Raw genomic sequence first — 144,179 nt, forward strand, 5'->3', positions numbered from 1 at the left:
GAAAACTTCCCAGAAGAGACTGGATTCAAACTGGGCCTCCTAGGATTTTGGATGGGAGTAGAGAGTGGGGAAGAGTATCCTAGGCATTTGTGAAAGCATAGAGAATGGAAATGAATGAGCCTAGTGCCTACTACCCAGTGAAGAGGAAGATGTCCATAGTGGAATATAGAATCATAGATCTAGAAGTAGAAGAGATTTCAAAAGCCAACCACACCATTTTACAGATAAGGAAACTGAAATCAAAGGAAATTAAATGAAAGTCATATAGGAGATAAATCATCAGAGGCACAATTTGTACTCACATCCTCTTGTCTCCCAAGCAAGTGCTCTTTCCACTGTGCAACACTGCCTTTCAACAGTGGGAGGTAGATTGGAACTAGATTAAAGTGTCTCAAATGGTAAATTAATGATGATACAGACAGTAATAGTTTATTAAAGTAAGGATTGCAAAGCACCTTCTTTACAATTCTATCAGTTTGGAAGTACACATTTTTTTTGAGGGGAGAGGTCTGGATTTGTGATGGAGCTGGGATTTCATGACTATGAAGTGCTCTTAAGGCATAGAATTGCCATCCATGCCTTCAGATAGAGAATTCAGCTGTTTCTTACAATCTTAAAAAGTTGCATTGGCATTTAAAGTAATTTGCCCATAGTAACACAGCTAGAATGTGTCAGAAGGAAATTTTGAAACCAAAACTTCCTGACACCAAGGTTGGTTTTCTATCCAGTGTTCTACTCTGGCTCTCAATTAAATATATTATAGCTGTTGATACTATTGTCAGAAAGACATGAATGGCTATTCAAAACCCTCAACTCCAATGTAGTTAGTATCATTATTCTCATTTTACAAATGAGGAAATATCTTTTGCAAATTTAAGTGACTCACCCAGGTCATATAAAAAAATAATGTTGGAATTGAGATTTAAATTTAAGTTCCCAGATTTTAAGTCCAGTACTCTGACCACTGTGTCTAACTGCATCTCAATTAAATGTTACAGCTTCTGTATCATTATCTGAAAAAATGTTAGAGGCTAGTCAAAATTCTCAAATTCAGAGCGTAAAGAACAGGAATTCTGGAAAAATATAGTTAAGGCTCAGTACCGTGTTTCCCCGATAATAAGACACTGTCTTATTATTTTTTTTGGACAGAAAAACACCAGAGGGCTTATTTTCAGGGGAGGTCTTATTTTAATGAACATTGACAGCAATTTTAATAAACAGGTAAATGTGAACAAAAAAAAGTACCTTTATTCAATAATGATCATGTCATCTTCTTCAACAACATCATCATAAGTGTCCATACTCTGAATTCCATCCTGGATGTCTTGTGCCTCTATTTCCTTCAGAAGAAGTGGACCCAATCTGTCATGGGGATGGGGGGAGGGACGGTGCATACAGAGAGTACCGTAATGTAGCGTGTAGCACAGGGGATCACCTTCACTACAGTAGCAATCTCAATAGGGCTTATTTTTGGGGGAGGGCTTATTTTAGAGGAATCTTACACAGTAAGGGGAGGGCTTGTTTTCAGGATAGGTCTTATTATCGGGGAAACACGGTATGGTTGATTTAATCCTACAACAAGGTGTTAACTCAGTGGAATTGATAAGACAATGGTTATCTAGTTTACATATACTTAGTACTTAGCATGGTGATGTAATAGTTCTACAATTGATGTAATTGTAATAGGCTATTTAAACTGAGGACAAAATCAGCTACAGAGATTCCATTTGATCAACCTTGTGGTGGCTCTCCTGCCTCCTACACTTTGAGAGAGAAGACTTGACCAGCGTTTGGTGGCTCTCCTGCCTCCTGCATTTCTCCACTGAGACTAAGAACCATTTGGGAAGACCTCTAGAAAGCTAACTCAGCCCCAGGTGAAGGAGGATAATAAAGGAGGACTGTGAAGAGGATAATAAAGACGATGAACTTTATCCCTGACTATTTTCCTGGTGATTATTCTGCTGAAACCAAGGCTGGTTCTGAGATCTCCAGAAAGCTAACCAGGACATCACACCAGAGAATAATGAAAGGTCACTACATTTTGAATAATGGTATTAGCTAAGAAATAGGTTGATTACTTTCTGGTATTAAAGTCATTAAGCCACCCAGGTGGCCAGAAAAAGTAGTTGAGTTGGGAGCACCAAGAAAGCACTATCACTAGCTTTTCTATGAAATTTCAGCCTACAATCCTGGTGGCTTAGAAACAATTTTCCTAGATATTTCCTCCTTGGGTTAGTTTCCATAATGGCATAAATATATCATTATTTCAAGAATCTGTAATTTTGTGGGTATAGATCCTCCTCTGCCAACACAGACTGTACTCTTCTCTCTAACACTTACTGAGAGTAAGAGAATTGCTGTGGTCAAAAAAGCTTGGCTGTGTGACCAAACTGGGGAGCCTCTCTAAACTAATTTCAACTGGTCCTTTAAAAATGGACATCCAGAATACCCCAGGGGCTGTGTTCAAAGCCTTCTTGTTGGATAGGACTTGCCAGAGGTTTTCCTTTGAGTGCACGGTCTTCAAGCCACTTCCATGCCACAATAGAGCATCAGAGGAGAGCTTTAGTGGAATAATAATAATAATAATAATAGGGTAATAGAAGTTTGGTTTATGACCAGACCACCTAAGACTATAGACAGTAATTCCCAACCACACATTAGGCCAATGCAGAATGTCTACACATGTTCTAGTCAACAATTCTAATTTCATGATGATGGTAGCAGAGATTGAAAATTCAGTGGATATAATGGTGGTGACTCAATCTCACACCTTCTTTGATGTGAAGTACACAAAGGTGTAGGAGGGTCTACTACAGGAAAACTGAATCTTCTGTAAGAGCTTTGATGGTGATTGATGTAGGCTTTGCTAGCTCAACAAAGCCATATTTCAGATAGGCATCAATTGCTGTAAGGGTAAACTTTTCACCCTGATAAAGGCACATGGTATTGGTGGCCAGAAAAGAGCTACTATAATTGAATTGCCAGTCATATGCAGTTCGTGCCATAATGCTCTTTAAGAGATGATTATTTCAATTGGCATAAGGTGTGCCATTGGATAAAAATATTTGATTTAATCTCACTATAACATGATATCATGGACCCTTTGTTCATATAGAGATGACAGAGGCATCATCAAAGTTGTTCAGTTCAGTAGAAGGCACATGATGTCTCTGATGGGCATTGACATACCTAATAAATAACTATTTACGAGAAAAGCATCAGAACATTCCTCCAATGGTCTGAAATCCAAAAAGGAGGACATTTGATTTTCCATTCCTGTTCTTTCCAGGTCCCAGACCCAGATTTTAATTGCCCAAGCATCAGTGAGGAAGAGGACCCTATCCACTCTGTCTCTCTAACATGCCAACCATGCAGCTCATCCCAATGTGAGGGTTTTCCAGGGTCCCCACCCTTATTACCTGAGTTTTGGCCACTGAAGTCCAACTTTCCATGCTCTTCTTGTAGTAGGTAGAACTACTGCTGATATAGAAAAAAAATAGTACTTTCAAGAGTCAGGTTTTCATAAGAAGGGCATCATTGCACTATCATAGGAAAGTAGATATCAGGGATAGAACTGGAGGCTTCAGTCTCTGGCAGATATCCTCAAGAGAACGAGGAAAATGTGATCTTGAATGTGCTTCCTGTTACTATTACTAAGTCATAAGCTACCACCCATTTTATTAAAGGGATCATTTTTCATCTTTATAAAAGAAGGTCTATCATCTTCTACCCACTTAACAGAGCAACAAACACTGTTACCTGTTACTACCATTGCTAATGTGCCTACCTGTTTGCACCAAGTCATTGGTCTAGAGGACCACTATGGAATGCTCATCCTATAGGGTGATGCTGAAGAACCTTATAGCTAAAACTGATGCCACCTGGGTGATATAATAGGATCGATATTTCCTCTCAAGTAGATAGGGCTAACTTTAAGCTTCCATTACAAACAGACTGGATTAGTTCTTATTAAGGGGTATTGCAATTTTTCTTGAGATTTGTTGCATTACAAACCAACTCAGGTAATTGATGTAACTTATGGTTTGCCTGAGTAAAAAAAGGCCAAGGGGATCTCTAGCATCTTCTCTGAAACTTCTGTTAATGGACTAATATTACTATATTGGTATTCACACTGAATATTGTGGGATATCCTTCTTCTACTATAGATTAGGAAAACTTTTGTTAACTGTTAAATCAACTAAGAATGTCTCATTTCAACCCACTATTATAATTAAAAATTTTCATTTTGAAATCTCAGGAAGTTATTTGTGGGGGGAGAGGGGGTTTCTATTTCCATTTTACCTTCTATTTCTAGAATTTCAATGCAATTTTCTTTTCTTTTCTTTTTTTTTTTTAAATAATAGCTTTTCATTCCCTCCAACATTAGCATTATCTTTTCCTGTCATCTTAGCCAATCTGAGAGGTATATAGTGGTATCTCCGTTGTCTTAATTTGCATTTTTCTGATTAAGAGTGATTGAGGACACCTTTTCATATGACTAGAAATGGTTACAATTTCTTCATCTGAAAATTGTCTATTCATATCCTTTGACCAAAATAAAAAAAAAAATTTAAATAAAATGACTGTTTTGTCAATGCTTTTCATATATTGTAGTCTCCATGATAGGTGAGAACTTGACATTTAAAGTATATAAGGATGGTTAAAAATATACAGAAGCAACTTCTTGTTTTCAATGCATATAATAGTTAAAGGACAGTGAAGAAAGAATAAGGCTTGAAAGAAGCTGACATAAGAGGAGCTAGCATAATATTCAAAAGAGAAAATGCAATTTTTTAAAAAGGCTTTAAAATGTTCAAGCTCACTAATATTCAGAGATACAAATTTTAAAACCTTTGAAATATCATCTCATGTCTAACAGGTTAAAAAAGGTTTTAATGCAATGAAATTCAATATTGGAAATTGGAAATATCACAAACTAATAGAATCTTTGGAAAATAATCTGTCAATTTGCAACAAAAGTTACAAAAGTAATCATATTCTTTGACCTCATCATTTGATTTTTGGGACTGTGCCCTGAGAGTTTTAAAAGAAAGGAGAGGAAAGCTAACTATTCAAAGTTTTTTTTGATGGCAGTGTTATTTGTAATTGCCCCAAACTGGAAATCATCTAATGATGATTTAATAAAAAAATGTTTAAATAAATTGGAATGGAATGGAATGGTATATTCAATAGAATCAACAAGTATGAAGAATATAAAGAAACCTGGAAAGACTTTTTAAAAATAGAGCTAATTATTTTATTTTTTAAAAAGAGTATATACTAACTCTAATCATATAATGGACAAAGAAACCTAATGGGAAGCTGGAAACAATGATTGAAAACGTATTACTTTATTTTATGGATCAAAATTCATTTATTTAAATACATGTAGTTTCAAAGCAAGTTTTGTTTATTTGTATCAATATTTGCTGTTAAGTTTACACAAAATTTTGTAAAATGTATAAAATGCCCATAACTAGGCATATACTTTAGGTGTAGTCTAACTATGGCAGAATATAGTAGCCTATCATTTCCCTCATTCTGAACATTATATTCTATTACAACCTAGGATAGTATTGATGTTTTTTGCTAATATATATCATATTATTAATTCATTTCAAATTTGTAGCCCACTGAAATCCTTAGATTTTTTTCTCCAATATACTGTTGTTTGATCATCTTATACTCAAGAAATTATTTTGATATATATATAGAAGCATAGGACTGTGATCTTAGTCAAGTCATATAACCTCTAGGTCTCATTTTCCTTATCTGGAAAGAAAGGGGGTTGGACTAGATGAACTCTGAAGTCTCTTCCAACTCTAGATCTGTGATCCTGCAATTCTAAATTTATCCCTGTTAAATTAAATACTTAGTATCTTTTTGAGGTAGTTATTTTCTTTAACAATTTCTTAAAGTATTGTGTCTAGATTATTTTTTTAAATCATAATTTTTAGGTAGTCTAACAATTTTTATAATCTCCTCTCAATCAGTTTTCCAGGTCAGTTATTCTTCTAATTAAATGCTTTACATTCTCTCCAATTTTTTTTATTCTTTTGATTTTGTTTCATTATTTCTTGATGTCTCATGAAGTCATTGAATTTTCCCCTTGCCCAATTCTAATTTTTAAGGAGTTATTTCTTTAGTAAGGTTTTGGATCTCTTTTTCCAATTGGTTGACTTTGTTTTCATAATTTTATTTATTTTCTTGCATTCCCCTAATTTCTCAACTTCTCTTATTTGAGTTTTAAAGTTCTTTGTAAGCTCTTTCTAGAATTTTTTTTGGTTTTGTGACCATTTTACATTTTTTTCTTTGAAGCTTTTAAGTTATTTTGTCTTCTTTTGAATTTGAACCCTGATTTTCTCTATCACCATTAAAGCTATCTATTTTTAGTCATTTTTAATGCCATATTTCTTTTTTTTCCCCCCAGTTACATGATATTGATAAATGTTGGAGGGAAGGTGGGGAAGTTAGAACATTGTTAGTGGAGTTATAAATTGATCCAACCATTTTGGAAAGCAATTTGGAACTATGCCCAAAGGCATAGTTTGATCTAGCAGTATCTCTGGTGAATCTGTATCCCAAAAAGATCATAAAAAGGGAAAAGGACCCACATGTGCAAAAATATTTGTAGCAGTTTTTTGTAGTGGAAAGGAAGTAGAAACTGAGTATATGCCTATCAGTTGGCTGACAGGAATGGCTGAATAAATTATGGTATATGAATGTAATGGAATATTATTGTTCTATAAGAAATAATCCTCAAACTGCTTTCAGAAAGGCTAAGAGAGACTTAAATGAAAAGTAAAGTGAGTAGAACCAAGAGAACATTGTGCACAGCAACAAGATTAGTTGGGGTTTAACTGTGATGGACGTGACTCCTTTCGGGAATGAGGTGATTCAGGTCAATTCCAATAGACTTGTGATGGAAACAGCCATCTTCCTCCAGAGAGAGGAAAATGGAGACTGAATGTGGATCACAACATAGTATTTTCACCTTTTCTGTTGTTATTGTTTGCTTGCTTGGTTTTTTTTTTTTTCTCATTTTTTTTCTCCTTTGATGTGATTTTTCTTTTGCAGCATGATAAATGTAGAAATATAATTAGAACAATCGCACATATTTAACCTATACTGGATTACTTACTGTTTAGGGGCGGGGGGATAGGAGGAGGGAGAAAAATTTGGAACACAAGGATTGCAAGGATGCAGATATTTTTGCATATATTTGAAAAATAAGTATGTAGCTAATCATTTTACATTATTGTTACTTTGTGAGCAGTACCTTTAACTTGCTTGAGTTCATAGAGACCTTTTCAGGTTTTTCTGAGAACATCCTGCTCATCGTTTTCCATAGAACAACAATATTCTATCATAATCACATATCACAGTTTATTCAGTCATTCCTCAATTGATGGGCATCCCCTCAGTTTCCAATTTTTTGCCCCCAAAAGAAAGCAACTATAAGTATTTTTGTACATATAGGTCCTTTTCCTTTTGTTAAAATCTCCTTTGAGATTCATACCTAGTACTATCAAATAGCAAAAGATATGCATGATTTTATAGCCATTTGAGCATAGTTCTTATCTTTTTATATCAGTTGGGGTATGGGTCTTATTTTTTATAAATTTTACTCAGTTCCTTCTATGTTTAAGAAATGAGACCTTATCAGAGAAATTTGCTTCAAAATTATTTTTCTGATTATTATTGCTATCTGTATTCCCATTTATTCTATTCTCTCTCTCTTTTCAGCCTGTCCCTCCTCAAAAGTGTTTTGCTACTGATCATTCCCTCCCCCTGTGGTGAGCTTTTTCTTCTCAAAACACAGCCAGGTGATGAAAGTTCAGATCTTTTATTATCTCCAATATAGCCTGGTTAGTTTTCTTGGTCTATCTCTCTGCTTGGTTCCAAGAGCTCCCTCCGAATGTCTCCAAATCCAAAGGTTTTGTCCTTCAGCCTCTGCCTCTGCTTTCTTCAGTCTCCAGCCAGCTCCACTCTTCATGTCATTCCAGTGAAATCTCCCAAAGTGCTCTGTGTCTGCACCAGAGTCGCTCCTCTCCAGTCCAGCTGAACTCTCTTCTGCGACCAGCCAGCCAAGTGGAAAATATTCTGGAATAGCTCTCTCTTCACTGGCCTTATATGTGAATCTTCTGAGAGAATGGGATTATGGTTTTCTCCCATAGTGCTCTCTGGCCCAAAGAGCTTCAAGGGAGGTGTGAACTCACAAAGTTACAAAGTTTACTTTGTGAAGCTGGCATACTTGTGAACTCCAATGAATAAAGGTGCAAACACAAGCATTGTACTAATTAGTTCTACTTAGTACCTGTTTCAGGTTCTGCCCAAAACATCTTCTTGTAAGATTAGATCAACTCTAATTAGTTAGCAGTTTGTAAGGATTCCAACATCCCCCGATATGCCTTCTATTCTATCATCCTCCTCTTCTCCCCTATCTCATTCCCTCCTATTTTCCTGAAAGGTAAGCTAGATTTTGATATCTATTTTGAGTATGTCTGTTATTTCCTCTTTGAGCTAATTCTGATGATAGTAAGGTTCACTCACTTACCCTCTTCTATCTCTCTTCCCCTTCAGTGTAAAAGCTTTTCCTTGGCTCTTTTTTTTTTTTTTTTTGGCAGATAATTTATACCACTCCACTTCTCTTTCCCTTTCTCCCAATACATTCCTTGCTCACTCCTTAATTTTTTTTTAAGATATTATCCCTTCATATTTAACTCACACCTGGTATCCTCTTGTCTATACATTCTCCTTCTAACTTCCCTAATAATGAGAAAGTTCTAATGAGTTACAAGTATCAGCCTCCCATGTAGCAATATAAACAGATAAACTTTGTAAAGTCCCTTATGATATCATTTTCCTGATTACCTTCTCAAGCTTCTCTTCAGACCTATATTTGAAATTCAAATTTTCCATTCAGCTCTGGTCTTTTGATCACAAATGCTTGAAAATCCTCTCTTTCGTTGAATTTCTACATTTTCCTTTGAAAGACTGTACTCAGTTTTGCTGGGTAGGTGATTCTTGATTGTAATCCAAGTTCCATTGCTCTCTAGAATATCATATTCAAACTTCTAGTCCTTTAAGGTAGAAACTGCTAAATATTCTGCTATCTTGACTGTGGATCCACTATATTTGTTTCTTTTGGAATGCTTGCAACATTTTCTTCTTGACCTGGGAGTTGCAGAATTTGGCTACACTATTCCTGGGAGTTTTCATTTTGGGAATCTCTTTCAGGAGGTGATTGTGAACTCTTTCCATTTCTATTTTACCCTCTGGTTGTAGAATATCAGGACAGTTTTCCTTGATAATTTCTTGAAAGATAATGTCCACGCTCTTCTTCTGATCATGACTTTCAGTAGACAAATAATTTTTAAATGATTTCTCCTGGATCTATTTTCCAGTTCAATGAGATAGTTCACATTTTTTTCTTTTCTTTTTTGGTTTTGCTTTGTTGTATCTTAAATTCTCATAAAGTCATTAGCTTCTATTTACTCAATTCTAATTTTAAAGGAATTATTTTCCTTAGTGAGCTTTTGTACCTCCTTTCCCATTTGTCCAATTTTTAAGGCATTCTTCTTCCTTCTCTTCCTCCTTTACCTTCCTGTTTTCTCCTCCATCTTTTCCTTCTTCCTCCTCCTTCTCCTCCTGTGTTGCCTATACCAAGCTTCTCCCATTATTGATATCAGAATTATTAATTGAATCCAAAGTCAGTACTCTGGAAGATCTTTATGACCTTGTCTACAAAGAGTCAGGTTGTAGTAAAAGCAATAATCTCTTAAGGCCACATAAGTTGCCCTAGTTTTTCCCTGAAAAGCAGGGAAGGTGTCCTTAGGACTCAGTTGGTCCAGGGAACTAGGGCTCAAATGGAGGGTGTACTTCCTGGTTGCCAAGGACAAAAATGGATTGGTGCATAGGGGAAAAAAGGGCAAAAATTAAACAGTTCCTAAGTAGTGTGATAAGTACACATATAAGGAAATACAACGTCTTTCAGAATCAATGGATTTCCCACTGTTATATGTCACAACAAATAGATTTTTTTTTCCCTCCAAGGCTTAATCTGGGCTTGAGTGGAGTCACTATCTTCTTTGAGGTTTATCCTCAGGGTGCCCCTCAAACCAAATATTTTCTCATGGCATTCAGAGTTTTGCTTGATTTGCTCACTGGGGACTGGTCTTGGGTCAAATACCACAACTAAAAGGTATAGAAAGGTCCTGTTTGCTCCTAAATTTAGAATGTTGGACTAGGTTTCACCTTTGAGGGAGCTTACAGCCGTTCCATGTGAGCTTTGTCTGGCATGCTCTCTTGTCATGGGATTCCAGAAGCACACTCTTTTGAAGGCTTTGCTGGGGTACTTCTTCCCCTTTCCACACAACAAATCCTCATTACATCAACTCCAGGAAAGGCCCTGCTACTGTCTTTCTCCCATAGCTGAAGCTTGGATTACATGCTGGGCTATGATGGTTCCTTCTCTCTGGAATGCCTCTCTAGAATTGGACTTACTCAGTGGGTCATGCAGGGTTTGGGTTGGCCTCAGGTGCTATTTGGCACAGACAGGGAGTAATGGGCCAGACCTGCCCAGTACACCTCATAGTTATTCTTCTTCAGCCATAAAGGATCTCTTTCTAGCCACATGTGAGTCATTGTTAAAGCACAAAAAGCACAAAAAAGTAAAATAAAAAAATCCTTATTGACTGTGGACCAAAAGAATTGATGACTCACTGCAAAAGGAAGTGGTCAGTACCTTCACCCCTCTCTGTTCCTTTCTAGCTACAACTTGTATGAAGATTATTTCAAATTTCTCACTAAGGGATTGGGTGGGGGGAAAGGAAGATTTTATTTTTTTTATATTTCAGTCTCCTTGACTCCATGTGTCCATAAGTATCTGGCATTTAAAGCAAATCTAAAGCTTTCATTTTCTAGGTGAATCTAGTGTGTGTTCTTTCCTGATCTTGGGATAATAAATATCCATTTCATATCCATATCCATATCCATTTTTGTTTAGGAATAGGCATGACCTTGTGAATCTTAGAACCCCTCCCTCTCATCAGGAGAGCAGGGAAAAGAACTACAACTGAGAAGATGGTCACCAATAACTGCTCTTTTGTTCTTAAGATTTAAGCATCTAGCTCCTGGTAGATTCTGAACATAATTGTAGATTGTTACTGAATCAAATTGAGACATGGATGAATGAAATGTGGCATGTGCATATACTGGAATATTATTGTGTAGTAATGATGCAGTTAGTGGCCATGCAGAGAATTATGAGAATTGGAATGGGAATCCCTTTGGTACACAGGTCCAACGTGAAAGAATTCGCAAACCAAAAAGTCTGAATAGCAAAAGGGAAGTTTATTGGCACTGAGAAGCCAGTTTTGCTAGGAAGACAGACTCCTCATGGCAAGAGATCCTGGCAGAGAAATAACAAGAGGTTATCTCTGAGAAGAGGGTCTCTTTACAATGGGCAAGAGTCATGGTAGGCAGCTTTGCCAAGAAGAGAACTTCGTTGGCAAAGCACAATTCCTACTTTGGACTTCTGCAAAGATTTGGAATTCAAAATGGTCATTTTATTGGCAGTCTGGGGGTAGGGCTTCCATTGAATGAGATTCCTTTAATGTCACTGTCCCTAGGCCTAGATTTCCAGTTGAATGAGACTACTTAAATTCAAGCTACTGGGAGTGGTCCTGGGCTAACCTTAATGAGAGTACTTAACTGCCCTGAAGGGTGAGTTTCTTTGAGAGGAGAGTTTCAGAGATCACCCTCATAATTTGGACAGTTTCAGGGTTCACCCCTGTCTGTAATAAATCCTGAAATCAGTAGTTTCTCAGAAACCTGAGAAGATTTGTATATACTGATGAAGATCAGAATGTCCAAAATCAGAACAAGATATACTATTAATAACAATACTGTAAAAATAAACAAATGAAAAACTTACTCTAATCAATATCTAATCAATCTAATCTAATCTAATCTAATCTAATCAACTATGATTATAGAGGTTCGATTGTAATGCCGGAGAAACTGAGCAAGACAGAGATTAAAGAACAATTTAATAATTTATTAAATGGAGAGATATACTGGGACCAAATGGATCCATGGTTGGTCCCAGGGCTGAATGACTATTGTCTCAAAGAATCCAGCCCTGAGTATTAGACAGCAAGATTTTTATAGGATAACAAGAACAATGACATAATGGGGGAGGTACCTGGAGAGGGATAACCTAATGGGGGGAAGCACTTAGGATGACATAATGGGGGAAGGTACTGGAGAGGTTACTGATATTCTAATGATGGCTAAAATGGATAGACCTTTATCCTGTCAAACATTAAGAAGGAATGATTATAGCCTAAAGATATAAATCCTTTATCTCATCAAACATTAAGAGGGAAAGGTTATAGCTTGGGGTTTTGGGACAGAGCAACTGAGGTAGACCTTTATCTATTAAGAAGGAAAGGTTACAACCTAAGGCAGAGTAATTAAATAGGACAATGGGGAAACTGGTCAGGCATAACATTCTACACTCTCTCTCTTCTAACTATTCAAATCTTTGAATTACCTTCCTCTAGAAGGTCTTAGTACCATAATTTTGACCAACTCTATGTGAAGTAAATAGACCAAATGATCAAAATAAAGTTAGAACAATGCAAGGACTTATGGCAAGATCAAATCTCTCCCTGATAACCCCAGAGTTAACCAGCAATACACAAAGTTCTTTATTGCAATCATGTCAGGCCCTCTATAGTTGGGGAGCATATGGACAGTTCACTGTAAGTTAGGTCTGTGGTCATTTGTGCATGACTCGGCCTCTGCTTACAGAATAGCAGAGCTCAAGGCAGTTGTGCTGCCCATTCAGAGGGGCAACCTGCTCCAGCGGAAAAGGGTGAGGCTTGGAGTAGCTCCACCTGTCCCTGCCCAGAGGAACAGACAGGGCTGCAGAAAGCATCAGATTTCTGAGCAAATTATGCACAGTTAAACTAAGGCAGGCAAACCCCAAACTTTTAGGGCCTGATATCAAACTACAAGGTCCTTTTAAGCACACTGAAATACTAATTAAGGACTTGGGGTAACAGGAGTAAAGAAACAGATCAGAGAGACTGCCATTCCCAAGATAGGTATATGATTTCTGGTTGTTTCCAAAAAATAATCCCCAAAACTGAGTCTGCCAGGGCAATTCCAACAGAATAAGGGATTTCAAAGTTAAAGCATAACCAGCAAATCATAGTCCAGTAAATTTAAGCAAGCAGTAAAAAATGAAAAGGACTGTTTAAAGGACTTCCAACTAAATCTGAATTAGTAAGATAGGAGGTAGGGCAGAAGTGCCTAAGAAAATACACCAGTTTCCCCAATTTCCTATTTCTTCCCCCCCTTTTTTTCTCACAGAAAGCAATTATCAAATAACCATCCCACATATAAATCATATAATATACATAACAGACTAAAAATCCCTTAAACATAACAGCAATAGTTACACAACTTTAACAATTTCCATCCCAAGTCTTAAACACACAGTAATACAGTTAAAATTTTAACAATTCAACCAATTTCCCACTCCCCCCTATCAGTCCAAATTACATCAGGAGCAGGGGCAATGATTTTCTCAAAAGCTGCTTCCTGCTGAAGGTGAGCGAAGATGCTCAGTCCAGGGAGGGGGATGGGTGTGGTGTGTCGTGCTGACAATCAAAGCTTGATCTAGGTTCCAGAATCAAGTCAATATATCTGTAATTTGACCAAATCTAGAAACAAAAACAAATATAACAAAAAAAAGTTAAAACAATCTGAGATAGAAAAACTGCTACAAGATGTGGCCTTTCATTAGTTATAAACCTTAAAAAACATGAATATCCAGACACAATATCTAGTAACCAATAGATGACCAGACTAAATACTTATTTGCTCAAGTATTTAGGATATAATGATTACAGATAACCAGATTGGAATCAGCAAGGTATGACATAACTGAATTGCATTTAACAATTTCCTATTGACCATTGCTCTGATTATAGAAATCAGTTACAGGAGGAAAAAAAATGCAGTGAATATTAACTATAAACCCAAGGAATTTTACCTCCAATAGCAAATCCTAAACAGATATTTATCATAACCTTATATTTATAGAAATCAGTTTGCTGCTTTTAGCCAAGAGCCAGGTAGTTACACCTTGAGTTTAAAAAACATCTGGAACAGTTTAGAGGGAGGAGGAGAGGATTCCATGTGGCTGCCCCTCCCCCCACTCCATCTCCAAAGAGACAGGGGAGGAGGGAAGTCTAACTAAACTTCACTCCAGGCTAACTAGATGCTCCAATAGCTGAAGTAACAGCAGTGGGGGGTGAGTTTAAATCTTTACCTTTGAAGACAAAAGATCCCTACCCCACCCAACATTTAAAATAGAAATCAGTGCGGAGATGAGTGAGGAAGATTCCACAAAACCCACATGTCCAGCAAAGCTGGATTTAAAGCATAACTTACAATGTTATAATATAGGTAGTTTTTCTCTCCCTCTGGCCCCATGTGGCCATTATTCCCAGTGGATTCTCCTAAACTCCAATTTGGCCAGAGTTGAAGCCTTCAGAAAAGTCAGATCCTTTTTGCTAAATAATTTACCTAATTAAAGGCACATGACCCCTTTCAGGCAAGTTAACAGAACTTCTTTAACAAGCTATTGTTCTTTTAAGATCTTATACTTAAAGATAACTCAATCTAGCCAGCATAGACAACAGTAAAATTATTTCCCCCAATTTTAAAACTGCCCAAAAGAATATTCAGAACAAATCTGGCATATGGAGGCAAACTAGTAAATTTCCCAAATTTAGAATCATCCTAAAATTCCTAATCAAATGTTTTCTCCAGCTGGAGTTCAGTATTGAAATAACCAATTCCCAAATTTGGTCATTGTTCTTAAATTTAACAGAGCTCTTAAAATTAACAAAACAGACAAACAAATCATATAGAACACAGAACACACATGCACAGTCAGAACATTTAACATAGACCAGGGGCTTTCTGGAAAGAATAGCCCTGAGGGAAGTTGTTGGCTCTAGTCTTTCCTTCCATAATCCAAACGGAGCCTCTTTTTTTTTTTTTTAAGCCAGATGGTATCTTAAAAAGACATCCAGAGTTATATTCTGAAATGCCCAGAGTTGTGCCAACTGACACATAGATGCATCTTAGACACCCAGGTAGGGTCCCCTGCATCCAGAAGACCCTACTCCCAGAATTTATGCCCATCAATATTTCATAATTCTGGGAATACAGATGCTAACATATAAACAGAGCAGAACAGGTCTTATACAGACAGAACAGATCAGGTCTTAAGACGTACCCAGACAGATTTACTCTCCTGTGGCCAAAATGGGGGTGTCTACCATCAGGCTGTTGTGTCTGGAAACTGCTCTCTTTCCCGGAGGCTCTGGAAAAAAAATCCAAGGGGGCCCAGCCTCTCCAGGCCAAGAATTCAGATCCGCAGCCACCCTGCCCAAGTCAGAGACCCGAAAATCTCTTGTCTCTAATCCTGCTCATTTTCTAATATCTTGCTGAGGAGCTCCAAAATGTAATGCCGGAGAAACTGAGCAAAACAGAGATTAGAGAATAATTTAACAATTTATTAAATGGAGAGATATACTGGAACCAAATGGCTCCATGGTTGGTCCCAGGACTGAATGACACTATCATCTCAAAGAATCCAGCACTGAGTATTGGGACTGCAAGATTTTTTATAGGATAACAAGAACAATGACATAATGGGGGAAGTAGCTGGAGGGGGATAACCTAATGGGGGGGAGGCACCTAGGATGACACAATGGAGGGGAGGTACTGGAAAGGTTACTGATATTCTAATGATGTTTAAAATAGATAGACCTTTATCCTGTCAAACATTAAGAAGGAAAGATTATAGCCTAAAGATATAAAACCTTTATCTCATCAAACACTAAGAGGGAAAGGTTATAACTTGAGACAGAGTAACTAAATAGGACAATTAGAAAAACTGGGTCAGGACATTAAAAGGGAACTGTGGCATAACAAGAAAATAGATAAAGTATGCTACCCACCTCCTGAATGACATACAAAAATGAACAAAATACACATTTTTGGACATGGCTAATGAGGGAAATTGTTTTGTTTACAAGGGTAACTTTTGTTTACAAGGCTATCTTTTTTAATATAGAGAGAGGTTAAAAGGAGAAGAAAATTATGCTTGTTGATTAAAAAAATATAATTTAATTGTATAAATTTGGTATTAAATAATTTTAAGTTTGCCAAGATACATGCTCATGTGTATCTCATGTTTAGCATTTCTTTTTGTATAAGGTATAAAATACATGCTCCATCCTTGATTCACACTGCACATTCTATTCCTCTTTTTTGAAGAAACCTTAGATATGAGTCAGGTTGAGAACTTAAAGATCTAATGAATATCAGAAAGGAGATCTCAACCCAATCAGAAAAAGTCTCTTCCAGGACTCAACTCATGCCAGAACATGTGCATCGGTGAACAAAAGGGAAAAAAAGAAGGAGATTGTCCAGTCTCCCTGTGTCAGCAACCATTTTAAAGTTAAACATTTATGTATGTAACAAGCATTTATTGAGCACTTATTACATGCCAAGCAATATACAACTGCTGAGATAAAAAGACAAAAACAAAATCATTCTTGACCTCAAGAAATATCCATTTTATTGGGGAAACAAAATATGCATGCAGATAAGCACAAAATATATTCAAATATAAAATAGGTGCCACAAGTATTTCTATCCTCATTTTATGAAAGAGGTGAACTAAGTTCTCCCTGATCCCTAATTGGCACCCAAATTAGCTAATTAGCACCAAAGTCAAGATCTGAATTCAGTTCTTCTTGATTCTATATATCACTCTATCAGACCATGCTGAGTTTTTCTACTTACTACCCTCTTTCTTAAATATCTCAGGACAGGACTAGATCTTATCTTCCTCCTAAGGCTCACCCAGAGCCTAACACAAAATGCAATGAGCAGGCCTCTTCTGTTGCTTTGAGTATACAGTTGTACCCGCATAAGATTCTGGCACCTTGTGCAATGGAAGTTTTATTTCCTGGTTTGATATATTCTTGAAATAATTTTTGATAAGTAAACAACAAATAATGAACTAGACGAAGTCTTGATAAAGGCAACCAAAATGAACCAAAGAAAGGAGAAGTGGGAGGTAAGACTAAAAATGATTAGAACTCTGGTAAAAGTAATAATGGCTGAAATTTAGGAAATGGATCCTATTTTCAAAGTACTTTAAGTTTGAAAAGTACCCTCTTTATTACACAGAAATGTTTTAGATTATTGTTCATATTTTATAGAGCCAGAAATTATGGCTCAGAAAGGTGAAATTAATTGTTCAGATTCAAAAAGTTAGTAAAGGCTGGACCATCTGACCAATATTCTTAGTTAATGACTGACATCTAAATAGCACTTCAGGGCTCACAAGACATTTTCCACACCTTATCTCAATGTTGTTGGTGCTGTGACAACAATGGGCTTGAAATCTGGCCTGGCCACCTACTAGACAAGAGGGAAGTCAACATTTTTATAAGCCCGTTTTTTCATAAGGGAAAATAAAATGAAAACTGGACTAGATGATCTTTAAGGTCCATTCCATATCTAAGTTTATGATCTGTGGAACTCAAATCTCATAACTATACTTATGCAATAGATGTTACATGTATCTTTAGACTCATTAATAAAATGAGGAAATTAAAGTTCATGAAGGTTTATTTCACAAACTCTTGGATTCTGGGAAAGGGAAGGAATGCTACATTTCATTAGTTCTGAGAACATCACTGTTCTCATTTTATGAAAGTCAGAATTTAGAGCTGTTAAGGACCTCAAAGTCTGTCAGGTCCAACCAACTCATTTTACAGTTGAAGAAACCAAAGTCCAGAAAAAAAGAAAGGTGGAATGAAAAGTCCTATAAGAATTGAAAACTAGGTCCTACTCTCAATCCAGTGTTGGTGTGTTGTTGTTTTTTTGGGTTTTTTTTTGTTTTTGTTTTTTTTGTTTTTTTTTTTTTTTTTTTTTTAACCAACTCTATATATGTGTCTTCTGTGGTAGCAATATAGCACAGTAAAGAAAGTTTTGAACCTGAGTTCAAATTTTATTTTATCCACTTTCTAGCTGTGTGATGTTGGGCAAATATCACTTAACTTCTGTTTCAGTTTCTTCAGCTGTAAAATGGGATGACAATAATAACACCTATCTCACGGGATTGTTGTGAGGATCAAATGAGATATTTGCAGATTACTTAGCACAGTGTCTGAGACATAGTAGGCACTTAATAAATACTTATTTCCTTCTTCATTTCCATATCAGGTCATCTCCAGATCTATTTTCTCACCTTCTACCATTAATTGAACCTTTCTATGAAACAAATTAGAAATAGTCAAGTGAAATCCACTGGCAAAATGACTTCACCTGCAATGTTTATTTGGTATCTACTGATTAAAGTCAGGATTCTAAAGTCAAAGGTTCTCTCTTTGCCAATCAGTGTCAAGAATTTGCCAAGCCTCATATTCCCAGGACAAATGAAATGAAACTCTTAGGCAATACTTGTTTGATTTGGTTCAATCCCAAAGGGAAATTTATTCATATTGGTTCTGCAGGAAAACCAAAACAAACAGAAACATTCCATCTTGGTGGCCAAATACTATTTCACTTCTTCTGTGACAGAAATCGATCAATCATTTTTAGCTTTCAGTTGTCTTCTTGGAAGCTTTTTACAGAATCTGGGACATCATTATCATTATCATTAGTTGTTATTTTGGACAGGACTAGTGATTTCATTGATAAAGGGACTTATCGGTGAAGAAATTTTCTCACGAAAGTGAATTTGCAATTGAGAAATTCAGTTCCCCACCCAGGGTCACATATGGCTCTATGTTGGAGTCAGGACTTGAAACTACATATCTCTGAATGAATGTGGTTCTCTTTACACCACAACAGAAAGCCTATCATCACTTTTGATCACTGTCCATCACCATCAGCAGACTAGCTCTCTTCTACTTTCTGGAACTATTCTGTGTCTCTCCCTTCTCCTGGCTCATCTTACAATTTGGGGATGTAAATGTTCTTCGGAAGAGACAAACTGGAAAGCTGTTCATAGCACCAGACCACACCTTCTTCATTATTCCCTGCTTCCTCTTGATTCTACCCAGAAGCCTTTCCAGGTCAACATAGTAATTAATCACCTAGCCATTCAGGAGAAGCAGCTATTCTAATGAGTTTCCTGCTCCAAACCTGTTGTTGAATATTGAGACTTCTCACAAGCCATAGACTCAGAGTCATAAGATCATTTTTTTCATATTTATTTACTTTATTTTTAATTTATAGAATAAAAACAAGCATTTCCAGAAAAAGTATAAATTTTTTAAATGATTGAGCATGAAACTGCAAATCTGTTGTATATGACTTGCCATTCTTCTCACATATATAATAAAGTTATCATGTAAATTTTTTCCTTGTCCCCCCACTCTAGAGATGGCTACTGTTAGATACAAATAAGTACGTCATATACATATGTATATATACATATATATTATATGCACATGAACATATGTATATAAATACACCATGTATACAATTATGAAAACATGTAAATACATATGTCCATGTAGATATATATATATATATATATATATACATATATAAATACACATATACTTATATGGACATTATATACATATATATACACATCAAATGTACATGTAAATATATATATATATGTATTGTGTGAATACATATACATATAAACATGCATATATGAATGCATGTGTGTATGTGTGCATTTAAATGTACATGCATATATAAATACAAACATAGATATACATACAAGTATAGATGCATATATGAATACATTAAGTGTACTGTAAATATATATACACATATAAATCTATGTGTAAAAAGGCCTTATATGAATAAATATATAATATAAATATATATTTTATATATATATATAAATTTATATATACACATTATATGTCTATATAAATATATATACATATTTAAATGCATTAAATGTACATATAACTATAAATACGCATAAACCTGCACATATAACTACACATGGACATATAATGTACACATGTAGGGCGACATGCATGTACATCTAAACATGTGTGCATTTATATAACTCTATATACATGCATGTATATCTTTATATACATATATAAATACATATACGTGTGCATGTATATGTAAATACATTAAATATACATAAACAAAAATACCTATATAAATACAAATATACACAGAAGTATGCATATATGAATATGTATACAAATATAAATATACATATGATCCACATAAATACATATATGTAAGTAGGTGTGTTTTTATGAGTATGTATGGCTATATATGTATATGTACATATAAGTGTACATATATGCATAGGTGTACACATAAATATTTGTGCCTATATAAAATGATTGTGCATGTAAATATAAATGCTATACACATATTTATATATATGCATGTATGTACATGTATATGTATTATGTGTAAAATTATTCTACACCTACTTCTATATATCAGTTCTTTCTCTGGGAAGCAGATAACATCTTTCTTCCTAGGTCCTTTATAGTTACCTTGGATATTTGTAATAGTCAAAATGATTTATTTCTTTAGTCATTCTTAAAGCAATATTGCTATTATTGTATATATTTTCTTGGTTCTGCTGATTTTGCTCTTCACTATTTCATGCAAGTTCATCCATGTTTTGCTTAACATATATTGGATTATTTGCCATCTAGGGAGGATTTGTTGTTTTGTTTTGTGAGGCAGTATGGCTTCAGTGACTTGTCCAAGGTCACACAGCTAGTGCCTGAGGCCCCATTTGAACTCAGGTCCTCCTGATTCCAGGGCTGGTGCTCTATTCATTGTGCCATGTGGCTGTCCTTAGAAATGTGAATTATTGAGTTGTTTACTTTTCTAAATCCAAAATGTCATCTCACCCATGAAAGAAATAAAGCAGTTTGATGCCATGGAAAAAGTAAGAGGCTGAAGGGATACAGAACTGGTTCCAATAATTAGGAACCTTAGAAAGTAACTCTTCTCATCTAAAATATAAATATAGTAAATATTTATTATATTCTTTCTCCATGATAGTTTATGAATGAAACTGACATTATAGATAGAGAACTGGCCTCAAGGACAGGAAGAACTGGGTTCAAATCTGGTCTCTGCTACCCATTGGCTGTGTGATGCTGAATGAGTCATTTTACTTCTCAGTACCCTGAGTGCCTTTCTAAGATTCTAAATTATGGAGCAAATATGCAGTGGTAGAGGAACTTTAGTCACCAGGTACTCACTTTTCAGTTGTGGTTCACTCTCTCTTCCTATGATAACTATGTCTGAAAAATAAATTCAACAATAAATTATGTTTCTATATGCATAGATGTAACATTAGTAATATTAATTATTCATATATTCAGAAAACATTAAGTAACTACTATGCCAAAGCCTCCTGCACCCCTCAAGCTATTCTCCTATATCTTTCTTCTCTTTTTCAACCAAACTCATGGAAAATCTATTTGACTTCTTCATTCAGCTGACGCTATTCTATTAAAAATTATCAACAATCTCTTAATTGTCAAATCTAATGGACTTTTTCAATCCTCATTCTTGCTCTTTTTTATCACTGGACATTGTTGACCACACTTCACTCATGAATACTCTCTCTTCTCTGGGTTCTCTTGATATCTGTTTAATCATTCATTCTCAATCTTCTTTACCAGATCATCATCTATATCATACCCCCTAAGTCAAGTGAAGTCAGTCAAGTCAACAGGTCTTTTATTAAATGCTTATTATATGCCAGGCATCACGCTAAGCTCCAAAAATGCAAAGAAAGGCAAAAAGAATCCCTGACCTCCAGAAATTCCCATTCTAATGGAGGAGACAACATGCTGACAAACTATGAACATATAAAATATATAAAGGATTAGAGAAAATCTCAGAAGGATGGCATTAACATCAAGATGGATTTGGACAAAGTTTTTGCAGAAGGTGAGACTTTAGCTAAGTCTTGAATGAAGCCATATGGTAGAAATGAGTATAGATAGCATTCCAGGAATGGAAAACTGCTTGAACTCATGAGTCAGTTATCAAAATTTAAAATGTTCTTTTCTCAGGATCACTCTGATCATTGCTTAAGGAAGGGAACAAAAGCAAAATAAATAAGCAGCCAAGGTTTCGTTTAGGCAAACACATATTATCATTGCTGTGAACCTGTAGGGACCATTGCTGCTACGAGTCTACTAGCAGCAATGGTGGCTACAGGTTCAGCTACAGGCAACTCTCCCTTAAACTTCAACCTGCTTCATGTCCAAGAGAAGGAAAGTATTGAATGTTTCCCTCTACCTCTCAAAAAATAAAATAAAATAAAATAAAATAAGCCACTAAGTTTTTGCTCTTTAACTTTTCATATTACTCATAGAATGACTTCTAATTCAGGCATCAGTCATTTTCTATACAATGTCCCAGACATGAAATGATAGATTACAACAATGCTAAAAAAAATAACTTTCAAAAGTAGCCTCAGACTATTTCAAACTGTGTGACCCTGAGCAAGTCATTAATCCTGTTTGCATCTATTTCTTAAAAGTGAGCTGGAGAAGACAATAACAAGTCACTTCAGAATCTTCACCAAGAAAGCCCCAAATGAGGTCACAAAGAATCAGACATGACCAAACAACAATAGGGTTATCATGAAGATTAAATAATAATATACTTAACTATAGATATATTGGATCTGCCTACTAGAAGAATGAGTTCCTTTAAGGTAACAAGTAACTGTTTTGAGACAGATAAAGATGGCAAGTTTCCAATAATGTGAAAAATATGTTTTTGATCCCTGATTTACACAAAAATAAGGCTGAAAAAAAGATTGTAGATCTATAGCTTTAATATTCAAATACTTGGGTGGATCTTATTCAACTGCATAGTTCCTCCAAAAATAAAGATCACAACCCCCTTACTTGATTTTGTAAGCTTATTCTGCTAGATTCTTGCCCATTTCCTCCCATACCTAGGGTCCACCCAACATAATAAAAGCTAACATTTACATAGCACTTACTACATGTCAGATGCTGTGCTAAGTGCTATACAAATTTAATCTCATTTGATCCTCACAACAACTCTGAAAGGTAGATGCTATTTTATAGATGAGGAAACTGAGGCAAAAGAGACTAAGTGATTTACGTAGGTTAACACAGAGAATAAATGTCTGAAGCTGGATTTGAATGCAAGTCTTGCTAACCCCAGGTTCTGCATTCTCTTCATTGCACCACCAGCTGCTGAAGCATTCTTTATATTTTCATGGCTTTGAAAAATTACAAAGGGAACATAAAGATCATCTGTTGGCCATTCTTTCATCTTACCACATCACCAGTACACCTCCTTTTGGACATATAAATGTATTTTTAAAAATAAAATCATCTTATTTAATTGAATCTATTGTTTTTATGTTACTTTCATATTCATATTTATTTTTTCACATGTGTGTGTGTATGTGTGTGTGTGTGTGTGTGTGTGTGTGTGTGTGTGTGTCACTTTCTCTTCTCTGGTCAGCTATGTCTTGTAAATAAAATATTAAAAAAGGAAAAAAAACCAGTTCCATAAAACTACATTTAATAGTCTATATAATACATGGTACTCATAATCTACTATCCTATGCAAAAAGGGATGGAGCCATATTTTCTCAATTCTTCTCTAGTGTCAATTGTTCTTATAATTAGTCTCTTTCAAATAGTTACATAAATTAATTGATGACTTCCCAAACTTTATTGGTTATAAGCAAAAACATAATTTATAAAAATATGAATGAAATTAAAAATACAAAACAAAGAATAAGATCTTACATAAATTCATATCATTTTTTAAAGTGAAAATAAATTAATTAATAGGCAATAATTTGGTTCATACCTCCTTCCAAGGTTATCTGAAGTTTGTTTCAATGAATGAATCAATCAAAAAGCATTTATTAATTGCTTGCTATGTGCTATGTAAGCACTGAGCCAAGTGCAAGGCAAAAAACTTGGTCCCTATACTCAAAGAATTTACATTCTAATAAAGGAGAAACATTATGAGAAGGAAGACTAGTATATTCCAAGTGCCTCTGATGGAGAAGTTGGAGAAACCTGACATCGGAAAATTCAAAATGCAAACACCTTAGAAAGATTGTGAAATCTATGTAAGCCTTCTGTAATTGGTCCAGGCTGTAGAAGCATCCAAAAGAGCTTAATCAACTTTCATCATCTCTCTTGTCTCATTTTCTTGACTTGGCTGTAGTAATTTTTCTCTTTGCAGAAAGTGCCTTTTTGGAAACAAAGATAATACTGTCAAGTCTATGTGATTCCTCGATGCAGGACTCCATTCTTATCCCCTTGCATTCATTCTTTTCCGTTTTAAGTTAAGGAATTGGGCCCTTTGATCTTATGAATTTTGATAGTCAGGAGAGTATCTTGGCATTTTGGCATTCCAGAATCCAGATTTTGTAGCTAGGAGAGTATCAAAGCAAGAGGATACCTTTGGGACCATTCAATCAATATCCTTAAACGATAAAATCCTCTATTTTCCCTTCTCATCTCACACTCATCTGACATCACCGTCTTTACTCCAGTAACTAATAAAGAACCCTTCCCCGCAAAACCAACTCCACTATATGCACTTTTGATCTTATTTCCTTCTATCTCTCCCTGTTGCAATTATCTGCTATCTAGTTTTCATTCTCTTCCCATCTGGTGTTTTCTTCTCTGCTGCATAAAATATGGTGATTCTTTAAAAAAAATTCTTCTTTAAAAAAAATTTTTTTTTAATTTTACCATACTTTAAAGCCGTTCTTCTATGTTTCTTCTTTTTCATGTCTATACTTATAGCCTCCATTTCTTCAACTCTCATATACATTTCAAGTTTTAATAGTCTGGCTTCCAGTCTCATTGAACTAAAACATCTCTTCAAAATTCCCTATTTGATTGTAAGTTCCTTGAGCATAGAGTCTGTGTTTTATTTGTATTCGTAGTTCCAGACCTTAGCTCAGTGCCTGGAACATAGTAAGTGTTAAATTAAAAGTTAATTAACTAACTAACCAATAATCTCTTAATTGACTGATCTGATTATCTTTTCTCAGTCTTCATCCTCCTTGATCTTCCTGCACTATGTGACATTGTTGAGGCTATCCTCTCCTCAATATTTTCTCCTCTAAAAAGTTTTTCCATTATTTTTCGTTCTTCCACTTGTCTTACTCTTCCTTTTGTCTCCTTTGCTAGTTCATTATCCATGTACTACCTTCTAAATTGTGTGTGGACCTCAGGGTTTTGTATAGGACTCTCTTCAGTTTGTGCCATCTCTTAGTAATATCATCAGTTCTCAGGGATTCAGTTGTGTTTCTACGCATATTACTCCTACTTACACCATGCTAGAAAGCAAATTCTATAGAAATGTAACTCCTGCAATTGCTAAAGATATAGCTATCAAAGACCCAGAAAAGAAAGTTATCATTCATAGAATGTCTCTCAATTAAGTCAAACACATTAAATAAGTGCCTACTATGTGCAGAGACATGGAATTTCAAATAGAAAAACAAGGACGTTTCTGCCTTCAGAGAGCTCACATTCTAATGGGAGAAACAACATACATAGACGCTGCAAGTTATATTGAAAGGCCTCAAGGGTTCAGTGGGAAAGCAGATAAAATGCTTCTTGTTAATATTTTCCATTGATAAAATTATATTAGTTTCTACTGTTGAACCATTTGCTGTGCCAAGGCAAAGATATTGAAATAGTTTGCCATTTCCTTCTCCTATTCATTTTACAAATGAGGAAGCAAAGGCAAACAGGATCAAATGACTAACCCAGAGTCACAGAGGTACTAAGTATCTGAAGTTGGATTTAAACTCAAATTTTCCTGACTACAAGCCCTGTGCTCTATCTAATGTGTCATCCAGCTTCCCTGTGTATGTTTATTATTTACTTCTATGTGTATCTGTTATTTTCTCCATTAAAATGTAAGCACTGATATGAGAGAGAGAGAGAGACAGAGACAGAGACAGAGAGAAGGGAAAAATTTTAGTTTTGGAATAGCTATTATAAGAAGTACCAGTCAGAGATGAATAAAAAGATAAACATAGCAAAAAGGAGAGTTTGGGCAGGTAGATGGTATAGTGGATAAAGAGTTGGACTATCTTCCAGTTGATCTTCCTGAGTTCAAATCTGTATTGTGATCCTGAGCAAGTCACTTAAACTTGCTTGCCTCAGTTTCCTTATCTGTAAAATGATCTGGAGAAGGAAATTGAAAATCACTTCAGGATATTTGCCAAGAAAACCTTAAATGATGAAGAGTCAGACACAAGTGAAAAGTCTCAACAGCAACAACAAAAAGCTTAACTGCCAATTCCCTGTAGCATATACAGAGTGTGCATTATGGTCATAAGACTTAAATTCTCATGCGGTCTCTGCCACTCACAAACCTTGGAAAAATTAGTTGAGTTCTCTGGAATGTTAATTTCTTCATCCACAAAGTAAGCTAAAAAACACTTGCCCTAACTACCCTACAGGACTGTTTTGTGAAAAATATTTTTGTAAACCATTAACTAATTTATAAACAGGAAGAATTCTGGCTTTTTTATGAGGTGGTATCTGACAGCTATTACTGAGAGTTCCCTTTCTTCATGTGTCAAAAGCAGAGAGTTGGAAAGGACCTCTGAGACCTCTAGTCCAGCTGTCCCTAAAACAAAAATTCCCTCTTCAACAAATCCAATAAATAGTCACCTGACCTGTTTGAAGACCTCCAGTAGAGGGTAGATCATTCCACTTTTGGGCAGCTTAAATTGTTTGGAAGATTCTCCTTGCACTAAAACTAGATTTGCCTGTTTGCAGCTCTAAATTCTCTACGATAGAGTCAGATACAATTAAAAACAATGCCTGTTCTACATATTAACCTTTCAAATACTTGGAACTCTTATTATGACCCTGCACTGAACCTTCTCTTTTCTAGACTAAACCCCAGTCCTTCAATTGCTTCTAAAATGGCATATATTAAAGTGTCTTTAGTATCCTGAATGCTCTTCAGATTATCAACAGGTACCCAAAACTCAATCAATTACTCAGAATGTACTCCAACTTCATAGCTATTTTTTTCATCTTATATTTCCATTTGCTTTCTTGGCTACTGTATTTCATTGGTTTTTTGCAAACTACTCAAACCCTTAGCTTTGATGAATTAACCTAGCAGGGGTCCTCAAACTTTTTAAATAGGGGGCCAGTTCACTATCCCTCAGATTGTTAGAGGGTCGGACTATAGTAAAAACAAAAACTTTGTTTTGTGGGCCTTTAAATAACGAAATTTCATAGCCCTGGGTGAGGGGAATAAACGTCCTCAGCTGCCGCATCTGGCCCGCATGCCGTAGTTTGAGGACCCCTGTAAAATAGACTAACTCCTTCCCCATCTGGTACTGGTATAATGGATTTTTTTAAAATCGTTATTGAATTTCACTTCACTCAGTATCAGCTCACATAAGTCTTTCCAGGCTTTTCTGAAATTAGCCTATTCATAATTTCTTATAGAACAATAATATTCCAGTTCATTCATATACCATAACTTATTCAGCCATTCACCAATTGATTTGCATCTTCTCAATTTCCAATTCCTTGCCATCACAAAAAAGAACTGCTACAGGCATTTTTGCCCTTTGGGCATAGGAGAATACTTGTTTCTACAGATATTACCTCTACTCTTCTATCTGCTACCCAGCTGCTTCATCCTAACTTCTAATTCTTTGTGACGAGGTTGTGACTGTGGGTTCACAATTGTGAAATATTTCTCTTCAAGATCCACTGGGGCTTCAGAAGTGATGTCCTGGACACCAGAGTAAAGTTCCATCCTACTGTTCCAGAATGTTTTGATCTGGCTGGAAACTGAGCAGGTAAGGGAGCTCAGGATAAGCAGATGGTATTACAGTCCCTACTCTTTTAGGAGATGTTTGTGAGTGTTAGCAGAAGTCCTCATAAAAAGCTTTGGAGAAATCAGCGATATCAGTTCTCTTTCCCCTTAATTTTCATGATCCCATTTGTAATAATTTCATGTTTTATGAGAAACACTTCCTACAACATCTTCAACCTAATGAAAACACATTTGACTACATCAGCTGTCCTGAGCCTGCTCTTTGAGACAAGACAACTTCAAACTCCCCACTGTTTAAAATCTCAGAAGAAGTGCTAGAGGGAAAGGGAAGGCTGGGACTGATGATCTCTTTATTATAGAGTCAGAGAATATTAGAACTTGAAAGAACCACAGAAATCATTTAGTCCAACTGCTTCTTGTTTCAGAAAAGGCCAAACATGAGTCCAAATGAGTTCACATTCTCTATGGAAGGGAATGTTTAAGCAGATATAGATCTAGAGTTGAAAGAGACCCTTTCATTGTTTCAGTTGAGGGCCTACAGACCTAAGAACTTTAAAAGTGACTTGTCCAAGGTGACACATCATCTGGATCCATATGAACTTAGAATCTGACACCAAAAAGAGTACTTTTTCTACTATTTCACATTGCCTCTGTTCCTTGCCTAGAGAATTTTATCATTAATGATAAATTCTTTCCTATAGACAAGATGGGGATGAAGGAATATGTTCTTGGTTGTATTCCTGCCAAATATCTTTAACAGCAAGATTATATGATGATCAACTATATAGACTTAGCTTTTCTCAGCAATACATTGATCCAAGATATTTCTAAAAAACGAGGGATGGAAAATTCCACCTGCATCCAGAGAGAACTGTGGACACTGAATATGGATTGAAGCATACTAGTTTCACCTTTTTTTATTAGTTTGCTTTTTCTTTTTTGTGGTTTTCTTCTTTTGTTCTCATTTTTCTTTTACAACGTAACTAATATAGAAATGTTTAAAATGATTGTACATGTATAATTTATATTAAATTGCTTGCTGTCTTGGTGAAAGGGGAGATCAGAGAAAAGGGGAAAAAAGAAAATTTGAAACTCAGAATCTTACAAAAATGAATGTTGAAAGCTATCTTTACATATAAATGGAAAATAAAAAAGTATTTTTTTTAAGTGAGTATTCTCATAAGGACAGAGAAAGCACAGGGTCTTTGCTGGGAACCCCTAGGTAGGGGTCACCCCAATGCGAATTTAAGAGTATAGAAACCACCTCTGGGATGAAGAACTAGTCTGTTTCTCTCACTGTCCTTCATTTTCCCCCATTCCTGTCAAAGTTCTTCTCTTATTGAAATTAATATCGGTTCCATTGCATATGCCTGGTTGTCCTGATTTTCCCCTCTGATTCTCCTGCTAGTTGGGCTGCTAATGTCAACTAATAAAGGAGCTCTCTCACCAATGGTGATATTGTTTGACAAAGCATTTGAAGGTCTTTGTCACAAACCATTTTTACCATTGTATGTAGGGTTTGATTTATAATGCAATGACACAGTAGCATGATGTCATCATAAAAGAGACAGCTAGGTTTTGAGTCTAAAAATCTAGCTTTGAAATTGGGTTTTGTGTGGGTAAATGGGCCACAAAGGTAAAAAGTGTGTTGGAAGCGTAAAAAATCAAAGAACATGAGTTCTCTCAAGGTTTCAGTTTCTTATCTGCAAAACAAAGGGTCAAAGTATTGGGGTTCAAAGGCTCTCCCTCCTCCCCCCTCCACTTAAACTCCACTTCTATGATATTAAGTAAATTACCCTCTTTGAGCCACTGTTTCCCCATCTGATAGGCACTCACTTTTACAATTCTCTGCTATTACAAAAAGTACCATTATAAATATTTTTTATGTATATGGGCACTTTTTATCCTTGAGTGTTGGAATCCTTACAAAGTGTTAATTCATTAGAGTTGATAGAAACAATAATTACCTAATTTAGCATGGTTCAGTATGATTGATCTGATCTTACAAGGAGATGTTATGGGCCAGAAGAAACAAGGTACTAAGTAGAACTGATAGAAACAGTGCTTGTGCTCACACCTTTAGAGAGCTCATATAAGCAAGAAGCTCTTAGGGCCAGAGAGCACTCTAGGACAGACACAGAGCACTCTGGGAGAGCCAGAAGCCCTCTCTCAAAGGCAAGAAAGATTCATTACAACTTTTACCTTGATGCTGGCTGGAGATATTTGGAATGGTGGCTGGCCTCTTGCACTTCCCCCACTGAGACCAAGGCTGGTCTGAAAGGCTCTATAGAAAGCTGCCCAGCCCCAAGCAAGGAGACAAGAGATTCATTCCATCTTCCACCTTTGTACTGGCTAGAGGCTGAAGGAAGCAGAGGCAGAAGCAAAGGACAAAGCTGCAAAAGCTCTTAGAACCAAGGAGAGAGAGAGGCCTCTAAGAAAGCTATCCAAGCCCAAGGAAGGAGAAAATAAACGTTTGAACTTTTAACACCTGGCTGCGTTTGGGGTAATTATTACTTTCAACTGAAACTAAGGCTGCCTCCAGAAAACCTCCCCAAGAAACCTGCTCCCAGAGAGAACCATTATAATTTTAAAGAAGAGAACCACCACACTTGAGGTATAATCCCAACAATTGAATCTGTGTCAAAGTATATAAACAGTTTATTTTATTTACATAGTTCCAAATTTTTTCTCCAGAATGATTGCACTGATTCACAGGTCCATTAACAATGTACCAGTTTGCCTATCTTCCCACAGTTCTATCAACTTTAATTATTTCCATCTTTTGTTATATCTTGGTCAATCTGTAGAGTGTGAGGTGAAATCATTGGGTTGTTTTGATTTGTATTTCTCTTATTGTTTGTGATTTATAATACTATTTCCTATATTTGTTAATATAAATGTAACTTTTCATTTAAGAACTTTTTTCATAAGACACCTTAAATTTTATTTTAATTTTTCAATATTTGTTACTTTGTCTTAATGCTTCTTATTCTTATAATTAATTTGGTTCATTTTCAAGGAATTTTTTTATACTCCATGCCAGTCAATCAGTAAATAGTTATTAAAAGCCTACTGTGCCAGTCACTGTGCTAAGTGCTGGGTATATAAAGAAAAGCAAAAACAGACTTGACTTTTAAGAAGCTCACAAACTAAAGGGAGAAAACAACACATAAAAAGGAAGCCAAAAAGCAGGGAAAGATAGAATGGTACCTAGAGCAGGTGCCATTATGAAGTCCAAAGGAATGCAAACAGGTGAGAAATAATAAGATGGATGCCTTGAGCACCTGTCATCAATGAAGAATTTGGGAGAAAATTTCTGCTCTCCACCCTCCATTCTCTCCAATCAGAGGGAAGTAAGGACCCCAAGGGAAAAAAGAATAGGGATAAAGTATGATCATTGATGTGATTCTGAATCATAATAAAGATGATGAAGTCCAGAGAAACAGAGTTGGGTGGGAGAGTGCTAAATTGTTTATTCTCTTTCCAATTTCTCCATGGTTCTTATTTATTTTCCAATTATTTCCTCTACCACTTTTATTTTCTATGTCTTTCCTCTAGTACTCTCATTTTGTTTATGAAATAATTATTTAATCCATGCTTCATTTTGATGGGGGGAACTCTGAAACTGTCCTGACTTTGGGATAAATGCTTGAGAAACTCCTTAAAGGGGAGAATTATTCCTTGAACTCTCAGAGAAGCTCTCCCCTGAGAAAGACCTGCCCCCGGGAATCAAGATAAGTAGTTTCTTTCTGTTACACCCTCCACCCTCTATTGAGTAGAAGATTAGAACAGGGACACTCATTCAATTGGAAATCTATTCAATTAGAAGATTTCATTCTGATTTCAACTCAAACTGCCCCCAGCTCCCAGCCAAGATAAAATAGGTTTCTGCTTCCTCAATTCTTAGCAGAGGCTCAAAGCAGGAACATGCCAGCCCAAAGGATCTCTCCTTGGCATAGCCATCTGCGAGGACCCCCTGCCCTTTTCCTCAGTGTTAACCCTTCTTTATCTCTCTGCCAGGACTCCTCTACTAGACCTTTACTTTTCTGTCAGGACCTTACCACTGAGGAAGTTAGCCTCCTAGAAAAAGCTGACTTCTCAGTGCCAATAAACTTCTTTTTGCCAGTCTAACTTTTTAGGTTCCTAAATTCTTTTAGGAAGGACTTGCGCCTACCAGAAGGGGTTCCCACAACTCTGCCCTGCGCCAAACCTCATCAATTTACTATAAAAATTCTAGTTTAAACTGTTCCCAAGCTGCATTTTTTCCTTTGAGATTTTGCTTGCAGAGGTTTGGAATCATTCTTTTCTGGGTTTGTGTCTTAAGTCCCTATTCTTCATTGTGGTTCTTAAAAATGAATTCTTTATTGTTTGCTCATTTTTCCAGGCCTACTTCCTGACTTTAGAATTTTAAGGCTAGGCTTTGTGCATTTCTAGAAATAATCCCAGCTTTTTTTTTTTTTTTCTCTTTTGTCATGCTGCTGCTCTCTTGAGTATCTTGAATACTATGTTATTAAAGGGTCTCAGAGGTAGCTCAGATTGATGACCTGAAAGCTTTCAATGTTCTCAGAGCAGACTCTCCTAATACTGACTAGAGATCAAATTAAGTTTTGACCTACTCCAAGATGTACAAATTCCTGATCTGGCTTCAGAGTAAGACAGAGTAAGACAACTAAGAGCTGCTGTTCCATTGCTGCAGGATTTAGCCACTGTCAACCAAATGGAAAATTCTGCAGACTCAGTGACTAGACCGAAGACTGCTTTTTGATTTGTGCTTCCCACCCTGGTTATTCTATTGCAGTTTTTAGACTGAGCTAGAAATTGGATTTAAGATCTCACTCAGTTCCCAGGGACAGATACACACAGTTACTGCTTTCTTCTGTACTTGTTTCTTACTCAATACATAGGTGAGGGCTCATAATAGTTTCTTGTCTGGTTCTCCACCTCTAGCAGAACGCTTCCTCAGTCTACACTGTATTTGACCCAGCTCTAGGATATAAACCACAGACTTATTTGTTGGCACCTATTTCTTCAATCTGTACACTGTCAGGCCCCTCTGAGTTAGATCTGTTACTACCCTGGTGCACTTTTGTCAAATGGGCCTTCTCTCAATTTTTGTGCTAGAATGTTCTGCCTAGCAACCTTCTGGTTATATACACTGTTATCAATGTCGAAAGACCTCTCTATCTATCCTTCTGTTCAAATCTAGGCGAGAAACTTGACTCACTGTTATTTTTGTCTTAAGTTCTCCAATCAAGACTCAATTTATTACACTTTTTAAATATTTGTAATTGGATTGAGGCAGGGCTATTGGCTATTGGCCATTCTTCTTAATTTGCCACCTTGGTTGATCAACCAGTTGATCCATTCTATGAATTCTCCAGAGCCTCTCCCAGGCTCTCCAGGTCCCTTTATTTTAAATAAATCTTGTTATGAGAAGCAGCACGGTACAGTAGATAGAGCGCCAGCATTTGATTTATAGATGTACAGACAAATAATTTTGAAAGACTTTGGAACTCTGATCAATGCAATGATCAACTATAATTCCAGAGGATTGTTATAGCATGTCACTCTCCTCCTGGAAGAAAATGGTGGACTCAATATGAAAAATGAGATATACATTTTTGGTCATGAATTTGTTTTGACTATGAATATTTGTTACAAAGATTTGTTTTGAGGGCAATTAGATGGTATAGTTTTAAAGTACAGGCTTCCGAGTATGGAGAACCTGAGGTCAAATCTGGCCTCAGACACTTAATACTTCTAACTGTATGACTTTGGGCAAGCTACTTAATCTCAATTGTCACTCAAAAAAAAAAGACAATGGTTTGTTTCTGTTTATCATAAATTAAGATAGAAAAAAGTGAGATAGAGAGAAAAATGAATTTTTTAAAAGTTACATTAAAAAAAAAAAAAAAAGGAAGCAGCCCCATAGGGTCAAAGAACACTCCACATTCCAAGCAGTCTGTGAATACCTACTGTGAGAGAGTCAAAGATGGGCTTAAAATGAACCATGACTTATCTATAAAGCAATTTAAATTTGGCAGGTAGTTTTGGAAAGGATATTTAATTTGGAATTAGAGAGCCCAAGTTTAAATCCATACTCTATTACTTAATTACCTTTGTACCCTTGCCCTTGGGCAAAACTATCTCCTTCTTGTGGGCTTATTTTCCTCATTTATAAAATGAAGGAGTTGTACTAAAAGAATGCTAACATCCCTTCCAAGTTTAATTACTCTACTTCTATAGAAAAGGTCCTGTCTTAGGTTATTTATCAGCAAAGGAAAGACAATAATTTAAGGAAAGAAACATCTATTTGGATTTAGTTGAATTTTATTTATTCAATGGGAACTTCCTAGAACTGCCTTATTTGTCTGGGCCTCAGGCCTGACAGGAGCTAGATCGGACCTCAGATCCAGTAGCACCACCATGAAGCATGCCTAATATTCACTAGATCTCTCAGATGAGACTGAATGTTTCTTGACCGGTTTGTCTTCTAGCATCTGGTTCAAAACATTCACCATTTCATAATAGAGTTCTTGGAGCCTGCAATGAGAAGGATGTGGTGAGGACTGGTCATCGAACCTACAAGAAAAGTTCCCTGAGTTTGTCCAAATCCCAGGCTCGCTCATTAGAAATTTTCTATGTCAAGAAGTTTGATTTCCAGAAAGTCTTCTTCCTCTTGCCCTTCACAAACTTAATCCCCGCTCATGAGACACTCACTATTCACTGCCTGGAATTATTTTTGTTGACTGCTATGTCAGATTAGTATCTGATTCTTCTGGTTAGATTGAGCTTCCTCTGAGGTTGGAGGTAATGTCTGTTTTTCCATAGTGTAGATAAGCAGAGAACTAGGCATACATAGTAGATATTCATAGGTAGGTGGCACAGGGAATAGAGAATTGAACTTGACATCAGTATGACAGTTTCCTCAACCATAAATGAGGATAATAATAGCACCTTCCTCCCAGAGTTATTGTGAGATCAAATGAAATAATATTTGTAAAACTTTAGTATAGTGCCTGGCACACAGTAGGTGCTTATTATGGACCAGAACTTGAAACAAGGTGCTAAGTCATGGGAAATGATAGAGACAATGCTTATGTACTTAGTTCACACCTTTAAGAGGGTTTATATAAGGAGGAGCTCACTAAAGGACAAGCCCACTAGGGACTCCAAGAGATTCACAAGTCAGGATTCAGTCAGGAGATTCACAAGTCAGAAGAAAAAGCCCACAAGAGGAGGAGACCACTAGAGGAGGCAAGACAGATTCATTCCAACTTCAACCTTTGTGCTGGCTGGAGACATTGGGAGCGAAAGGCTGAAGCTGGCAAAGGCAGAGGCAAAGGACTAATGGCAAGAGCTCTTGGAACCAAGGAGAGAGATAGGCCTCTAAGAAAGCTAACTGGGCTATTTTGAAGGAGACAATAAAAGATCAGAGCTTTTTTGAGGTGATTATTGAACTGAACTGAAACTAAGGCTGCCTCCAGAAGCCCCTGCAAGAAATCTGCTCCCAGAGAAGGATTATATTTTAGAGAAGAAAATATTATATTTTGGAGCCCGAATGTGGGGCCATGATCCTGATTTCAGTGGAAAAGTCTCCTCAACACAGAAATTAGGGTGAGTACAACAAGGAAACTTTGTTAAAGAGCTAAAATAGAATTTCATCTGAAATGGGACAGATGTTTAGAAAACAGCCTTCTCTTCAAGGAAAATGTGTAGAGAGCATTGTCAGGGTTATGAAAAGCCAAGGTTTGATTATAATTTGGGAGCAGATCACTGAACTTTTAGAAACTGTACAGTGCCTATCTCCTTGGTTCTCTATGGAAAAAGAATTGGATCTAAACGAGTGGAAATTAGTAAGAGAGCAACTTTGTCAATCCTATAATGATAATGGATCTGACTCAATTTCCAAAGACACACTTAATACATATAATTTAATACAATTGGCTTTAGGAAATTATATAAGTTATAGAATAAGGAAAAAGAAGAAAGAGCAGGAGGTGGAGGTACCAACTAAATAAACTAGGTGAAAAGGATGGAGAATCAGATAAGACTTCACAGCAGGAGAAATTAGATCAATTCCCATCTCATGACTCTCCACCCTCAATTAACCCTTCATGGGTGGAGGGAGAAGGGGGGGGGGGGGAAAGGGGGAGGAGGGAAGCAGTAACTCAATCAGCTCCTTCTATGAAGAAGCCTATGACAATATTAGAAAAGGCATTGGTTAAGGCAAAAGTGAAGGACAGGATGTATCTGATTTTATAAATGCATACCCTGTGATTGAAGAGATTAACTCTTCAGGTCAAAAAAGGAGAAGATACACTCCTTTTGATCTGGAAAAAATTAAGGATTTGAAAAAGGGTTGCACTCTTTATGGGGCTATATCATCTTATGTTAAGATGTTACTAGATAGTTTGTCTTATGAAATCTTAACCCCGAGTGATTGGAAATCCATAGCTAGGACATGTTTAGAACCTGGACAAAACATGTTGTGGCTTTCGAAGTATCATGAATTATGTAGGATTTAAGCCCAACAAAATAGGCAAACAGGAGGTAATGTACAAATAGCTTTTGACCAACTAGCAGATGAAGGTCAGTATGGAGAGAATTCAGAACAGATTAATAACCCCACAACAGCTTATAAGCAGATGGCAACTGTGGCTATAAAAGCTTGGGGTACTGTTCCAGGAAAAGATCAAGGGAAAGTCTTCACAAAAATAGAGCAAGGTCCCAATGAACCCTTTGCAGATTTTGTGGGATGTTTGCAAACAGTTGTAACAAGAACCATTGGAGAAAATGCAGCTACAGAAATAATGACCAGACATCTAGCTAAGGAAAATGCTAATGAGATTTGCAGAAGAATTATATGGGGACTACACAAAGATGCTCCTTTAGAGGAGATCATAAGACACTGTGCTATAGTGGGCATAAATGCTTATTATACCCAGACTATGATGAACATGGGAAAACAGGGTCCCTCTTGGCAAAGGACTTCTAGAGAAACTCATCGATGCTTTCAATGTGGAAAAGTTGGACATCTAAGAGCTCAATGTAGATATGGAGATAGAGTGAGAAGGGAGGGTGAGAGAATAAAACCCAAAACCCCATGTCCAAAATGCAACCGAGGCTTCCACAGGGCTTCAGAATGGAGATTGACCCAGGGAAATGAGAGTCAGGGCCCAGCTCCAAGACCTCAATCAAAAGACAGGTGGGGCATGATGACAGCTGAGTTTACACCCAGAGAGTCTTTAGAAGGTCAGGACTCTAATGTGATCAACCAGCAAAAAAGCAATCAGATAGCAGAAAGGGATTACAACTGGGGAGAATACAGGCTTTTTAAACCAACAGGGCAGTGTCCAGTGCAAACAGCTTCAATATAATTGCCAGGTGATGAGGAGAGATCTAGAAAGTGGTAAATAGAAGGGAATTAGACAGGTTAACTGCTTGGGAGAAAGGGTTTGCTTGAATTCCTACAGATAGAGAAGGAAGCAGATGGGTGGCAATGAGCATCTGGAAAGAGACAGAAAAGGAGAAAAACCTCAAAACAAAGGAGAAGATCTAAGAAACATCTGACACTGAAAGAGCATGGCTGATAATGAAACTGTTGCAGGACTTGAAAACTAGCACGAATCATTGGATTCTTTGAGATTAAAAATTGTTGATGAGACTATTGCAAGACTTCAAAAGTTACAGGAATTATTGGATTCCTGGCATATGAACTAATGGACAATAGATTCCTTTTGGACTACTTCTAGGACTTATGGACATGTATAATTCCTCATGTTGATTCATGTTATTTTTTTACATCACTTCTAGCCCATGTTATATTGCTATGTGCTTATGTAATTTATGTAATTATGTGTAATACTTCCCATATTGATGGATTTATGTATACCTGTTTCAAGTAAGCCCCTTCAGAATCCCACTAATCTGATTTCCTTTGGTGTTTTCATTTCCCTTCCTGAGATGTCAGCGAGGGCATGATCAACCTTTTTTTAATGGTGTTTTCACTCCTTTTTTGAGCAGTCAGGGAAGGCATGATCACCTTTTTGGGGGTCTTCACCTCCTTGAAAAATCAGGGAGGTCATGACCACTTTATGTTCTACTTCTAACGTACCATGCTATATTAAAGACACAATATAAGCATTTGTAGCAAAAGGGCTTTTTTTGGCGTTTTTTTATTGGCGTTAGAGCGTTAGAAGTAGAACATAAATTCTTTTCTAAAGTTCTTCCTCACTATGCTCAAAAAGTTATCAAACTGTGCATACCCTTTGATCCAGCAGTGTTTCTACTGGGCTTATACCCCAAAGAGATACTAAAGAAGGGAAAGGGACCTGTATGTGCCAAAATGTTTGTGGCAGCCCTGTTTGTAGTGGCTAGAAGCTGGAAAATGAATGGATGCCCATCAATTGGAGAATGGTTGAGTAAATTGTGGTATATGAACATTATGGAATATTATTGTTCTGTAAGAAATGACCAGCAGGATGAATACAGAGAGGACTGGCGAGACTTACATGAACTGATGCTAAGTGAAATGAGCAGAACCAGGAGATCATTATATACCTCAACAACGATACTGTTTGAGGATGTATTCTGATGGAAGTGGATTTCTTTGACAAAGAGAGCTAATTCAGTTTCAACTGATCAAGGATGGACAGAAGCAGCTACACCCAAAGAAAGAACACTGGAAAATGAATATAAACTTTTTGCATTTTTGTTTTTCTTCCTGGGGTATTTATACTTTTTGAATCCAATTCTCCCTGTGCAACAAGAGAACTGTTCGGTTCTGCACACATATATTGTATCTAGGATATACTGTAATCTATTTAACATGTAAAGGACTGCTTGCCATCTGAGGGAGGGGGTGGAGGGAGGGAGGTGAAAAATCAGAACAGAAGTGAGTGCAAGGGATAATTCTGTGAAAAATTACCCTAACATGGGCTCTGTCAATAAAAAGTTATTTAAAAAATAATAATAATAAAAAATAAAGTTCTTCCTCCATCTGGAGGATGTTCTGCAGGTATCTCAATAGAACCAAAGCAGCATTATCTTACCCTTGTCCCATTCTCTCCAACAAAAAGAAAAAAAATTGTCTCTCTTCCAAACTTTTCTATCTTTATTGTGAATATCACCATCTTTCCATTTACTCTTTTCCTCTCCTTTATTCTACTTCATCAATTCAATCACCATAAGATTTCTCATCTATACAGGTGCAATAGTTTGACTGGCAAACTTGATTCTATTCTCTTCATTTTCTACTGAATTTTCCATATATTTGCCAAAATAACCTTCTTAAGATTTGGGGCTAACTACATTTAGTCTTCTACTCAAAAATCTTCCATGGCTCTCCATGACTATAATAAAAATACATGTTCCTCAAATTTGGCATTTAAAGCACTTCACAATTTGTCCCTAACCTACATAGTTTTTTCCATAGTGCTTCCCTGTGTAAGTTCTACATCTGAGTCAAAATGTTCCCCAAACACAATATTCCATATTCTATTTTTGTGCCTTCCCACTGCCAATCCTTGAATGCAGAATGCATTCCCTCCCTGCCTGTACATCTTAGGCTCTTTAACTTCCTCCAAGATTCAATTCAGATGCCACCTTCTCCTAAAAGCACATCCCTATTATCTCTTCAACCTCAAGTTGAAGGAACTCTTGTTCCTTCTCAAATAATCTGAATATATGTCATATCCCCCCAAGAAAATATAAGTTGGGGTGGTTTTATTTTTATTTTTGTATATCTAATATCTAAAAGTGTCTAGAACATAGATGCTTAATTGGTGTGATTAATTAAAATTATTGGTCATTTATTTAAGTTGAAAAGAGGCTCTTAATTCTGAGCTCCAGAATAAAAATCCCAGGCTGGGTTCCACATCTTGTAAAAGTGACAGATCGGCTATTGGTCAAGATCCATAAAAGCCTTCCTCAGTGGAGAAGACAACCCTGTCTACAAACTCATTTCAATATAAGTATATAGGAATGCTTATAAAGTTAAAAGGTCCTGAAGTACTGACTACAATCCTGACTTTCACCAGCCTATTATAGAAACAGAAATTTCTACCATTAGAATTACTAATTAACAACAACAAGGACAGAGTTATCAACAAAAGATCTTGGTGTGCATATATTACTGGAGTAAAATCCTCTTCCACTGGTACACAGTAGCTCATTGATTTACCTATATGGTGACTAAACATGGGCAACTTAAAATTTAGGGGGCAAGAATGACAAGTCCTGAATGATAGTGGAAATCTGAAAGGTTATACTAGATTATCTTTAAGGGCCTTTACAAGTTTAGAATTCTAAGATTATGTGGTTATAGTTGTCTTCCTTGTTATAACATAAGCTTCATGAGGGGAGAAGTCTGCTTAGTTTTTGTTGTTATATCCCTAGAACCTAGCTTTAAAAAAAGAACTTTTTATTGGAACAATGTCCTTTATGCAGAAGCTGCTAGGAAGAACCTAGCAAAGTATATGATTTAAACATATTATTTGTAAATGAGTAGATTGAATTTGATGATTCCTTAAGGTCATTTACAACTCTAAATCCAATGATCTCCTACTGCCTAGCATCTTCCTCAATGTCCCCCATTAATCCTCATCATTGAAGAATATAGGCAGGATAAGTTGACAGAAAAGAACAGAAATGCTTATCACAACAGAGTCCTGCCACCCAGAAACACTGGTGCCCTTGGAATAGATGGTGAAAATTTCTTCACAGGCTCAGTCTGATTAATTCCACATAGTTATTTCCATTCTTCATACCCCAAGTAATGGCAGATAGCTGTCAGAAAGCTATACCCTGACATACATTGACAATCAAAATCAGTTAACTCTGTTTTTAAAAATTGTTTATAACAGCTTTTTATTTTTCAAAATACATGCAAAAATAATTTTCAACATTCACCCTTGCAAAAACCCTGTGTTCCAAATTTTTCTCCCTCCCCTAGACAGCAAAATATAGGTTAACATGTACAATTCATCTATACATATTTCCACATTTATTATTCTGTACAAGAAAAATCAGATTAAAAGGGGGAAAATGAGAAAGAAAAAAGCCAAGCAAGCAAACAACAACAAAGGTGAAAATACTATGTTATGATCCACATTCAGTCCTCATAATCCTCTCTCTGGAGTCAGATGGTTCTCTCAGTCATAATCTATTGGAATCCCTAAATTACATCATTGTTGAAAAGAGCCAAAACCATCATGGTTGATCATCACATAATCTTCTTGTTGCTATATACAATGTTCTCTTGGTTAAATTTTCTACTCACTTCACTTAGCAGTTCATTGAAGTCTCTCCAAGGCCTTTCTGAAATCACTTTGTTGATTATTTCTTACAGAACAATAATATTCCATTATATTCATATGCCAAAACTTATTCAGCTATTCCCCAATGTATTAATGTCTCAATTTTCCCACATCCCCTCCACATTTATCATTATCTTTTCCCATAGTCTGAGCCAATCTGAGAGATATGAAGTGGTACCTTAGAGTTGTCTTAATTTGCATTTCTCTAATCAATAGTAATTTCAAATATTTTTTCATATGACTAGAAATGGTTTTAATTTCTATATCTGAAAATTGTCTGTTCATATTCTTTGAGTTAAGTCTATTTTTAATGATTTCCCTTTACTGCAAAGAAGACATCATTGATAGAATAGGGGAACACTGGATGAAAACTGCCTTGCAATGGAAGAAGAGAGGACTAAGAAGCAGAATTTAAGCGGCTAATCTACATTCCCAAAATGAGTTAGTGACATATTTGTTTACTACTAGCCTAATCTTTTCCCATAATACTGAAAGATAGAGAAGGGAAAAGTAAGGAACCTAGTCAGTCATATTGAGGTAGAAATAGAGAGGAAAAAAACAATAATTATTACCTCCAGGATCAAATTTAAAATTTGTCATTTAAAGCTCTTCATAACTTGATGCCTTCCTACCTTGAAAGTCTGTGTCCCAGATACAATGACATACTTGTTTTTCCCATCCCCTTTCTCCAATGCTTTTCCATGCTTTCTTTCTCCCTCTTCACCTCCACCTCTTAGTTTCTGACTTATTTCAAATCTCAGCTTAAATTCCACCATCTACAAGAAACCTGAAATCATTTTCTATCTGTATATATCTTCTCTGAATCCAATTATTTACATTCTGTCTCCCCATTAGAATGTGAGTTCTTTGTGGGCAAGAACTGTTAATTTTTTCTATTACTTACACGTAAATACTTTTTGCCAACAGGAATCCTCATCCCCAAAGAAGCTCTCTTGAAAATGAAAGTTTCTGGGTCATTTGTGAGTTTGGGCTAAAAGAAGTAAGTTTGGATCTAATAACCCAAGTGGTCAAGAATGGACTTACTTAACAATAGTATTATCTTGGTTGTCCAGTGTTGACAGGTAAATATCAATGAAGGGAAGAGTGGTACAGAAATCTTCCAAGACCATAGGGTCTGTATGTCTTAGAGTCTTCTTAAAACCTTCCACCAACTCATTGAAAGTTTGAAATTCACTTTTTCTCTAGAGAGACAAAGAGAGAGAGAGAGAGAGAGAGAGAGAGAGAGAGAGAGAGAGAGAGAGAGAGAAGACAGTGAAGTTAATGATGAAACCTATAGGTTTTATGCTATGTTTGGACCCCCATGGCACAATTAAATGAATATGTGAACAATTCTATTTTGATCTGACTTTATATGAAATTGCAATTGGAGTTCATATATTCCTGGGTTTATCATGACAGGTAGACTTCCAAGTATTTTATATGGTCTGCAATTATTCTCTTTGCTGTTGGATTTTATTGATGAGTTTATTTTATATGCTAAAATTGGTCATTATTTCAATGAATTTTTTAGTTGATTCTTTAGGATTCTCCGAGTATGCCATCTGAAAAGAGTGATATTTTTGTTTCTTCATTGTCTATTTTAATTCCTCCAATTTCTTTTTCTTCTTCTTTTTATTTCCAAATTAATCATGTTGTGAGACAGACCAAAAAAACAAACTGAAGAAAAATAAAGTTTACAAAGTATTCTTCAATCTGTATTCAGATACCATCAGTTCTTTGTCTGAGGATGGACGGAACTTTTCTTCTTAAGTCTTTCAGAGTTGTCTTGGATTATGGTATTGCTGAAAATAGCTAAGTCATTCACAGTTAATCATTTTACAAGATGGTTGTTACTTTGTACACAGTACATTTTGCTTTAACCAGCCCAGTCTTTCCAGGTTTTTCTGAGCATTCTGATCATCATTTCTTATAATAGTATTCTATTACAATGGCATAGCACAGTCTGTGTAACCATTCCCCAATTGATGGACATCCTCCTAATTTCTAACTCCCTCCCAAAAAAGAGCTGCTATAAATATTTCTATACATATAGGTCCCTGTCGTTTGGGTTCTTTTCTGTTTTTTGGGATACAGACCTAGTAATGGTATTATTAGGTCAATAAGAATACATAGTTTTATATCCCTTTGGAATTTAGTTCCAAATTGCTTTACAGAATGGTTGAATCAATTCACAACTCCATCACCAATGCATTCATATCTTATTTTGTAATGTCTGTGGACTAGGTTTCTGGAGGATCTCTGGATGAGTCTTAGTCTTAGGTGGAGGAGTGATGAAGGCAGGAGAGCCACCAAGAGGATCTCTATTTCTGTCTCCATCTTCTGTGTCTAAGTCCTTGTCTATGTCTCCTCTGTGTCTGTGTCTGAGTCTGAGTCTGGGTCTGAGATCGAGCTGAAGCTCTAGGCTCCGGTCCTTTCAGCCCTTAAATACCTCATTCTGATTACATCATTATATCACACTAAGTATATGTGAACTGGAGAAATGTTATCTCATAAATCACACTGAGTAGACACACTAAGTATCCTTGCTTCAAGTATACCTTTCTCAGAATTCCCCCACTATCTGCAGCCCTCTACATTATTTTCCTCCATAATTCTTTCCAACATTTGTCCTTCTCCTGTCCTATCATATTAGCCAATTTAGTAGTGCCTAGAATTGTTCCAATTTGCATTGCTCTAATCCAAAGTGGTTTAGAGCATTTTTTCATCTACCTTTAATTACTTCATCTAAAAATCGTTCATATTGTTGCCTTTAATCAATTGAGGAATGATACTTGTTTTTATAAATTTGACTCAGTTCTCTATATTTGCAAAATGAGGCCTTTATCAAAGAAAGTTGCTTCAAAACTTTTTTCAGTTATGATTGCTAACTGTATTTCTTTCCATCCTATTTTCCCCTTCCTATTTATTATGTTCTCTATTTCATTACTTCCCTCTTCTAAAGTGTTTTGCTTCTGACTACTACCTCCCCCAATCTGCAGTTCTATTATATACTCTCTTGTCTAATCCCTTTCCTCTTCTCCTTTCCTGTAGGATAAGATAAATTTCTATATCCAATTGAGTATTTCCTTCTTTGAGCCAATTCCAATGAGAGTAAGGTTCACTCGCTCCCCACCCCACCTCCCTCATCTTTCCCTCCACTTTGAAAGCTTTTTCTTGTCTCTTTTATGTGAAATAGTTTACCCAATTTTACCTTTCTCTTTTTCTTTCTCCTGATATATTGCTTTTCCTCATCCCTTAATTTTATTTTTTTAGATACCATTCTTTAATATTCAACTCACACTTGTGACCTCTCTCTCTCTCTCTCTCTCTCTCTCTCTCTCTGTGTGTGTGTGTGTGTGTGTGTGTGTGTGTGTGTGTATAGGAGTATATATATATATGTGTGTATATACTAATTAGAAAGTTTTTTCATTATCACTTTTCTTTTTTAAATTTTAATAGTATTTTATTTTTTCAAATAAATGCAAAAATAGTTTTCAACATTCACCTTTACAAAAACTTTTTGTTACAAATTTTTCTTCCTCTCTCCTTCTCCTCCCTCACCAAGACAACAAGAAATCTGATATGGGTTAAATATGTGCAGCTCTTCTAAACATATTTCCATATTTGTAAGTTCTTTCTCTGGATGCAGATGGCACATCACAAGTCTATTGGAAATGTCTTGAACCATCTCATTGTTAAAAAGAGCCAAGTCTATCACATTTGATCATCACATTAATCTTGTAATTGTGTATGATGTTCTCTTGGTTCTACTCACTTTAATTGGCATCTGTGCATGGAGGTCTTTCCAGGCTTTTCTGAAATCAGCCTGCTTAATGAGAAAGATTTTAGGTGTCACAAGTATCATCTTCCTACATAGGAATCTGAACTGTCTTACCTTATTAAATCACTGAAGATTTCTGTTTCCTATTTATCTATTTGTAATTCTCTTGAATCTTATATACCAAATATACCAAAATAAATCCTGATGAAGAAATACAGAAAAAGTCACAGTAAATCATTTGTCCAGTTAAGCTTATCTACTGGGAGACAGACAGGAAGAAATGTCAGCCCTTGGGAAAAGCTGCACATCAAAAAAAGGATTACATGTGATTTAGAGAGATTCAAACTGGAAACTTAATCAACTACTTCCTAGTAATGGGACACAGAATCAGAGAGGATTGAGAAGGGGACCTGAGCATAAGAAAAACATTCCTATGTAAATTGGCCCTCTATAGTGTACTGAGACAGGAGGATGTTCAGAAACAAATAATAACAGTGTGGCTTAGACCCTAGGCAACAGAATAGGATCTTACATGATTCAGCAGCCACCACTATAAAGCAGCATAGAACATGAAATACAAAATTCCAAAAGGTAAGAGATATGGGCCTATCGCCTACAACTTACCAAGCAAAACTGAATATAATGCTATGGGAAAGGGAGACAGGGAATAAATATTTAAGAAGAAAGGAAAGTAAAGTTAGGCAAAATTATTTCATATAATCAAGAGTGTACATGCGTGTAGACATTCATACAAACAAGGAACAAGGAGGAGTAGCTGACACTTGAACCTCACTCTCATCTGAACTGGTCAAAAGAAAGACACACACACATACACACTCATTGGGCATACAAAAAAAGTTATATTCAACAGGGAAATAGGAGGAAGAAGGGCAAAAAAAGGAAAGGGGAATTAGAAGAAAGGTAGATTAAGGGAGGGATTAGTCCTAACTAAAGCAACCCCTAAGGATATTTTTTTAAAAAAATAAGTCTTTTTAAGATGTCAAAAAATAGGAATCTGAGGGAACACTTATAAATTGAAGAATCAATGAACAAGTTACGGCAAATAAATGTGATAGAATACTATTGGGCTAAACACTTAATGTAATGATCAATTACAATTCTAGGGGACCAATGATGAAACATACTACACACCTCCTGAGAGAGGTAAAAGACTCAGAATATAAATTTTGAGGGGGCATAATCAATATGGAAAGTAGTTTAGATTAACTATACATGCTTGTAATGGGTTTTGTTTTCCTGTATTAACAACTAAGGGACAAGAGAGGTTGGGTGGGTGATGGTGAATTTGGGCTGATTAAAATAAAATATTTTTAAAAGAATCTACAACACTTTTTTTAAGAGAACATCAGAATCATAGATTGAGATCTGGAAAGGATTTTAAAGGCTATTAAGTCTGATCCCCACATTTTATAAATGAGAAAATTGAGGCATAGAGAAGTTAAGTGAATTGCCCAGCTAATAGACATCTAAGAAGAGGTTTGAATCCCAAATCTTTCTAATTCTAAATTCAGTACACTACACTATTATGCTGCCTCTTCAAGAAAGCAAAATCCCAAAATAAACTGAAGATTGAGACAAAAATTCTAAAAATCATAATAATAAAGTACTTTTAAAGTCATGTTGTTTTCTTTGGTGTTGATAGACATCAGTCTTAAGGGGATGAATAGTGGTATACTGCACTTTTCCATTCTTGGACCCTTTCTATCCAACATTTCTGTCACTTACTTAGATGAAAGAATGAGTGCCATGCTCTTGAAATTTTCACAGATGACAAGATGAGGAAGAATCACTAATATTATTTTTTGTGAAGTAGCAATATTATAGGATGATCAGCTTTGAATGACTTTGCTATTCTCAGCAATACAATGATCCAAAATTATTTTGAGGGACTTAAGATAAAAAATGTTATGCATTCCCAGAGAAAGAATTGATTCTGAATTGAATCAGAATAGAATTCTGAATAGAACAGAAAAGAACAGGTGTCTAACAATGAAGCCTACTTTTTAAACTTTATTTTTCTTGTGGTTTTTTGGGGAGGAGGGAGAGCTAGATTTTCTTTCACAACAAGACTTTTATGTTTTGCATAATTTCACATTGCCTTCTCAATGTGGGGAGTGGCAAAGGAAGAAGGAGGAGAATCTGGAACTCAAACTATTAAAAACATGTTAAAATTATTTTACATGTATTAGTGAAATATAAAATGTTTAGTAAATAATTGAAAAGCAATAATATCCTTTTGCATGACAGAATGAGGAGTGAAGATGACTTTGGCAGGCTCAGATTATATATGGAAAGGAACATTAGTTTATTATAATACAATTTATACATAGTCTATGAAATCAACTGTACAAGTACAAGAGACCCGGTTTAACAAGAATTCATGTTTTAAAAAACAAAATATTTTCATGAATATGAATAAATTATGTAGTGTAGTAATCAAAAAGTTAATGCAATATTAGGTTGAATTAATAGAAGGTATTGTGCCCAGGATGAGTAAGGTGAGTGTCCTACTGAACTTTGCCCTTGTCAGACCTTATCTGAAGTATAAAGTTGAATTCTGCATCCCATTTTAAAACAGGAAGTGTCTCCAAAATAAAAGAGAATATAAGATTAATATGGCATGTGATCCATAATCACTTTCTTCAAACATTTAAAAGGTCCTATGATGGAAGACTAATTAGATTTACCGTTTTGCTCTTCAGTCATTTTTCATTAGTGTCTGACTTTGTAACCCCATTTGGGATTTGTTTGTTTATTTGTTTTTTGCTTAATGTACTTTTTTTAAAAATAGCTTTTTATTTTCAAAATACATACAAAAATAGTTTTCAACACTCACCCTCGCAAAACCTTATGTTCCAAATTTTTCTCCCCTCCTTTGCTCATCTCCCTTAGTCAGCAAATAATCCAATATATATTAAACACGTACAGTTCTTCTATACGTATTTCCATATTTATCATACTGCACAAGAAAAATCAGATCAATAAGGGAAAAAATGAGAAAAAACAAAAAGCAGGCAAACAATAACAAAAAAGGTGAAAAACTATATTGTGATCCATGTTTAATCTCAATAGTCTTCTTTCTGGTTGCAGATTGTTTTCTCCATCACAAGTCTATTAGAATTGACTTGCATCACCTTATTTTTGAAAAGAGCCACATCCATCAGAATTGAACATCACATAAAGATCTTGTTCTTGCTATGTACAATGTTCTCTTGGTTGTACTCACTTCACTTAGCATCAGTCCATGTAACTCCACACCTCTCTGAAATCATCCTGCTGGTTGTTTCTTTTAGAACAATAATATTCCATAACATTCATATACCATAACTTATTCAACCATTCCCCAACTGATGAGTATCCACTGAGTTTCCAGTTCCTTACCATTACAAAAAGGGCTGTTACAAATATTTTTGTACATGTGGGTCCTTTTCCCTTTTAAGTGATCTCTTCGGGATACAAACCCAGTAGAGACACTGCTGAATCAAGAGGTTTGCACAGTTTGATAGCTCTTTGAACATAGTTCCAAATTGCTCTCCAGATTGGTCGGATTAGTTCACAACTCCACCAACAATGTATTAATGTCCCAGTTTTCCCACATCCCCTCCAACATTTATCATTATCTTTTTCTGTCATCTTAGTCAATCTGAGAGGTATGTAGTGGTATATCAGTTATCTTAATTTGCATTTCTCTGATCAATAGTGATTTAGGAGCATTTTTTTTAAATGACTAGAAATTTAATTTCTTCATCTGAAAATTGTTCATATCCTTTAACCATTTATCAATTGGAGAATGGCTTGTATTCTTATAAATTTGAGTCAATTCTCTATGTATTTTAGAAATGAGGCCTTTATCATAACCCTGGGATGTAAAGATTTTTTTCCCCACTTTTCTGCTTCCTTTCTAATCTTGCCTACATGAGTTTTGTTTGGACAAAACCTTTTTAATTTAATATAATCAAAATTATCCATTTTGAATTTTATACTGTACTCTAGTTCTTCTTTGGCATAAATTCCTTCTTTTTCCATAGATCTGAGAGGTAGATTATCCTTGATTCTTCTAATTTATTTATAATATCACTCTTTATGTCTAACTCATGAACCTATTTCAACCTTATTTTGGTATATATAGTGTTTTAGGTGTGGGTCAATGTCTAGTTTCTGCCATACTATTTTCCAACTTTGCCAGCAATTTTTGTCAAATATTAAGTTCTTATCCCAGAATCTGGGGTCTTTGGGTTTATTAAACACTAAATTACTGTAGTTGTGGACTGTTGGGTCTTGTGAATCTAATCTATTCCACTGATCAACTATTCTATTTCTAAGGCAATACCAAATGGTTTTGATGACCATTGCTTTATAATATAATTTTAGATCTGATTTAGCTAGGCCACCTGCATTTTTTTTTCATTAATTCCATTGAAATTCTTGACATTTTGTTGCTCCAGATGAACTTTGTTATTATTTTTTAGTTCTATAAAGTAATCACTTGGCAGTTTGAATGGCACTGAATAAGTAGATTAATTTAGGTAGAATTGTCATTTTTATTATATTTGCTTAGCCTATACATGAGCACTTGATATCCTTCCAATTGTTTAGATCTGACTTTATTTGTGTGAAAATGTTTTCTAATTGTGTTCAGATAGTTTCTGACTTTTTCTTGGCAGGTAGGTGCCCAAATATTTTATATTATAGGCAGTTATTTTAAATAAAATTTCTCATTGTATCTCTCGCTGATGGACTTTGTTGTTAACATATAGAAATGCTAATGATTTATGTGGATTTATTTTGTATCCTGCAACTTTGCTAAAGTTGTTAACTGTTTTTAGTTAATTAACTAATTAGCAATTAGTTAATTTAGTTAATTCTCCAGGAATCTCTTAGTATACCATCATATCATCTGCAAAGAGTGATAATTTGGTTTCTTCATTACCTATTCTAATTTCTTTATTTTCTTTTTTTTCTCTTATTGATAAAACTAACATTTCTAATACAATATTGAATAATGATGATGATAGTGAGCAAAATTTTTCACCGTTGATCATCCTGGGAATGCTACTAGTTTATGCTCATTGAGTATGATGCCTGGTAATGATTTTAGATAGATGCTATTGATAATTTTAAGGAAAGCTCCATTTATTCCTGGGCTTTCTAGTGTTTTTAATAGTAATGAGTGCTGGATTTTGTCAAATTATTTTTCTGCATCTATTGAGATAATTATACAATTTCTATTAGTTTGGTCATTGATACAGTCAATTATGCTGATAGTTTTCCTAATATTGAACCAGCTTTCCATTCCTGGTATAAATTCTGGTGTATTATCCTAGCAATAACTTGCTGTGTAATCTCTGCTAATATGTTATTTAAGATTTTTGCATAAATATTCCTTAGGGAAATTATTCTATAATTTTCTGTTTGTTTTGACCCTACCTGGTTTAGGTAGCAGCATAGTATTTGTATCATAAAAGAAATTTGGTAGGATTCCTTTTCCTATTTTTCCAAATAGTTTACATAGTATTAGAATTAATTGTTCTTTAAACATTTGGTAGAATTCACTTGTAAATCCATCTGGACCTGAAGATTTCTTCTTAGGGAGCTGATTAATAACTTGTTCAATTTCTTTTTCTAAAATGTGACTATTTAAATATTTTTTCCTGTTAATTTGTTCATCTGAGCAATCTATATTTTTGTAAGTATGCATCCATTTCACTTAGATTATCAGATTTATTGGCACACAGTGGGACAAAATAGTTCCTAATTATTGCTCTAATTTCCTCTTCATTGGTGGGAAGTTCACCCTTTTCATTTTTGATAGTAGAAATTTGACTTTCTTCTTTCCTTTTTCTATCAAATTAACTAAAGATTTATCTATTTTCTTGTGTTTTTTTCATAAAACCAATTCTTAGATTTGTTTATTAGTTCAATAGTTTTCTTACTTTCATTTTTATTAATCTCAGAATTTTATTTTCAGAATTTCAAATTTGGTATTTAATTAGGGTTTTTAATCTGTTCTTTTTCTCACTTTATTTAGTTGCATATCCAATTCATTGATCTTCTCTTTCTCTATTTTATTCAAATAAGCATCTTAGAGAGTTAAAATTTCCCAAGAACTGCCTTGGCTGCATCCCATAAATTTTGGTATGTTGTCTTATTGCCATTCTCAATTGTTTCTATGCTTTGTTATTTCACTCACTTGTTCTTTAGGATAATTTAGTTTCCAATTAATTTTTGGTCCATTTTTCCATGGTCCTTTTTTATTGAAATGATGTAATTTTTATTACATGATGATCTGAAAAAGATGCATTCTCTATTTCTGCCTTTTAGAAGGTTTTTATGTCCTGATACATGGTCAATTTTTATGTAAATTCCATGTACTACCAAGAAAAAAGTATATTCCTTTCTGTCCCCATTCAGTTTTCTCCAAAGGTCTATCATACCTAACTTTTCTAAAATTCTCTTTACCTCCTTAACTTCTTTCTTGTTTGTTTTGCAGTTCAATTTATCTAGTTCTGATAGAGAACGGTTGAGATCCCCCACTAGTATAGTTTTGTTGTCTGTTTCTTCTTGAAACTCTCATAACTTCTCAAGGAATTTAGATACAATACCACTTAGTTCATATATGTTTAGTATTGATATTGCTTCATTATTTATGGCACCCTTTAGTAAGATGTAGTTTCTTATCTATTTTAATAGATATCTATTTTAATTACAGATTGAAAAAAAGCAGACATGCCTGTAAGCTACTATAGTTATAATAGGATATGTATTGATTAGTCTTAAGTTTAACTGTGAACATCCTTGTTTTAAGTGTTTTGGGAAGAAAAAAGAAAAAGGATGAATGCATTAAAAGCTATGTTTTTTTCTTGTAAAAAATAGATATCTATTTTATCCATTTTAGTTGTTAGGATTCTTACAAAGTGATGTCAGTTGTCTAATTTTAGCATCGAATTTAGCAGTTCTCTAGTTCAGAATTCACACCCTTCAAACCTTTAAAAGTTCACACATTAGTTCACACATTAGCATTTGGGATTCACAAGTCAGATTTCAGTATGAGATTCACAAGTTCAGTGGAGGAGATTCACAAGTCACAGCTCTCACAGTCCCACTCTCGGAGGAGTAGTCAACTTTTGAGTTCACACCTTTAAGAGATCATATATAAGAAGCTCTTGGAGCCTCAGGCAGGAGTCAGTTGGGGAGATTGAGAAGCCAGGAGTTAGAGCTGAGCTAGAGGCAGAAGCTGGAAGAGCTAAAGGACAAGCTGCAAGAGCTCTTGGAACCAAGGAGGGAGATAGGCCTCTAGGAAAACTAATAGGGCTATTTTGGAAGAGACAATAAAGGACTGAACTTTTAACAGCTGGCTGCATTTGAGGTGATTATTACTTTGAACTGAAATGAAGGCTGCCTCTAGAAGCCCCTCGAGAAATCTGCTCCCAGAGAATATTATATTCTAAAGAAGAGAAGAACACTACATTTTGACACCCAAACATGGGAAAGACACAATCCTGATTTCAGTGGAAAAGCCTCTGATCCTGATCTCAGTGAAAAAGTCTCCTCAACCCAGAAATTAGGGTGAGTACAACAAGGAAACTTTGTTAAAGAGCTAAAATAGTATCTCAGTTAAAATGAGACAGATGATTAGAAAACATCCTGCTTTTTCAGTTCAAGGAAAATGTGTAGAGAGCATTGTCATGTTATGAAAAGCCAAGGTTTGATTATAATTTGGGAGCAGATCACTGAACTTTTAGAAACTGTACAGTGCCTATCTCCTTGTTCTCTATGGGAAAAGTATTGGGTCTAAACAAGTGGAAATTAGTAGAAGAGGAACTTTGTCAATTCTACAATAAAAATGGATCTGACTCAACTTCCAAAAACACACTTAATACATATAATTTAATACAATTAGCTTTAGGAAATTATATAAGTGTTAGAATAAGGAAAAAGAAGAAAGAGCAGGAGGGAGAGGTGCCAAATAAATTAGGTAAAAAGGATGAAGAATCAGATAAAAATTCCCAACAGGAGAAATTAGATCATTCCACATCTCATGACACTCCACCCTCAATTAACCCTTCATGGGTGAAAGAAGAAGGAGGCGGGGGAGAGGCAGTAACACAATCAGCTCCTCCTATGAAGCAGCCTGTAACAAGATTAGAAAATGCATTAGTTAAGGCAAAAAATGAAGGACAGGATGTATGTGATTTTATAAATGCATACTCTGTGATTGAAGAGCTTGACTCTTCAAGTCAAAAAAGGAGAAGATACACTCCTTTTGATCTGGAAATAATTAAGGATCTGAAAAAGGGTTGCACTCTTTATGGGGCTACATCATCTTATGTTAAGATGTTACTAGATAATTTGTCTTATGAAATCTTAACCCCAAGTGATTGGAAATCCATAGCTAGGACATGTTTAGAACCTGGACAAAACATGTTTTGGCTTTCGAAGTATCATGAATTATGTAGGATTTAAGCCCAATGAAATAGGCAAACAGGAGGTAATGTACAAATAGCTTTTGACCAACTAGCTGGTGAAAGTCAGTATGGAGAGAATTCAGAACAGATTAATAACCCCACAACAGCTTATGAGCAGATAGCAACTGTGGCTATAAAAGCTTGGGGTACTGTTCCAGGAAAAGATCAAGGGGAAGTCTTCACAAAAATAGAGCAAGGTCCCAATGAATCCTTTGCAGATTTTGTGGGATGTTTACAAGCAGTTGTAACAAGAACCAATGGAGAAAAATGCAACTACAGAAATAATGACCAGACATCTAGCTAAAGAAAATGCTAATGAGATTTGCAGAAGAATTATATGGGGTCTACACAAAGATGCTCCTTTAGAGGAGATCATAAGACACTGTGCTATAGTGGGCATAAATGCTTATTATACCCAGACTATGATGAACATGGGAAAACAGGGTCCCTCTTGGCAAAGGACTTCTAGAGAAACTCATCGATGCTTTCAATGTGGAAAAGTTGGACATCTAAGAGCTCAATGTAGATATGGAGATAGAGTGAGAAGGGAGGGTGAGAGAATAAAACCCAAAACCCCATGTCCAAAATACAACCGAGGCTTCCACAGGGCTTCAGAATGGAGATTGACCCAGGGAAATGAGAGTCAGGGCCCAGCTCCAAGACTTCAATCAAAAGACAGGTGGGGCATGATGACAGCTGAGTTTACACCCAGAGAGTCTTTAGAAGGTCAGGACTCTAATGTGATCAACCAGCAAAAAAGCAATCAGATAGCAGAAAGGGATTACAACTGGGGAGAATAAGGCTTTTTAAACCAACAGGGCAGTATCCAGTGCAAACAGCTTCAATATAATTGCCAGGTGATGAGGAGAGATCTAGAAAGTGGTGAATAGAAGGGAATTAGACAGGTTAACTGCTTGGGAGAAAGGGTTTGCTTGAATTCCTACAGATGGAGAAGGAAGCAGATGGGTGGCAATGAGCATCTGGAAAGAGACAGAAAAGGAGAAAAACCTCAAAACAAAGGAGAAGATCTAAGAAACATCTGACACTGAAAGAGCATGGCTGATAATAAGATTGTTGCAGGACTTGAAAACCAGCAGGAATCCTTGGATTCCTTGAGATGAAAAATTGTTGATAAAGACTGTTGCAGGACTTGAAAACCAGCAGGAATCATTGGATTCCCTAACACAAGATGAGACTATTGCAGGACTTCAAAACTTGCAGGAATTATTGGATTCCTGGCACATGAACTAATGGACAATGGATTCCGTTTGGACTATTTCTAGGACTCATGGACATGTATAAATTCTCATGTTGATTCATGTTATTTGTTTCATCACTACCAGCCTGTGTTATATTTCTATGTGCTTATATAATTTATGTAATTATGTGTAATACCTCCTACATTGATGGATTTATGTATACCTGTTTCAAGTGAGCCCCTTCAGAAACCCACTAATCTGATTTGATTTCCCATTTCCTTTGGTGTTTTCATCTCCCTTCCTGAGAAGTCAGGGAGGGTGTGACCACCTTCTTTTTATGGTGTTTTCACTCCTTTTTTGAGCAGTCAGGGAAGATATGATCACCTTCTTTTGGGGGGTTCTCACCTCCTTGAGGAGTCAGGGAGGTCATGATCACCTTATGTTCTAAATCAAAAGAAAGTGGGAGATGTTAGGATTCTTACAAAGTGATATCAGTTGTCTAATTTTAGCATTATGCTTAGCAGTTCTCTAGTTCAGAGTTCACACCTTTCACACCTTTAAGAGTTCACACATTAGTTCACACATTAGCATTCAAGATTCATAAGTTAGGATTCAGTATGAGATTCACAAGTTCAGTGGAGGAGAAGTCAACCTTTGAGTTCACACCTTTAAGAGGTCATATATAAGAAGCTCTTGGAGCCTCAGCCAGGACTCATTTGGGGAGATTGAGAAGCCAGGAGTCAGAGTTGAGCTAGAGGCAGAAGCTCGAAGAGCTAAAGAACAAGCTGCAAGAGCTCTTGGAACCAAGGAGGGAGATAGGCCTCTAGGAAAACTAACAGGGCTATTTGGAAGAGACAATAAAGGACTGAACTTTTAACAGCTGGCTGCATTTGAGGTGATTATTACTTTGAACTGAAACGAAGGCTGCCTCTAGAAGCTCCTTGAGAAATCTGCTCCCAGAGAACATTATATTCTAGAGAAGAGAAGAATACTACATTTAATTAGATCTTTTTTATTCCATTTGGGGTTTTCTTGGCAAAGATACTGGAGAGTTTGCCATTTCCTTCTTCAGCTCATTTTACAGATGAGAAAACTGAGGCAAACAAGATTAATTGACTTGCCCAAGTCCACACAACTAATACATGTCTGAGACCAGATTTGAACATATTGGCTGATGTGGTGTTCTCTTCTTTAAAATATAATGGTTCTCTCTGATCAGATTTCTTGGGGAGGTTTTCTGGAGCTCTAAGATGTCCAACTTTTCCACACTGAAAACATCTACGAGTTTCTCTACAATTCCTTTGCCAAGAAGGACCTTGTCTTTCCATGTTTATCATAGTCTGAGTATAATAAGCATTTGTGCCCACTGTGGCACAGCGTCTTATGATCTCTTCTAAAGGAGCATCTTTGTCTAGTCCTTATATAATCCTTTTGCAAACCTCATTGGCATTTTCCTTAGCCAGATGTCTAGTCATTATTTCTGTAGCTACATTATCTCCCAAGGTTCTTATTACAGTTGTTTGCAAATGTCCCACAAAATCAGCAAAAGGTTCATTGGGACCTTGCTCTATTTTTGTGAAGGCTTTACTTTCATCTTTCTGTCCTGGGAGAGAACTCCAAGCTTTTATTGCAGCCTTAGAAATTTGCTCATACACTAGTATGGGATAATAAATCTGTTCTGAATTCTCTCCATACTGACTTTCACCAGCTAGTTGGTCAAAAGTGATTTGTCCAATAGCTCCTGTTTGCCTATTGCATTGGGCTTGAATCCTATATAATTCATGAAACTCCGAAAGCCACAATAAATTTTGTCCAGGTTCTAAACATGTCTTTGCTATGGATTTCCAATCATTCGGGGTTAAGATTTCATAAGGCAAATTATCTAGTAACAGCTTAACATAGAGGATGTAACCCCACAAAGAGTGCAACCCTTTTTCAAATCTTTAATTTTTTCCAAATTAAAAGGAGTGTATTTTCTCTCTTATTGACCTGAAGAGTCGAGCTTTTCAATCACAGGATATGCATTTATAAAATCAGATATATCTTCTCCTTCATTTTTTGCCTTAATTAATGCTTTTTCTAATCTTGTCATATTCTGCTTCACAGGAGATGCTGATTGTGTTTTTGCCTCTCTCCCTCCCCCTTCTTCCTCCACCCATGAAGGGTTCATTGAGGAGGGAGGGTCTTGAGATGTGGAATGATCTAATTTCTCCTGCTATGAAGTATCACACTCAGAATTGTACTTAACTCCATCCTTATCTGATTCTTCCTGCTTTTCACCTAGTTTAATTGGCACTTCCCCTTCTTGCTCTTTCTTCTTTTTCCTTATTTTAACACTTATAAAATTTCCTAATGCCAGTTGTATTAAATTATATGTATTAAGTATGCCTTTGGAAATTGAGTCAGGTCCATTTTTATTATAGAATTGACAAAGATTCTCTCCTACTAATTTCCACTCCTCTAGATCTAATTCTTTCTCCATAGAGAAACAAGGACATATGTGCTTTACAGTTTCTTAAAGTTCAGTGATCGATCTGCTGCAAAATTATAATCAAACCTTGGCTTTTCATAATCTTGACAATGTTCTCTAAATATTTTCCTTTAACAGAAACAGAAGGCTGTTTTCTAACCATCTGTCCCATCTTCACTGAAATTCTACTTTAACTCTTTTAACAAAATTTCTTTGTTGTACTCACCCTAATTTCTGGGTTGAGGACACTTTTCCACTCGATCCAGGATCAGAGGCTTTTCCACTGAAATCAGGATCAGAGGCTCTTCCACTGAAATCCACTGAGGGGCCTGTCAGTCCCACATTCAGGGTACCAAAATGTGGTGTTCTCTTCTTTAAAATATAATGGGAGCAGGTTTCTTGGAGAAGTTTTCTGGAGGCAGCCTTAGTTTCAGTTCAGAGTAATAATCACTCTAAATGCAGCCAGGTGTTAAAAGTTCAGATCTTTTATTGCTTCCTCCAAAATAGCCCAGTTAGTTTTCTTAGTGACCTATCTCTCTGCTTGGTTCCTCTTGCTGCTAATCTTTTGCCTCTGCCAGCTTTGGCTTGTCTTCTTCCAAAGGTCTCCAGCCAGCACCAAGGTGAAAGTTGGAATGAATCTGTCTTGCCTCCGAGAGAGGGCTTCTGGCTCTCAATCTCCCAGAGTGCTCCCCTCTCTGTCAATCTTCCAAACTAACTAACTGACTGAAGCTCCTTATATATGATCTCCCAAAAGTTGACTCCTCCTCTGAGAGAGTGGGATTATGGGATCTGAGAGTGGGATTATGGGTTTCTGACTTGTGAATCTCATACTGAATATTGACTTGTGAATCCCCCAAAAGTGTGAACTCCATTGAGTACTTAAATACATTAGTGAGCTAGAGAATTTGCTAAGTACTATGCTAAATTAGGCAACTGACATCACTTTGTAAGGATTCTAAAAGGCTGAATATGAGAAAAAAAACAAGTTAATAGTTAGAACTGTTCAACAATGACATCAACTAAGCACAAAAGTTAGCAAATTCTTCATTTCCCCTCTCCCCCCAAGTTTTTTAAGTACAGACTGTTATAGATTACATAAAAATAATTATCAAATTGATAAGAGGGACTAGACAAGAGCCCTCTCAACTCTTCAGCTTCTAAATTCACTCAGAGAATATACAAGAGATTCCTATACACATATGGATTGGACTAGGTGGAATTTGAGGACACTTTCAACTTTGAGATTCTATAATCCTATGACCTTTGTAATTTTTTTAAAAAGTAGTATTAACATTATTATTCTAGATATTCAAAATTGTCTCTAACTGCCACTGATTTTAAAAAATGGAGAAAAAAATTGCTCATGTAGATAGCCAGGTTAAAATTATATGCCACAAACTTTTCCCATATTGTTTTTCCACCGAGGCCATCCTCAGACAATACCATCTAATCTGGTTTCAACTTCCATCGATATTACATACCCCTTTCTGCATGAGTCTGTTGACTTCTGCCTGCTGCTTCCTCAAGATATTTTGCTTCTCTTGTAAAACAGCCATATGTCGCTCATTTGCCAATTCCTTTTCAAATTTCTTGATCGAATCCTAATCAGACCAAGAACAGATTCTATCATTAGATAATAAAATTTTAAATCTGGAAGGGAACTTAAAGAGCAAGTAGCTCCATCCTTTTTGTATGAGGAAACTGAGGTTCTGAAAGAGGAAGTTAATTATCTAAGTTGACACAGATGATAAGCACCTAGAGGACAGGACTGAATTTTTGTTTTACCTTTGATTCTCAGTACTCAGGACAGTACCCCACACAAAGGAGTTTGATGCTTTGTCTGTTGACTGTGAACTTTGCTGAAGAGCTGAGATCTAAACTTAGTTCTTCAATCTCCAAATACAAAATACTTTTCACCATGGTATGACAATGGCCTTTGTAAGATAAAGGCAATCTAAAGTCATGAACCTGCTGTGATTATAGAAAGGTTTAGGGAAAGAAATGCCTATTCCACTCCTCTCTGCTCCCTGATAAAAATTCTAGTGATCTCTGCCTCTAAAGATGGTACATTTTTGACACTTCTTATTTCCTTTTCTCCTGGTTGCTACTCTAATGCTTCACTCTTCTTATGCCTGTTCTCTACCAGGTGTATACCTCACTGATTAGTATATACTGAATTTTTAAAAATTGGTAAGTCAGAGGAAGGCAGCTTTGATACAATGGAAGAAATTTAGCACTGAAGTTTTTTTTTTTTTTCATAAAAGTCATGTTGTGAAAGAAAACATAGATTCCACCCCACCCCCAAAAAAATAAACTCAAGAAAAAGTTTTTTTAAATGCTTCAGTCTTCATTCAAACACAATCAGTTCTTTCTTTGGATATGGATAGTCTTTTTCATCATAAATCCTTCAGAATTGTCTGAGAATAGTCAAGTCATTCACAACTGATCATCTTACTATATTGCTGTTACTTTGTACACAGTACATTTAACTTTGCATGAGTTCATGGAAATCTTTCCAAGATTTTCTGAGAGCATCTTGCTCATTATTTTTTATGGCACAATAGCATTCCATTTTTATCACATGCCACAATTTATTCAGCCATTTTGCAATTGATAGAGTCCCCTCAATTTCCAATTTTTTTGCCCTGAGAGCTGCTACAAATATTTTTGTATATATAAGTGCTATTTTAAAAATCTCTTTTGGAATATATTCCTTGGTATTGGAGTATATTGTATTGTTGTGGTATTGTTGTGTCAAAGAGTACGCATGGTTTTTATATCTCTTTGGGCATAGTTGCAAATTGCTCTGTGGAATGGTTGAATCAGATGCATTAATGCATTAATCTCTCATTTTTTCTACATTCCCTCCAACATTTGTCATTTTCCTTTTCTGGCCTATTAGACAATCTAATCAGTATAAGATACTATTTAAGAGTGGTTTTAATTTTCATTTCTCCAATCAACAGTGGGTTAAAAGTATTTTTCCTATATGACTATCAAGAGCTTAATTATTTCATCTGAAAACTGTTTATCTTTTGATCATTTATCTACTGGGGAATGGTTCTTATTTTCTATAATTTTGACTCTGTTCTCTATATTTTTGAGAAATAAGACCCTTAGAAAAACTTGCTTCAAAATTCTTTCATTAAAACTATTGCTAACTGTATTCCTTCTTTTTATTCTATTCTCTCTCCCTTCACCCTGTCCCTCCTCAAAAGAATTTTGCTTCTGACTACTCCTCCCCCAATATGCCCTCCCTCCTATCATCTTCCCCCCTTCTCAAATTTCCTTACTCTGCTACTTTCCTGCAAGGTAAATTAGATTTCTGTATCCAATTGAGTATGTATGTTGTTCTCTCTTTGAGCCAATTCTTATGGGAGTAAGGTTCATACACTTCCTCTTTCTTCCCCCTCTTCCCCTTCACTATATAAGCTTTTTCTTGCCTCTTATATGGCAGATAATTTATACCATTCTACCTTCCCCTTTCTCCTTATCCCAGTACATTCCTCTCCCACCTCTTAATTTTATTTTTAGATATTATCCCTTTGATTCAACTCACACCTGTGCCCTCTGTTTATATGTATTCCTTCTAACTGACTTAATAATGAAAAAGCTTTTATGAGTTACAAATATCATCCTCCCCTGTAGAATGTAAACAGATTAACCTTATTAAGTCCTTTATGATTTTCCTTTCCAAATTACTCCCTAATTAATGCTTCTCCTAAGTCCTATATTTGAAAGTCAAATTTTCAATTTAGGACTGGTTTTTTCATTATAATACTTGAAAGTTCTCTAACTAATTGAATATCCATCTTTCCCCCTTAAGGATTATCTCAGTTTTTCTGGGTAGGAGATTCTTGATTGAAATCCTAGCTCTTTTGCTCTCTGGAATATGATATTCCAAGCCTTCTGATTCTTTAATGTAGAAGCTGTTAGATTTTTTTTTTATCCTGACTGTAGCTCTACCATACTTGAATTGTTTCTTTCTGGCTGCTTGCAATATTTTCTCTTTGACGTGGGAAATCTAGAATTTGGCTACAATATCCTGAGAGTTTTCATCTTGAGCACTCTTTCAGGAAGCAATTGATAGTCTTTCAATTTCTCTTTTTCCCTCTGATTTTAAAGTATCAGGATAGTTTTTCTTGATAATTCCTTTGAAAGATGATGTTTAGACTCTTTTATTGATCATGGATTTTGGATAGTCCAATAATTTTAAAATTATCTCTTCTGGATCTATTTTCCAGGTCAGTTGTTTTTTTTCCAGTGAAATATCTCACATTCTTTTGGTTTCATTTTATTGTTTCTTGAATATAATTTTTAAGGAATTATTTTCCTCAGTAATTTTCTGTTCCTCCTTTTTCTTTTGGCCAATTTTACTTTTTAAGATAATGTTCTCCTCATTCACTTTTTATATTTCCTTTTGCATCATTCTCATTTTTCTTCCCAATTTTCCTTCTACTTCTCTTATTTGATTTTCAAAATCCCTTTTGAGTTCTTGATGGCTTGAGATCAATTCTTATTTTTCTTGGAAGTTTTGGATGTAGAAGATTTGTCTTTCTTATTATCTTCTAAGTGTGTACTTTGATCTCTTTTTATAGAAGTTGTCATTTTATTTTATATTTAATAGCTTTTTATTTTTTCCATATATAAACAAAGTGGTTTTCAACATTCACCTTTGCAAAATCTCGTATTCCAAATTTTTCTCCTTTTCTTCTCCCCTCTTCTGACACCAAAATAGCAAATAATCCAATATAGGTTAAACATGTGCAATTCTTCTAAACATATTTCCATATTTGTCATTCTGAGCAAGAAAAATCAAATCAAAAAGGGAAAAAATGAGAATAAAAAACAAGCAAACAACCAAAAACAACAATTTAAAAAATGAAAATACTATACTTTGATCCACATTCAATATCCATAGTTATCTCTCTGGATGCAGATGGTTCTTTTCATCCCAAGTCTATTAGAGTTGCCTTGAATCACCTCATTGTTGAAAAGAGTCAAACCCATCACAGTTGATCATCATATAATCTTATTGCTGTTGCGTACAATGTTCTTTTGGCTCTACTCACTTAACTTAGTATATAAGTTCATGTAAGTCTTTCCAGGATTTTTTAAAATCAGCCTGCTCATCATTTCTTATAGAACAATAACATTCCCTTACATTCGTTGTGTATTTTGATCTTCCTGGTCACTATGTCTTTGTATGATCAGAATCTTTTTTCTGTTGTGTGCTCTTTTTTCCAGCTCATTACTTGACTTTTAACTCTTTGTTAAAGTAATACTCTGTTTCCAGGGTGGAGGGTGCAATATCCCAAGCTTCAGGGTTTTATACAGCTATTTTCAGAGATCCTTCTAGAGACCTATAAGTTTTCAGTTCTTCCCTAGTGGTATTGAAATGGTCACAATGAGACCTTTGTTAGTTTCTGCATGTCCAGCTGATTACAGGGAACAAAAAAATAGGATGTTATTGCCAAGTGTAGAAAATTTGGGTTGCGCTGAGTGTTTCAGGGTCTGGAATCCCACCAGAGCCTTGTTAGTTCCAACCAATGATTGAAAAGTCACCTCCCTTAAGAGGAGACAATCCTTGTCTTATAAATATCAGCAAACTCTCTTAGACCAGATTGTTTCCTGATGCTGATTGTTTTTATAATAATAAAGCCCTACCTCAGAGAAACAAGGCCGTGTCTCTTGGAAATTTTTAATTATTGAACCTGCTCTCCCACTGCAGTATGATCCAAGGAGAAGTGTATTCACTACTCTCCTGCCTGTCCTGTGGTCTGTCAGTGACCACAAGCATTCTTTTCTGCCCTAGAATGGTGAGGAGGGTCTGCACTCCATTGTAGCTACAAGCTCTGCTGTGATATTGCTCCTCCTCATCCTGGGACTGTGAGCCAAGACTAAGTCCAGGATCTGATTTTGGGCAAAGTAACAAAGTCCTACATCAGTGCTAGCAAGGAGACGACTGTCATTTCCTTCTGACCAGTTGTCCAACTCCCTTACTGTCTGTAGGGTGAGACCTCTAGAAGCCACCACCACCACTACTGTTGCTGCCCTACTGATTCAGTGTCTTTCAATGCCTATTCCTGGTTTGCTGGGCTGGCATAACCTGTGATGGGCTGCGTTTCTCTCTCATCTTGGTGCAATATTCTTTTCCTGCTGAACCTCTTGGTAATCTCCGGTGTCAGTAGACTGGGAGGTATAGAAACAGCCACTTCAGCCGCTAATTCAGTCTTCTCAAGGCTTATTCCTGATCTTCTGAGGCAAGACTGTGCTATTGCAGCCTGGACTGGACTACACTTCAGTCTCATTCTCACACTACAGACCTTTTCTGCCAACCTTCTAAGGTGTGCTAGGCTCGGAAATTGTTTCACTCCATCTTTTTTCAGGTTTCCACACTCTAAAATTTATTTAGAATCATTATTTAAAGGTATTTGAAGAGGTTTGGAGGAAGAGTTCAGGAGAACTTTACTCTACCATCATGACTCCACCTTTAGCACTGTCTTGATTTTAATCTCAGCTTTGCTACTAATTCAGTGTGAGACTTTCAGTTGTCACCTTAGAATCTTAGCTTCCCAGTTTTTAGAATCAAAATGTTAGACTTTGGTTTCTAAGATCAACCTCCATTTTGCAATAAATGTGCTTACTGTGTATACTAATTCTAGCCAAAATTATCTCATACTAAGCTGAAAATTCCATTCCTTAAACATACTGTGTAACAGAATGTTTACTCAATTACTTACTCTTTCAGAAATGAAGGAGGTAGGAGTCACCCAAAGCTTTCTTTACTGTCCAGGCCCTCAGTACCTTGCATCTCACACTATACCAAGAAGGGAGAGGAGATTTCGATTGGAAAAAAAGATAGTTGTACACTGTCCAAAAAATTTTTCATCCCATCATGGGCCAAATAGCAACAACTATAGGTCTGTTATAGACTTCAGGTCTGCAAGGCTATTCCCTATCCTTCCCCAACCTCTTTCAGAGAAAGAAAGAACTAAGTGCCTTAGAAAAAGAGCATCCCCTTACTAAGATAATCTTTTCACACCTTCAAGTATCTCACCAACTCACTCCATATTTCAAGTATCTCTCGCCCCTAATTTCTTTCTCAGTTTAAGCATCTATGTGAGTGTTCCAGACAGAATCTGTGTTCTCTGCCTACTATCCAAGTTCCCACTCCTCCACTCCCTAGTATTCTCTAAAATAGATGGCAGGATTAGAACTTACCTCTGTGTGAATGATCATGACACCAACAAACATACTGAGGAACACAAAGGAGCCCAGCAAGATGAAGAAAATGGTAAAAGCTCTGCTCAGAGCAAACTCTCGCTCATCCAGGTCTTGCTGTAGATCTGTCCAGCCATCCACCTGGAAGGAAGGACAGAATCCTATAATCCCAGAGCCAGAGGAGTTTCTAAAAGCTTTTTCAAAAACTCTTGGCTTCTGGTTCCCTGCCTCTGAGTCTATATATACATGTCTTTTGTTCATAGAAAAAGACATTCCCTGGGGTCATCTAGAACTAAAGATAAAACATTTAGTGGAATGGGAAAAAAAGTTTCTAATAATAATTATTTGAATCAATTGAATTTTCTGCTCTAATTTTCTCTACAGCATACAAATCTGTTGGTTGCTACATTCTGGGAATTAAGTACTAAGATTTCAGGAGAATTAAATTTTCCCAGAGGGTGGAATTTGGATTCAACTCCTCTGACTCCAAGTTCAATGCTTCACCGTGCCATCTACTGTGCCACTATACTCTTGAGGTGAAATGCAGTAACCTTCCTAAAGTGTCTCAATAGTCAAAGAGAAATTGTCTTAAGAACACTAGCTGACCTCAGGGATCAACTGACATCAAATACCTTTAAGAAGTAAGACCAAAAGTACCAACCTTTTGGAAACTATGATGGGAACATTTATTTTCCTTCCTAAAAAAAGTAATTTAGTATGCAGTTACTTTTTTTCAATTATAAGAAATTAATTGATTCTTTTTTGAGAACTTTTTTTTTTTTGACAACCTAATATATGGGATCACAGAGCCAGAGCTAGAAGATATTTCAGAAGCTATCTAATCCAGTTCCTTCAATTTGCAGGTTAGTAAAGTGAGGTCCAAGGAAGTAAATGACTATACCAGGTATACAGAGAGCAAATTTCAGAAGCCAGTTGAACCCAGATCCTCTTAAAATTAAAATATTTTCCCCCACTATGAATCAGGACAGTGAAGGAAAATATCATTTTCATAACACAACTCTGCATTTGAAAGATTTTGTCTATAATAAGATCCAAGGTGATTATGCTGATAGTGCATATTTATGACAGTTTTTCATATATTTCACATATCGTATAAATGCCTATCCAGCATGTGAGGTTAATAAGTCTGTGAGAGCTACCTCAGACATGTTTCAGGTTAACACATTAATTCTGTTCCCCCAATTGGTTTTTGTTTTTGTCTCTACCTCTCACTTCAATATTCTCAAAAGAAAGAAACTGGGTGCTAAGAGAGTGATAAAATGAAGCAAGGAGGAAAGGCCTATCACACCTTCCCCAACTACCTCAGTATGTTAAATTCCCACTTACAGATACTAAACAGAAGTACCTGAGGCTCTCTCTCTCCTTCACTCCTCTTGTTAAATTCTTACTCACTCACCCATTGAAGTCCAATTCAAATGTTATCTCTGAGAAATTTGCTTAATCTCCTCTGGCCATAAGATTTTTCCCTCCCATTACAAAAAATTTTGTTTTGTGTTTTTCTAATGATTTTTTTCATATTGTAATATTATATTCAAATAATATTCAATATAATTTATTTTTTCATGTAATATTAATATTTCATGTGGTAATATATTGTGTAATATTACAGACATCTGTACTGATGTCTTATTCTCCAAGAAAGCAGAGAGCTTTTCTTATTTAAACTCTGAATATCAAAATCCTCTGCTCTTTTAAGTCTAGCAGTGTTCTGCAAATAAGAAGGAGCTTAATAAATGTTAATTGCATTCTATCCAATGTGTTATTCAGAAAGGGACAATGTGCCTCTGGAAAAACATGACATCAAATCACTTATTGCCATTAAATAGCAAAGCATGAATTAAAATTAATATGAATGCTCATATATGAGATTCATAATAGATGAGGGGCCAGAAGCATGGGAATAAATAGTAAGGAAAGACCTTGAGGCTGGGGTATTGGAGTTTTGGGTGTTGGTTATCCAAAGGATAATGGGCTTAAGTAGGATACTGCTTTGGGCAACATGAGGGCACTAGAGAACCAGGAGGAGGCAGAGAGATTCTAAAGGCTGACTTCATCTAGCAAGCAGGGGTTCTCTTCCCTGCTTCAGATCTCAGTGCCCTTGAAAAAAACTTCACACACAGTTACCGTAGTCAAGCTGAATAGGGTGAAGAAGGCCGAGGCCAGGTTTCCCCAGTTATTCACATCACCCCCATCACTGGAGCCAAAAAGACAAAAGCCTAAGATGGCAAAGATGAACATCAGCAGAAACAGCAAGGTCATGACGGATGCCACAGTGTAGATTGTCTGTCCCAATGCAGTGATCAGAGTCTATGAAAAAGGAAGAACAGAGGGATAAGGCAGGGGAGGCGCCTAAATTTAACAAGCCCACTCCAAAACTCCAAGCTTAAAAGTAAACTCAAACCACCCAGTTCAGGAACCAGGCACTAAGCTAAAGAAGTCAACATTGAGGAATGGATTCAATTCAACTGAATTCTTTCATTAAGTACTGAATATGTTCAATAGCACTTTAATAGGTTATTTGAATAAATAAGTACTGAAATATGAATCGTATTTGTACTTCTGCTTATGATAATAAGGTTTAATATGATTTCTTATGAGGGGATAAGGGAGAGAATCTGGAACTTAAAGTTTTAAAAACAATAGTAAAAAATTGTTTAAATGTAATTGGGGGAAAATATCTTTTAAAATTCTTTTTAAAAACATCACCAACAAAATCCAACAGCAAGAGATACAAAGAAAAATTCCATTCAAAATAACTGTTGATAGCATAAGATATTTGGGAATCTATCTACCAAAGGAAAGTCAGGAACCATATGAGCAAAATTACAAAACACTTTCCACACAAATAAAGTCAGATTTAAATAATTAGAAAAATATTGAGTGCTCTTGGATAGGCCAAGCGAATATAATAAAGATGACAATACTCCCTAAACTATTTATTTAGTGCTATACCAATCAGACTCCCAGGAAAATATTTTAATGATCTAGAAAAAATAACAAGTTCATATGTAAGGACAAAAGGGTGAGAATCTCAAGGGAATTAATGAAAAAAAATCAAATGAAGGTGGACTAGCTGTACCTGAGCTAAAACGATATTATAAAGCAGCAGTCACCAAAACCATTTGGTATTGGCTAAGAAATAGATTAGTTGATCAGTGGGATAGGTTAGGTTCACAAGACAAAATAGTCAACTATAGCAATCAAGTGTTTGACAAACCCAAAGATCCTAACTTTGGGATAAGAATTCATTATTTGACAAAAACTGCTGGGATAACTGGAAATTAGTATGGCAGAAACTAGGCATTGACCCACACTTAACACCGTACACCAAGAAAAGATCAAAATGGGTCCATGATTAAGGCATAAAGAATGAGATTATAAATAAATTAGAGGAATATAGGATAGTTTACCTCTCAGACTTGTGGAGGAGGAAGAAATTTGTAACCAAAGGTGAACTAGAGATCATTATTGATCACAAAATAGAAAATTTTGATTATATCAAATTAAAAAGCCTTTGTACAAACAAAACGAATGCAAACAAGATTAGAAGGGAAGCAACAAACTGGAAAAACATCTGCACAGTTAAAGGTTCTGATAAAGGCCTCATTTCCAAAATATATAGAGAATTGACTCTAATTTATAAGAAATCAAGTCATTCTCCAATCGATAAATGGTCAAAGGATATGAACAGACAATTTTCAGATGATGAAATTGAAACTATTTCCACTCATATGAAAGACTGTTCCAAATCACTATTGATTAGAGAAATGCAAATTAAGACAACTCTGAGATACCACTACACACTTGTTAGATTGGCTAAGATGACAGAAAAAAATAATGATGAATGTTGGAGGGGATGTGGGAAAACTGGGACAATAATGCATTGTTGGTCAAGTTGTGAGCAAATACAATCATTCTGAAGAGCAGTCTGGAATTATGCCCAAAAAGTTATCAAACTGTGCATACCCTTTGATCCAGCAGTACACTACTGGGCTTATACCCCAAAGAGATACTAAAGAAGGGAAAGGAACCTGTATGTGCCAAAATGTTTGTGGCAGCAGTGGTAGTAGCTAGAAACTGGATGCCCATCAATTAAAGAATGGTTGGGTAAATTGTGGTATATGAATGTTATGGAATATTAAGAAAGAAATGACCAGCAGGAGGAATACAGAGAGGCTTGAAGAGACTTACATGAACATGCTAAGTGAAATGAGCAAAAACAGGAGATCATTATATACATCAACAAGAATACTGTATGAGGATGTATTCTGATGGAAGTGCATTTCTTCGACAAAGAGAAGATCTAACTCAGTTTCAATTGATCAGTGATGGATAGAAGCAGCTACACCCAGAGTAGGATCACTAGAAAATGAATGTAGACTACTTGCACTTTTGTTTTTCTTCCCAGATTATTTTTACCTTCTGAATCCAATGCTTCCTGTGCAACAAGAGAACTGTTTGGTTCTGCACACATATATTGTATCTAGGATATACTGTAACATATTTAACATGTATAGGACTGCTTGCCATTTGGGGGAGGGGGTAGAGGGAGGGAAGGGAAAAGTCAGAACAGAAATGAGTGCAAGGGATAATGTTGTAAAAAAATTACCCAGGCATGGGTTCTGTCAATAAAAAGTTATAATTTTTTTTTAAAATCCAAAAAAATTCTTTTAAAAATTAAAAAAGGATACAAAATCTTGTTAATCAAAGAAAATAAAGGTTAATCTTACAAATTAAAACCAAAAATTTATTTTTGCCAGTCATCTATCAATGGTCCTTAGATTCCTCAAATATTTGTAGTGTGGTACACTGGTTTTGGAATCAGAAATTCAAATCTTACCTTGAGCCTATCCAAATTTGAGCAGATCACTTAAGATCCATGAATCTCAGTTTCCTAGATTTGAATCATTGCCCTCAGATTTCCAGCACTGTACTAAGGAACCCAAATCCTGAAAAATCAGCTCCCTAGGATTAGCCTTCCCAAAATACAAGGGATGTCAACCCTGAAGAACTGTTAAGTGTCTGAGGCCACATTTGAACCCAGGTCCTCCTGACGACAGGGTCAGTGCTCTATCCACTGTGCCATCTAGCTGCTCTCCTTTAGATTTTTATACAACAAAAAATACTGTTATAGATAATTTTTATACATAGAGGTCCTTTTCCTCTGTCATTGACCTCTTTGCCTAGCACTGATGCATCTGAGATAAAGGATATGAGCATTTTCGAAAAATATTTTGTGGAAGAGTTCCAAATGGCTTTCCTAAAGCAATTTCAACCAATAATTATGCCTTATTGTGCCTGTCCTAGCACATCTCCCCCAATAATTGCTATTTTCCTCCTTTGTCATCTGCCAATCTGATAGTTTTAAGGTAGAACCTTGGAGTTGTGCAATTGTTATTTATTTTGTTAATAGCAACTTTTAACATTCTTGTATAGTTGTCAATACCTTGTTTTTCAGAAATAATTGAAATTTTTTAATAATTTGAAAATATTTTTTAAATATCTTTCTGAAAATTATCTAATAGATATCTTGTGACCATTTCTACATTGGGAAACAGCTGCTATTTCTACATATTTATTTCAGTTTCTTTTCTCTTAGTTCTTCCTTCTAACTTGAATTGTGTTGAAGCTATTGCTACAACATCTGACACTGCAAACAATACATCAGAAATAGCTGCAATGGAATATTAAGGCAGATGGAAGAAAATGACTCCAGATTTCTTTAGGTTACAAGCATCATCTGGGTGAAGCCAGGTCAATTGTAAACTGATACCCACACCTACCATTAGGTACAATCATGCTATCTGATTGGGCAAAAACTAAACATTCAAAAAATTTTTAAAGGATAGCAAAGAAACCATAGACAACTAAGTATTATAAGAAATAAATATATTTATTTATATTATATGTTCCTTAACATCTAAATTCAAAAAGGGATTATTATTTGAGTTTCAAAAAGATATAGATAGTAATAAATCATGACAAGAGAATTCAATAGTTCCTTCTTAATTTTGGACCTACAGAATTTTCTAAATGTTATAACAAAAGAATTTACATATTTTTCTGCACTACATAGAATGTTTGCAAGAACTGACAATGTACTGGGCACAGAGATATTGCAAACAAATGTAAAAAGGCAGAAATAGTTTATCTCCTTTACAGACAATAAAAACAAAAAGATGCTCACTGTCTCCATTATTATTTGATATAGTTTTAGAAATACTAGCAATAGCAGTAAGATAGTAAAAATGAAAAGAATAAAAATAGGCAAAGAGGAAATAGCATTACCTCTGATGATATGATTTACTTGGAAAACTCCCAATAATCAGAAAAGCTGCTAATTGAAACAATTTAGCAAAACTATAGGCTACAAAACAAATCTTCAAAAATCAACAGAACTTCTAAATAACAAAACACAAGAAGCAATAGTAGAAAAGAACTTCTTATTCCAAATAACTACAAAGGGCATAAAATATCTGAGCATCAACTTCCCAAAGCCCACAAAAGACCTGTATAGATTCATCTACTAATTGCTCCTTAAAGAAATAAAGAACAATTAAATTGCTTATGATAAGACCATGCCAATATAGTAAAAATGACAGTACTACAGAATTAATTTACTCATTTAATGCCATAACAAACAAATTATCAAGGAGATACTTTTGCAGGACTTGATAAATAATAAATTGATAACTTAAGATATGAGTAGGGGAAGAGATCATAAAAATCACAAAAGATTAAAATAGACAATTTTGATTATATAACTTTTTTTAAATTTTGCACAAATAAAGAAAATACATCTAAAGTTAGAAGGGAAACAAGTGAATTATGAAGGAAAAAAATCTTTATAGCAAGTCTCATCAGTAAAGGTTTAATTGCTAAGACATATGGAAATCTAATTTAAATTTATAAAAATAAAAGCCATCCCTGAATTGATAAATGGTTTAAGGATATATACAAACAGTTTTCAGAGAAAGAAATCAAAGTTATCACCATGAAAAAAAAATCATGCACCAGATTACTAATAGAGAAATGTAAAATAAATAAATCTGAAGCTCTACTTTCATAACCATCAGTTTAGAATAGCCAATATCTGGAATGGTTGAGAGAAAATAAGTATATTAATGCATTGTTGGTAAATATATTGATTGGTCCAGCCCTCCTGGAAAACAATTTGGCTCTGTCCAAAAAGTTATTAAATTATGCAATCTTTTTGATCCAGTAATAATGCCACTACTCGATTAATATCCCCATAGCAATTTTTTAAAAGGAAAAGAATCCTTATAAACAAAAAAATATTCATAGCATCTCTTTTTGTGGTGGCAAAGAACTACAGACAAGGGGGGGTGACCATCAATTGGGGGATGGTTGAACAAAATTATGGCATATGAATGTGAGAGAATATTATTGTGCTATAAGAAATGATAACGGCTTCAGAGAAACCATTGGATTTCTTGTAAGGGAACACTTGTAAGAATTTATTCAAAGTGAATGGAACCAAGAAAACAATTTATCCAAAACAACAAAACTTTGAAAGACTTAAGAATTCTGAATGATGATCAATTAGAATTCCAGAGTCCTCAAAATGAAGCATGCTACCCATCTCTGGCCAGACTCAGGGTAAAGACTGTGTATATGTGTGTGTGCGTGTATACACACATATATATGTATATTTACATACACATATGTGTATACATATATATGTATGTGTATTTATATGCATATATGTATGTGTAACAAGGTTTTTGTTTTTTAAAAGGATGGGAAGGCGAAAAGAAAACAAAATAGATTTCATTGATTTAAAAAAAATTTAAAGTCAGAATTACTTTCTACAGCCTGAGGGAGAAAAATGCTTTCAGGGGTCTTTTGTTTGAGAGGCAAAAACAGAAGGAGAATGACAAACAAGCTGATTAACTCAGAGCTCATTAACTAAAAGATAATATGTTCCTATTTGAAGTGTTGGCAGAGGAAATATGTTATGGTCTTGTCACTTTCTAAAAATTAAGAGAGAAAAAACATTCAAAGCCTCAAAGTGGAGCTATGAGATATATAGCACTTCTCCAAAATAAGGAAACTGCTTGTTACTGAAAGAATATAACATTCTGAGCATCTTATCTTGCTAAGGGGTATTGTTGTTTAGTCATGTTCAACTCTTCTTCACTATATGAGCTTATCCATGGGGTTTTCTTGACAAAGACACTGGAATGCTTTGCATTTCCTTCTACAGTATGTGCCCACTTTTATATATGAAGAACAGAGGCAAATAGGTGTTTTGGTCAGAGTCACAATAGCAGGTAAACATATAAGGAGGGGTCTGAACCCAGATCTTCCTGACTTCAGACCTGATGCTCTAGCTACCACCTAGATGCTCACTACTAAGGAGCACAATGTGTTAAAAAAAAAAAAAAAGTTTATCATTGTTTAAATAACTCAAGAGTAAAAGAAAGGATTTACTCATCAGGAGAGCTGTAAATATCAGAAGGGGAGTAGTTAGCAAAGAAACAGTTTTACTTAGTGGGTAACACAAGATGTTTGATTTTCTAAAGACATCATAGTCTGCCATCTAGTCATGATTTGCCCCAATCACATGGATTTTCCTATTTATATGCCTCCCCAGTAGGTCTCTATAAATGTGTGCCCAATTTCCCCTCCCCTAAGTATACTGTGTGCATTAGTGATAGAATGTGTTCCAGGTTTATAGACAGAATGTTACATTTTCATTATTCCAGATTTTACGTTATATTCAGTAAATGTTGTAATTATTCCTTTTTTTCCTTTTGTTGAGTTAATTTTATGATTATTCTTGCTTTTGCCTTACTGGTTTGAAAATATTTCATGTTGTCATTCATTATAACCAATTTTGTGTAAATGGAAAGCACAATGATGAACTCAGGAATTATACTGGCAAGTAGTCTACCCCAGTGTTATTTATAGAATTCTTAGAGAATTTGAGCCACTGCCTCACCACTACTTCTCTGTGCTCACTATTATATAATGAACTAAGGAAATTTCGAAGAACCTAAAGTCAGGAAGATTCATCTTCTGGAGTTTAAATCTGGCTAGATATTTCCTAGCTGGGTGATCTTGGGCAAGTCACTTAACCCAATTTGTTTCAGTTCCTCATCTGTAAAATGAGCTAGAAGAAGAAATGCCAAATGACTTCAGTATCTTTACCAAGAAAACTCCAAAAGGGATCACAAAGAGTTGAACATGACTAAAATGAATAAACAGCAGCAACATATATATAATCTAATATCAAATTGCTTGCTTTCTCAATGAAGGAGGGGGAGAGGGAGGGAAAGGAGAATTGAGTTCAGGTGAGGGAAGTGAACCAGCCCCTCAGTTCAGGAGGTAGGAGGAAGAGAAAAAGAGAGAAAGCAAAGAGCCTAGGAAAAATAGGAGGTCAATGTCACACCTAGATTATAGCCCCCCCCAAAAAAAAATCTCTGGATATCCTAAAATCATATCCAAACAAAAAAATCTGAATATTACATTAATTTTTTAAATTATAAAACAAAACTGCCCATGTCTATTAGAAGGACAATGTCGATCATCTCCTAAAAGAAAAACTAAGCTGAAAACATTGAGAGATGTCATAGCTAACATTCAGAACTTCTAAATTAAAGGAGGGAAAAGCAGCCAAAATCCAAATATGAAGGAACCACAATTAGAATTATGAAGATGCAAATGTCATAGAGGAGAGAAAATCTTAGAAGGTTATATTACAAAAGACAAAGGGTTACCAGAAAGAATGAATTAACCTGTAAGACTGAATATAAATCTTAAGGGGAGAAAAAGAAAACTTTAATAGGTTAAGAGATTTTCAAGCATTCCACATGAAATGATCACAACTAAATAGAAATTTTAAAACACAAACATGGTAGTCAAGAAAAGTCTTGAAAGATAGTAATATTTGAGCAACAGAAAGGATTTAATGGTGATGTATTGTGTACATATTAGTTGGGAAAAAATAGAGGGCCCATAGAGCATGCTTGAAAAAAAGTCAAACTATTTTTTTTTGTTTTGATGGTTTTTAGAGGAAAGAAAAGGATGGAGAAAAAGACATATTAGAGAATAAATGAGGATGAAGAGAGAGAATTTATTACTTCTTGTAAGTATGGTGCATGTTTATATATACAAACAAAGGGATATCTTTTGAACAAAAAAAGAGTAACAGAGAAAATAATTAGTTCATAAATAGATCAGAAACAAAATGAGAAAATGAAAATAGAGCAGATTTTTTTAATATTTTATTTTTTCAAATTAAATATAAAAATCTTTTAATGTTCATATTTAAAATTTTTTATTCTAAATTCTCTCCTTTCCTTCCTATCCTCTCCCTTCATTGAGAAAGCAAGCAATTTGGTTTAAATTATACATATGTTGCTTTGTTGTTCGTTCATTTCAGCGATTTGGACCCTATTTGGAGTTTTTTTTGGTAAAGATACTGGAATGCTTTGTCATTTCTTCCTCTAGCTCATTTTATAGATAAAGGCTAAAACAAATTGGATTAAGTGACTTGCTAAGGATCATACATGAGTAAGTGTCTGAGGCCAGATTTAAACTCCAGAATATGACTTCCTGACTTTAGTTAGTTTTTTTCAGAATTGCCTTAGGTCATTGCATTACTAAGAATAGCTAAATCACTCAATATTGATGATCACACAATATGACTGTCATTGTGTAACAATGATTTCTTGGTTCTGCTCACTTCCCTCTTCTGATCAGTTCATGTAATCCTTTCCAGGTTTTTCTGAAAGTATCCTGTTCATTTCTTATGCACAACAATATTCCATCTCATTCAGCCATTCTCCAATGGATGGGCACCCTGAAAGGAGAAGTTTTTAAGAATAGGAGCAAAGAAAGAACTCTGGGAGATGACTAAGAATCATTACATTGAATTCCTAATCCCATATTTTTGCCCACCTGCATTTTTTTATTTCCTTCACAGGCTAATGGTACAATATTTCAGAGTCCGATTCTTTTTGTACAGCAAAATAATGGCTTGGACATGTATACTTCTTTTGTATTTAATTTATACTTTAATATATTTAACATGTATTGATCATCCTGCCATCTAGGGGAGGGGGTGGAGGGAAGGAGGGGAAAAATTGGAACAAAAGGTTGGCAATTGTTGATACTGTAAAATTACCCATGCATATAACTTGTAAATAAAAAGCTATTAAAAATTAAAAAAAAAAAGAATAGGAGCAAAGTCAAGAGGAAATAGTTGTCAACAAAACAAATATCAGTTCAAAGGTTAATTATATAAAGAGAATTTAAGAAGAGGGAAAGAAAATGTAAAAATCTGAGATCAAAATCTAAGCTTTATAAAGAAAGGAGTAACAAAAGAGTAAAACAGATCACTTTATTTGTAGACTACTAATGTTGATCAGATTCCTTCTCTTTTTCTATCTTCTTTTTTTGAAAAGAAAGTGTAGGAAATAAAAAAGAAAAATAGAGAATATAATGAAGGAAAATCCATAATTAATAATGCATAACATGAATATGAAAGGGATGAACTCACCCACAATATAGGAGAAAGTAGCTTTAGAAATCATAATCCTGTAGGATAATCCTGGGGTAAACAATATATATTGTTTCCAAGAAATAGAAAGCATAGAAATTCATAGGGTTTAAATGAAGAATTACAGCAGAGTTTATTATGCCTCAGGCAAAGTCAGAAAAGGAAGGTTAATAAACATGATTTTCAAAAAAAGACAATAGTTAAAAAAAAAAAGTATGGTTTAAAAAGATAAGTAAGGAAACTACACTGAGCTTCACATATAACATAACAATAGCAATACTAAATATATGCACCAAATGGCATAGCATCTATTATGTAAAATAATAGATAATTTAATTATACAGAGAAACAGACAGGAAAAACTATTGTTTTGCTACCAAGAGCTATTGGAATACAGGGGAACCACCTGACAGTGACAGCTGGAGATCCAACCCAGACGTGCAGAATGGATCTCCTCTTGTGAGAGGATGATACAAGGAGACTGAGAGGCAGTTGCTGTTCTCTGACCTCTCTGACTGAGGCCATTGTATTGTCTCTCCTCTTCCCTCTGCCTCCAATTTATCTCATTCCCAGTCTTCAACACTTGTGTCAGCAAAGGCTGCCTTGCAACTCCTTCAGATGTTATGACAAAGCTGTAGAGGCTCTCGGAGAATTGACCTGTCCTTTAACAAACTATAATATTTCACTAATTTCACTAAAAATTCCCTAATTATTTAAATAATACCTTCCATTCCCAGACAAATCTAACAAATCTGACCAAGAAAGAAGATATGGAAATGAAAAATTTAGAAATGCTAGATCTCTCAAAATCACTTAATGAAAATTATATATATATAATATTTCTTTTGTATATTCATATATACATATCTATATCCATATATGTATGTGTGTATGTGTGTGTGTTAACCTAGGTGGTATAATGGTACAGTGAATATAATGTAGGATTTGAAGACCTGAGTTTAAATTCAACCCCAGATAGTTACTAGCTTTGTGATCTCCATCAAATCCTGTTTACCTTAGTTTCCTCATTTATTTATTTATTTGTTTATTTTGATTTCCTCATTTATAAAATGAGCTAGAAGAAGAAATGCTAAACCACTCTAGATTTTTTTTTCCAAGAAGACTCCAGTTGGGGTCATGAAGGGACTGAAACTTCTGGACAACAAAATACATATATACATACCGATGTGGGGAGGTTATTTTTACAAAAATTGTGTGCTGGGGCACAAAAATATCATGAGCAAATGCAAAAATGGAGCAGAAATATTAAACATATCCTTTACTAATCACAAGACAATATAAATAATTACCAATAAAAGGCCTCTGAAGAAGAGATTTAAACTTAATTGAAAACTAATTTATCGCTAAAGAATTACTGGATCCTTTAAAAATAATAAAAGCAACAAATAATTTCAATGAAAATTAAATAATAAGACAAAACTATCAAAACTTTTGGGGAGAAGAAAGAAAAACTTTTAAGCACACGTAGTTCTGGAAGAAACATTCTCTTAGAGCAAAGTTCTTAACGTGAGATCCACCAGATGGTCCATGGATAGATTCCAGGGGAGTCTGTGAATTTGAATGGGGAAAAAAAAATTACATCTTTTTTTTCACTAACCTCTTACTGAAATTTAGCATTTCCTTCCATTGTAACATAAAATAAAAATATTTTTAAAATATTATTTTTAATTAACACAAATTATTCTGGACAGAAGCTCATAGATTTTCCAGATTGCCAAAAAATCCATGATACTCACAAAAAAATGGATAAAATCCCTTTTTTAAAGCACCTAGATTTTTAAAGTTTGTTTTTCATACTAAAATGCAGATGAACAAGAGACTATATGGCAGTCAGCTAATAAGATTTCTCTGTACAAAATACAACAAGAAAATTATTTCCTTAAGGTGGAGATTTACTGCACTTAGGTGAAAGGCAGGGGTTGTAAAGGAGTTTTTAATTAATAAAGGGAAGGAAGCCAAGAATGCACTCCATGCTGAGGTTCTCGGCACTAAAAACTGCTTCCTTCTTAAGGACCAATTTAAGCTTCAATTAATATAATTATAATAAATGCTTACACCCCACCACCTCCCACACCTCCAACCTCCCTGGCTGGGTTGAACAACAGTAAATGATATAGAATGTTTTTAACCAAAAGTAGTGTTAGTACCCTTGGGTAACTAGTACATCAGAGTCTGGAGCTGATGGCTGGCTTCCCAATGGTTACAAAGCAAGCAGACTACAAGAAGAGAAATTAACATCATTCCCTGATCTGAATCCTAAAGTGTCCCTCTTTAGAAGCCAACATTCAGGCCTTACTGCTTGGGGCTCAAGCAAGTTCCCTATAGGTGGGAGAAATAAATGAGAGACCAAGCTGTTGAAAGAAAGTCAGACATCAAACTTTGGGGGTCAGGGAGAGATGTACTAAAAATCCAGATCAAAGAAGTCCCTCATTCCTTATTTCTGTTCCCTACTTTGAGAGAACATGAGAAGACAGACGAATGAATGAATGTTTTTTCCTTTATAATAGGCTAAAGACTAGAAGAGAGAAGATAATCTGTTTTTAAAATTTCACTAGGTTTGATTAAAAAACCAAGCCTGATTGATCTAGGCTTCAAACATTTATCTCTAAGGTATAAAAATAGAGACATACTATGTATCTTTTTATAAAGAAAGTGGGATTCCTCGCTGTTAATGCTGCACATATCTAAGTTCTAAGAAAGGAGTGTTAGTTTTTAAAAGTCAGGAGACCTGATTTCAAATCCAATTTCACCACTGAGTTGAAAAATCCCAACACATTAATGCTAGAAAGGACCTTTTAATATTATGTAGGCCAATCCCTTCATTTTACTAATGGCAAAACTAAGATCCAGAGAAGGAAAATAATTTGCCTAAAACTCAACATAGAGCTTGTGGATAAGTGGGAACCAGAACCTAGGCCTTCTAACTTTAAGGTCAGACAGCATCTCTTTAGGCCTGTTTATCCATCTACAAAATGATGGAATTAAATTGAATATTCGCTAAGGTACCTTGTATTTATGAACCCTTCAATCTCCTGAACATAGTTAAGTCACCTACAATAGATGCTGGCTATGTTTCCTGCTCACATGATTTAAAGCCATTACAGCTAATACAATTGCCTAACAATGGCTAATGGAAGACAGGCCACCCATACCTATCCCAGCAAAACTTTGAACTTTGAAACAAATCAAATAATCAATATTAAATACAAATGAGAAATTATGGCAACTTCTTCCATCCTGGAACTGCACAAGAGGTCAAGCAGAGGGCAAGAGAAAAGGAGGACAGACTTACAAAGTGAATGTCAGGAAAATGAGAGACAGGACACATGTAGCTTTCAATACCTTGCCAGGAGGCAAAGAGAGCAAGATGTTCCCCTGAGAAAGCCCAAATATGGTCAAAAGGTCTCAGGATTGAGACCATGGAAGCAATAGAAAGCAGCAATAGACAATAATTTGTACTATGCTGCAGTGTTCAGGATAGCCTTCCTTAAAAAAGATTAATAGTATTTATCTAAAACCAAAACCAAGTATCATCTGTAATAAGAATAAGCAAGAAGCTTTTCCAGTAAAATGAAAGGTTAAGTAAAATAGATATGTTAGATATGTTAGAATAAGAAATTGAAAGAATAAGAAGACAATGAGGAAACAAAACTATCACTTTTTACAGATGTTATGATAATCTACTTAGAGAATCTGAGAGAATTTTAAAAACCTAATGGAAACAATGAACTTCAGGCAAAGTTGTAAGATAAAAATAAACCCACACAAATCATCAAAATTCCTGCATATTACCAACAAAATTCAACAGGAAGAGTCTTCCAGACAGTAAAAAATATCTCAAAGTTTGCCTGCCAAGAATAGGAACTATATGAACACAGTTACAAAATATTTCAGATAAATACAGATCTAAATATTTGGAGAAATATTAATCACTCATGGGTAGATCAAGTTAACACAACAAAAATGATAATCTACCTAAATTAACTTTTTTATTCAGTACCATATCAAATCATTTTAAAAATGTTTTAGAAAACTAGAAAAAAAATTTCATGAATTCCTTTCATAGTCTTGATCTTTTAAGGTCAAGACTATGAAAGGAAGTCATGAAAAAAAATGAGAACAACAACTAGTACTAATAGGTATTAAACTATACTATAAAGTTTTAATCATCAAAACAATTTGATATTGGATAAGAAATAGAATATAGTAGGTAGAATGCCAAGACTAGTAGAATAAAGAAGATTGATCTTCCTGAATTCAAATCCATCCTTAAACACTTCCTAAGTGTGTGACCCCAGGCAAATCATTTAATCCTCTTGCCTCAGTGTTTGGCATCTGTAAAATGAGCTGAGAGGGAAATGGGAAATCATTCTAGTATCTTTGCCAAGAAAACCACAAATAGGATTCTGAAGAATCAGACAGCAGTAAGAAATAAAGGTTGATCAGTGAAAGTGATGTAGATATACAATATACAAAGGCTAATGAATATAGTTATTTAGCATTTGATATACCAAGATCTCACTATTTAAAAATTGTTGGGAAAAACTGGAATATAGTATAGCAGAAATTAGGCATAGTCTAATTATTTTATACAATATATTAAAATAAGTTCAAAATGGGTACATGAATTAGACATAAAGGGTAATATTGCTATCCTTTATTCTCAAAGAGGATCAAAATAACATTGGAGTCAAAGTACAATGTGTGCAACTGTGCCTGATCAAACCAATATTGTCAGGCACAAGTAGTCCATATGAACATTAGGAGTGGAGATGTCTCTAAATTTCCACATCTCACATTTCTTTTGAACTACTACAGTTCTGCTTCACTCATAATGCATAGCACCCTCTTTGATATGGGCACACCGTGCTTTTGCCAATGTCTCCCATGTCATGCAATTGATTCCAAAGTTCTTCAGAGAGAACTTGAGAATGTTCTTGTATCATTTCTTCTGACTTCCATGTGAGCACTTGCTTTGTGTGGGTTCTCCATAAAATATTCTTTTAGGGAAATGTACATTTGACATTTGAACAATGTACTCAGCCAATTAGAGTTGTGCTCTCTGCAGTGGAGTTTCAAATGGCAATTCAACTGGAGAAAGGCCCTCAGTTTTTGGTACTTGATTTGGTGCCAAATGATCTTCAGAGTCTTCCAATGACAATTCAAATGGAAATGATTTCATTTCGATGGCTCTAATATATTGTCCAGGTTTTATAAACATACAACAATAAGGTCAGCACAACAGTTCTGTAGACCAAACTACTGAGCTAGACATCTATGGTGATATGTGCTTCAACCTTATCGTCTTATCAACCTTATATATCCCTAGAAACTATACTGGTAAGATAAATTAATTTATCCATGATAGTAAAAAATTCTCCATTTGCTGTAACTGATGGTTTTATGTATGGATGGTGTGGTTTTATCTAGTATAGAACCTTTGTTTTCTTGGTGTTGTTAGGCCAAAATTAGTGCAAGCAGCAGAAAATCAAAGTACACTTTGTTACATCTCAACTTCAGAGGCTGCTTTCAATGCATAATCATGTGCAAACAAAAAAAATTATGCACCAACTCTCCCTCCACTTTGCCTTGACTTGTAGACTTTTGAAATTACCATCAGTGTGGTAACTGACCTTGATATCATTTTTCTCCTCATTCAAGGCATCTAACAACTGTTTAAAAAAGCAAATATCATGCTAAAAAGCATAGGGGCAAGTACACAGCCTTTCTTAATTCCATTGGTGACTGGGAAAGCATGAGAGCATCATCCATTATCCAGAATGGAAGCAAGCACGCCATCATAAAATTGACTTGTAATATCAACTTTGACATAATTTTCCACAAAGCCTCATAAACAATGGTATCAAAGGCCTTGGTCAAATCAATAAACATTGTATACAGACCTCTGTTCTGCTCCTAGAATTTCACCTGGAATTGTCAGGAAATCAACATCACATTAACCATTTCTTAGCTTTTTTTTGAACTTTTTTTTTTATTAGTTCTCAGATAAATGATCATCTTCCAAGTGAAGAACTTGCCTATTAAAGAGGACTCTGGCAAGAATCTTGCCAGCAATAGCTAAGACACATACACACATCCATGCTTGTTACAGGACAATCTATTTCCTTTACTTTATAGATATGGACAATGGAAGCATCCTTGAGCTCCTGAGGAGCCACTCTCCTTCTTTTACCACATAAACTTACCATATAACTTACTCATACAATCTCAAAAATTTCAGTTAGTTTTTATATGAGTAGTAGACCATCTTCCTGGTAAATCTCAGCTAAAATAGAAATAAGCATCAGGCACTTTGCTACATAAGAGCTTAATATCATTCAAAACCTATTCTTCAGTTGGAAATTTGGTTAGAGAAGAACTGACATCAAAAGTATACAGTCAATGGCTTCAGCATGGATTGATGACAAATGTTAAGACTATGCAGATGTTTGATCCATTTCTCCAGGATTGTGTCTTTATCACTAATCACTGTAGCTCCATCATCACTGAGTAATGGAAATGCATCAAGGGATTTTTACTATCAGTGTAAAATTGAATTTCATCTCCCTTGTTTTTGAATCAAGAATCCTACGTTTCTTGAAGTTTTGCTTGCACTTTACTTTTTAAAAAATATTTTAGTTTTTCCCCAGTTACATGCTAAACCAATTTTTAAGGAGTTTTTTTTTTTAGTGAATTTTTGCATATCTTTTCCCACACTCTTGGCTTTTTTTCCCCCATAATTCTCTTGTGTTACTGCCATTTCTTTTCCCAATTTTTCTTTCACTTCTCATATTTACTTTTTAAAATTCCTTTTAAGCTTTTCCAGATGGATTTTGGGAGGGGCCTGAGACGAAATTACATTTTTTCTTTGAAGCTTCCATTTTGTAGCCATTTTGATATTGTTGCCTTCTAAGTTTGTGCTTTGGTCCTTCCTATAGCCATAGTAACTTTCCATTGTCAATTCTTTTGTATTTTCCTCATTTTTCTGCCTGTTTTATTAGTATTTTTACATGAGGGTTAGACTCTGCTCTTGCACAGATCCAAGCTTATTGTGCTGGGAAATCAGGATCTTGCTGCTGGCTTTCACTGGACTTCACAACCTCGAGATGCTGGCTTGCACTGGAGGGGGTCGCCCTGAATGTGAGGCAGGCTTTTTCTGCTGGTCTGTTCCAGGAGTAGAGTTTTGTTGCTGGATTGCTATGGAAACAGATACTTTCTGTTGACTAATCTTAGGATAGCAATCTTGCTATGGTTTCACTGCTAGTTTGGCCCCAAGGGTGGGGTCTCTCTACTAGTCAGCAATGGGGGGCCAGATTCCACTGTTGGCCTGTGACAAAGTGGAGCCTTCTAAGGTGGGGATCCTCTTGTGCTGCACAGACTGGCTTGCCTCAGGGCAGGTGGTTGCAGGAGGGCAGGGCCTTGCTAGTGGATGTCCTGGAACTCACATCCTCCCTGCATACCCCTTGATAAGTGGACTGCTGCTACTACTCTAGACTATGCTGTCCTGCAACCCCAGTGAGAAAGGCCTTTCCTCCTGAATTGTTAAGTTACTCCCCTGTTCCTGAAAAGTCTGGTTTTAAAGTTATTTGGAGGGGAATTTTGAAAGGATCCAGGGAGTTCCTTCTTTTGCCATCTTGGCACCAGAAATCATGTACTTTACTTTTGAAGGAGTTAAATGTTGCTTTCTTGGAAACAGATGAACTATCCTGCTGGCAAATCCTATAGAGTTTTCATTTTTAATTTAGCAGCTTCTAAATTTCCCCATCATTTTCATCAAACCAATCCTGATGTTTGCAAGTATTCTGTCCCAGGTAAGTAAATGCAATGCTGTTCACCAAATCTCTGAAAGCTGACCACTCCTTTTCTGCTTCACTATTGCCAACTGTATGTTGGCTCAACTTTCCCCCTAAGTTAGCAATGAACCATTCTGGCCTAGAAAAGTGCTCTAATTTGTTGACATTAAGTCTTCTGGTGGTCATTTTCCTTGGGGCCACTGATTTTGTTGAATGTGAATATTTAGCTTGGAGAAAATAAGTCTATGACCAATCCAACACTCTATGGCACACATCACCTTCTACACTCTCACATCCTGTCAGTCTACTCTCCTTAAAATGACAATTTATTAAATGTCAATATTTGCTGCAAGGATACATGCATGAAGTTTTATTCCATTTAGGCAAATGACAGTGTTGTGATCAGGAAGTCATGAGATGCACAAGTCTTCAGTAATAAGTGACTATTACTGTTTGTTTCTAATTTCATTCCTTCCAAGGACTCCCTGCCATATCTAGTGGTCTGTGCCTACTCTCGCATTAAAGACTCCAGAATTATAAGCTTGTTTTCTTTGAGTACATTGATGATAAGGGTCTGAGTCTTCACAAAATTTTTCTTTGACCTCATGGTAAAAGCATATGCACTGATGATGGCATATAGCTTTCCTGTAAATGTCACATATAGTGACATGTCATGTCACCCCGTTTGCCAGGCATATAAGCTTGTTGATTAGATTACATTTGTTGGCAAAACTCACATCAGCTTCATGATCCTCCCCTTCACTGCAGTCACTCCAGAAAAACAGATAATCAGTTTCAACTTCAGTAAGCTGGTCTTTAATTGCCAGTTTTGTTTCACTGAGGGCTACTAGTTGATACCTGCTAAGTTCTCTTGAACAAGAGCTGCTTGTCTTTCAGGACTAACAGATTTTATGTGGGCCTTAAGTGTGCATAAATGCCATGTACTGTGATGAGTAGAATTATCTTTGCAAAAGTTTTTGCTTTGCTTTCATGCTTTGACTTACAGGATGGGCACCCAGCCTGCCACAATAAGCAGGCCAGGTTGAGTGAATTTGAGGGGCACCGTTTCTAGCTCCTTCTTCACACCAGAAGATAAACACTGAGATTTTTAAAATAAGTTGTTCAAGCACCTAGAGGACTTCCAAATCCTACTGCTGCTTTCAATAAGAAGATGACCCTATGGCCTGGACTCCCTATGTGCAAGGTTGTGTCCATAGCTCCCAATGCATCTGCTCTGTCACTTATCTATCATCACAGGACTTTGAGCAATGGTAAAAATGGTAAAAATGATTGTGTGTTTTGATTCATGCATAAATTGGATTTAAGTGAGGCAGAATTGTGTAAAGTCCTTGGTCCTATTCTCTTTTCCAAATTGATTAGAATCCAATGACAGGACAAAGTCATGACAACTGGGATTGGCTTGGATGCAATGATGACTGGCATTTTTGATGTCTAACAAAGCTCTAAGCATGTCATAGCACTTGCTTCAGTTGCCTTCATGGCTGTAAGAACAAATTGTTCTTATTTGCCAATTCTACCAGTAGAAATCTTCACATGTTTGGGGTAGACATTTCCCTAACTTATTGAGAGATTTGAGATTCCTTGGTAACCCTCAACCCAGTTTAGCACATCTGCTGAACTGGTTTATTGTAGCATGGCTGCTTCACATGCTACAACTTCTTGGAAGCACAGGTGAGATTTGGGTGAACTGAGTGGACATAAAAGATGGAAAGCAGCCATAAAAAGGGTTTGACAGTGCTCTCACCAGAAGTGCTAGTCTTATCCCTAAATAGATCCTACTCCCCAATCATAAATTAGTGGAACATGGAAAAAATTACCTGTCAGATCTATGAATAAGGAAACAATTCATGACCAGACAAAAGATAAAGAGTTTCATAGGAAATAAAATTGATAATTTTGATTACATTGAATTTAAAAAATTTTTACACAAACAAAACCAATGAAGCTAAAATTAGAAGAAACTGGGAAAATCTTTGTAGAATATATTTCTGATAAAGGTCTCATTTCTAAAATATACAGAGAATTGATTAAATTTACAAGGACCTTTCTCAATTGAAAAATGGTCAAAGGATATGAAACAGTTTTCAGAAAAAGAATTCTAGCTATCAGTACCCACATTTTAAAAATGCTTTACATCAGTTTTTGTTATCAGTTGTTTTGTTATTCCTAACTCTTTTGACTCTGTGGGACCATTACTATCCAAGGGATTTTCTTGGCAAAGATACTAAAGTGGTTTGCCATTTTCTTCTGAAGTGGAATAAGGCAAATGTTAAACAACTTGCAAAGTTAAGCAATTTGCCCAGTATCAACATAGTTATTATCTGAGAGTGGATTTGAACTCAGATCTTTCTAAATCCAGACCCTGTGTTCTCGCTACTGAGCCATCTAGCTGCCTCTAGAAATAGAGAAATGCAAATTAAAAACAACTCTCTCATTCTTATCAGATTGGCTAAGATGATAAGAAAAAGAAAATGGTATATATTGGAGGAGATATTGGGAAATTGGTACACTAGTGCACTGAACATTCTGTAAGGCAATTTGGGACTTTGTCCAAAAATCTATTAAACTGTACATATTTCTGATTCAGCAGTATCCTGCTATTATACCTCAAAGAGATCAAAGAAAAACAAAAAGGGCCCTTCTGTACAAAAATATTTATAGTAGCTCTTTTTGTTGTGGCAAATAATTGGAACTTAAAGGAATATCCATCAACTGGGGAATGACTGAAAAAATTATAGTATATGAATAAGATGGAACATTCTTTTGCTACAAGAAATGATGAAGGGGATATTTAAGAAAAACTGAGGAAGACTTGTATAAAGTGATACAAAGTTAAGTGAGACAGACGAAGGGAGGATTCTGGGAAGAGGGCAGAATAGGCCAGTAAATTTCAAGCAAGTCCTCCAGATTTCTCCCACAAACATAACATATTTGTGCCTAAGGGCAAACATAGGCCAATGAAAAACAAAGACTGTTCTGACTTGAGGCAGAACAAGCATCTTCTTGGTACAATCTAAGAAGATCTAAAGAAAGACCCCAGGCCAGGAATTAATCCAAGTATCCTGCAATCACCTCCCAGCTAGCTCCACAGAAACACCAAATGAGGACCCCTGGGACTAGCTGGGTTTGGCTGGAGCCTCAGCAGGAACCACAGAAACCTTCACCTCCTGGACAGTGTGAGGAGACAGGGATCAACTTTTAGTCCTGGAAATCAGAGTGAACCTTGACTAATTAGGAATGCTAGGCCCAGCTGTGCTGCAGATGCACCCCTGAGTGAGAAGGAACAGCATACCTGGTGAGTGCAGAGGCAGTGGGGCAGGGGCATTGCTGGCTGTCGGCAATTGCAGGAGGGGAGAGCTCTTGGTTTGGAGTTCCAGATGAGAGGGGAGAGCTAAAGTGAAACTTGAAGGCATCATCCCCCAACCCCACAATTAGAGGTGCTAACACTAATTCTAATGTATTTCCCATTTTTAAAAAAATGAACTGGCAAAGAAGAAAGAACCCAATCATAGAAACAGGGAAAACTGGGATTCATTTTCAGAGGAAGACAGTGAAATTAAAAAAGCTTCTTCTACCCCAAAGAGTAATGTTAAATGGCTCCCTACCCAGAAAGCAAAAGAGAATTTAAAAATCAAATAAGAAACACTGAGGAAAAAATAAAATAAAAACCATCCAAGAAAGACAAGATTATGAAAAAAAAAGTTAACCAACTAGAAAAAATTTTTGTCTCAAAGACAAAAATAACTCTTTGAAAATTAGAATTGGGCAAGGAGAAGTCAGTGAATCTATAAGAGATCAAGAAATAACACAATTCAATATAAAAAATGAAAAATCAGAATAAAATGTGAAGCATCTTATAAGAAAAACAGAAGATCCAGAGAATAGATCAAGAAGAAAAAAAAATAAGAATAATTGAATTACCTGAAAGCTGTGACCAAAAAAAGAAACTTGACTCAATAATGCAAGAAATAATCTCCAAGAAAACTGTCCTGAGGTGATAGAACATGAGGGAAAAGTAGAAATAGAAAAAATAAGCGATTATCATCTCAAAAAGTTTTCCACAAAGGAAAAACACATAGGAATATGATTGCCAAATTTCATAACCCCCAGATCAAAAAGATAATTCTGCAAGAAACAAGGAAAAAAAACAATTCAAATACACTGAAGCTACAATTAGAAATGTATAGAACTTTATCAGCAGCCACAATAAAGGACCACAGGTCTGGAATCATATAGAGTGGTAATCAAAAGAAGTAGGCCTGCAGCCAAAACTATCATATCCAGAAAAATTATCCATATATTGAATAAGAAAAAATGGACATCTAATGAATTTGCAGATTTTCAGGACTTTCTATCAACCAAACTGATGAACTCAATATAAAATTTAACATAAAAGAGACAATATCCAAGATCAATTTCTAGGAACTTAACATGGACAAATTGTTTATATTTTTATATAGAAATGTATACCATATGTTTAAGACTGACCTCAGCAATAGGGTAGCTCAAAAGAAAGATTGGGGCAGAATTAAGGTAAAAATAGTAATTATATTACACAAATGAGATGCAGGGGAAGAATAGGCAAAGAAGTAGTAGAGAAAGGAAAAGGTCTTGTAGTTCTGAAAATCTATTCACATTGGGAATGGGTTAAACAGGCAACAACACTACATATATGCCATGAAAAATATAGTATCCTCCAAAATCTTTAAAGAAATATGGGAAGAGAGATAGATGGAGGGTGAAGCAAAGAGTTGGGGAAGAAAACAAGAGAGGGATCTATGGGTCAGGTGAGGTGAGTTAATACTAAAGCAAGTTAAGGAGCAGAATTAAAGCAGAGTTGGCAAGTAAAGGAAAGATATGTGTGTTTATATGGGGCGGTATATATGTGTATATTTATATATCTATATATGTATGCATAAATATATCTTTGCTTAATTATAACCTGCTTGAGGAATGAAAGGGAAAAAAAGAATAAAGTAAAACAAGTGTGCTATCTGGAGAGCCATTCTGGAGAGCAATTTGGAACTATGCTCATAAAGTTATCAAACTGTGCATACCCTTTGATCCAGCAGTGTTTCTACTGGACTTATATCCCAAAGAGATACTAAAGAAGGGAAAGGGACCTGTATGTGCCAAAATGTTTGTAGCAGCCCTGTTTGTAGTGGCTAGAAGCTGGAAAATGAATGGATGCCCATCAATTGGAGAATGGTTGAGTAAATTGTGGTATATGAATGTTATGGAATATTATTGTTCTGTAAGAAATGACCAGCAGGATGAATACAGAGAGGACTGGCGAGACTTACATGAACTGATGCTAAGTGAAATGAGCAGAACCAGGAGATCATTATGTACCTCAACAATGATACTGTTTGAGGATGTATTCTGATGGAAGTAGATCTCTTCAATAAAGAGAGCTAATTCAGTTTCAATTGATCAAGGATGGACAGAAGCAGCTACACCCAAAGAAAGAACACTGGGAAATTAATATAAGCTGCTTGCATTTTTGTTTTTCTTCCTGGGTTATTTATACCTTCTGAATCCAATTCTCCCTGTGCAACAAGAGAACTGTTCGGTTCTGCACACATATATTGTATCTAGGATATACTGTAACCTATTTAACATGTAAAGGACTGCTTGCCATCTGGGGGAGGGGGTGGAGGGAGGGAGGGGAAAAATCAGAATAGAAATGAGTGCAAGGGATAATGTTGTAAAAAATTACCCTGGCATGGGTTCTGTCAATAAAAAGTTATTTAAAAAAAAAAAACAAGTGTGCTGCAAAGTTAAGCCAAGAGAACAAATTTTACAGATACAATATTGTAAAAATAATCAATTTTGAAAGATCTAGTAACTCTGATCAATATAAAAACCCACCAAAACCTAAAGGACTCAAGATAAAATATGTTACCTCCACCTACAAAGAGAGAAATTATAGACCTTTTTTTGGAACATAATTGATGCAGAAATTTGCTTTATATAACTACATATATTTATAATAGGTTTTATTTTTCTTGTTTTCTCAATGGGTGAGGAAAGGATGAAAGAAGGTAAAGAGAATTTGGAACTGAAAAACTAAACAAAATTGATTTTTTAAGAAAATGAACAAAGGGAGGGGAAAGTAATAATTGAAAGGACTGAACAAAATAAAATGTGATAATTCAACAATAAAAACTTTCTACATACCTAAAGTTGAACTCATTATCCCTTTCCCTTTTTTCTTTTCTAATTTTTCTTATCCACAATAGCACGATCCTTTCAGGGGCCAAATCTAAGTGTCATCCTCAATTGCTCATTCTCTCTCAGCTTTTGTATTTAATCAGTTGTTAAGTTCTGTGTTTATTACTTTTGTAACATCTCTTATATGTCTCTTATTTCCTTTGCCACTGCAATTACCTTGGTGCAGGTTATCATCTCCTGCTTAGACTAATTGTAATAGCTTTGGTTGGTCTCCTTGGCTCAAGTTTACACCCACTGCTGACCATCCTCCTCTCAACTATCAAACTGATCTTCCTAAAGGATAGGTTATCCTATCCATATCACACCCCCTACTCAATTAACTCCAGTGGCTTCCTACTACCTCCATGATCAAATATAAAATCCTTCATAATTAGCTTCTTCCTATCTTCCCATTATTCTTACATTTTACCTCTACCATGTACTTTCTGACCCAGTCCCCTTTTTATTCCTCAAAAATAACTCTCCATCTCTTAACTTCAATTGTTTCCACAGGCTTCAATTGTATCTGTTTCCTAGTTTCCTTCGGTCTCAGCTAAAGACCTACCTTGTGAAAAATACCATTCCCAGTTATCCTTAAATGTAGTGCCTCACTCCGAGATTACTGCCAATTTACTCTGCATATATCTTATTTGTACATAATTGTTTGCATTCTGTCCTTCCCATCAGATTGTTAACTCTATAAAATAGGGATTGGCTTTTTTTGTTTGGGAGACTGGGTTCATTGATTTGGAGGATTGCCCTTTTTGAATCCCCAATGGGTAGCACAGTGCCTGGCACATAGTAATCACTTAGTAAATATCAATTAGTTGACTGACTGACTTCAAAGTGTATTGAATAAGTTAAATAAGAAAATCAAAGGAATTGGGAGTAAATTGGCTCTGTTTTAAGGATTTTAACAAAGAAAGAGAAAAGAGGGTAAAAGGAGGAATACATGTAAAAAGAACAAAGGGCACACATATGAGTGAAAGGGGGATAAGAAGGCTAAGGGCTAGATGAACCACCTTCTTAATTGAAATGGACATAGGAAAATTGAACATTGCAAAAAATAAAAGATTTTTTAATAGAAATACATCATATTCAAGAGAAAAACAAGTGAGTTTGGGGAAAGGGATTAAGATGGAAAGGAATATCAGGAAGAAAACAATCAGGAAAAAAAAAGACCCTTCCTGGTCTTAAAGGAGGGATGAAAAAGGGGGGAAGGAGAGAAAAGAAAACTAGAATTTAAGAGAAGATCTTAGATTGCCTCTTAATGATTGAAGAAAGGATGAACAAATTATATGAATTAAATGGAATATTGTTGAGCTATAAGAAATAAGTGATGCTTGCTGAGAATCCTACATAATATGAATTGATGCAGAGTGAAGTGAGCAGAACCAAGAGATATATATTCAACCATTTCCCAACTGATGAGCATCCCTTCAATTTCCAATTCCCTACCACCACAAAAAGAGCTTCTCTAATTTTTTTGTACATATAAGTCCTTTTCTTTTTTCTTTGATCTCTTTGGCATTCAGTCCTAATAGTGGTATTGCTGGTTCAAAGGGAATGAACAGCTTTTTAGCCCTTTGGGCATAGTTCCAAATTGTTCTCCAGAATGACCAGACCAGTTCACCAACAATTCATTAATACACTTCTCTCCTCCCCTCCAGCATTTAGCATTTATGCTAAGTGTGAGATAGTATATCAGAGATGTTTTAATTTGCCTTTCCATTAGTCAACAGTGATTTAGAATATTTTCGTATATATACCTTTAGTTTTTATAAATACCTTGGATTTCTTCTTCTGAAAACTGCCTATTCATATTCTTTTACCATTTATCAATTGGGCAATGGCTCCTATTTTTATAAATTTGACTCAGTTCTATACTCAGTATATATTTGAGAAATAAAGTCTTTATCAGAGAAACTTACTATAAACTGTTTATATTACTTATTGTCTATGGTACCTTTTAGCAAAATGTAGTTTTTATGATTATCTCTTTCAAGTAGTTACTTTTTCTCCTGCTTTGTCTGAGACCTTTATTGCTACCCCTGCTTCCCTTATATTAGTTGAAACATATTAGATTGTGCTCCGGCCCTTTATGTAAATTCTTTGCCTCAAGTGTGTCTCCCAGAAATAACTTGTCTCCCAGAAATAACTTGGTGAATTCTGGTTCCTAATTTGTTGAAATATATGAGAGAGCTGTTGGAATACATGGAAGTCACCTGACAATGGCTGCTGGAGATCCAATCCAGAATGGATCTACTCTTGTGAGAGGATAATACAAGAGACTGAGAAGCAGTTGCTGTTCTCTGATCTCTCTGAGAGGCCATTGCATTGTCTGACCTCTTTCCTCTTCCCTCTGCCTCCAGTTTATCTCATTCCCAGTCCACAAAACCTGTGTCAGCAAAGGCTGCCTTGCAACTCTTTCAGATGCTATGATTCACAGCTGTGGAGACTCTCAGAGAATTGACCTGCCCTTTAACACTAATTTATTCTTCAATATGCTTATACTTTATGGGTGAGTTCATGCCATTTACATTCACAGCTATGATTACTGTGTATTTCCCTCCATCTCATTTTTCTCTTTTTTTATCCAGTCCCTCCTGAAAAGTCTATTCTGTCTCTAATCACTGCCTCCCCCAATCTGCCCTCTCTCCTATTATCTCCCTTCTTTTCTCTTAGGCCTTCCCACTACATTGGATAAAGTTATATTTTTATACACAACTAAGTGTGTGAGTGTGGGTGTGGGTGTGTTCTTGTCCCTCTTTGAACAAATTCTGATGAGAATGAGGTTCAAGTATTATCCACTTCCCCCATTTTTTCCTCCATTGCAAAAGATCTTACATGTACACCTTTTTTTAATGCAAGAAAATTTTCCTCATTCTCCCCCTCTTCTCCTTTTCCTAGTGCAACCCTCTTTCGTTCACCTCTTCATTTGTTTTTGGAGGTCATTTCAACCACAATGACTCACAATCATGCTCTCTATCTCTAAACTCCTTTTAATTGCCTAATAAAAATAGTATTCTCAGCTGTTATCATCTTCCTATATAAAGAATGTAAACATTTAACTCTATTAAGTCCCTTATGATTACTCTTTCATATTTACTTTTTTAATGCTTCTCTTGAGACATTTATTTGAATGTCAAATTTTCTGTTCATATCTGGTCTTTTCATAAGGAATGTTTTAAAGTCTTCTATTTTTCCCCTTAAAAGATTGTAATCAGTTTTTCTGGGCAAGTTATTCTTAGTTGTAATCCTAATTTCTTTGCCCTTTAGAATATTTTATTATTATTATTATTTATTAAGATATTTAATATCTTTTAAAATAGCTATTAACTAAATCTTGTGTTTTCCTGATTACACAATATTTGAATTGTTTCTCACTGCTTAAAGTATTTTCTTTTTAACCTGGGAGTTGTGAAATTTGATTCCTGGGAATTTTCATTTTGGAGCCTCTTTCAGGAGGATATTGATGGATTCTTTCCATTTCTATTTTATCACCTAGAGCTAAGATATTGGGGCAATTTTCCTTGATAATTTCATAGAAGATGATGTCTAGGCTCTTTCTTTGGTAATAGATTTCAAGTAGTGCAATAATTCTTAAATTCTTTATCCTTGACCTATTTCCCAAGTTAGCTGTTTTTCTGAGAGCGTTTTCATATTTTCTTCTATTTTTTCATTCTTTTGACTTTTTTTAATGGACTTTTAAATAAGAGTTATTAGCTTTCACTTGCCTAATTCTTATTTTGTAGGAATTATTTTCTTCATTGAGATATATTTTTTTTTCATTTTGACCAATTCTGTTTTTTAAGGAATTCTTTTCTAAAGGAAATTTTTTCATCTCTTTCATCAAACTATTAATTCTCTTTTTTGTTGGGTGTTTTTTTTTTTGCTTCATATTCATTCCTTTTCTCAGTTTTTCCTCTACCACTCTCTTAATTTTAATTCTTCCAGGAATTCTTGTTGGAACTAGGCCCATTTAGTATTTTTCTTTGAGCCTGTGGTTGTAGTTTTCACACTGTTGTCTTCTTCTGAGTTTTTATGTTGGTTTTCCCTGACATCATAGTAGCTTTTTGTGATCAAATTCTTTTTATTGCTTGCTCATTTTTCCACCCTATTTCTTGATTTTGAATTCTGGACTCTGCTCTCCTGGAAGTAGGAAGGCACTATCCCAAGCTTCAGAAATTTTCATGCTGCTGTTTTCAGAGTTAGTTCTGGGTGTTTGCAAGTTTTTGGTGTTTTCAGGATAATATGATTCAGGTAGAAGTATGGTCTGTGCTCTGGTCTTTGCCCAGAAAAGTCTCTGCTTCCCTGCAGTCCCAATTCTTAGTACTCCTCTTGACTTTGGAACTGTAACTAGATCTCTGCTTCCTTGTGACCAACCATCAGTGCTCCTTTCAATGCTAAAACTGTGATTTAGGATTGTTTATAAACAGAACATGTTGTCCATTGAAAGTGGAGGGGGAGGGGAGGGAGGAGAAGCCAAGATGGCAGAGAAGACACACTCAACTTTCTAAACTCTCATGACCAACGTTAAATTCAGCCTCAAAAATAGCGATTGACTAGTAAAACCCACCAAGACTAGAAATGCAACAACTCACCAGCAGAAGATAATCTGGAACTTCATTAGAAAAGGTTTGTCCTGAGGGGGCTGGGAGAAGACAGTGCAAGCAGGGAGAGAACTAGAGGCTAGCATATTGTGCAGAACAGGTGGGAGTGGTCTCTGTGGTTAGAAAATTACAGAGATGACACTGGCATAGACTGATTGCTCTACAAAACAGTAAAACAGCAGAGAAATCAAAGCCACTCTAAAAAAAAAAAAAAAAAAAAAGCCAGACCTTGTAGCCTCCATCCGCAGTATGGGGCTTTTCCTTGGGGCAGTTATGAACCTGCGCAGCAGTGGGGCACAGCCCGGGGCAACCTTTAATCTGCACAGTGGGAGGCTCGGCCTGGGGCAAGAACTTTCACAAGATGATTTGCTTTGGGGCAGAGACACTTCCCATCTGAGTGGGGCTATTCACTGGTCCAGTTGCTGATACCCACAGCCCCACAGGGGGCTTTGGCCTCAAGTAGTAACACTTTCACTGCTTAGTCTCTAGCCTTAGGGCAGTCGCTAAACCACACAGTAGGGTTCTCCTCTGGGCACTTCCATAGCTTGGCCATGTTGAATCACTTCCTGTTGGGGGAGGGGGAACTTTTGCCCAGAGCACTCCCATATCTCGCTGCCTGAAGCCTGTTTACATCTTTCCCTGCTTTGCAGAGAAAGCTGGTAACCCCCTTACCCTGAAGGTAGACCCTAAAGGCTTTAAAAAATGAGTAAAAAAATCAAAAGGATTATAGATAGCTTCTATATAGAAAAAGAAAAGGTTTGAAACCTCAAGGAGACTAATAGCAAACAGTCTCCAGACAATACCCCAAAGAGCAATGTTACCTGTCCCCCTTTCCATAACACTCTCCTAGAAGAGACCATTAAAAGTCTCAAAAGAGAGTTAGAAGAAAACTGGGGAAAGGAAAGAGAAACTTTGAAATATGAATTTGAAAAGGTAAAAAATTCCCAGGAAGTGCAGGGAAATAGAATTTGTGAATTAGAAAAAGTAAAAAAATTCAGGAAAGTAAAATTTGTGAATTGGAAAAGATAAAGAATTCACTAGAAAGTAGGATTTGTGAATTAGAAAAAGAAAATAATTCACTAAAAAAAAATTAGTGAAATGGAAAAAATTCCATAGAGCAAAACAACTCATTTAAAAACTCAATTGGACACATATATAAAAAGAAGTAAAAAAAAAAAAGCTAATGAAGAAAATAACTCATTAAAAATCAGAACTGAACAATTGGAAAAAAACCATGAAATATCTACTTGGAAAAATGACAGACCTAGAAAATAGATCTAGGAGAGATAATCTGAGGATTATTGGACTTTCTGAAAATTATGATGAAAAAAAGAGCCTAGATACTATTTTACAGGAAATCATCAAAGAGAATTGTCCAGTGGTAACAGAATCAGAAGGGAAAATAGGCATTGAAAGAATTCATCAAACACCTTCTGAAAAAAACCCTGAAATAAAAACTCCAAGGAATATTGTCGCCAAAATTCAGAACTATCAGATTAAAGAAAAAATATTACAAGCAGCCAGGAAAAAAACAATTCAAATACCAAGGTGCCACAATAAGGATCACCCAAGATCTGGCTGCCTCCACATTAAAGAATGGAAGGGCCTGGAATCTGATATTCCAAAAGGCAAAAGAACTTGGAATGCAGCCAAGAATAAAATACCCAGCTAAGCTGAGCATTTTCTTCCAAGGAAGGAGATGGTAATTTAATGAAACAGATGAATTCCATTTGTTTCTACGGAAAAAAACCAGAACTAAACAAAAAATTTGATCTCCAACCATAGGACTCAAGAGAAGCAGAAAATGTAAAAGGAACTCTTGAGAATTGTATTTCTGTTGTGGATATACAAAAAGACTACATGTATAATTTGATTTTACTGATATAACATAAAAAAGGGAAGTAGAAATGGAAAAGGGATAATGTCAGAAAAGGGGAAAAGGGAGAATAAAAAGAGAGAAACTACATCCCATGAAGAGGCAAAGGAAACTTATCACATCCAAAGGAATTTAGAGAGGGGGAGGAACATTGTGTGAATCTTACTCTCATCAAAATTTACAAAGAGAAAATAATTGACATACTTGTTTTATAGAAAATCTTCTCTCACTTCATTAAAAAGGGGGAGAGGAAAAGGGAAAAGGAAAAGAGTAATAAGGGAATGGTACAAGAAAGGGGAAGAGACTCAAAGGAGGGAAGTAGGGATCCTAAAGAGGATGAGCGGCGTGATGCAAGTGGGGCACATAAGTTCAAAACTGGGAAAGAGGGTTAGGGGGGGCAAGTAAAAGAAAAGCATAATCTGGGGATAATAAGATGGCAGGAAATACAGAATTAGTCATTTTAACCGTAAATGTAAATGGGATGAACTCTCCCATTAAGCGGAGGCGGATAGCAGACTGGATCAAAAGTCAGAACTCTACAATATGTTGTTTACAGGAAATACATTTAAAGCAGGAAGATACATACAGAGGAAAGATAAAAGGCTGGAGCAGAATCTATTATGCTTCAGGTGAAGTAAAAAAAGCAGGGGTAGCCATCCTTATCTCAGATCAAGCAAAAGCAAAAATTGATCTAATTAAAAGAGATAAGGAAGGAAACTATATCTTGCTAAAGGGTAGCATAGACAATGAAGCAATATCAATACTAAACATATATGCACCAAGTGGTATAGCATCTAACTTCCTAAAGGAGAAGTTAAGAGAGTTGCAAGAAGAAATAGCCAGCAAAACCATTATAGTGGGAGATCTCAACCTTGCACTCTCAGAATTAGATAAATCAAACCACAAAACAAATAAGAAAGAAATTAAAGAGGTAAATAGAATATTAGAAAAATTAGGTATGATAGATCTTTGGAGAAAACTTAATGGAGACAGAAAGGAATATACTTTCTTCTCAGCAGTCCATGGAACCTATACAAAAAAATTGACCACATATTAGGACATAAAGACCTCAAAATTAAATGTAGGAAGGCAGAAACAGTAAATGCTTTCTTTTCAGATCACAATGCAATAAAAACTACATTCAACAAAAAGTTAGGGGTAAATAGACCAAAAAATAAATGGAAACTAAATAATCTCATCTTAAAGAATGATTGGGTGAAACAGCAAATTATAGACACAATTAATAATTTCACTCAAGATAATGACAACGATGAGACATCATACCAAAATTTGTGGGATGCAGCCTTAAAGGCTTACTTGAATAAAATAGAGAAAGAGAAGATCAATGAATTGGGCTTGCAACTTATAAAAAGCTAGAGAAAGAGCAAATTAAAACCCCCCAATCAAATACTAAATTTGAAATTCTAAAATTAAAAGGAGAAGTTAATAATATTGAAAGTAAAAAAAACTATTGAATTAATAAATAAAACTATGAGTTGATTTTATGAAAAAACCAATAAAATTGATAAACCTTTGGTAAATCTGATTAGAAAAAGGAGAAAGGAAAATCAAATTAGTAGTCTTAAAAATGAAAAAGGAGAACTTTTCACCAAAGAAGAGGAAGTTAGAGAAATAATGAGTTACTTTGCCCAACTTTATGCCAATAAATTTGATAACCTAAGTGAAATGGATGACTACCTCCAAAAATATAGGCTTCCCAGATTAACAGAGGAGGAAGTAAATTGCTTGAATAGTCTCATTTCAGAAAAAGAAATAGAACAAGCTATTAATCAGCTCCCTAAGAAAAAATTCCTAGGACCATATGGATTTATATGTGAATCCTACCAAACATTTAAAGAACAATTGGCCCCAATGCTATATAAATTATTTGATAAAATAGGGATTGAAGGAGTCCTACCAAATTCCTTTTACGACACAGACATGGTACTGATATCTAAACCAGGTAGGTTGAAAACAGAGAAAGAAAAGTATAGACCAATCTCCCTAATGAATATTGATGCTAAAATCTTAAATAAGATATTAGCAAAAAGACTACAGAAAATCATCCCCAGGATAATACACTATGATCAAGTAGATTTATACCAGGAATGCAGGGCTGGTTCAATATTAGGAAATTGGCCATATTAATAACCAAATCAACAAAAAGCATATAATCATCTCAATAGATGCAGAAAAAGCATTTGATAAAATCCAACATCCATTCCTATGGATACTTGAGAGTATAGGAATAAATGGGCTTTTCCTTAAAATAATCAGTAGCATCTATTTAAAACCAGCAGGAAGCATCATATGTAATGGGGACAAACTGCAACCATTCCCCATAAGATCAGGAGTGAAACAAGTTGCCCATTATCACCATTACTATTCAATATTGTATTAGAAATGCTAGCTGTTGCAATAAGAATTGAGAAAGAGATTAAAGAAATTAGAGTAAGTAATGAGGAAATCAAATTATCACTCTTTGCTGATGATATAATGGTATACTTAGAGAACCCCAGAGATTCTACAAAAAGTTTTTAGAAATAATCCACAACTTTAGCAAAGTTGCAAGATACAAAATAAACCCACATAAGTCATCAGCATTCTTATATATCACCAACAAAATCCAACAGTCAGAGTTACAAAGAGGAATTCCATTTAAAGTAACTACTGATAATATAAAATACTTAGGAATCTATCTGCCAAGGGAAAATCAGAAACTTTATGAGCAAAATTACAAAACACTTTCACACAAATTAAGTCTGATCTAACCAATTGGAAAAATATTAAATGCTCTTGGATAGGGTGAGCAAATATAATAAAGATGACAATATTTCCTAAACTGATCTATTTATTTAGCAATATACCAATCAGACTCTCAAAAATAACAACAAAGTTCATATGGAAAAACAAAAGGTCAAGAATTTCAAGGGAATTAATGAAAAAAATCAAATAAAGGTGGCCTAGCTGTACCAGATCTAAAATTATATTATAAAACAGCAATTACCAAAACCATTTGTATTGGCTAAGAAATAGATTAGTTGATCAGTGGAACAGATTAGGTTCAAAGGACAAAACAGTCAATAATTTTAATACTCTAGTGTTAGACAAACCCAAAGACTAATTCCAATTTTCCCAGCAATTTTTGTCTAATAGTTCTTATCCCAAAAGCTTTCTGAAGAGTTGTCTGACCCCCTTGCTGAGAACTTACAAAAGCTGCTACTGCTACTGCTATCAGGACCACCTCCAGGGCCCACAACTGGTGTTGCTGCTCTGCTCTAGGACTATAACAATCCTGGTGTCACAAAGTTCTCCTGCCAACTGCCTGAATTGTCTTAGGCTAGAAAAATAGCTCATGTTGATTTTTTGTTGGTTCTGTCCCCTCAAAATTTGATTTTAGACTTTATTTTAAAGGTTTTGGAAGGGAATGTTGAGAGCATTCAGCTGAGTTGCTACCTCTAATTCACCACATCAGCTCCATCATATAAGAAAAAGTGAAACTCTGATTAATGCAATGACCAACCATGTCTCAGAGAGCCTGTGATGAAACATATCAAATGAGATATGGAAAGCACTTTGCAAATATTAAAACATTATATAAAACTGGCCATTATATTATTAATTTCAGTATTATCTTACCTCCTTGAAGAAAATTGATAGATATAAGGTGTAGATATATTTTTTCATTCATCCACTATGTGGATTCCTTTTGCTTGATTATGCTTTATAAGTTGTTTTTTTTTTTTTTCTCTTTTTTCCTCTTTATTATTGGGAAAGAAGTCATGGAGGAAAAAGAGGAAAAAAGAGGCCACTGAAACATTTCTGAAATGCTTGAGAGCTTTGGGTTGTTTAAACTAAAAGTTTAAAGAAGAAGGAGAATATTGAAAGGAAAACTTAGACAAGCAGGACAGTTTTAGAAGTAGCATATAGAATTTATCATATACATTTTTTTAACTAAGTGGCATCAAATAGATTCATGAATTCACATAGAATCCTGATTTTGTGTTCTGCTATGTATATAGTAATGTTCTCTTTTTTTGGTATTTAAGTTTAAAATTTTTTAAGTGTATAATAACTACTATTATCATGGCCTAGCCTCATACTACATTTCTGATAGAGATATATTTCAATAACCTACCATCATCTTTTCAGCTTTTTCTAGATACAAACAATCCACTTCTCTAAAAAGTCCATTGAAGTTCTAGCATCCATGATTTCTCATTTGTAAAATTAAAAGGTAGAAAATCTCTAAAATATCATTCTTGTCTATCTCCCATAATCCAATACACAAGACTGAAAAACCTCTGAGCTCTCATCCAACTCTGAAATTGTATGATTTGTGCATGACTCCTGGTTCTGCCACTTCTTCCTCATGTGACCATTGCATTTCTATGAGTCTCAGTTTCCTCGCCTAAAAATGGTAATAATATCCCCATAAAGTTGCTACAGAAATGTAAGCTATTATTATTAGATTACCATTTTTTAGTAGGGATATTGGGATGATACTGGGAAGAAGAGGGGAGAAGAAAACTTTTAATTTTAAACAACCCAAAGCTCTCAAACTAATGTTAGCAAGTTCCCAATAATCATTATTCAAAGTAAAAAAATTTAAATGCCTTTCCTTTCTCTACTTCTAACATGAAAACACCCTGACCTTGCATTTGGTAATAGTCAAACCCTCAAAAGAATCTCTGTGATCTTCTAATGTAATGGTCACACAAACAACAAATGTAGAACAAAAAACACTCAATACATTAGGAGACAAGGTTAACCAAATCCATATTAAGCACTAAGGTTCGACATATTTCTGAACTATATTTCAGTATATTTTAGCAAGTATAAGTATAGTTTTATGTTTACCCTGGTAGAATTCAAGGCAATGAAGAAGTTTTCATGGAAAGATAGCATTACTACACTATAAGTTCTTTGAAGGAAAACCCCAAGTCTTAGTGAAACTTTGTATCACCTCTGGCACTAAGGAAAGTACTTTGCATAAAGACCACTTAAATATTTGTTGAATGGAATGTGATAGAACTACTTGAAAAAACAAATTGGCAATAATCCAGTTGTTACAGCAAGTTTAAGAGCTTAAGAGTCTAGGAATAGGGATGAGTGATTCTTAACTTGCATGCCCTACTTTTCAGTGGTAATCAAGGCCATTAAACAATTAACAAGCATTCAGTAAACACTCACTACGTATTTACACTAGGCCTTGAAAACATAAATATAAATTAAACAATTTCTACTTGCAAGGAGCTCAAATTCTAAGGAAAATCAAGGATGTTTACAAATATATACAGAATAAATATAAAGCGAATAAATGCAAATAAAAACAAAGTAATTCGAGGTAAAATAATTTGAGAAGATTAGGAAAGATTGCCCATAGAAGGTGGTGTTCAAATTTCATCTTGATGGACCAGAGGGATTGAATGAGATAGAAGTGAGAAGGAGCATTCCAGGCATGAAAGAAAGTGCCAAAGCATGAAGATAGGACAAAAAAAAAAAAAAAAAAAATGTATGAGGAAGAGAAAGAAAGCCAGTTTGGTTGTATTGAAAAATTTAAGAAAAAGAATAATATACAAGTAAGTTAGATAAATGGATTGGGACAGGGTTGAGAAGAACAGTAATAGTTAAATAGACTTCCCCATTCACATAGTCAAAAGTTTATGAATAGCCAGTTTCAAAAGGAGGAAATGCAAGCAATCAACAGTCATGTGAAAAAATATTCATCAGACTGGTAAAAAAAAAAAAAAACTGGAATTATGCTCAAAGAATTTTAAAACTGTGTATATCCTTTGGTTATTAGGTCTACTTCCCAAGGTAATCAGGGGAAAAGACAAAGAATCTATTTGTTTATAAAATATTTATAGCAACGCTGTAGTGGCAAAGAACTGAAAATTTAGGGGATGTTCATTAGTTGAGGAATGGCTGAATAAACTGGTGTATATGATTGTGATGGAATACTACTGTGCTATAAGGAATGGTGAACATCTTGATTTTAGATAAGCAACTTTCATGAAATAATGAAGAGGAGTTAAATGGGCAGAAGCAAGAGAACTTTATATATACAAATGGCAAAATTATTCAAAGAGTAAAAAGCTATTCTGAGTTCTATGAAAATTCAAATCAACTACAAAGGATCTATCAAGGATAATGTTATCTACCTCCAGAAGAAAAAAAATTAATGTATAGAAGTATGTATTATGTAGTTTCACATTTATATCCATGTCAAATGTTGGCCTAATAGTGTGTGATTGGGAAGGAGGGAAGGAAACAGTTTGGGACGCAAATGTAAGAATAGGCATTTCCCAGGGTCTGTATAGGGTTATGTATTCAATCAACCCCTTTTACCCTTATTCCTCGGCTGTAGGGAATTAGTTTGAGAATTCGAAGAGACTGGATGCCTTCTCCTATATTTAGATATTGGTAGTGCCTTCCATACAGTTTCCACATGTAGAAAGGAACAGAAATGATGATGAGAATGACAACATTCAACAAATTGTATCCATTCTTCCAGTATCCAATAGGGTCCACATACAATTTGACGTAGAACTCAAACCAATAAATGGACGTAAATAGGACTTCTACTACCTGAAAGAGAAAACAAAATAGTTTGGATTTCCAATAGCCAAGAGGAACAGATAATTTTTTTTTAAATGTAGTGTAAAGGGTACACTGGATAATTATCCCACACTATACTTTTCTCACTTTCTGGACTGGCTCACTCACTCCAATCTGCTCTGACTCTGGCTAGTTTAGAACTCTCAAAGAACCATTATCAGATAATTCTACCAAAATTCTCTCAAGATCCTAGGAATAAACCGGTTGTAAGAAAATATATTACCCTGTTTATTTATATTTACATAAAACCTACCACTCACCATAATGATAATTTAGATCTTAATCATAACTCTTTGCTTGACAATAAGGTAAAATACCAACATCATAAATATTCATATATTTAAAGAAAGTAGAGGAAGCATAATTACATTACAATCTAAGTTACAAAGACCTAAATTACACTCTCCAACCAATACATTCATAAGATCGATAGGAAGAGTAGACATATACAGGAATCTGTCAAAGCACAACATGAATGAGGAAAACCCAAGTACCTGGCAAAAGTCAGAATTTTGAAACTGTAGACTGGTGGGGGGTGAAGGGGGAGAGTTTCTGCCTCAGGAAGTATCCCTATAAATCAGGAAAGCTTCTTTGATTGTTAAGGAGAGTTGATACACACTGTACTTGACCAAGAGTATGGGACACTTGACATCTTGGTGAAATTAAGTGATCTGCTGGATGACTTCTCTGATTCTTTGCTTCCACTGAACTTTCTCCTTCAATGTAACTGTAGTTTCTGTCACTTCCAATTTCAAGTTCAGCAAAACTGTTCCTCTTCTTTCTTTCTCATTTTATCTTTCTGGGTTCCAACTCTAATTCCCTCTTTAAATAACTCCATCTTGGGTTAATGATTAGTAACCAAATTCTCATCTTCTGCCTAGAGTCATATAAATTGCATTTATCCCATAATCATAAAACAATTCTAGTATCCACATATTTCTATTATACTATATCTTATCACAGTCAAAAATAAGTAATAACTCTCTCAAAATTTTGATTCAGTGTCAGAATTATTTTTCTCAGCAAAGTAGACATGTCAGCAACAAACTGTTAAACATAACATAACTATTTAAAAATTTATTTATTCACCAGCCCTGAAGTCAGGAGGACCTGAGTTCAAATCTGGCCTCAGTCACTTAACGCTATGGAACCCTGGGCAAGTCACTTAACCCCAATTGCCTCAGCAAAGGGGGAAAAAAGCAATACCTTAGACAGTATTTTATAATAAAAATGTTTATAACACCTTTTTGTGATGGCAAAAAATTGGAAATTGAGAAGATGGCAATTTGGGAATGGCTGAACAAATTGCGGTATATGAATGTAATCGAATACTTTTGTGCTATAAGAAATGATGAGCAGGCAGATTTCAGAAAAACCTGGAAAGATTTACATGAACTGATATTGAGTGAAGTGAGGAGAACCAGGAAAACATTGTATATAGTAAGAACAACATCCTGCTATGATCAACTTCAATAGACTTAGCCCTTCTCAGCAATACAATGATCTGACTCATGGTGGCAAAATGTTACCTATGTTCAGAGAAAAAATTATGGAGTTTGACTGCAAATTGAAGCATATTATTTTCACTTTTTTATTGTTTTTTTTTTCTCATGGTTTTTCCCATTTGTTCTGATTCTTCTTTCACAACATTAATGTGAAAATATATTTAATATGATTGTATATGTATACCTTATATTAATTAATGTGTAAATATATTTAATATGATTGTACATATATACTTATATCAGATTGCTTGCCATTTTGGGAAGCGGGGAGAAAAGAGAGAAGACAAAAATTGGAACTCAAAATCTTATAAAAGTAAATGTTAAAAACTATATTTGTAATTGAGGGAAAAAATAAAAGACTATTAAATGGGAAAAAATTAAAGTCTACTAAAAGAAAAAAATCTAAAATTCTGAAATTCCGTTCTCAAATCTCCTATCCTTCCATCTCTCTGTCTCATTCTTCCTGAACCTATTTTCCAATGTCATAATGACCTTGGATCACTCTAACCCTCCTGCTTTCCTAGCCCATTATTCCTACTCTGGTCTCACTTTTCTTCCTATAATTACCCAGCTCAACTTTGTGCTGTCCTCTGCCCTTTTGGCCCCTTATCCTAAACTACTCATTTTTTTTAATTCCAACCTACAATTAACCAAAGCATTTGCCTTCTCTCCTCCTACTTATGTGCTAATAAATGTTGGAGGAAGTCACACTACCATATTGACTGGGGCAACTATAAATATGTGCTTTCAAATAGTTCTCACTGTTTCAAGATGCTTCTTTTACTTTTCCCTAATTAACTGTCACACTCTCTACAACATCTATTTCAAAAGCTTTCTTCAAGTTACCTTTATTTCCCTTCTCCACTCTCAGCAAAGACTTATGTCATTATGCCTTGAATTATGCATTATGAAGAAAACTTCACCTTTTCTCCACTATAATACCAAAAATAGTCTTAATATCACCCATATCATCCCTATTGTCCTACTTTGTTCAAAGATTAAGAGAAGAGTTTATCCCTCTTCTTGCTAAGGTCAACTCCTCTACTTGTACTCTGGATTACATCCTATCAAGGTCTTCTCCTCTAGGATCTTATCCCATGAACTAAGGAAGGGGAGGGGAGGAGAAAGAAGAGGAAGGGAGGGAAGGAGAGGGGGAGGAAAATAGAGAAGGAGGAGTGCACTTTCTCTTCTTCATCATAAATTCTTCAGAATAGCCATGGCTCATTGTACTGATGAGAATAGCAAAGTCATTTACTGTAGAGGGCACTAATAGTGGGGGTACTCTGGGTAAGGTATAAGACCCTTCATCCAAGCGGGAACTTGCTGACAATGTCTGGTTTGGCTCCCCACTTCCTTTTGGTTCTCTCACCCTTCCTGAGAAATCAAGGAGGGCGTGACCACCTATGTTCTACTTGTTTTACAATAAAGAGAGGCATTTACATATCAATAGCACTTGCTCAGTGTGATATGATGATATAATAATTCTCTAGCTGGCACATAAGTGTGCTAAAATGATGTAATCATACCAAGGGGATTTAAGGGCTGAGAGGACTTGAAATAAGGACTCCATCTTTGACCATCCTCATGAGTTTTCTGCCTTCATCACTCCTTTACTAAGACCAAGGCTGGTCCCAAGATCATCCAGACAGCTAGTCCAGACAGTATATTTTGGCATCCCAATTTGGGAGCTCTAGAAAGTACACTTACAATTTACAGGTGATCATCCCAAAACTTTGCTGTTACTTTGTACATCATACATTTCACTTTACTTGAGTTCATGGAAGACTTTCAGGTTTTTCTGAGAATATCCTGCTCATAATTTCCCATAGAACAATAGTATTCCATCATAATCATATACCACAATCTATTCAGCCATTCCCCCAAGTAAGGCATCCCTTCAATTTCCAATTTTTTTCCCTGAGAAGAGTACTACTATAAATACTTTTGTACATATAGGTACTCTTCATTTTTAAGAAATCTCTTTGGGGATTCATGCTTATTAGGAATGTTGCTAGGATGTGAGTGAATTTATAATCCTTTGACACAGATCTTATTTTTGATCATTTATCATTTAGGGCATAGTTCTTGTTTTTTTTTTTTTTATAAATTTGACTCAGTTCCCTCTATGTTTGAGAAATAAGGCCTTTTCAGAGAAACTTTCTCTTTACTCTTTTTACAGTTACTGTTGCTAACGTATTTCCTGCCCCTTATATTCTATTTTCTCTCTCTCCTTTTGCCCTGACTCTCCTCAAAAGTATTTTGCTACTGACTACTTTCTCCCCGAATATGCTCTTTCTTTTATTACCCTCCCTGATTCCCATAATCACATTCCTCTCCTACTTTCCAGCAAGGTAAGCTAGATTTCTATACTCATACTGAATGTGTATGTTATTCTCTTTTTGAGTCACTCACTCACTCTCTTTTTCCCCTTTTCCCCATCTTTTTCCCCTGTAAAAGCTTTTTCTTGTCTCTTTTTATGGCAAATAATTTACATCATTCCACTTCTCCCTTTCCCTTCTTCCCAGTACATTCCTCTCTCCACCCTTAATTTCATTTTTTAGATATGATTCCTTCATATTCAACTCACAGCTGGGCCTTCTGTCTATATATACTCCTTTTAAGTGCCATAACAATGGAAAAGTTCTAATGAATTACAAGTATTATCTTCCCATGAAATCTCATATCACTTTCCTAATTACCTCCTTATACTTCTCCTGAGTCCTGTATTTGAAAATCATATTTTCTATTCAGCTCTGATCTTTTCATTACAAATATTTGAAAATCTTCTATTTCATATTTTCCCCTAAAGAAATATACTCAATTTTGCTATGTAATCCTCATTCTTCTTAATCTTTCTGCAGCATTTTTATAGTGTTGGCCATCCTCTTCTTATACTCTTTCTTCTCTGGGTTTTTGTGACACTGATCTCTTTTAATTTTTCTCCTTACTTAGTTGATCTTCATTATGCATCTCAAATATAACATATCCAAAATAAAATCATATCTTTCCCTCTAAACCTAGCCCTCTTGCTATTTCTGTTGAACAAGGTAATGAAGGATCCTTCATCATCAGATTAAAAATCTCTATATTATCTATGGCTTTGGCTTCTTACTCAAAGATTTTACTCTATAATCTACCTTGTTGCCAAATCTTGTTAGTTTTGTCGACAATAACACATATCCCCTTCTTTCTACTCCCATGGCTGCCACTAGCTCAAACCTCTCACTTGGACAAAATAGCCTCTTAAATGGTCTCCCATTTCAAGTCTCTATGTTTTCATTGTGGATCTGAACATGTTATTCCCCTGTTCAATAAACTCGTGTTGCTCTGTATTTATATCCAGAATCAAATATGAACTCCTCTGTTTGATCTGTAAAACTCTTTACAGCTTGGCTCTGCTTTACCTTTCTAATCTTATTATACATTATTCTTCTTCTCTTATGTTGTTCTCTGGACAAACTGACTTCCTTGCTGCTCTTCAAACATGGCACACCTTCCATCTTGAGAGCATTTTTATAATGTTTGATATTTATCTAACTGTCCTTCCTCACCTCTGCTTTTTAGAATGCCTTTTTCTTCTACCAATCTCAGCCTGAGTACCACCTCCTACATGAAGATAAAGCCTTTTCTGATTGTAACTGCTCCCCCGTTCCACTAATTTATTTTATACATGTGTGTTATTTCTCTCCCTTGACCTTGAGAGCAAAGATTCATTTTTCTGTTTTCTCAGCCTCTGGCATAACTTTTCACATAGAAGACACTTAAGGATTACTAATTCATTAACACTTAGTTTCTCTATGATATTGACATTGTTGACCTGATAATTATTCCCTCCGACCATTCTCTCTGACCTAGATTTTCATCACTGCTCTCTACTTCTCCAATCTTTCTTGTTACTCCATCTGTCTCATTTGCTAGATCATTATCCATGTCCAACTCCCTAAATAGAGATACACTTTGGAATTCTGTCCTGGGCCATCTTCTTTCTGTATGTTCACTCACATCAGCTCTTATAGATTCAATTACTATCTTTATGCAGATGACTGTCAATTCTAGTTAAAACAGCTCTTCTTGAAATTAAACCCCAACTTGCATTCATAGAGAACAACAACTTGTGATTTAGGCTACTTTGTGTACCCAGATTTCCAAAGTCTAGGGCTAATTCTTTCTGCAATATATAGCTTCTCTGTTATCAGTAGTAATACTTAAAAGTTGCCTCTACTGACTGCTTTTTTTTTCTAATCTTCATTGAATACAATATTTCCTATTGATGGAATTGGTTCTAGTAGAAGTAAAAGAGGGAAGACAAAGAATAATTGTTTCTCAAAAATTGGAATCTTCCTCTATATATGATTGTTTCCTCTGTTGCAAAGGCTTGTGATCCACAAAATTCTCCTGAATCAACTATTTCTCCAAAAGCCACTTGGAGCATCATAAATTACTGCACATCCAATAGGAAGTTAATCCACCAAATTTGATTAAAAATTTCTTGATGCTTTATAAAGGATTAACCAAGAATGAAAATTCTCCTTTACGTTTCATTTGAACCTTATACACCTGTTCTCTGGTTTCTGCTCTTTAATTTCAGTGATTACATCAAATGAGTTGAAGGACCCAAATGATTGAAGCCATCCTAAGCAACTCCCTCCAGTGCACACACTCACATCGAGCTTTTATCTCCCTCTTGAATCCCAGGTTTTAACTACCACTGAATATTGTCAAACTTATGTCTCATAGATATCTCAAACTGAACTTGTCCAAAAAGGAACTCATCCCCTTTTCTCCTTAAACCCATTCCTCTAACTTCCCTATTTCCATAATCATTCAGATTCCCAACCTTAGTCATCTTCAATTTTTCATTCTTCCTTACAACTATTCAGATTCAATCAGTTTCTAAAACTTATTGATTGTCTCTTTCAACCATCTGTCAATTTTGTTCTCTCTTTTTCTTTCACACCATTCTGGTTCAGACTGTCATCATTGCTCAACTAGACTATTACAATAACCTTTAAATGTTCTCCCCAACTCTGGTATCTGCCCTAATTGATCATCCACACCACTGCCAAAGTAATATTCCTATAATACAAGTCTGTTTGTATCATACCTCTACTTAAGAACTTTCAAAAATCCCTAGCTTCATTTAAAACACAAGTATTTTATTTCATTATCCCATTTGTTGTTTATTATAGAATGTAAACTCATGAAGAAAAGGAATATTTCAATGTTATGTTTGTATCTCCAGAGTTTAACACAGTGTCTGATACACAGTGATATTCAAACACAAAGAAGTAGGGAGTGATTTGAGGGGAGAGTATAATAATTCTGTTCCCTTAGCTTCCTGTGAACAGTTCTCCTCCTCTCTGGTGAGAGGAGTAAAGTTAGAATTCTTTACTTCTATTATGAAAAGGATATAAAGCATGTCATCAAGAAGATTTATTACTGAAAAAGTTGGGTTGCCAAAATTAACTATAAAGGACATAAAGATGCTATCTGTATCCAGAGAAAGAACTGATAAATAAAAGTATATATAGAATAATTTTACACAAACACACACACACATATATATATATATATACTTATTATGTATAGTATATATATGTATGCATATAAATATACACACACACATACATAAATCTATTTGTGTCTAATAGTAGCTATCACTGAGGGGAAAGGGGAAATTTACATGATAACTTTATTATATATTTAAAAGGAATAGCGAGTTATGATTTACAGTTTCATGTGCAATTATTTTTTATTGTACTATGTTATAGAAATGTTTGTTTTATTTCAGAAATTAAAAATTAATTTTTTTTAAAAGTTGGACCATATGATGAGAGTAAGGGATAACTGTAAGTTTGTATGCTCAAATGAGATCCTTATGACATGGATAGCATAAAGAAGATCTCAACACTTAGGTGAATCTTCTATAGTGAATTTACGAGAAGACACAGACAAAGGGAGCACAGGCTAGGCATAGATGAGTTGAGATCTGCATTATTGGAAAGGACATTCAAATCCATTGTACTGATTTGGTATTAAAAGAATAATATGAAATTCACTTAGAAAACTTAAGTATGATTTGTTATTTTGATTGTCTATTCTATATGATAATTTGTTGGGAACAAATATGTAAATAATTTTTAAAGAATGCTATAAAGTGATATATTAAATCATATCTTTTCAGATGGTGAAATAGTTTAATGCTAGGAAGATAGCTCATTATCTTCTACCAGAAGTGAAAATTATCCAGTAAAGTTTTGATTTGATACCTTATGGAGATTTCTCTTGTCTTTTAAAGAGCAGACCAGTAATATTTATTTTTAAAAATAAAAAAAAAATTAGTTCTGGAAGACTCCAACAAATTGGAAAAGTCTTGAATTCATGTGAGGATCAATCAGCTGAATATTAAGAGATTCATGCATTATTAGCAAGAATTGTTTTAGCTACAGAAACTTATGATGCTCTCTACAAAGGCATTGAAGGTTTTACATGTATAAATAAAAGGAGTATCTACACCAAAAAAACTATAGATCTTTTTAAATACTGAAGTTACATGAAGAGCTGGTCTCATATTTGGGGCCTTTTGAGTCTAACTTTATCAATTTCCCATGGAATAAAGTATTTGAAAATTTTTAAAAAAATAATTTTCTTACCTCAAACATTAAGAACATGTTCTTTTTAATTTCATAATAGGTCTCCAAAACCATACACAGGGCATTTGATGAGATGGTACTAATCATAAGTAATGAAAAAAATTGACCTTCTATAAATCTCTTCACATATTCACAAAACTCAGTATCTTTCCTCCTGTCAAAAGTTGCACAAAACAAAATGCATTTTACTTGTGATGATTTGTAGTCCAATGCTATGCTAACAATTTTACATGAAATATAGTCTTTTTTCCATGTATATATTGAATAACACTAACTTTGAAATATCAATAGGGCCAAATGCTAATGATTATGATTAGACCCCAATTATAAGGATATTATTAGTGATTTTTTTGAGACTTTCGGGGAAAAAGAAATCAGTTCTCTTAAAAAGCTTTCTAAAATTTATTTTAATATGACAAAAAGCATATAAGTCCAAAAGCATTAAAGAAACACTAGAAGCTTTCTCAATATGTGCACTGATAAAGCAAGAGTGCCAATTATGCTCAACCTTATTTGATAGTTTTAGAAACACTAGCAATATAATACAGAAAAATAAATTAAAGGCACAAACATTGGCAAAGAGGAAACAGGTTTCAATATGAACCAATAAAATGATAAAACTCTCTCTTCAAAGTTCTTTTGAGCTTTCTCTCCCAAAACTTGTTTATCAGAAAATTCCCCAAATCAGCAAGGAAAAAAAAAGCTAAAACAAAAATGTCTAGTACAGTAGAAAGATGAAAAACAAACTCATAAAAGTCATCAATATTTCCATATAGCATTACAAAATTCTGAAGTAAAAAATTAAGAGATCCCATTCAAAATAAATTAAAAATGCAGAAAATAATTAGGAATCAATTTACCAAGATACATTCAAGATTTACAGATTTATATAAAAATGATTGTTAAAAACTTTTCAAAGAAATAATAAATTATTGGAGACATAATCATTGTTTATGTTTGGCCCAAGACAATAAAGTAAAAATAGTAAGACTAACTAAATTTATTTACAAATTTAATTATATCAAACTACCACAGAAACATTTTATAAAGTTAGACAAAATGATTTTTTAATTCATTTAGAGGAACAAATTATCTCATATCACAAAAGAAATCATTTTTAAAAGTTAAAATGAAGGATAAAAAGCAATTATAGATTTTAATTTATATAACAAAGCAATAGTAAAAATGAAAATTATTTGATATAGATTAAAAACAGAAAAGTAGATTAGTGGAATAGACTAAATAAGCAAAAACTAATCCACTTCATTAAGTTCAATAATTTTGAAAACATGATCTACTTGGGAAAAGACTGAATGAAAACTAGAAAGTAATTTAGCAAAAAATAGGTGTAGACAAGCAACTTATGGCGGCATATCATAAAAAGTTTCAAATAGATTGTTGTTGTTCAGACATATCCAACTCTTTCAATGTAGGTCCTTCTGTCTTTGACTATCTTATGAAGTTTATCCAAGTTTATATTCATTGCACTACCTATCCATCTCATCCTCTGCTGTCCCATTCTCCTTTTGCCTTCAACTTTTCCCAACATCACAGTTTTTTTCAATGAGTTTTATCTTCTCATTATATTCAGATGAATACTGAACTTCACTAAATAAACATAGAAATGAAAATAACTTACACAAATATTCATAAGACAAGATTTCTTAACCAAATAAGGGACAAAAAAGATCACAAAAGATAAAGAATAGATATTTTTATTAAATGAAATCAATAAGCTTTTGCAAAAACAAAAATTAATGCAGGTAGGATAAAGGAAACTGTCAGGGAAATATGCTTGTATAAAATATCTCTGATAAAGTCTGATGAACAAGATATTCAGGGAATTAACCAAAGTACTTAACCAAGAGCCATTCCCCAAAAAATAAGTGATCAAAGGATATGAACAAATATTTCTCAAAAGAAATGTAAACTATTAATCATATGGAAGATTGCTATAAACAAAAAGTAAAACAATTTAATTTCTCCTCATCCCAGCAAATTAGCAAAGATGATAAAATCTGGATAAAGTCAATGAAGAGGGGCCAAAGAAAGATAGGCATACTGACTATCTGGTAAAATATAAATGCATTGGACCAACTGAAACTGAAAGTAATTTGAGTAGGATAAAAAGAGACAGAAAGATAAATGGAAGAAAATAGTATGGAGAAAAAGATACAATTATTCATGATAAATGTGAATGTAAATGGAATGAGTTCACCTATAAAACAGAAGTGGATAGCAGAATGGATAAGAAACCAGAATCCAACAAAATGTTGTTTACAAGAGACATACTTGAAACAGAAAGACACACAGAAAGTTAAAATAAGAAGATGTGTCAGAACCTATAATGCTTCAGCTGAAAAAAAAAAAAAAAGCTGATATAGCAATCATGATCTCATACAAAGCAAAAGCAAAAGTAGACCTAATTAAAAGGAATAAGCAGGGAAACCACCTTTTGATATAAGGTTATAAATGATGAAGTGATATCAAAGCATTTTTACAGCAAGTTTTTCTAATAAAGCCCTCTTTTCTCAAAAATAGAGGACTGAATCAAATTTATCAAAATAAAAGCCATTCCCCAATTGACAAATTGTCAAGGGATATAAAGTCTTCAGAAGAATATATCAAGGCTATCTGTAATCATAGGACAAAATTATCTAAATTACTATTGATTGGAGAAATGCAAATTAAAATAACCCAAAAGTACCACCTCTAACCAACAAAAATGACAAAATATAGAAGCGATGAGGGAAAATAAAGATGCTAATGAGCTATTATTGGAATAATGAAATGCTCCAACCATTCTAGAAAACAATTTGAAAGTATGCCTAAAAGACAATATGTACACACTATTTGATCCAGTAATATCACTATATCTGTATCCTCCCCACAAAAAAAAAAAAAAAGAAAAAATGAAAAGGACCAATATACATAAAAATATAACTTTTTTGTGGTTAGCCAAGAATTAAAAATTATGGTGATGTCCACCAATTGGGAAATTGGTGGCCAAATAAATTGTGGCATATGTTGTGATGTGCTTTTAGAAATTATGAGGGAGATGGTTTCAGAAAAAATATAGGAAGATGTATATGAACATCATAAAGTGAGCAGAACTAGGAGATCATTATATACAGTAAGAAATATAGTAATGACGATCAACTGTGAAAAATTTACCTGCTCTGAATAATACGATACAAGAAAATTCAAAAGGATTCATAATGAAAAATTCCATTCACCTTCAGAGAAAAAACATATAAACTCTGAATGAAAATCTACTTTTCTTACTTTATTTTTCTTGCTCTTTGATCCAATATAGTGTATATTAAAATGTGTTGTATATATAACTGATATACTATTTTCCTTCCCAGTGTGTCAGGGAGAGGCAAAAGAGTGAAGGAAAGAATTTGGAACTCATATACTTTTTAATGCTAAAAAAGAATAATAAATATTCCAAAAATAATCTAAAATTATATTTTTAAAAAAGTAAAAGTCCATACCTTTTGACACAGGATCCTAGTGCTAAATACACACTCTCTCCTTTGATCCAAGGAGGTAAAATACAGAAATAAAGATCCCATATATATCGAAGTAATTATAACTGTACTTTTTGTGATAGCAAATAACCTGAAATAGAACCAGTGCCCACTGATTGGGGAATGTCTGAACAAACTGCAGAACATGTATATAATAGAATGTTACTGTACCATGAACAATCCAAAGAAATATAGGAAGATTTATTTCAATCTACATAACTTCACAAGCAGAACCAACAAAATGATATGCAGAATTATAACAATATAAAGAGAAAGAACAATCAAATAAATTAAAATACAGTGCAATTATAATGCACAAGTCTGGCTCCAGAGATTTGAGGAAAAGTGCTCTTTTTTGAAGAATGAAGGCTCTATGGGATGTGGTCATTATGTCAATTGGTTTTATTGATCTTTATTATATTAATCTTTCATGTTTGTTACAAAAGAATGCTCACTGGATAAGGAAATAGGAAGGGATAGGAATGAGAGTGCTGTAAAAACCAAAGGCATCAATTTTTTAAATCCCCTAGTAAGATATATGCTTGGCTTTAATTTTAACCTAAGCTGAGATGAAATCTGTTTATCATAGTCTGTTGCATCTTCTCCAAAAATAAACTTTTAACTTGTTAACTTGACAAGACAAAGTCGATTATTTAGTTTTTTTGACTATATGTTTAAAAAATGTGACTGGATTTTAAACTGAATCAAGCTTTGTTATGACATATTTAGCCTAGGAATATAATTTCACGTTAACTCTCACACAGACACATAGTGACCAGGTTTGGAAATCACACATTTTAATCTGTTAAACATCAAAACAGAGTCAGCAAAAGTAAATCAAATTTCACTAGTCACTAGTCAAGCAAGAAGTGATTTCAAATCAATTTGAACAAATACATTTCTTAAAATATGAATGGTAGAGGCATAGAAAATACCTGAAATTTACAATTTTTGACCAAATCCCAGCAGAACTCAGATTTAAAATTGAACTAGAAATCTCTTTGACATGCTCACGGGAGAAAAACACAGGTAAACGATCCATATCAACTTTCCAACTTCCTAATTTCAACAGTAGACTTTGGGACTTCTCTAAGGAGCCAGTGTGATCCAGAAGAATAGCAAAGGAATGTTCAGGATGGGAATCTTCTCTTTATGAGATAATTTCCAAGATATTCTAATATGTCTGACTCATATTCTCTCAAACGTGTACTCTTTTAGAATCATTCTCCTCTGCCTTGCACATGCATGCTTTGTCTCCTCAAAATATAAGCTTTTCAAGAATGCATTTCAGTGAAGGTATGAAATAGTGTGATAAGAATGTCATCACAATGTGAAAATTTTAATTACTGAATATCAAATTTGGAAAAGTACTTCAGAGGGCCTCTGGTTCAACTTATATCTAAGGATAAAGCTCTACTACATCAACAAGTAAGCTTTTAGCCTCTTCAGTTAGGGAAAATACAATCACTTTTAAACAATGCCATAATCATCCTGTGACCTACTTCAAAAACCCAGCTTTTAAAACTCTTGAGTTGAGAACTCATATGGGGTTCCATAACTGAGTGTTGGGGTCACAAAAGTATGATTTATTAAAAGGAAATGTTTGATTGTATATCTATTTTATATACCTATATGCCCAGGATCATGTAAAAATTTCTCAGGAAAAAAGGGGTTGCGAATGGGAAAAGTTTAAGAAGTCCTGATCTAAAACACTTTTTATGAGGGCTTTTTATGCAAAACAAAAAAAGGGGCCATTGGACTTTGTTTAAAATATTGTAAAAAAAGACTATTTCTTGGAAGAAAGTTCACAGACTCTATGTACAGAGCAACACCCACCAGGATTGTAGAACCCATCTTGATAAACATTATTAACAGGAAAAAGCAGTCACAGAAAGTATCATGAACTGAAAAATGAAAAGGCCAACATTTCAACCTAATATCCCAACATCAATTTTTCCACAGTGATATTCAGACTACTTCAAATTCAGTTATTTTGATTCCATAGGTTCATGTTTGTGTCCTGCCCTTATAATACCAATAAATTGATTTGAATGGGATAAAGTGGGTAGAGTTGGCTTTGGAATCAAGAAGACCTGACTTTTAATCCTGCCTTAGACACTTATTAGTTACATAGCCTTGAACAAATAATTTAACTTCTCTATACCTCATATATAAAATTAAGAGGTTGGATTTGGTAAACTTTAAAGCTTCTTTTTACTCTAATAGATGATCATGTGAAACTTCCTTCTGAAACTGCTATTCATATCCTTTGATTTTTTTATCAATTGAAGAATAGATCTTATAAATTAGACTCAATTTAGGAAGAATATGACTCCTAAAATGAGTTCTGCTCACATCATCCTACAACAGTTCACAGAACCAGGATTCTTTGCAATAATTTCTTGTCATTTCTTATTGCATAGCAATATTTCATTACACACACACACACACACACACACACACACACACACACATATGCCATAATTTGTTCAGCTATTCCCCAACTGGGGATACCACCCCTACCAACAATGGATACCACCACTACCCTTAAATTCCACTTGTCTTTATTTCCCCCTTTTAAGACTGCAAAGTTTGTTTTACTTGTAACTATTCTCTCTCCAATATTATCTTCGGCTCTTCTGTCCATACCTTTTTGTCCCCTTTTTAAGATTAATGTTTTTCTGTACCAATCTGCATTTGTGCTCAATCCTTCTTTGACCATTTCATATGAATGAGGTTCATCTGAATCTCACTCCTACTCTTTTTTCCATGTTTCTATATTCTCATACAGACCAAATTATGAGTAATAAGTTCTACTACCTTCCCACATTAATGTAGTCCTCCTTTTACCTTTCTTTCTCTTTCCCCTCTTAAAATATTTTTCTTGTTTAACTTCTTTATTATCCTCTAAAGATAATAAGATATTCTTGTTAAGGAATTTTAAGGGGTCCCCTGAACTTGTCTTTTTGAATTGCCATATTTTCCAGAAACATTGGACCTGGAATATGCAGAAGACCCTGAACTGACATAAATTGTTTATGCTCCCAAGCTGGACTCCCCATGTGTCCTTGGGAATCAAAACAGGTGCCAGTCAGTCTGCACCAGATTAGACTACTTGTGCAGCTAAGACCTTTGTAGATAAGCAGACTATCACATTTTCATAGTTTAGCAATTTCCAAGGGAAAAGAATGCTGCTTTTGTTATTTTAATTACTCATGAATTTTCTTTCCTAATCACTCCCATATAAGTGAAGATTTCTGTTTCCCCTCCTCTCTTTGTCACAATTTCATAAATATTCAAACTTTTATTTGTATTGCGAACTCTTTGCCTTGACTTAGGGTTCCACACACAAGTTCAGTTTTTTTGGTAATAACCCTAAGTTTTCACTAAGTTTTATGAAGTTGTGATTGCTTGTTGACATTCTGAAGAGACAATTGTTTCTTCTCTCCCTATTAGAATGTTTTCACGATAACATATGACTTCCAATTATTCAAATAAATTTACCTAAATTTCACTTGATGTGTTTGCATCCCAGAATTCCTACTTAACATTTGATCTATTCATCAAAAAATTCTTGAAAGTTTTATTCCAGTTAAGAGCCATTTTCCCCCTATAGAATTACTCAATTTTATAAGATTATTACTGGTCATAAGTTTATTTCTTTTGCCTTTTCAAATATTGTATTGCAAAGTTGTATCCCAAGATTCCTTCATTTATAGGACAGATTGACAAATTTTATTATGATATTGGCTTAGTACTTGAGCTGCTTTCTTTCACTGTTTTTGGGCTTGGTTTCAGAAAATGATCTGTGGATGCTTTCTATTTTCATTTTGCCCTCTGCTTCTAGTAAATCAGGGAAGTTTTCAATTACGATTTCTTGAAATACAGTGTCCAGGATTAATTTGAGTGGAAAAGGAAGAAACAAAAAATCACATTTTGGGAGGAATCTGATTTAATTTACTATTATTTTAAGTTACAAATTCTCTTCTTTCTTTCCCTCCCCCAACTATTGAGAAGACAAGAAAAAAGCCCATTTCAATTATATATAATCATGCAAAATAAATCTTTTACTTAGCCATGAGTTAAAAGGAAAGGGAGAGAAAAGAAAAAAAAATGTTTTAATCTGAACTCTGAACCCATCAATTCTCTATCTGGAAGGGATGTTCCATCATGAATTCTTTGGAATTGTGATGGGTCATTGTTTTGTTCAGAGTTCCTAAGTCTTTCAGAGCCTTCACTATGTTGTTATGGAATAAAATGTTCTCCTTCTTCTGTTCATTTAATTTTGAATCAGTACATTTAAGTCTTTTTAGGGTTTCCTGAAATCATCTCTTCATCATTTCTTTCAGCATAATAGCATTTCATCACATTCATATAATTTGTTTGGCCCTTCCCCAATTAATAAGTATTCCTTGGTTTTCAATCTTTTGATACTTCAGAGAGAATTGTTATAAATATTTTTGTACATATATATTCTTTTCCTCTTTCTTTGATCTCATTCAGGTATAAATCTGTAGCAGTATTACTAAGTCAAAGGACTTGCACAGTTCAATAAGTCTGGGGACATAATTCCAAATTGTTTTCCAAAATGATTGGACCAATTCACAACTCAATGTGATGTCTCAGTTTTTCCCAGATCCGCTTTAACATTTTTTATTTTCCTTTTCTGTCCTAGTAACTAATCTAAAAGGTCTGAGATAGTATGTTAGAATTGTTTTAATTTACGTTTCTCCAATCAATAGTGATTTAAAGCATTTTTTATATGACTAATTATTTCATCTAAATTACTTCATATCTTTTGATCATTAATCGGTTGGGGAAAGGTTCTTATTTTTATCAATTTGACTAAGTCATCTACATATTTGAGAAATGAGACCTTTATCAGAGAAACTTCTCCAGGTTTTCTCTCACAATTATGATTGCTATTTCCTACTATCCTATTTTCTCCTCCTGTTTATTATATTTTCTGAAGGAAAGGAGACTTTCATCCTTCTCTCCTCGAAAGTGCTTTGCTTCTATCACCTCCCCCAATTTGCTGTTCCTTCTATCCCATACACACCTTTCTCTTATCCCTTTCTCTTCCTTCTTTCCAGTAGTGTGGAGCCATCTGCCAATGGCTGCTGGAGGTCTAATTCAGACCTGTAGAATGGATCTCTTCATGTGAGAGGAGGATGATGATGATGATACAAGGAGACTGAGAGGCAGTTGCTATCCTCTGACCTCTGGACTGTTGTATTGTCTGACCTTTCTCCTCTTCCCTCTGCCTCCAATTTATTTCATTCCCAATCCACAAGCAACACCTGTGTCAGTAAAGGCTACTTTGCAACTCCTTCAGATGTTATGATCTACAGTTATGGAGGCTTTCAGAGAATTGATCTGCCTCTTCACTTAGGCACCCTTAACACAGTAGGATAAAATAGATTTCTATATCTAATTAAGTATGTATATTATTTCCTTTTTGAGCCAATTGCAATGAGAGTAAAATTCACCCACTCTCCTTTAACTTCCCCATTTTCCCCTCCACTGTAAAATCTTTTTTTGCTTCTTTTGTGAAATAAACTACTCCATTCTACCTTTCTATTTCCCTTTCTGTCAGTGCATTTCTTAATTTAATTTTTTTAAATTATCCCTTCATATTCAATTCACATCTATGGTCTCTCTCTCTCTCTACATATATTATACACACACACACACACACACACACACACACACACACACACACATATTCCTTCTAACTGCCCTAAGCTTTTTGTGAGTTACAAGTATCATTTTCTCATGTAGGAATCTGAATTGTTTAGCCTTAAATCCCTTACAATTTCCCTGTCCTGTTTACCTTTTTTGTTTTTCTCTTTAGTCTTGTATTTTGAAGTCAAATTTTCTATTCAGTTTTGGTCTTTTCATCAAGAATGTTTGAAAGTCCTCTATTCCATTGAATATCCCTTTTCCCTGAAGGATTATACTCCATTTTGCTGAATAGATGATTCTTGATTGGAATCCTAAGCCTCTAGAATATCATATTTCAAGCCCTCCAATCCTTTAATGTAATGTTAAATTTTATGTTATCCTGACTGTGGCTCCATAATACTTGAATTGTTTCTCTCTGGCTGCTTAAAATATTCTCTCCTTAACCTAGGAGCTCAGGAATTTTGTTATAATATTCCTGGGAGTTTTCATTTGGGGATCTCTTTCAGAAAATGACTGAGGCATTCTTTCAAATTCTATTTTGCTTTCTGGTTCTAGAATATCAGGATAGTTCTCTTTGATAATTTCTTGAAAATTGACATCTAGGCTCTTTTTTTTGTTCATGGCTTTCAGATAATTCAATAATTGTAAAATCATCTCTCCTGATCTATTTTTGAGGTTAGTTGTTTTTCCAATGAGATATTTTACATTTTCTTTATTTTCATTCTTTTGCTTTTGTTTTATTGTTTCATGATTTCTCATGAAGTCATTAGCTTTCATATACTCAATTCTAATTTTTAAAGAATAATTTTCTTCAGTGACCTTTTGTATCTTCTTTTGAATTTAACCAATTCTACTTTTAAGGAGTTTTTACTTTACTTATTTTTTGGTGACTTTTTTTTTCCATTTGGCCAATTCTGGTTTTCAAGGTAGTCTTCTCTTCATTGATTTTTGTATCTCTTTTACTATTTGGCCTGGTCTGTTTTTAAGGGGTTATTTTCTTCAGTATTTTTTGTGCCTTCTTTACCAAGCTCTTAAATCCTTTTTCATGTTTTTTTTCTAATCACACTCATTTCTCTTCCCAATTTTTATTTGACTTCTCATTTGATTTTCAAAATTATTTTCCATGTCCTGGGATTAATTTGTATTTTTCTTGGAGGCTCTGGATGTAGGAGTTTTGACTTTATTATCTTCTGAGTATGTTTGATCTTGTCACAATAGTAAAATTCTATGAGTCAGAATTTTTTCTGTTGTTTCCTCATTTTTCCAGTCCATTTTTAACTCTTTGTTAAAGTGGGACTCCACTTCCAGGACAGAAGGCACGTTGTCCCAAGCTTCAGGGGTTTTATGCAACAGTTTTCAGAGATAATATTAGGGTTCTGCAACTTTCCAGTTCTTTCAAAGTGGTATGATCTAAGGAGAAGTGTATTTACTGAAGTGTATTTTCTCCTGTTTCCTCATCTGTGAGTGACTACAAGCACTCTTTTCTGCCCTGGAACAAGGATCCTGAGAAGGATCCTTGCTACCCTGCATCCACAAGCTCTAGTGTGCTAATGCTCCTCCTCACTCTAGGACTATGAGCTAAGACTGAGTATGGGATCTGAATGTGGGCAAAGCAACAGAGTCCTGCCCTCAAAGAAACCACTGCAATCTCCTGACCACTTGTTTGACCCTTTACCTTTTGTGGACCCAAAGCTCCAGAATCAGCCATTAGCGCTACTGATTGAATTACTTCTAATGTCTGCTTCTGTTTGCTGGGGCCCAGTCTGTGCTAGCCTGCTGACCTTCTAAATTGACTTGGGCTGGAAAATTATTTTAATCTGTGCTTTTGTGTGTTCTTCCAATTCAGAATTTATTTTAGGGAATTATTTAAAGGCATTCTGAGGGATTTGGGGTAGGGCACAGGTGAGTCCCTGCCTTTTCCCTAAATCTTGGTTTTGTCTCCTATCCTAGCTTTCTGTATTCTTCTAGGATACCTGTGTTGTTTGATCATCTGTTCCCAAGGTTAGGCTCTTCTGGATATTTTTAGTTTAGAATACTGGATCTTCAGAGTTTTTATGGTATCTCAAAGTGGGTGCTATGGATCTCAAAACCCTAGAATATTTATACTGTACACTGCTATTTCCCAAGGTTTCCAAGAGATCCTGCATAGGTGGTGACAGGTATTCCTAAAATCCTCTTCTGTTGCTACCTCAGGATAAAGAACCCTTCAAGGTTACAAGTCTCCAGATTTTCTCTAGTCATGCTGTAAGGCTACAAGTTTATTTGCCTATGCTGGCCCTGGATTTGTCAGCTTCAATAGAAGGAAATATCCTGTGGCTGGCTAATTGATTTTCTATGCAGCTTCTTGTGTTGACTTTCCTGTAGTAAAACATGTCACTTACTAAAGCTTCTCATTGGATTCCTTGATCATTATTTGGTCTGAGAGAAATTTCCCATTTTTGCAGAGTAATTGTAAAGGAGCTATATGGTCTGCTTCTGTTCAAGCAGCCATCCTGGCTAGGAGTGGTCTATATATGTCTTTTAAAAAACCTAAACTGATGCTCTTTTGGTTCCTCACTTACAAAATGACCAAGAGAAGGAGGAACAATGAGCATGTTAAGAAGAGCCACAGCCACATGTAGGCAAGCCAGTGTTCCAAATGCATCTTCTATTTGCTCAAGGACAAAAAAATCAAGAAGTTCAGCATTCATAATATCATGAAAGCTACAGCCATCAGGGCATTTCCAAGGCAAACAACCATATGGGAAACTATGTGAGGTACATTATTCATAGTAAGATAGTGAGAAATCAGTCCCATCAGGTATAAGATTTATCCTACTTCAATCCCCATAGAAAAACTATCTGCCCATCAAGACTCCTCAGAGGAAAAAAAAAACTGCTAATCTACATTTAATTTGTATTCTAAGTTGACCACTGAATTTCCTATGCTATCTCATTGATCTCTTCAAACAGATCCTTCTTTTCTTACTATCTGAAATTTTTTGTCATCATAATAACTTAGTAATTTAGTCCTCTTCCTATACTTCCTACAGAAGTTTAGGCTATGAAATATGTGTAGGCTCTGAATTCTTTAGAATCTGTTACTTTAGAATATAGAATATACAGGGGCAGCTAGGTGGTACAGTGGATAGAGCACTAGCCCTGAAGTGAGGAGGACCTGAGTTCAAATCTGGCCTCAGACATTTAACACTTCCTGTGTGACCCTAAGCAAATCACTTAACCCCAATTGCCTCAGCAACATATATATATATATATATATATATATATGTGTGTGTGTGTGTGTGTGTGTGTGTGTGTGTGTGTGTGTGTGTGTGTGTATATAGAGAGAGAGAGAGAGAGAGAGAAAGTTTATATCAGACTATGCCCACCTTTAATCTTTATCAAAAATTCTAAGAGTAAGTGGTCATTTCCTCATAAGGCTGCTAATTTTTTTACATCAACAACCAGTTTTTTTCTTATTGGCCAGAATCAGGTTCAGTATAGCAGTTCCTCTTAACTTTTCCTTCACCTTTTGAAGAATTAAATTTTCTTTTAGATAATCCATAGGTAAGAAAGAGGGAGAAGGCAATAGAATGAAATAAATGATATTACATAAAAGAAGTATAAAAGAGCAATGGATAGAAAAATGCAGGAGGGGGAAGAAGAGGAAGGGAAAAGGCAGACAGCACTTGAATCTTCCTTGTTGGGAACACCATATGTAACTTTGCTTTACGGTAGACCTTTTCTTCTCTTCTTGTGAGAGGATAATGGTGATTCAAGGAGACTGAGAGGCAGTTGCTGTTCTCTGACCTCCCCACTGAGAGGCCGCATTATCTGACCTCTCTCCTCTTCCCTCTGCCTCCAATTTATTTTCCCAGTCCATAAACAACACCTGAGTCAGTAAAGGCTAGTTTGCAACAGATTCAGTTCACAGTGTGGAGGCTCTCAGAGAACTAACCTGCCCCTCACAGTGCACTTAGGCATGGTCCTTAACACTTCCTCTCATCAGAATTGGCTCTAGGAGGGAAAACTGCTGATGAAATCCCTATGGGATAAGATAGAAATCTATCTTATCTTACTGGGAAGTAAGAGGTAGAGAGAGATATGAGAAATGTGCATTGCTGATAGAAGGGAGGGTGGATTGAGGAGGGACAGGATGAAAGGAGAAAGATAAATAGGGAAAAATAGAATGGAGGAAAATACACAGTACTCATAACTGTAATAAGAAATTTATAGCAAATTTTTTTTCTAATAAAGGGGTTATTTCTCAAATATATAAAGAGATGAGTGAAATACATATTTAAAAAATCGTTTTCCAATTGAGAAATGGTCAAAGGATATGAACAGGAAATTTTCAGACAAATCAAAGCTATCTATAATAACATGGAAAAAAAAATACTCTAAATCAGTATTCATCACCCAAATCTATCAGATTGGCTAAAATGACAGAAAAGGCAAGTGACAAATGTTGCAGAAGAAGTAGGAAAACTGAGATAATAAAGCAGTGTTGGTGGAATTGTGAATTGATCCAACCATTCTGGAAAGCAATTTGGAACTATGTCCAAAAGGCTATAAAGCTGTGAATACCTTTTCTTTGACCCAACAATACCACTACCAAGTCTGTATCCCAAAGAGATTTTTTTAAAAAGTAGTAAGATCTATTTGTACAAAAATATTTATAGCAGCAACTTTTGGTGGTAGCAAAGAATTAGAAATTGAGGACTTGCCTATCAAGTGGGAAATGGTTTGAACAAGTTGTGGTATATTGTTATGGGCCATAATTCTGAACTTGAAACAAGGATTCTTACAAGGTGTTGAGTGAAATTGATAAATACAATGGTTATCTAGTTTAGCATGGTGCTTAATAGTTCTCTAGTTCAGTACATGTGTTTAGTACTTAATATAGTTCCATAAAATTCACACCTATGATAATGGAGTAGATAACAGCCAGCAAGGACTGGACCAGATTCATTCACTCCATCTCACACCACCATGGTGGCAGGCTCTCCTCCTTTGCTTCTCCACTGAAACCAAGACTCTGGAAGGCCTCCAAGAAAGCTAGCTGAAGCCCCAGACAAGGAGACAAGACTTTGAAGGAGACAATAAAGACTTTTGGACTTTAATACCTCGTGGTGTTTACTGAACGAAATGAAGTCTGCTTCCAAGACCCCCAGAAAACTGAACTAAGAACACTACATTATGGCATCTAAACGTGGGACTAAGGACCTACATTTGTGATGCAGAAATTAGGGTGAGTACAAAAACAGACAAGAAGGAAACTTTGTTAAGGGCGAAACTAGTGCTTCAGCTGAAATGGGACAAATGTTTAGAAAGGAACCTTCTTTTCCACCTTAAGGAAAATGTGTCAAAAGCTTGGTTAGATTGATTAAAAAAAAAAAAAAAAAAACAAGGTTTGATTGTAAGTTGGATGCAGATCATTGAACTCTTCAAAATATCAAAATACACACTCCTTAGTTCTCTAAGGAAAAAGAATTAGATCCAGATGAGTAGAAATTAGTAGGAGAGCAACTATGTGAATTTTACAATGATAATGACCTGATTCAATTTCTAAAGAAACATTTTATACATATAACTTAATACAACTGGCTTTAAGGGACTATATAAGTATTAGAATCAGAAAAAAGAAAGCAGGAGAGGGAAGATACTAACAAACTAGGTGAAAAGCATGAATCAGATAAGAATGGAGGTAAGTACAATTCTGATGAAATTAAGGAGTGTGGTGCTTCACAGCAGGAGCCATCCCCTGACCTACCCACCTCGATTAACCCTTCATGGGTGGTGAGAGAAGGGAGGGGGGGAGGGACAGTGACACAATCAGCACCACCTATGAAGCAGCCTATGACATGATTACAAAAGGTACTAGCTAAAACTAAAAAAGAAGGACAGGCTATATCTAATTTGATAAATACATACCCTGTTATTGAAGAGTTTGACTCTTCAGGTCAACAAAGGAAAAGATGAATTGCTTTTGATCTGGAAAAAAAAATCAAGGATTTGAAAAAGGCTTGCACTCTTTATGGGGCTACATCATCTTGTGTTAAGATGTTATTAGAGAATTTAGCGTATGAAATTCTAACCCCTAATGATTGGAAATCTATAGCAAGGACATGTTTAGAATCTGGACAAAATGTGTTGTGGCTTTCAAAATATAGTGAACTGTGCAGGATACAAGCCCAATGAAATAGGCAAATTGGAGTTAATATAACAGTCACCTTTGACCAACTAGCAGGTTTAGGTCTTTATGCAGACACTTCAGCACAGATTAATTACCCCATAGCAGCATATAAGCAAATTGCTGCTACTATCAAATAGGGCTCCCTCCCAGGACAAAAAGATCAAGGAGAAGCCTTCAAGAAAATAGAGCAAATGAACCCTTTGCTGATTTTGTGGGACATTTGCAAACAGCTGTCATACAAACAATTGGAGAAAATGCCACAACAGCAATAATGATGAGACAACTGGCTAAAGAAATGCTAATGAGGTTTGTAGAAAAATTATATGGGGACTACTTAAAAGACTTAAAAGAGATCATAAGACATTATGCCACAGTGGGCACAAATGCCATTTATACCCAGGTTATGATGCAAAACATGGGAAGACAAGGTCCCTCTTGTCAAGAGATTTCTAGAGAGACTCATCAATGCTTTCAGTGTGGTAAAGTAGGGCATCTGAAAGCTCAATGTTGGCATAAAGATAGAATGAGAAGACAGGATGAGAGAACAAGACCCAAAACCCTAAATTCAGAATGCAACCGGGGCTTCCAATGGGCCTCAGAATGTAGATTGACCCAGGGAAATGAGAGCCAGGGCCCAGCTCCAGGGCCCCAGGTGGGGCATGATGGCAGCTGAGGTTACACCCAGAGAGTCTTTAGAAATTCAATATTAAGACATGATCAATCAGCCAAAAAGCAATCAGAGGGAAAAAAGAGATTGCAATTATGAATAATAGAGTTGTATGCAGCAAGGACTACTGAGATATCTCCTGGAAAGGTGAAATCTGTTCCTCTCTAGCCTATGGATCCCTTGCCTCCAGGCACAGTAGGCTTGACCATTTCACCTTCTGAGAGTACTTACAAAACAGTGTTCATCCATACACTGATGTGGGAAACTGGAGAATGTGTAGATAATATCCCAGTCACTAATACAGGTAGACAGTGTGTGACTTATCAACAAGGAGAAGTAGTAGCATCAGATTTACTGATGCAGACTCCTAATAAGCAATCTGGTGATAGTTGCCCAGATTCTGACTCTAAGCAGCAGAATCAGGAATATTCTAGACTGCAGCAGTCACAGCTGACTATTTATGTATGCTCACTATTTATGTAAATGGCATACAATTACAAGGGTTGGTAGATACGGGTGCAAATTGTATAGTCATCAGAGGTGCCATCTGGCCCAGTCATTGGCCAAATATTAAGGCAGACGCCTATATGTCTAGCATAGAAGGATCAGTGGTAGCTGAAGTTAGTGTTGCTCCTATGAGATGGACATTTGAAAGTGAATCAGGTGGTTTTGTAGTTGAAAAAATCCCCATCAACCTCTGGGGAAGAGACATTTTACAACAATTAGGATTACAAATGAGTATTTCGGCTTTTTAAGCAGGGCTGCTGTTGAAGGCCTACCAACACTTTCATCTGTTCCTATTCAGTGGAAAACTGATACACCAATTTGGGTAGAACAGTGGTCCTTAACAGTGATAAAATTCAGGCTTTAATAGATATAGTGCAAGAGCAACTTGACCAAGGACACTTACAACCTTCTCTAAGTCCTTGGAATTCCCCTGTATTTGTTGTAAAAAAAAAAAAAAAAAAAAATCTGGAAAATAGAAAATGTTGACTGATTTAAGAAGAGTAAATGAACAAATGGAAACTATGGGAACTCTTCAGCTTGGACTTCCATCTCCTACTCAATTGCTTAGAGAATGGCCTCTTTCTTTGAGTTACAGACATTAAGGAGTGTTTCTATTCTATCCCTCTAAATAAGGAGGTTATGAAAAGATTTGCCTTTTCAGTGCCTAGCATTAATTTAGCTGAGCCTTATAAAAGATATGAATGGACAGTTTTGCCACAGGGAATGAAAAATAGCCCTACTATGTGACAAATGTATGTTGCTGCTGCTCTTACTCCAGTAAGAAAAACATTTCCAAAAGTTATGTTGTTATTGCTATTATGTTGCTATATACATGGATGATATTTTGGTATGGGTGTGTACCTGAGCAGCAAATGTTAGAAGCATGTCTACAAAAGACCATAGAAACACTAAGGAACTACAAATTGCATATAGTTACAGAAAAAATTCAAAGGCACTTTTCAATATTTAGGATATGAAGTATATCCTAAGACACTTACAGTACAAAAGTTTTCTTTAAGAACAGAAAAGTTGAACACCTTAAATGATTTTCAAAAATTAATAGGAGATATCCAATGGATGCATCCAGTGTTAGACTTAACTACCAATCAATTACAGCCATTATATGACATTTTATGGGGATACACTGCTTTAAACTCACCATGCCAGCTTACAAAAGAAGCTCAAAAGGCTTTGAGAGAGATTGAACTGGTTTTATTCAATGTGGCTGAAAAAGTCACTCAAAAACCCTTGGAAATATCAGTTTTTGCTACAAAAGAGGCACCCACAGCAATTCTTCATCAAGGAGATAGTGTGATAGAGTGGGTGAACCTCCCAGCACAACCAGAACAAAGCCTTACTCCTTACCCAGTGCTTGTGGCTAGAATTTTATTAAAGGCTATTAAGCAAGCAGTACAATTATCTGGGATAAGACCTGACTAGATATAAACATTTTATACCAATGTACAAATAATGTATGCTGTGAAACCATACTAGAGTGGCAAATTTTACTGGCCACAGCTCCAAATTTTACACATGGATCTCCATTAAAGATAATCTGACTATTACATAATTGGCAATGGATTCTTGAAGAAAAGGTTTCTAAAGTTCCTCTTAAAGGATCAACTATCTTTACAGATGCATCCAAACATATTTGTGCTGTATACTCTCATGACTTAACTACGTAGAGTAGTCAGAATTCCTTTTCAAACCACTCAGCAAAATGAATTGTATGCAATCATTCTAGCTCTTATTATCCAGGAGATATAAATATAATATTTGATTTGACCTATTCAGTAGGTGTGGTACAAAGGATTTTCACAGCCCAAATAAAATTTGTAGCTTCCAATATATATCAGCTCTTTAAAGAACATCAAGAGCAAGTGAGACAGCAGCCAGGTAAGATTTATATCTTGCATGTCCACTCTCATCATGGACTTCCAGGTCCTATTTTTGATGGAAATTCAAAGGCAGATCGCCTTTTAACCATGTTGCCAATACTCCTTTATTTCAGGAAGCCCACGACTCTCATTCTAAATATTATCAGGCTGCTTGAGCTTTACTTTTATAATTTGGGATAACAAAAGAGGAAGCTAGAAACTTAATAAAAGCCTGTACATCTTGCCTTCCTTTTCATGCTCCTACGCTCCCTCCAGGGATGAACCCTCGTGGTTTGAGACCCAATAAAATCTGGCAAATGGATGTGACCCATTATAAATATTTTGGTCATCTGTCTTTTATCCATGTTGTAGTAGACACCTTTCAGGATTTACTTTTGCAATACCAGCAGCCAAAGAGACTGCCCAAGTAGTCACTGAATTCCTTATACAAGCTTTTGCAATTACAGGTGTGCCACAAGCAATAAAAACAGACAATGTACCTGCATATACTTCTAAACATTTTGCACACTTTTGTGTCCAGTATCAGATTTTACACACCACTGGCATACCTTGTAATCCTCAAGGTCAAGCAATAGTAAGGAGGAGAAATAGAGACATTAAATGTTCCTCCAAAAATAAAAGAATGGGGGAGCCACAGGTAAAATTAGAGAACTTCTAAATTTAGCTCTCTATACCATTGATTTTTTAATTTTTGATAAAGATGCATTAGCTCCAGCAGACAGGTTTTATAACCCACCAGAAGGGCAGTGTCCAGTGCGAGCAACTCCACTATCTTTAGATAATCACCAGGTGATGTGGAGAGATCCAGAAAGTGGTGAATGGAAGGGACCAGATAGGTTAACTGCTTGGGGAAGCAGGTTTGCTTGTATTTATACAGATGGAGAAGGAATCAGATGGGTGCCAACAAGCTGTATTCATCTTTCCATTGGAGAGAGACAGAAAAAGAGAAAAATCTCGAAACAAAGGAGAAGACCTAAGAAACATCTGACACTGATAATAAGTGACTGATAATAAGACTGTTATAGAACTTCAAAACCAGCAGAAATCATTGGATTCTCTGAGACATGATAAAACTGATACAGGACTTCAAAATCTGCAGGAATCATTAGATTCCCTAACACATGATAAGACTATTGCAGGACTTCAAAACTTGCAAGAATTATTGGATTTTCTGATACATGAAGTAATGGACAATAGATTCATTTTGGACTATTTCTAGGGCTTATGGATATGTATAATTCCTCATGTTGATGCCGTCTTAGTGGCAGGCTCTCCTCCTTTGCTTCTCCACTGAAACCAAGACTCCAGAAGGTCTCCAAGAAAGCTAGCTGAAGCCCCAGGCAAGGAGTCAAAACTGAAAGAGACAATAAAGACTTTTGGACTTTAACATCTGGCAATTTTCATGGTGATCACTGAACTGAAACGAAAGCTGCTTCCAAGACCTCCAGAAAACTGAACTAAGAACATTACAGTATATGATTGTGGTGGGATATTATTATGCGATAATGATGAGCAAGATGCTTCTCAGAAAAATCTGGAAGGACTTACATAAAATAATGCAAAAACAAAAATAAAAACCAGGAGAGTATTATACAAAGCAATATTGGACAATGAACAGCTGCAAATAGCTTAGCTACTCCAATAATATAATGATCTAAGACAATCCCAAAGAACTTAATGATGAAAAATTTTTATCTATCTCCAGAGGAAAAAACCAATGGAGTCTGAATGTAAAACTTTATTTTTATTTGGATTTTTTGTTCTGTTTTCTCTCACAACAAAACTTAGATAGAAATATGTTTTGCATGACTACACATGTATAACCTATATCAAATAGTTCAGGGGTCCTCAAACTACGGCCCTCGGGCCAGATGCGGCAGCTGAGGACGTTTATCCCCCTCACCCAGGGCTATGAAGTTTCTTTATTTAAAGGCCCACAAAACAAAGTTTTTGTTTTTACTATAGTCCTGTCCTCCAACAGTCTGAGGGACAGTGAACTGGCCCCCTATTTAAAAAGTTTGAGGACCCCTGGTTGTCTTCTCAATTAGCAATGAAATTAGACAGGTAGGGAGAAAATTTGGAATTCAAAATTTTTTTTTAAAGTTAAAAAAAATTTTATGTGTAATTAGAAAAAAAATAAATATTTAATGAGGGGAAAAAAAGACAACCTATGAAGAGTTACTTGACTTCCTATAAATTTGAACAAAACAATTGCAGTCTCTTCCTGGAGTAATTCCAAACCATGGTTTACTTTAAAACAGGACTAGTTCTTTTAATTTAAAGGATAAATGTCGGGGGCCCTGGACCTGAACCTCCTGAAGTGAGTTGAGGACTCCTTTGTGCCAGGACCCACCTTAACCCAGGATTCCTTGATTACCACGCTGAAGTGGTGGAACCTGGCCTGTGGCAGGGGAGGCACAGAAAGGATGGACTCCTCCTTCGGGGAGGGATTGGGGAGGAGTCCCTGCCCCTCTAGATGAATTACAGGTGGAGGGAAAAGGACTATAAAAGGAATGGACTCGGGATGGCTTGTGGGAGACACCGCTGACTTGTAACACCAATAAACATCACTGGGTCTATCCACCTCTGCTCCTCTGTCTGGTATTTCCCTCCTCCCGTCTCTACGAGGAGGGCCGGAGACGTCCGAAGCCCCGTCCCACTCGGGGAAGTTGGAAGAGGCAGTCTCTGTTAAGGTTCCCAGTGACTAGGTCTCGGCCCCTGACAAATGGCGCCCCAAATGTGGGACTTGAACTAGAACTTGAAAGACGAAGTCGGACCAAGAGTCTACTCACCGCGGAACCAGGAAGTGATAAGTGTTGCGCTCTTTCACCTCATATTGCTGCTGGTCAGCAATTGAGAAGTACCAGACAGCCTCGTTGAATGAACACAGAGAATAGTTCAACTAGAAGGCAGAAGTATGGGACAGAATCAAGAGAAAGCCGGAATTGAGCCGCAGGGAGCAGGCGTACTTGCCTGGCAATTGTATGAATTGTGTAAGAGTAATGGGGTAGAGATCAATATAGAAGCTTGTAAGGAATGGGTCAGAAAAATATTTCAAGTCAGCGCGCCTGGATAGAGCACACCGGTTTAGACCCCGACCGGTGGGGAGTGATTGGCCAGCAGATGGCCTCCTACCATAAAAAAGACCCATCTTATTTTTCTAAACGAGATTTTGTGATATATACGGTAGTGGGTGCGGTTTTGCATCCTACACACCCACTGCTTGCAGGCTCTTTAGAGACCCAGGCGGGTGATTCCCTTTGTGGTATGGATAGTGAGGATGAGAATGATTTCACCTGTGATCCCTCACTAATATACCCGTGGGATAGTTTAAGAAAGGCAGGGAGTGAAAAGTTTCACGAGGAACCTGAGGAAGAACAAGTAAACAAAGACACACCCTTTAGCCTACATAAAAACTTTTCTAGCTAATTAGGCAGTGAGGGACATAAACAAAAAGCCATAAATATGCAAACTAGAGAATTAGGAAGTGAGAAACGAGAAAGACAAAACCTTGTCAATACAAGACCCCCTCAAACAAAAAGAAGTACATACCAAAGTGTATTAACCACAAGTTTGAGAGCAGCCCTAAAGGAAGGGGAGAATGTGGATTTAGATGAATGAGATTTGAAACCTGGAGCGTTCCCAGTGTTTACACAAGTTTTAAATGATGGGACTCGCATACCCGCTCATCAGCCATTTCCATATAAATTTTTGAAGGACATGAAGGAAGCTGTAGAAAAATATGGGGCAGGTTCTACTTATGTAAAGAAGTGTATTTCTGCCTCTGTTACAGTTGCACCATGGCTTCCCTATGATTATGCAGAAATCATGCAGACAGTTTTAGGCCCAGCAGAATTTGTTGCCTTCAAGGCCTATGCACAAAGGTGTGCAAGAGCATATGTGGAGGAAATGAATATAGCTAATGCTGAAGAGGCCATAAATATGATTACAGGACAGGGGAATTGGATTACTCCTGAAGCCCAGCTTCAGTTTAATGATCAAGTGCTGAGAGCTGTGCAGATAGTTCACACTAGAGCCCTTGAAAAAATGGGTGTTCAAAACGGGACAAATAAAATATCAGGACTTAAACAGAAACCTAGTGAGAAACCTCTACAGTTTATATCTAGAGTACAGGAGACAGTAGAAAGTACATTTGGAAGAACTGGGGCCAGTCCTCAATTAATTTTACAATTGATTAAAGAGGGCCTCCACCCTGAATACAAAACAGTTTTAGCTGCCCTTCCATCCAGCCCTACCCTTGAGGAATTGATTGATAAATTATTAGATATTCCAGAGAAGGATCCTATGGCTATGCTCACTGAGACAATGACCAACCTTGTAAAAGGAATGCAAAAATCAACCGATGAGAGGAAATGCTTTAGTTGCGGAAAGTCAGATCATTATAAGTCAGCTTGCAGACAGCCAAAAAAGGGGATACAGTGTCGTTCCTGTGGAAAACCAGGACATATTACCAAATATTGCAGCTCAGAACAGCGACAGAAGGCGGGAGACCGGGAGGCCAGGGGGGGATGAGCCGTCCCGGCAAATTCCACCCCCAAGCAGGACTTTTTCGAACCAAGCAAGAGGAGAGATAATTGTATTAAACGAACCCCTGATCGAGCTCTCCCCATGGAGCACGGTCACTGTAAAAGTAATTGAACAAAACTATCCTCATTTAGTTATCGGGTCTGAGTATTTTCCTTCTATTATTGTACAGTCAATTACTAAATCCTGGGGAAAAAGATATCTGGATTACGAATCCTCATGCATGGCCAATTGAGATAACATATGAAAGGGAAATAGCAAAGGCTATTCCATTTTCATGGATAGATAAGAATTATGTAAAGACAACTCCTAGAACTTTAATAAATTGGGCACAACAAATCACAGCAGACCGTCCCATGATTATATTAGAGGTAGAAGGACATCATTTAGAAGGTATGTTAGATACTGGAGCAGATGTTTCAGTAATAAGAGAGGAAGATTGGCCTTTAGAATGGGAAAAGAGTCAGAAGCCTCAGCCAATAGCTGGAGTGGGTGGTCTCCAGGCTGCATATACAACTCCAAGATATTTAAGATGGGAGTATGAGAACAGACAGGGTGTTTTCAAACTACTCTGTGTGACTGGGCTTCCTGTAAATCTATGGGGATGAGATATCCTGAATAGTATGGGAGCACAACTAAGTACTGAAGGTCATCATTTAAACTGATTGGGGCCACCTGGGAAGCGAGGGCTATCCCCTTGAAATGGAAACATAATCAACCTATATGGGTGAACCAGTGGCTCCTAACAAAACAGAAGTTACAAGCCCTCCACGAGATAGTTCAAAATTTATTAAAAGAAAAACATATTGAACCATCAACAAGCCCCTATAATTCTCCAGTGTTTGTCATCAAAAAGAAGTCAGGGAAATGGAGAATGTTAATAGATTTAAGGAAGGTGAATGAGGTAATAGTGCCATTTGGTGCACTTCAACCTGGCCTACCCTCACCTGTTGCCATCCCAAGGGGATGGAAAATTGTTATAATAGATATAGTGGACTGTTTTTTCTCAATTCCTTTGCATTTAGATGACTGTGAAAAATTTGCATTTTCTGTTCCTTCTATTAATCTGGAATCCCCCACAGAGCGTTATCAATTTAAAGTGCTCCCTCAAGGAATGGCTAATAGCCCTACCTTGTGTCAAAAACATATAGCTGCTATTCTTGCCCCTATTAGGGAGAAATATTTTACAGCAAAAATAATCCATTACATAGATGATGTATTGATCTCACATCCTCAACAAAAGATTATAGATGAAATATTAGAACAAACTATTACAGCATTAAATAATAATCACCTTCAGGTGGCACCAGAAAAGATTCAGAGAGGATTGAATTTTCAGTATTTAGGCTATAGAATTGATGGGAATCAAGTATCTAAGCAAATTCCCAGAATGACCTTAGGGAAGATAAAGACACTTAATGACTTCCAAAGATTGATAGGTTCAATCCAGTGGATAAGAACCTCAATTCCTATAACAGATCAGGAGATGAAACTCCTCTATGCAATTCTTAAAGGGGACCCAAATTTAAATTCACCCCGAGAAGGGTCTAAGGATGCTTTAAAGGTCCTGGACATTATAGCACAGAGATCTTCACAAACCCTTACACATGTGGATATAAAAGAACCTATAGGGTTAACTATACTTGATAGTGAAGGAATGATTGCTGTCCTTTTTCAATCATGCGGAGCTTTAGAGTGGGTAAATGGAAACAAAGTAAAGAAATGTTTAAGAGACCGCCAAGAATCACAAGCAGCAATAATAATGAAAGCTAGTGAAAGGTGTGTACAACTTTTTGGGAAACGTCCAATCATTTATTCATCAACTCCTCTCGAGGTCCTTAGAGAGTTAGCTCAAGAATATGAAACTTGGGCTGTGATATATATCACCCATACATTCACTTCTTCACCTCTTCCCCCCATCATTCGGGGATGGAAAGAAATGCCCATAACTTTATCTAGAAGTCCTCTTTCACAATACCCAGTAGATGGTGTGAATGTGTTTACAGATGCCACTAAAGCCAATAGAGCTGCTGTGTATATCCCTGAAAGGAAAATACTAGAAGTAATACAGACTCCTTTTTCCTCTGCTCAAAACAATGAGCTAGCAGCCATTTGTTTTGCATTGAGGCTATTGCCTCATGAACCCTTTAATTTAATCACTGACAGTTCTATATTGTGCTAATGCTCTTCAACGCATAGCTGATGCTGAGTTGGATATGTCAAGATCCTCTATTAAGGAACTGTTTAAACAAGTCCAAAGGCTACTCCTTACTACAAAGGAACCTATGTATGTCCTTCATGTCAGATCTCACACTTTGCAGTGTGGACCTATATTTCAGGGCAATTCTATAGTTGATTCTTCCCTTTCATCTCCTGTCACAACTATATGGTATTTAGCCCCTGAGTTAGCTCATTCTCAATTCCACCTATCCGCTCGATCTTTACATCGGTTATATGGTATTTCCCGAGATCAAGCCCGTCAAATAGTTAAACATTGTACTACTTGTGTTCCTTTTAGGCCCCCTCCTCGAGAACCTACTTTTAATCCTCGAGGTGATCTGCCAAACTCTCTTTGGCAAATGGACATTACTCACTTTCAATCTTCTTTGATTCATGTAACTGGATACATTTTCTAGCTTTATAATGGCAACTCTACAGAGCAGTGAGGCCACAAAAAGTGTAATACAACATATGTTAGAATGTTTTGCAGTTGTTGGAGTACCTCTTACTCTAAAGACTGATAATGGCCCTGCATATACTTCTCGAGGCTTTAAGGCCTTCCTAAATGAATTTGCCATTCATCATATTACAGGAATTCCTTATAACCCTACAGGACAAGCAGTAGTGGAGCGTGCTAATCAATCTTTAAAACACATGCTCATTAAACAAAAAGGGGGAATGGCTGGACGACTGACTAGAGCACAAGTAGCCAAAGCAGTATTTACTCTGAACTATCTACAAGTCAGAGAGGATAGTACAACACCAGCCATGAAATTTTATACTATTTCCCCAATTAAAAATGACAATTATATAAAACAAGACAATGGGTTGCACCCACAGACTTGCCTGGAGGGCAGTGCTGTGTGGTGGAAAGACGAGAAAGGAAATTGGAATGGCCCTCACAAGGTCCTTGTGAGGGGCAGGGAATATCTTTGTGTCTCTACAGGTGAGAATGGAGAAGGAGAAAAGAAATGGATCCTGTTACGAAATGTCAGAGAAATCCAGCAAATGCCATCATCAATCACTGAAGCTGAGACGGAGGGAAGGAAAAGAGAAACAGAGCCACCTTTACTTCCACTTTAGTAGCTCCTTCCCTAGTGGTGAAGGATATTTCCACAAACTCTAGTCTCCATGGTATTTAAGGGTGTGGAGACATTTCTGGGAAACACAATCTCATTTATAATTTTCAGGTTATTGCTGTGGAAGAGCCAATGACGGGAATATTGTGGTCCCATGATCCAGGAACATCATACCTTATGGCTGCAGGGACACCCAATGACGGGATTATTGTGGGTCCGTTCTCCAGATGCACACCCCTGCAGGTTTTGCTGAGGTGCTGGGACGGATGCAGCCCACATAGCCTAAGACAGGGGCCCTGCCTTTTCCTAGCCCTGAGGGCTTGGTTATTTAGGTACTGGATATGGATACAAGCCACATAGCCTAAGACAGGCCTTCCACCAGCCCTTGAATTGGATTATTGACCTATTATTAAACAAAAAGGGGGAATTGTCGGGGGCCCTGGATCTGAACCTCCTGAAGTGAGTTGAGGATTCCTTTGTGCCAGGACCCACCTTAACCCAGGATTCCTTGATTACCACGCTGAAGTGGTGGAACCTGGCCTGTGGCAGGGGAGGCACAGAAAGGATGGACTCCTCCTTCGGGGAGGGATTGGGGAGGAATCCCTGCCCCTCTAGATGAATTACAGGTGGAGGGAAAAGGACTATAAAAGGAATGGACTCGGGATGGCTTGCAGGAGACACCACTGACTTGTAACACCAATAAACATCGCTGTGTCTATCCACCTCGGCTCCTCTGTCTGGTATTTCCCTCCTCCCGTCTCCACAAGGAGGGCCAGAGACGTCCGAAGCCCTGTCCGGCTCGGGGAAGCTGGAAGAGGCAGTCTCTGTTAAGGTTCCCAGTGACTAGGTCTCAGCTCCTGACAGATAAACTAAGTAGAAGTGTAAGAGGAGAAGGAAGAAGAGAGCTAAGATATGGCTGACTTTTTTTTTTTTTTTTTTTTTTTGGACTGGTTTAAGTCTTTTTTTTTTTTTTTTTTTAATAGCTTTTTATTTACAAGTTATATGCATGGGTAATTTTACAGCATTGACAATTGCCAAACCTTTTGTTCCAATTTTTCCCCTCCTTCCCCCCACCCCCTCCCCTAGATGGCAGGATGACCAATACATGTTAAATATATTAAAGTATAAATTAAATAGAAAATAAGTATACATGTCCAAACCATTATTTTGCCGCACAAAAAGAATCAGACTCTGAAATATTATGCAATTATACCGTGAAGGAAATCAAAAAATGCAAGTGGGCAAAAATATAGGGATTGGGAATTCAATGTAATGGTTCTTAGTCATCTCCCAGTAGCTGGTTCAGTTCATTACTGATGTATTTTTTAAAAATAAATTTATAAATGTAAAAAAATCTTTCAAGTACCAATAAGAAAGAAAACAGGTGTGTTTGACAGTAATATAGGGAATGACAGAGAAAAATCTTTTTAGTCCAAAATAACTTCCTTATTTGAAAGGAAAAGCAGAACTGAATTTGGTTTTCAAGTTTCTACAATGAGGATATTCTAACATGAAAGTACTAAAAAAAAGGAAATTGAGAAGAAGAAATAGAAGTATCAGGAGAAATTGACACTACCTAGAACATTCAGAAGTGGGAAATATATATATATATTTGGAATGTGTAGCCTATATAGTGTATATTCTATATATATTCAGAAATTTATAATAGCAGGAAAATAGAACCAAACAGTCTCTCTGAAGGTCAAGTCACTTCACAAAGATTTCTAACTTATCAGTATTGAACAAAAAAGAGAACATATTAAAATCAAATACGCTTGTAGCACATACTTCTTTGCAGTTATCATATTAGCTGAAAGTTATAAAGTTCAATCTGTATCTTAAAATGAAAAATTATAAAAGATACCCAAGTGTATCAGGTTGTAGTGATATTGCCTTTTGAGAACATATCCTCTGCTTTTGAATCAGCTAGAGCTGGTGAATTTTCAAAATTCATGTGCCAGCATCTGGCCCAGAAAAAGTAAAGGATATACAATATTGCATCTTAGTCTAAGAAGAAGGTTTGAACCTGGGCAATGAGTCTATATTATTCAAACTAAAAATTAGGTAGTTAAAGGCAATCTCTTAAGAAAACTAAAGATAGAGAACTCTATTAAGTAGGTCCAGCAGAAAAATATACATGAGCACATTTCAGTAGACATGAGATGGTATGTGGAAAGAATATAAATGAAGATGAAAAAATATTTATTATTGTAGCAGTATATAATTGTTTTGATCTCTCTAACCAAAAGACGAAGAACTATTTTCCTTTTTCTGGATTATTATAGTTTTTATGTCATAGACAAATACTGATGTATATATAGTCTAAAATTTTTATTTACTATATATTATTTTTCAGAAGGAATCAAAAGGATGATAGTTGGGTACTTAAGTTTTAAAATTTTAATTTACTAAATGCAAAATATTAAAGAAAAATCTAAAGTACAAAAAATTGTTTAATGTATTGGTCTACCTTCCATCTGGGGGAAGAGGTGGGGGAAGGAGGGGAAAAATTGGAACAAAAGATTTGGCAATTGTCAATGCTGAAAAAAATTACCCATGCATATTTCTTGTAAATAAAAAGCTATATAAATAAAAAAAATTGTTTATTGGATTTACTCAAAACTTTCCTAAAGTAGAACATTTTTAGAAAATAAGTTACTTTTCCAGAGTTCTCATTCTCAATTCTATTTATTTTTTAAATTTAGTTTTTAATTTATAGAATAGAATAAACATTTCCATAACATAATAAAAAAGACTATTGCACACGAAACTGCAAGTCTATTATGTACAACTTGCTATTTCTTTTAAATTTGTAATAAAGTTATCATGTAAATTTTTTTCCTCTCCCTATCCTACCCTAGAAATAGCTATCAGTTGACATAAATAGGGGTATTCTGTACATATTTTTATTCATCAGTTCTTTCTCTGGATGCAGATATCATCTTTCTTCATATGTATTTTAATTTGTGTATTTATAATTATTGAAACGACTTAATTGCTCAAAGTCATTTTAAAACAATAGTGCTATTATTGTATATAATATTCTCTTGGTTCTGCTCACTTCATTCTTCATTATTTCATGTAAGTCTTTCCATGCATTTCTAAAATTACTGAGCTCATCATTTCTTATAGTACAGTGGTATTTCATCATAATCATATACACTTGTTTAGTCATTCCCCAATCGATGGGGATCCATGCAATATTCACTTCTTTGCCACCACAAAGAGAACTGCTACAAACATCCCATTCACATTCAAAGTTATAATGATTATTTATGGAATTCATACCATCTTATTTTTATTATTGTCTTTCTCAACCTCTCTTTATATCCTCTCCCTATTACTTTATCCTCTCTCTCCACTCTCCCACTTCCCATTTCACCTGCCCCCAAAAGAGTCCTCCACCCCCTCTCCCCAGAGCCTCCCAAACTCAATCCAAACACTACTCCAAAAGTTCTTCCCCCATCCTTTGCTTCCACCTTCCCAAATGTCAATGTATACAGCCCTCTAAAAGTCTCTCTCCCATCCTGTCCCCCAGTTTTCTCACCTACTCAAAATGTTTCTAAATCCTTCTGGATACTTTTTTTTTCTTCAAGTCAGATTAGGGTAAGGTTCCAACGTTACCAGTCCTCCACCCCTCTGTATCAGTTTTTCCTTTCATGCCCAGTTTTTATGAGATAGTGTTCCTTTTTATCTTTTCCTATCCAATTTTATTTTTTAGAATCAAACATCATACACAACTCAATCCCAACCTTTTTTTTTTAATAGCTTTTTATTTACAAGATATATGCATGGGTAATTTTTCAGCATTGATCTTGCAAAACTTTTTGTTCCAACTTTTCCCCTCTCCCAGATAGCAGGTAGACCAATAAATGTTAAATATGTTAAAGTATATGTTAAATACAATACATGTGTACATATCCATAGTTATTTTGCTGCACAAGAAAAATCGGACTTATACATAAGGTAAAAATAACCTGAAAAGGAAATGAAAAATGCAGACAGACAAAAAGAAGGATTGGAAATGCTATGTAGTGGTTCACACTTATTTCCTAGAGTTCTTTCACTGGGTGTAGCTGGTTCTATTCATTATTGAACAAATGTAACTAATTTGGTTCATCTCATTGTTGAAGAGAGCCACATCCATAAGAATTGATCATCATATGGTATTGTTGAAATATATAATCTACTGGTCCTGCTCATTTCACTCAACATAAGTTCATGTAAGTTTCTCCAGGCCTTTCTGAAATCTTCCGGCTGGTCATTTGTTACAGAACAATAATATTCCATAACATTCATATACCACAACTTATTCAGCCATTCTTCAATTGATGGGCATCCACTTAGTTTCCAGTTTCTAGCCACTACAAACAGGGCTGCCACAAACATTTTTGCACATGTGGATCCCTTTCCCTTCTTTAAGATCTCTTTGGGATATATGCCCAGTAGTAACACTGCTAGATCAAAGGGTACTCACAGTTTGATAACTTTCTGAGTATAGTTCCAAATTGCTCTCCAGAATGGATGAATGTATTCACAATTCCACCAACAATGTATCAGTGTCCCAGTTTTCCCACATCCCCTCCAACATTCAGCATTATCTTTTCCTATCATCCTAGCCAATCTGACAGGTGTGTAGTGGTATCTCAGAGTTGTCTTAATTTTCAGCCCCAATCTTTTAAAACTATACTAGTAATGATGACAGTTTCAAGAATACTGATAACATTTTCATATGTAAGAAATAGTTTGACTTTAATGAGTCTTGGTTTTCTTTATATTTCTTCTGAATCTTTTATAATGAATTTTTCATTGAGTTCTAGATTTTGGGGTCACAAATACCTAAAGTCTTCCTATTCATCAAATACTAATTTCTTTTCATTCAGGATTATACTTAACTTTGTTGAGTTAATTATTCTTGGTCACAACCTTCGCTCTTCTGTTCTTCAAAATATAATTCCAACCTACGATCTTTTAGTGTTAAAGGTCTTTGACATCCTGACTATATCTCCACAGTATTTAAATTGGGTGGTTTTTTTGTTTTGTTTTGTTTTGTTTTGTTTTTGTTTTTGTTTATAATATTTTCTCCTTAACCTGGAAGTTTTGAAGCTTAAGACATTTCCACAAATTTTCACCCGGGGATCTCTTTAAGATAGTGAATGGTAGATTTTTTTTTTTCTATTTCTATTTCTACTTTACTCTCTTGTTCTGGAACTTCAGGTCAATTTTCATAACTTTCAGGTAGTGCAATTCTTACATACAGATCAGTTGTTCATCTAATGAGATATTTCAGATTCTCTTCTATTTTTTTCTTGTTTTCTTATAATGTCTTATTCAATTTTTCTTGTCCAATTCTAGCTTTCAATGAGTTATTTTCTTAAAATTTTGTATTTTTTTCCAATTGGTAAACTTTTCAAAATTTTCTTAGATTACTTCCCCCCCACCCACCCACCCAAGTTTTCCATCTCTTTTATTTGGTTTTTGGATTCCTTTTTAAGTTCTTTCAAGAACTCTTTTTGGGCTTGTGATCATTTGATGTTACTCTTTTGGGGGGAAATGGCTTTTTTTAAACCCATCCTCTTCTGAATATGAACCTAGATCTTCTTTTATATCATAGTAGCTATTTGTGGTCAAGTTCTTTTCCTTTGCTTACTTGTTTTTATTTTATTTTTGGCAGTTTATTATTATCAAGTTTTAATCCCAAATTGTGAGTAATATTGCTATAGGTCTCAAGTTCTCCTTACCTTTTTTTTCTGAATTCTGTCTGAGGTCTCCTCCCTTAAGACACAATTAGGAATCCTAACCTTGCTATCCCAAAAATGTTCTTGCTCCCTGCAGGATCATACTCACCGGGGTGGGTCTTGACCTGAGCCACAGTTCAGAATCTCTTCAGGTCAGCACTGTCAGGCTTAGCTTCTAGAAATGTAAGGGGGTCCCTCAGTTTCCTCACACAGCTATATGCTATTCCTTAGATGAAAGTTTGTGAGCAAAAAGTTCATAAAGTAAAAATTCCTGAGGATGTGAGATGAAAGTTCATGAAGTGAAATTTCTTGAACTAGGGCTAATCTGCTACTGATCTAGAGACTGCTATTGCTGACCTAACAGAGTAATCTCTATACACTTCTCCCAAGCCAAATCTCAGCCCCTGATGATCTTGGTTTTTCTGAGGTCCTCTCAATTGTCTTAGGAGGAAAACTGTTTTACCCCTTTATTCTTGCTGTTCTGTATTCATTTCGTATTTTCTGTTTGTGAAGGAAATCTGGAAAGCCTGGAGAATTTCTCACTTAGTCCACTATCTCTCCAGAATCTCTCCTGAATTAAGATGTTACAGGGAGGATAAAAGAGATGAAAAAGGATCAAAAATGTGATCCTTGTTCTATTATAACCATTCTGAAATCTATGAAAGGCTACTGTGTTTTAGAGACATGACCTACTATATGTGTACATCATTTAGGTTTTTGGTGTAAGTGATTCTGTTTTACTGAATAGAACACTCTCATTGCAATATCCCTTTTCTAAATTATTGGAGAAAGTCCTTTTTATTCCTTCCATTATGGAAATATTCAAGAAGTGCATTTGATCCCTGGCCAAAACAGATTCTGATTTAGAATCTGTGGG

At 35.5% G+C, this 144,179-nt stretch overlaps 1 protein-coding gene across 1 annotated transcript; it reads right to left on the reverse strand.

The window, feature by feature from the left end:
* Nucleotides 1-34,250: 34,250 nt before the first annotated feature.
* CATSPER3 (cation channel sperm associated 3) lies at nt 34,251-115,937 on the reverse strand. The gene is made up of 8 exons (XM_051978163.1): nt 115,724-115,937; nt 111,256-111,409; nt 102,828-103,067; nt 66,537-66,719; nt 64,392-64,532; nt 58,649-58,768; nt 42,276-42,433; nt 34,251-34,455 (listed from the first exon to the last, which is right to left on the reverse strand). The coding sequence occupies exons 1-8, from the start codon at nt 115,828-115,830 to the stop codon at nt 34,350-34,352; spliced, it is 1,209 nt and encodes a 402-aa protein (XP_051834123.1). The 5' UTR covers nt 115,831-115,937; the 3' UTR covers nt 34,251-34,349.
* Nucleotides 115,938-144,179: the final 28,242 nt, after the last annotated feature.

Source organism: Antechinus flavipes, chromosome 2 (genome assembly GCF_016432865.1).
Source record: "Antechinus flavipes isolate AdamAnt ecotype Samford, QLD, Australia chromosome 2, AdamAnt_v2, whole genome shotgun sequence".
Classification (NCBI taxonomy): domain Eukaryota; kingdom Metazoa; phylum Chordata; class Mammalia; order Dasyuromorphia; family Dasyuridae; genus Antechinus; species Antechinus flavipes.

Bases quoted from the DNA above. Each gene is read 5' to 3' on its own strand.
- CATSPER3 (XM_051978163.1), bottom strand. From the start codon at position 115,830: ATGGATCGTTTACCTGTGTTTTTCTCCCGTGAGCATGTCAAAGAGATT. The intron at 103,068-111,255 runs GTAAGAAAATTA...TTTCTCTTTCAG, and splicing joins ACATGTTCTTAATGTTTGAG to GTAGTAGAAGTCCTATTTAC. The intron at 34,456-42,275 runs GTAAGTCCATTC...TTCTCATTGCAG, and splicing joins CAAGATAATACTATTGTTAA to GCTCCAAGAACTCTATTATG.